Raw genomic sequence first — 132,511 nt, 5'->3', positions numbered from 1 at the left:
GAGAGTCACAGCCATGGAAGCACAAACTGCATGGAGAAATTAAGCAGCTGCATTCATTTGCCAGAAAATGCTCCAGCAAAGGCATCCGGGCAAGGAGTGGCCCTGGGACAGTGTTGCCGCAGCTGTCAGTGCTCAGCCTATGGGGCTGAGGCCTCTTCTCAGAGCTGCGTTAGCAGCCCTGGGAGGAGGTATTGCTGGGGGCTTTTAGGGGGTGGGACAAGGGAACCAGGGAGGAGCAAGCGCTCCTGGGCCTGGGACTGTGGATTCATGGTGGCCGATGCCATTCTCAGGACAGGAGAATGTTCTACTTACAAGAGCGGGGCCAGGGCATGAGGATCCCCGGCAGGTCAGGTAGGGAGGGCTCTTTGCTTGAAGCAGTCTGAGGCCACATGGCCAGGGTGGAGAATCGAAAATCATCCCCCAAACAAGCAGCAGCATCAGAATGGAATAAAGCATGAGGAACGGGTCAAGGAGACTGGTTCAAAACAAAGGATGTGAACAGCAAGTTTATGTGGAAGTCTCCCTTCCCTGTGGGGCTTGTGTGATTCTGGGGTGGGTGTGAGGCCTTAAAGTAGCTGTACAGGGTACACAGATGGAAGGCTGAGCCTGGAAGCTGCCCCCTTTCTGCTTTTGATGTGTGAGCAGGGATGGCAGAGAAGGATCAGAGGAAACAACAAAATGACTGTCACCCAAAGAAGCCACAAGAGTAAACGAGGCTGGCCCTTTGCCACGTGTAGCCCATCGAACGTCCAGGTGGGCAAGAGCCACTGTGTGGCAGCGCTCCTGAGACAGGCTGTGTCCCATGGAGCTCGTCAACCAAAGGGGACCAGATCTCGGGCCCTGGCCGGACCGAGATTTTAAACTAAACTCTTTCTGTCTTTAACCCTAGGTAGCTAGCACTCTAAACCAGTAGGTCTAAACCACCTGCTGATTTGTAATTTCGGTACTTTATTCTAAGCTTGGAAAAGTTGAATGCACTTACCATAGACCAGACACCTGGTCTGGGAGAGAAAAACGGTTTCCACTGTTTAATCAAGCTGAAGAAGGAGGTTCAAGCGCCTGATTTCCATTGTGCCATTCATCGGAAAAACAAAAGCAAAGAGAAGATGGCTCTTTGAAACCACAGCTGTCTTCAGGGACGGTGAATTTTGTTAAAGAAAAAAACCTGTAAAATCAAGGCCTCTGTTGAAACACTAATATGGCCTATTTGTTCAGCTGAGCCCCTTGAAGGGCTTGCTTTAAGAAGTTGAGCCTGGGGTGGCTTGGGAAGGGGTTACTGAATGGCTCCTCTCAAATTGAGAGGAGAATTTGGACCAGGGGGTGGTGGTGACTGGCAAGAGGGGAGAGGAGAAGGAGGGAGAGGCACAAGCAAGGCCAGGAGGTGTGTGCTAGGAGTGGGTCGGGAGATCTGCCCAGTGCCGGGTGTCTGAGGGACCTTTGAGAAGAGGCCGTCTACATGAGCATCAGCTGGTGTAAGGCAGCCCTGTAACGTCTCCCCACGGCAGTCTCATTTTCACAGTTGCTTCTCGGAGTCACAAGTGAAGGGGCTGGTCCTTGGTGAATTGCACTAGGGCCAGGATAAAGGAGCAACCCCAGGGGGCAGAATGGAGAGCCCGAATTCCAGGGAGGCTGGGAATCAGAGTTGCCCTGCCCCATTTGTAGAACTCTCAGGAGAGTCCTGGACTTTCCACAGGACCTGGAATTGGGATTTGAACCTGTCTTATCTAGATCTTAAAGGGGGCAGGACTACCCCAGCTGACATTAGGGCCACATTTCAAGTGAGGTTTATTGAATGGTGTGATGGAGAAGATGATTAAAATTATGCATTTTCCTCAGGCCTGTGCTTGAACTATAAGCAGTTTATGGGCATTCGGAAGTGGTTGAACCCAAAGGGTAGAGCGAGTGGCTTATTTTTACATAATGAGTGGCTAGGATGAGGGGATTCATTGACTTGCTGCTTGAGAAAAATGACTTGCTGGGAATTCAAGCTCTGAGAGACTCAAAGGCTACCAGAGTGCACTCCCTCAGTGATGTGACTTTGGCGAGTTGTGGGGAACACTGACCTTGATATTTGTCCAGGGAGGTGCTGGGCCTTAGTCCCAAACCGCACACCTGGGAGGCTCTGCTCATTTTCCATTTCTGAATTGCTCACAGCTCAGTGAAGTCACAGGTGTTGAAGAGTTAGTTATTTAGCAGAAAGGAGTTGTAGTCTTGGAAAAAGTTTAATGAGTTTGAATTGTGCTTGAAGTTTCTGTGGCTGCTGCTGGGATTTTAGGAAAGGCTTTCCATTTAGTTCAGTAATTTCCCAGAAAAACTGGTTTCCTTAGTTATGAACGTTAATTTAAACACACGTAATGTAAATACACTAATGCGTTTTGTACCCAGTGCACGGAACAGGGAGTTGGTGACAGGGCTTCAGCGTGGGACTGTGCTAAGGGGGCACGCTGGGACCGAAATCCTGGCTGACCTCCCCTCCCCCAGCTGTGCGCCCCTGAGTGGGGCTACATTTGCTAGGGAGGAAGGGAGGCCTTCTTCTCAAGTGCCTGCCCAGAGCGGGGGCCTTACCCGAATTCACACCAGGGCAGCCTGTAAGCAGGCAATGGAAAGACCTTAGCAAATGATGCTGCGTGACGTGGGCCTCATTGTCTCCCTTTGGCTATTCTGAGATGGCAATCAGGGCGGATATCCCCACGCAGGTGCCCACCCTGAGGGAGGCCACAGGAAACTTGGATGTGCCTCAGTATGAATCCCTTCGGATTGATCAGTTCCCTGTTGGCTTGGGAAAATTAAAATATTTAGCAGACTTGTTATTTAACTCTGGACGGCAAACCGCTAGATATTCCTGAATTAGCACGGGCTTGCCTTATCAACACATTACATGTTCAAGAGCTTAAGGATAAAAATGTATTATGCCCACGTGGCAGTCTCAGGGTCTTTGGAGTCCTGGAGGTGGGTAGGTGCCAGTGGATACCAGGCCTAAGCTCCATGAGGGCCTGGGCCTGGTTCTTTTATGTTCAGTGCTGCACATCCTGCCTTTAGCACAACGCTTGCCATAGAGTATGCAGTCAGTAAAAGCGTGTGAACTGAAGGATGCATGAACGGTGCCCCATGGAGGTGGATCAGAGCAGAGGAGAAAAGGTAAACTTCACGTAGTGGCTGATCAAGTGAAACCACATTTATTTGGAGCACATCTAAAACAATTCTTTCTTTAAAAGGACTTTACAGGGAACTGGGGTTTGCCTTAGTAGTAGAGCTGAGTTAATACGATTTTATAAAATTACATGTTTTTATGTACTTAACTCTAAGCATCAGAGTGTCTTTATTGATGTTACAGATGTTACATGAGAAACATGTGTTGAGGGCATTCACTATTTTATTTATCAGATTTTATTGAGTATCTACACTGCCTGACACTAGGGAGATGCAAATGTCCGAGGCACAGTGTCTGCCCTCACACTGCACACTGGTGTAGTGGAGGAATGGGCACTAGAACACATGTTTCCAATAATGGGTGTCAAGTGCCATCGCACTTGGGTTCTATGTGAGCAAATGGGAGGCACACGTAACCGGGTTTGAATGGAATGAGGGAAGGCTTCCTGGAGGAAGTGGCTTCTTTGAATACCTCTCAACATATACTATTCCTTTGGATTGGGTGGGCTATGGCTTTCCTATTCTCTCAGTCTTCAAAGGTGTAGTCCCACTGGATGTTCTGCCTGGGGCTTGGCCACCGCTCCTTCTGGGGAAAGTAGCTCCCACCTGGGAGAAGCCTATACCTGAAAAAACTTCACCGCTTCCTCCACTGCAGCTGCTACTTGACCCATTGTGGAGGAGACCAGAATTACACTTAGGTATCCTTCCCCCAAAGCAGGCCAAAATTTTGTAAAACAGAGGGATTGCTGAATTAAAAGTAATATTCACTTATTTAAATGTTCTAGCCATTACGTTTTCTGAATCTAAGCTGGCCATATTCTCAGATTAAGAAATCTGATTTGATGTTGTGAAGCTTAGAGTTTTCCTTTCAAGAATAAAAATTCAAATAACTTGTGTTCCATTTCTTAGTGTTTACTTTTGTGAAGAATAATAAGACAGGACAACATTGCAAAAAAATGGGACCCTCTATCCTAGTTGGTGGTAGCAAAATAAAGAGCAAAAAATCGGTATGGATTTAGAAAGTATCCAACAGTTGAATAACAATGGTCTCATTTTATATAGAGTTCACAATACATATATAATTATGTGTGAGGTACACCCACATCCTGTTCTCACTAAGGATGAATTTTGGAGGGGAACAAATTTAAATGTATCGGTTATTAAAATGAGAGGCTAATAATACTCTAGACAGCAGGTGGTACTCAAGGCACTTATTGGTTGGTTCATAGAGAGCTCAGCTGCTTGGAGAAGTGGGACTGTGGTCACCAGTAGAAGTGGGATAGTAAGACGTGATGATTTACAAAGAATCCAGCTACCTAGGGATCATCTCCATCTGGATGACCCTTTCACATTTCAAACTCAACCCCTAAACCTCAACCTAAACCCTTCTTCTTCTGCCTTAAACCTGCTCTGCCTCCTGTGCCCCTATCCTGGTAAAGGATATCACCATCTATCCAGTTGCCCAAAGTAGAAACTTGGGTGTTTTCCTTTATTTCTCTCTTTTCTTCTCCCTCTTGCCCCTCACTCCTTACTTCTAATCACCTCCCAAATGCTGTGGGCTCTACCTTTTAAATGTTACTTGAATCCATGTGCTTTTCTCCATCCCAGACACTTCTCTATCTCAGACCTCTGTCAACTCTCAACTGGCTTTTGCTGGCAGGTAGCAGCTTTTCTGATTTCCCCACCTCCCCTCTTACCTCACTCCAAATCATCCCCCATGCTGCGTCTAGAGCTGATCTTCTTCAAGTGCGTGTCTAATTGTCCCTCACTTGCTGAAAACCCTTCTGTGGTCCTACACCATCATCCAGATAACGTCCAGGGTCCTGCGGCTCACATAGTCCTTCGGGAACAGGCTCTGGGGATCTTGCCAGCTCTGTCTGTTGCCCACCTCAACTTGCACGCCACAGTCAGCCTCCTTCAGTTCTCTGAATACTCCTTGCTCCCTCTTGCCTCTAGACTTTTTCTCAAGTTCTCGCCTATGTTTGAAATGCTTACCAATCTCCTACTTGTCTTTCAGATTTCAACTTAAACATGACTTCCTCCCTGAAAGCTTTCTCTTCCTCAAGTCCACATCAGGCTTCCCTGATACAGGCTCCCACACTAGATGTCCTCCATCACAGCCCTTTTCTGTGTTGTCATTGCTTGTCACTTGAAGGTGGGACTCTCTCTGTCTCAGTGTTTACCATGTGGCTGGTGCTCCATCAATGTTTGTCACTAGATCCTGGGAGTCCAAAAGGGATGACTGCCTGCAGAAAGATTGGATAGCAAAATATATTATGATTTTTAAAAAATTTAAAGGAATTGTGTTCCCCACCCCATCTCTGTTCTTTGCAGTTCTATCCTCCAAATGCCACAAAGTTTTGACGACTGTGTGTAATGGGACAGCCTGGGATGGTAGAAAAAGCCCCAGACTCGGCCAACACTTGTTGTACTCTTGTGACTAGCCAGGCTGTGTCTTAAGTACAATACACATGTTAACTCATTTAGTCCTCAGAACAGTTCTTCTGGGTAAGTACTGTCATCTTCGTTTGGCAGGTGAGGTGCAGAGAATCAGGCCCCAGCTCAAATCCATGCTCTATCACTTATTTGCTGTGTGACACTGGGCAAATGACCTCCCCTTCTGAACTCTCATCTCCTGAGCTACAAAATGGAGACAACACTTGCTGATGACTTGACTTCCAATGTTTCTGTTTTCTTACACACCATACATATTACACATTGGCCTTCGGCAGTTCAGTTCTGAAGGCCACCCGTACACTGCTGTGTATCAGTGGACAGAAGAATGTGAGCTGAGGCACGGTGATGTTCCAGCCCACCGGCCGTCAGTACAGCTTTAACAGCATAGCCAGTATGTCTGTTCCATTAAATATTTTATTGCAATTTTTCCTTTTATATTATAAAATGTGTGGAAAATGAAAATAAAAGTTCTGATGCTAGTGATTAATAAGTACAAACTATTCAGCGCTGTGTCGGTTATTAAACTATCATCTCTCAGCTTCAAACCCACTCGTCTGTATTCTGCTTTGTGATGCAGGGGCTGGGATTCTGCGAACGACATTTTTCCTTGGCCAGCTGCTTTCTTTTAGGCTCTGTCAATGAGGGACGTCGGAGGGAGATTGCAGGGCTAGATGAGGAAGAAGAGACTTTTTCCTCTTTGCTTTTGGTTTATTTCTCGTTGGCCCCCTGTTCCTGTCATCAGCATCCAGCAACGCTGCTCCTTCACTCTGGCAGAGGTAGTTCATTCCAGAAGCAGTTTGTTATGGGTTGAATTGTGTTCCCCTAAAACTCATATGCTGTAGTCCTAACTCTCAGTACCTCAGAATATGACCCTATTTGGAGATGGGGTCTTTATAGAGGTAATCAAGTTAACATGAGGGTGGGCCCTAATCCAATATGACTGATGTCCTTACAGAAAGAGGAAATTTGGACACTGAGATATGCATAAAGGGAAAACAATGTGAAGAAACACAGGGAGAAGACCATCTACCAGCCTACCAAGCCAAGGACAGAGGCCTTGAACAGATCCGTCCTTCACAGCTTTCAGAAGGAACCCATCCTGCTGACACCTTGATTTTGGACTTCTAGCCTCCAGAATGTGAGGCAATAAATTTCTGTTAAGTCATCCAGTTTGTGGTGCTTTGTTCTGGCAGCCCTAGCAAGTAACATACAGTTCAATCCAGTGTGAGGTTTTACCAACTTGCAAAGCCAACCTCATGGCATCCCTGCAGAGGTACCATCACTGCTGGCTGGCCCCCTTTCTTCAGAAGTCTGGGTCCCAATCCATTGGGACTCTCCTCCAGATCCCTAAGTTTTAATAATTCCAACCTTTTCCCTTGGTTTCCCAGGGCTATGAACTCCTTCCTGCTTCTGCTACCTCTATGACAGCTTAGTGGTTTTTTTTTTTTTTTGCCTTTTCGGTTGCTTAGTTAACAATTCTTTACTACCTAGTTAAACATTCTCTATATTAAATTCTGTCTATTAAAAGTACTGGAGCCTTGTGGGCATGACCCTGGCCCGCTGAGCTGTGGAGGTGGGGCTGCTGCCCCAGGGGGTCTGGAAGGCTGGGCATCAAGCCAAAGAGTGTTATTCTCAAAACTTAAGATCTAATGGAATTTGCCTTCCTTCGGGACTTATCACCCCTTCCTTCTTTCCTACTTCTCCCTTTTGGAATGGAAATGCCTGTCCCACCATTGCATTTGAGAAGCACATAACTTATCTGATTTCACAGATTCACAGCTGGAGAGGAGTTTGCCTCAGGATAAGTCATACCTCTAGTCTCACCTACATCTGATTTAGATATTTGGAGTTTGGACTTTAGACTTTAGAGCTGATGCTAGAATGAGTTAACACTTTTGGAGCTGTTGGTATGGAGTGAATGTAATTTCCATGCAATAAGGACATGGATTTTGGGGGCCAGGGGCAGAATGCTGTGGACTGAATTGCGTCCCCACAAAATTCATACGTTGAAAGCCCTAATCCCCAATGTGACTCTCACAGAGAGTGTGACATAAAGATCCTTTCTGGCATAGACTTCTCCAGACTGTATTAGGTACCTCTCCTCTGATGCCAGGGACAAGGACCATAGAACTCACAAATTTAGCACATTCGAGACAAAGATGGCAACTTTTGAAGCAAACAGAGTGGTATACTTTGTTTCCTCATTTGAATGTGCATTGGACTTAAGCCCATTTGCTGAGTGTTTAATTGTTAAGGAAAAGAACTAAACTGAGGAACAGAATAAAATGTTGAAAATATATAAAGATTGGATTTAAAACTTCATGTAATTTAGGGTGTCTTATTTTCTCATAGTAGCCTGCGTGTTCCACATGCTATTCAGAGATTTTTCTGTTCTCATGTTGGCCTCATTAGCCTGGGAGGTCCTTGAGGCAGGGCTGGAGGATATTTAGTCCCCTCTGTACCCCCTAGTGTCCAGCACTGTGGCTGGCCCATGCTTGGCATTTAATAAATATTGATTAAACTTAAACTTAAATTCCGGAAAAGGGCCCATTTCAACTCCCCATCATCAGTGTCATCTTGGACCTGTCTATGATCCAGGACAGAGCCTGCAGCGAAAGGGGCAGCCTAGTGAGAGGAGTGTATTTTGTCGACTTCAGACAGAGAAATGACTTTCCGTTAAGGTGGATTATTTTGAGAGGGCTAGACATAATTTACATGTCAGTCAGTCAGGCAGTGGCCCAAATGGTTCTCATGTCTGGAGGGAATTCATGTCTCTGCTCTTCTTTGCTTAGAGTTTGAAACTTTTGTTATTTAATAATAGTTGTTATTTATTTAGCACTATGGTATGTCAGGTTTGGTGCTAAGGACTTTACATAATCATCTCTCATTTGATAACCACAACAATGCTATAAGATGGGTAACCCATTTTATAGATGAAGAAACTGAGGATCAAGTTAAGCTAACTGTCAAAGTTAAGCAAAGTTAAGCAAACTGTCAAGGCCACACTGTGGAAAAGTTAAGCAAACTGTCAAGGCCACACTGTGGGAAATGCAATAACTGGAATTAAAATTCAGGTCTTTCTGACTCCAGTTTGGTCCTTTCTAATAGTCTTCTGCTTTCCTGTTCAACCAGAGTCCCTAGACCCTTAGAATGGAGTGACAGATCTCCTGACTCTCTCCACACTAGAATCCTCTCTCCAGGTATAAGCACTCTAGTTCCAATTATCCCTCTGAGAAAGTGATGGCTAAGTTTTCCAGTCCCCAGTTTAAATTAGTTTACTGTAACTTCACCTCTCCGAACACCATACTGAAGGAGGCAATTTACGAAAAGCCAGTGTGAGATTCAGAAGTGAGCAGGAACTTCTACTTTTGAGTGCTGTCCCCCTCAATATTTCCTGCCATACTTGTACCTGGAAGGATTAACATGATGATTAAGTATGTTGATGGATAGACTATTGGTTATACATGGTAATAATATTTTATCTTCTCATTTATTACATCCATAATTCTGAGCAGCAGTGTTGTTAACCCAGAATGGGGATCATCTAAAAGTCCTTCCTGAATGCTTTTGGTATGTGTCAAAATGTTTCTACATATATTTTGAGAATCATAAAAGATCAGAGCTACTGAATCATATTTATTGTATCAGGTTTCCAGTATGCCAAGTTTAAAAGAATTTAGATTAATCTGAGAATCTCTGGATAATGTGGATGATATATCCAGAGACATACATGAAAGCTTCCCTTGAAATGGAGCTATAGAACGAGTAGACTTCATTAACCCAATGTTTTCCTTGTTTTTCATCTCTCGTCTAAAGAGGTATTGAAATTCTGTAGCTTGAAATGTCAAACAGACTTGCTCACATTTTTTCACCCTAGATGAAGTGTTTTAAGGGTGAGAAGGCCACCTGGCTCTTTCAAAATGAGATTGATTGGAAGTCCCCGTCCCCCAACTCCTACACCCCACACTATGCTGCGGTCTTCCCCTCAGCTGTTCAGGTTCACACCTTAATTCTAAGGGTACATCCAGAGGTGACCATCTCTGCTGGATTTATTTTCTCAGTTGGGAGCTTGTTGTAAGATTGAGTCCCTGGTGAGGCTCTGGCAGTGGCATCCCTGCCCTGTACTGTGTCAGTGGAGCAAGCTGCAGCATTTGTTTTGTTTGTAAGATTTATTATTTATTTATTTTATTTATTTATGGCTGCGTCAGGTCTTCGTTGAGGCACGCGGGATCTTTCGTTGTGGCTTCTCTCTAGTTATGGCGTGCGGGTTTTCTCTTCTCTAGTTGTGGTGGGCAGCCTCCAGGGCACGTGGATGCTGTAGTTTGTGGCACACGGGCTCTAGTTGAGGCGCCCGAGCTCAGTAGTTGTGGCACGTGAGCTTCTCTCTAGTTGTGGCATGCGGGTTTCTTCTCTCTCTAGTTGTGGTGTGGGCACCAGAGCACGTGGGCTCTCTAGTTGAGGAGCATGGGCTCAGTAGTTGTGGCACGCGGGCTTAGTTGCCCTGTGGCATGTGGGATCTTAGTTCCCCAACCAGGGATCGAACCAGAGTCCCCTGCATTGTAAGGCAGATTCTTTGCCACTGGACCACCAGGGAAGTCCCAACTGCAGCATCTTAACTCGGGCATAAGGAAAGTGGTGTCCTTACCAGGCTGATCCTTCAGAGTGATTCTGAGCCTGTTTTTAGCTGCACCTTTCAAACCTCGTTCTCCATCCATGCTTGAGATTGTGTGCTCTCTGGAGATTATGTGCTCCCTAAACACTCCTCCAAACATTTCAAATTTAAAATATAAAAGAATAGTGCAATGAGCTCCCACATACCCTTTGCTTTATCTTTATCCAAAACATTTTCTTTTGCTGAACCATTTGAAAATAAGTGGCAGGTATCATGATGCTTCACCTGCAAAAGAGCATGTATCTCCTGAGAACAAAGACATTATCCTACATAGCCACAACGCCATGATCACATGCAAGAAATTTAACCTTGGTATAATATCATTAAGTATAGTTCATATTCAAATTTTCCTTAAAATGTCCTTTATAGCTGCTTTTTTGGGCAATGTAATCAAACCTTTAATATCACTTTTGTGCTAGATGAATTCACACATAAACTGAAAATATCTTAGACTTTTTAAGTATCCCAGGACTCAACTTTGATTAATTTTGTATTTCGAACCCAAGTCCATATTCAATACCATTTCATCTAAGGATATTTTTAAACATGTGACATTTGACATTAATATTTTTGGAACTCTGGAATACCCTGCGCCCAATATCCCCAGTATGTTAAAACTAGAAAGAAAACTCCTTTCTTTAGCTGTTTTTGTTGTTGTTGCTGTTTTTTAACCATGTTGACCATTTTAAAATGCAGAGCTCAATAATTTAAGTCTATTCACATTGTTGTGCAACACATCTCCAGAACTCTTTTCATCTTGCAAAACTAAAAACAAAACTCATACTCTTCTCTCCCAAACCTGTGTTCCCCATATCAGAGTGTTGGCAACTCCATTCATCCAGCTATTCACACTAGAAACCTAGACCATTCTTGAAAATTCCCTTTCCTTTACACTCCATATGCAATCCATCACCAAACCCTATTGATTTTGACTTTCACGTATGCCTCCAGTTCATCAGCTTGGTTCTGTTCCCAGCCCTCTTTCCCAGTCCACGCTGCCATCTTATGCCATCTGGATTACTGTGATAGACTCCACACTGGCCCCCTTTTCTTCTTGCTTATCCGTGCTGGCTCCTAGTAATTTGTTTTCCATACAGAGACAACAATTGTCAAAGTGCAAATCTGATTATATCTTGCACACTCAATCCTCACTTGCTCCCCCAATCCCTCAGAGGTATAGACAAAACTTAACCTGGCCTGTAAGACCTTGCATGATCTGGCCCTGCCTACCTCTCCAGCTCCATCCCACACCATTCTCTCCCAACTTTTTTTACTTTTTTTTTACTCCGACCATATGGCCTTCCTCCAGTTCCTTATACTTGCTGTGGTCCCTCCTCACTGCGCTTCGCCTATGCTGTAGCCTCTGACGGGACAACGCTTCACGCAGGTACTGCACACTCATCCATCGCAGCTCAGTCATCAGAGAGGCCCTCGCTGACTTCTCTGACCAGGTCACATTGCCCCTGATAAAGTTTTCCGCCAATTACATTTCCCTCAAACATTTAGAATGATTGCAGTGTGTGTGTTGGTCTCCTTCACTAGACTGAAAGATCCTTGAGGGTAGGAACTGTGTCTCTTTTTCTCACCCTTGTATCCTGAGCACCTGGAACATACTCATGAAACATCTGATGAATGAATGAATGCCTTTCCTTCTGGTCTTTTAACTATTTTCATACACTATCATGTTTGCAAAAATAGAAACATCTTGTACCTACCATTTTGTAGCTTTCCTTGTGTACTTAGCAATAAGCAAACATTTGGGGGCTGCTTTTATTGACAAAACCCACTCTTTGGAATTTTTGCTGTTTCCAATTTACTCCTTGACTTTTCATTTGGAAAGTCCACTGTAGGGTTGGGTATAAATAGCAAAACTGAATTAGCACTGGCTGCAGCTATGGTTTCTGATCTTTTTTCGAGGCCCATCTTGGCACCTGGCAACATCCCTGGTCCACGCAGGAAGGGTAGTGCAGTGGTTAGCATGTGGGGGTCAGACAGATGAGCGTCTCAGCACTGCTCTGCTTTTGTCCCAGTGAGGCCCAGTTGAATATAATGAGCAAAGTCTCTATCAAGCTACTTCAAGACAAGTGGGATCTAGGCAGAAATCTCTCTGAAATCCAAGAGCAGAGCTGTAACTAGAGCTAGAAGGTGGATTCAGGTTCAGAGCAGCCTCAGGAGCAACAGGACCCATGGCTCTCCACCCAGGCTCAGGGTGGCCTGTCTCGGCCACTCTCTACATGTCAGCTTCAGTCTCCTCTTTAACCTTCCAAGCCCCTCTGCTTACTTACAGTTTTTGCTTTTCAGAAGTTTGGCTTGCAAATGGCTTTAACTTGGCATGGTTCTGACTCTATCTGTGGCATCTCTTGATACATCTTTTTGCCACCTCTTTCTGCTCTCAAATGGCAAACTCTGTGTTTCTTATTTCAAATTAGAGAGAGAGACTCTAGCTGTCCCATCTGATCTTGTTGAGCCAGTTGTATATGTCCTGGAACTAATCTCTATATACACTTGGCTGTCTTTGGATGGGGGCATCCACTCTAGTTAGTAACAAGGGGAAGCAGCAGAGTCATGTAGTACCAAAAATGGCTTCCTGGGCAACAGAGGATGTGGGCTGGGAATTTTCCATTAGAATAGGCCGTGGACAAATCAGACGCTATAACTGACTTACCTAGTACAGCCTGTGTGACCTGGGACAAAACATCCAACTTCAGCTTTGAGCCTTGGTTTCCTCAGCTGTAAAAAGAGGAAAGCAACCTATTTTATCAAAGTCCCAGGATATAAGGAAATAAGATGAGATAAAACACACAGAACACTTGACCCAGTAGCATCTCAACTAGTAAGAGGTACTATTACATCTCTTCATTGTAATAGTGTCATCTATAACATATTAATGTTTATAATGAATATACATAATATATTATATCTTTGAATATATTCTTTGAAAATAATATATTTTCATATTGTAAATAAATATAATACATATAATGTGAGCTATATAGAGAGAGATATATATATGGAATAATATAGTTTCAAATTACCTCTTTAATCCAGGTTACTTCTGGGAAGAATTTCCCAGATGGATAAATACTTCTATAAACTGTGACTCTAGGTAGAATAATATTTCTGACGCACAGGGTGGAGTGATGGAAATATTTTTCTCCCCGGGGAGATAGTGGTCTATTGGCCCCTCTGTACTGTGTGGAAATGATCCAAGATAACATGGGGACAATAAAGAGCCTGTGGATACTAACAAAGGCTTTTGTACTGAAGGAGTTTTTTGGTCTGGAGCCAGAAGCCAGATTTAGAATGAAATGCACACAATTTCTTTTCTACAGAAATGTTTGAATAGTAATAGTTAATGCTTACATAGTGCTTACTATATGCCAGGCATTGTGCTAAAGGCTTCACACGTATTAACTCATTTCCCCCTCTTCACAACACATCAAGGTGGATAGCTACGATTTACAGATAAAGAATCAGAGACATTGATCTGTTTTTTAAAATCCTTTCCATAAGCTATAACCAGCTGACCTTGCTTATGTCCATCTCTAGTCCTCAGTCCTCTGAGTGCCATGGTTGGTATTGCTGTTCTTCCAGGACTGGAGTCGTGCCTTGCTTCTCTGACTTCTTCCCACTGCCAGTGTTCTTCCATGAATTCCAAACCTGAGGGCTGCCACCAAAGCCCTTAATAACTTTTTTTTTCCACAGCCCAGAGGTCTTTTTTTTTTTTTTTTACACGTATTACTCTATGAATTCATAGGGAATGGGTTCCAGCAGCTCAGGCTCCTTTGCACTGGTTCTCACAAAATGTGCTTTTCTTGGGGGAGCAGGCTGGCACTTCAGTTGAAGCCAAGCACTTTTCTCTTGGCTTCCTTCTTTTTCTGATCGTTTTCCTTCACACATTTCAGGAAGCTATCTCAGCTCTTAGAGGACTGAATATGCTCAGCGTGTACATTACTTCTGTTGGCAAGAATCTTGCCCTTAACTTGTTTGTTTCCAGCAATGCCAACAGCATGCTGGGTAACACTAGACTCTCCCAGTTTCGCCCTGGGAACATTTGTGGGGAATTGCTTTTTGAACATGACGTCTACAATATCACCTTTGTTGTAAATTCACATGGATGTGGCTGAAGGAACTATTCCATGTTTTCTAAAAGTCTTAGAGAACTTATAGAGGGTGCCTCTCTTCTTTCCCTTTGTGTTGGTCATTTTGGCAAATTACTGGAAGTTGGAAGTTTCAGCCAAAAAAGAGAAAAATAGAACACCTTAATATCTTGAGCAAGCTTAGCTAAGTGGCAAACTGGGACATGAAGTCATAATAGGCTAAGGAGTGAGAGGTTACATGGGCTAAATGGCTCAAAAATCAGTGTCTATTGAGAAATTCCCTTTACAGGAAAACTGGATTTGCCTTCAGGGCAGGTGTAGAAGCTTGGAGGTGCCAAGCTGGGCTGTAGATGTGGCTGCCATGTCAAGTGCTTGGAGGTGGGGACGACAGCAGTGTCCGAGCAGGAGGGGCAGTGTGCTGACCAGGGTACGGGTCAGCTGGAAGAGCGTCCTGACACTGCTCTGTCTCTGTTCTAGTGAAGCCTGTTTAGATGTAAGGAACAGAGGCTCAATCCAGTTACTTTGAGAAAAGGGGGGTTTAGGCAGAACGCCCCTGCAATCCGATAATACAGCCTTAAGTGGGGTTGGAGGGTGTTACAGCCTCAAGGTGGCCTCGGGACCTAAATTGTGTAAAGGGGAAGACAGTATATCAGTTGTGTGCTGGTTAAAAAAAAAGCCCTGATTCATAGCATTTATCATTCTGTGGTGTAAATACTCCTATCATGGCCAGTTTCAACCAATATGATGTCTTTGAGCTTGAAGCTGGAAAGAAATGCGTGTAATTCAATCTCTCGAATCAATATGAGTCTATTCCAGGGCACCAAATTTTAACTTTTTTTTTTTTCTAAATTTTCCAAGTTTCCAACAAGGTGATTTATTTTTGCTTTATAGTCAGAAAAACACCTAACAAAAGTTATTTTTAAAAAAGAAATAGAAATAAAGAAATGGGACTTAATTAAACTTAAAAGCTTTTGCACAGCAAATGAAACTATTGCCCAAACTAAAAGACAACCTACTGAGTGGGAGAAAGTATTTGCAAATGATATGACATATAAGAGGTTAATATCCAAAATATATAGGCAGCTCATAAAACTCAATGTCAGAAAAACAAAAAACCCAGTTAAAAAATGTGCAGAAGACCTAAATAGACATTTTTCCAAAGAAGATATACAGATGGCCAACAGACGCATGAAAAGATGCTCAACATCGCTAATCATCAGAAAAATGCAAATCAAAACCAAAATGAGATATTACTTCATACCTGTCAGAATGGCTGTCATCAAAAAGACCTCACCACCACGTTGGTGAGGGCATGGAGAAAAGAGAAACTTAGTACACTGTCGTGAGAATACAAATTGGTGCAGCCACTATGGAAAACAGTATGGAGGCTCCTCAAGAAACTAAGACGGGACCACCTTCACTTCCATCAAAGGAAAACATTACTATTTTCTCTTTTCCAACATTAATTGGGAAAACGTTATTGAATGCCTATAATAGGCAAGGTGTTTGGCATGCTGGAGGGAGAATAGAAATAGGGTGACCAAATTGAGTTTTGTTTTGTTTTGTTTTTAATGTAGAGGCTTTATTTTACTTTTTTTCCCCCTTTTCCTTTTTTTTTTTGGCTGCGTTGGGTCTTCGTTGTTGCGCACAGGCTTTCTCTAGTTGCGGCGAGCAGGGGCTACTCTTCGTTGCGGTGCGTGGGCTTCTCGTTGTGGTGGCTTCTTTTGTTGTGGAGCACGGGCTCTAGGCACGTGGGCTTCAGTAGCTGTGGCACACGGGCTCAGTAGTTGTGGTGCACGGGCTTAGTTCCTCTGCAGCATGTGGGATCTTCCCGGACCAGAGCTCGAACCCGTGTCCCCTGCATTGGCAAGAGATTCTTAACCACTGTGCCACCAGGGAAGTCCCCAAATTGAGTTTTCTCAGGACTGTCCCAGTTTTAGCCCAGAAAGTCTGGTATCCTGAGAAATCCCTCAGTCCAGGCAAACCAGGATAGTTGGTCACCCTACAAACAGAAGACACCTCCCATCTCTCAAGGATTTTATAATCTAGAAAACGATCTCAGATCCACATCCTCAAGAAATATTTATTCATGTCTTAGGAGAAATAAAAATATAGGAAAATGAGAGAGAATATACAGCCGAACCTATCAGGGAAGGCTTCGTGGAGATAGTTTCATTGAAGATGGCTATTATTATTATTTTTTTTTAAACCCAACATGGTAGGTATTTCTGGGAAATGATATTCTGGACTCTTTGCTTTGTAGCTCCTAAATCTTTGGTGAACTTCTTTACTTCTGTAATGAGAAAAAAAGAAAATAACACTACCCCCCTCAACCAGAAACAATTTAAGTAGATTTCAAATATACATATAAAGCAAAAAGGATATAAGAAGCATTACCAATCTTTCCACCAAGATATAACCTGATTTAACATTTTTGTTAGGTATATATCTAGGACAGTGGGTCTCAGCCAGGGTGATTTTGCCACTTGGGGGACACTTGGCAGTGTAGACAGACATTTTTTGACTGTCACAACTGAGGAAGGATGCTACCTGCGTCCAGTGGACAGTGGCTAGGGATGCTGCTAAACATTCTGCAAAGTACGGGACAGCTCCCCCTCCCCCAGCAAAGAATTATCCAGTCCAAACTGTTAGTAGTGCCATGACTGGGGAACTCTGTTCTAGGATGTACATATGGTTTTGGTTTGAACTTACAAAAGTGGTGCTAAATCTATGTATAGTTTTCTAATCTGAATGTGTTGTATTTCTTCAGGCAGAGAAGGGGAAAGACAGTCTAGGCAAAGGGAATAAATACAACTCAAAGACAAGAAAACTCTAAGCATATTTAGAGACAAAATATGTAGTTATAAAATCATAGTGACAGAATACATCATAGCGGTTAAGAACCCAGGCTTCGAAGTGAGCAGATGCAATTGGAATCTTAACTTCATCTCTTTGGGTCAAGGGGCTGAGTGAGAGGGAAGGAAAGATGAGATAGGAGCTATATGCTCTTTTTTTTAAATAATTTTTTTAAAATTAATTAGTTTATTTTTATTTTTGGCTGCCTTGGGTCTTTGTTGCTGCGTGTGGGCTTTTCTCTAGTTGCGGCGAGCGGGGACCACTCTTCGTTGAGGTTCACAGGCTTCTTATTGGGTGGCTTCTCTTGTTGCAGAGCACAGGCTCTAGGCACGCAGGCTTCAGTAGTTGTGGCACTCAGGCTCAGTAGTTGTGGCTCATGGGCTCTAGAGCGCAGGCTCAGTAGTTGTGGCACATGGGCTTAGTTGCTCCGCGGCATGTGGGATCTTCCCGGACCAGGGTTTGAACCTGTGTATCCTGCACTGGCAGGCAGATTCTTAACCACTGCACCACCAGGGAAGTCCCTGTAGCTGTATGCTCTTGACAAGCCATTAATCTTCTATCAGCCTCAGTTTTCACATGCTTAAGTTGAGGAACAACAATACCTACTTCAGAGGACTACTGTAAGCATTAAAAGAGATAATGGTTTGCAAAGCCCTTGCTTCTGGTAGGTGTTCAATAAATGGTGACTATGTTACTATTATTATTGTTAACTTTTTTATTGTCAAACAAAGCATAGATATAGAAAGCGACACACAGGGCTTCCCTGGTGGCGCAGTGGTTAAGAATCCGCCTGCCAATGTGGGGGACACGGGTTTGAGCCCTGGGCTGGGAAGCTCTCACATGCCGCAGAGCAACTAAGCCCATGTGCCACAACTACTGTGCCTGTGTTCTAGAGCCGGCGAGCCACACCTACTGAGCTCATGTGCCACAACTACTGAAGCCCGCGCACCTAGAGCCCATGCTCCACTACAAGAGAAGCCACCTTAATGAGAGGCCTGCGCACCGCAACGAAGAGTAGCCTCCGCTTGCTGCAACTAAAAAGAAAGCCCGTGAAGCCATGAAGACCCAATGCAGCCGAAAATAAATAAATAAATTAATTAATTAATTAATTAATTAAATTTATTTTAAAAAAAGAAAGAAAGTGACACACAAACTGTATAGCCTAGTGAATTATTATAAGGCACATGCGCCCTTGTAAATACCATACGGTTCAACTCTACACTCATGCATGTAATGTATGTCCATGCTTTTATATATATAAGGATCTTTGGTGGGAGGGTGGTAGTGATTGTTTGGGATGGAGAGAGGGTGTATCACAATAGACTTCTTAGTGGTTTTTTTCCATTTGGTATATTCCCATTTATTCAAGTTTTCTTTTAAATCTTTTAGTAAAGTTCCTTAGTTTTCTCCTACATTTCTTGTTAAGATTATTCCTAGGCATTTACATATGTTTTGTTACCATCATGAATGACATTATTTTTCCATTACCTTTTCCAACTGGATATTGTTGGTATACTGGGAAACAATTTTTATATTTTTATCTTGTTTCTAGCCACTTTTATAATTATTATTTTATAAACCTTGCAGAATTGATGTCTCACTGCCCCCTCATTCACAGACTGTGAGTCAGGAAGGAGAGACTTCTATGTAGGGAAATAGATGGTTTGTCTAGCTTGTGTAGGGTAATAGATGGCTCCTGTCTAAAAATTGATGATAGCCCCATACAGGGTGTTATCCCCACATGTAGTGATAGCCTCATATGGGGGCATCAAAAGCAGCAACTAAAGATTCTGAGAAGCAGGAAAGAAAGGATGCTGAGATGAGCCCTTCTGACCTGTCTAATGTTAGAAAAGGAAAAGGGGGATTCTCTCCTTCTCTTGGACAGAGCAGTGGAAGTAGTAAGATGTTGGCAATGGTGGTGTTCAAGGCAGTGTGGCCCTGACAAATGTGGCAGTCAGAGGCCCAGAGCACTTCAGGGGCAGCTTGTGATGCTTTGATGCCATTGCAATTGTGACTGTGCCCTACAAAGGCAGGCATGGTCTAGTTGGCTTTGTGAAGTCCTTACTGTCAGTCATAAGTTAGGCCCTTGATCATCAGGATGTAGCAGCAGAAAACAGGAGCCAGAGCTTACTGGACATTGGTTAGGTTGGTAGAGGGAGACCTTCAGGTCAGGGAGTACTAAAAGACAGAATCCCCTAACCATGGTGGATCAAAGTCATAGATGCATTGAAGTGTTTCTGGGAAAACTTCTTGGGATTGAGAGTCCACAGGATCACTAGAGAACAGTGGAAAATAGGAAGCATGGGCTTTAGAATCAACCAGACCTGAGTCCAAATCTCAATTCTGACACTCAGTAGCTATGTGTCTTAATTTGGCTTCCTTCCCAAAGCAGACTATAAGACAAGGATTAGGTGCAAGTAGTTTATTTGAGAAGCATAGTGATGGGATGGGGAAGTGAGATGGGAAGGGCAGGAATCCCTTAGAAGATGAGTGGGTTACTACATTGGCAACTGAAGTTCAACACTTGGGAGTCCTCTGAAAGACGGTGTAGAACACACTTCAATGTTGTCCCACAACGAGACAAGGAAGCTAGCAGTTTTATCTACCAACTTCTTGCCCTCAGATTAAGGTCACTCTTGGGGGGCATTAACTCTCCAGTACCTCTGGTGAGTTGGCATGCTCTTGTAGCTGGAGAATGCTCTCAGACAGAGTGATGCTTTTGGTGTGTATGGGAAGTTTTGGTGGGTCACCTGTAGATGGATATGGGCATGACACCGATATTGTGTGCTGCAATTATGTGATCTTGTCTGGTTTCATGTTTCTAAAATGGAGATCAAAGTACTTAACTGCACTGGATTCGTGGGAAGATGAAGTGCATTAGAATTCACAAAGCACCTCTTACAGTTCCTGGAACATAGTTGATGCTCAATAAATGGTAGTTTTAGTAGCAATAAGTTAACATGAGGGAACAGTGGCTCTTCCTCTGTGGCTGACTTAAGACTTGTTAAGACTTAAGACTATCAGTATAATTTGTGTTAGGGAAGATGGTTGACTGGGGTCAGAAGGGGCAATCCATGGCCTTAGGAATAGAGATCTTCCTTGAGTACAGCTACCCATTTGTATGTGGACAGAATCTGTTCCTTACAAACATCATAAAGCCAACTACTTAGTAAGATATAATTAGATAGTTTTCTCGGTAGTAAAGCTTTTGCCAATGGTTTGTATATTTTGCTGCCTGGTAGGAAAATAAAGCTTCCACAGAACAGATTTATTTTGCTTGTATCTGTAGAGAATATTTACAAGTTCATGCTGAATCTCAGAACATATTCAGGTTGACATAGATGCACTGATTGTGTATTTTAACCTTTCCGCTAAAATCTAATCATAGATCTTATCACACTCATGGTACAACTCTGTGTGTGCTTGCTTACTAGGAAAATGGAGGGTTTGGGGGGGAAGACAGCAGTTATCGGCTTATATCAGGGGATGGGGTGGGTGGGCTTGTGAGGTAAATATATGGAACACTATGAGGGAACTTGGTGAATAGGATCTACCATGAACGAAGAATTGAGTTATGTTCTTAATTTTGGTGTTTTGGGGGTGGTTGGATGGAGTTGGATTATGGCCAATGTTGTTTATAATCTGAGAGGTTCTAGAGGACAAAATGCCATGAGAGGCATCGGGTCATGTGTTGTCCTCAGCTCTACTAGAGGGCATAGTTAGAGTCACGGAGGTGCGGTTCTGAGCTCTTCCCTGCGCAGGCCTGCAGGAGGAGTTCGGGTTGTGCGTGTCCTTGTGGCAAGCACAGGAGGATAACTGTACACCAGCCCACCCCCCTCTTCTGTGTTAACAGGTCCTGATTGTGTTCAGCTATCAGATGGCTATTCCTTGATCTTGGGGGAGGTGGACTAGTCCCAGTGCATGAATCGTGTTTGGTGCAAGGCAATTGTGGTACTCAATTTATATTTCCTGGTGTTAGGTCTGAGGTGGCCAAGTGACCTAGGAAAAGTGTGACAGGGATTTTAGGAAATAATTTTCTCTCTGATAAAAAAGAGAGAGATGGAGGAGAAGAGGCCTGCCCCTTTTCATCCCAATTTTGGACCAGGGTTCTGTGAAGACATGGCGTTTGGTACTGTGGCAGCTATTATGTGACCATGAGGGTACACCTTTATCACACCAAGGGTGACAGAGTGAAAGATGGGAAAATCTTCTGTCCTTGATGACATCACTGAGCTTCTGCATCAACCTGGGACTCCACACCGCTAGCTTCTTATAATGTGAGACTCTTATTGTTTAAACCACTTTTGATGGGATACTCTGTCATTGAAGCCAAAAGCATCTTTCTTTTTTTTTTGGATGCATGTGCAGCTTGTGAGATCTTAGTTCCCCAACCAAGGATTGAACTCATGCCCCCTGAAGTGGAAGTGCAGAGTCCTATGCACTGGACCACCAGGGAATTCCCAGAAGCCAAAAGCATCTTGATTGACAGAGCTCTGGATGAAGAACAAGTGTTGGGAGAATATCAAAGGCCCCAATTTTAGGAGTAAATTATCCATGCGTAGAAGAGAAGAAGAGCTGAGGCAGAACTGGGACTCCGGAGAGGCTTCAGTCACCACTGACAAGGACAGAGAATTGGGCTCCTGCTCATCAGGAGGACCGGTAGTGCTCCCCACTGCTAGAAGGGGAATGAGAGCAGGAACAGACAGCAGAAGCCGCTTTTGTGAGGCGCCAGCCCCTGGGGCAGCCATAGCGGGCAAACCCAGCAGTTCTCTCTGTGGGATACAAGGAACCAGGGCCAACACGATATTACAGCTCTGGTAGCCTGGTGGTGGTGGAAGAAACAGGGGCTTTAGAGGCAAGAACTGGGCCCTGACACTCAGTTTCCTTAGCCATAAAATGAGGAAAGTCATATTAGTGCCACTGGGTTGTTTTAAGCATTAAAATACCTTAATTCCTATAAATTTCCTAGGATATAGCAGGAGTTTAATAAAAGACAGTGATTTCTATTTAATGGAGACCTGCAGAGGCAATGAAAATACTTCATGATCCACTACTAGATGCATGACCAATAGATGCTGGGTGAGGTCAGGCCAATTTGAGACTTCCTAGGGCAATCTGGTGTCGACCTACCCTGATTGGTCTTCTAAGAGAGAAGACCCTGGGGATGGAGTTTCTGGAGACCATTTTTTCTCTGCCCCCAGAGGCATATCTAAAACAATAGACATTTTGGGGGGAAGGGGAACACTAATATTTACCATGACATTGTTTTCCCCTGAGCAGGGAGGAAGACAAAGACAGATGACATGCAGAGCTGATAGAAATGAGAATGCCAAAGCTAAGTGGGTTTTCCAAGGTCCCCGAGGGACTGGTCTGGGGCACATCATGGGGTCTCAGACTCCTGGGAGGAAGGAGGAGGAGGATTTGGAATGTCCCCTGCCCATCCCATCATTGACACCTTGGGATACAGAAGCACCAGAAGTATGAATGTAATAACCAGAACCAGAGGCTTCCTGCTCACGGATGTGAGGCGGGGAGGTGGACTGAAATAGCCACACAGCACTAATAGCAGACTCTGAGAAGCCACTCCTTTTCACTGGAGCTCCTTCCTACACAGCCTTCTAAGTAATTTCTAAGCTTGTGATGATTACAGAAAGAAGAAGAATAGAAGTTACTGGCGTTTGTAGTAACAGGATGAGAAAGTGCAAGACTTCCTGTTATGTGTGTGACAGCTGGTGATAAGTGGAGGGCCCTGCACAGGAAATCCGCTCAGCTTCTGCAATGTGACCTGCCTGAAACTTGGGCACTTCTTCAGTCTGGATGTTGATGGCAGGACAAAGGGGCACCTGGACCATGGACAACGTGGTAGAGAAGAGTTTGGAAGGGCCCCTGGCACCTTCTACAGATGAGCCTTCCCAGAAAAGGGGAGACCTGGTAGAAATCTTAAATGGGGATAAGGTAAAATTTGACGACACTGGACTCTCCTTAATTCTGCAGAATGGCCTGGAGACCCTCCGAGTGGAAAACGCTCTGACAGACGTCATCTTGTGTGTGGACATTCAGGAATTCTCCTGCCACCGCGTGGTGCTTGCCGCGGCCAGCAACTATTTCAGGTCAGCACGCTTAGACCAGAGTCAAATTGGGTGCAGGTCATCAGGGAAATTTGTATTGATGTGAGAGCCCAGTGTAACTAGTTGGCTCTTGCATTTATGGTTTGTATATTTATTTCTGTTTGTGTGTCTATTCAGGATTCAAAAAAGGAAGCTATTAAACGTTCAAGTTTAGAATTTAAGTCATATTAAGAGAGCTTGCATCATTTAAAGGCAATGTTTATACATTATGGTGAACCTTAATGTGTATATGTCTTTCTTCCAGAGGGTGGAAAATTACCGAAGTTATGGGGATTTTCCCTCCACCACCTGACTAGTGTGTTGGAAACATAATGCTGTCTTTGTTCACCAATAGATGTAGAGAAAACAATGTGGCCACTCATTTAAAGTTATCCAATGACTTGCTGAAAATTAGGGGTTTCTGTTTAAGTGCAGCGAGTGGGTAGGAAGGGAAAGCAGTTACAAAGGTGCTTTAGAAGTGAGAGGCCACTAGTTACAACAAATTCAAGGGATCTGGGTTCCATCCCACTCTGCCCCTTCCTGAGCCTGGGACTTGAGGCAAATCACTTAATGCTCTGAGTTTCTGTTTTGTCATCTGTAAGATGGGGACAATAATGCTTACCTCTCAGGATTATTGTGATAATTAAATATGAGGGGGAAAAGAGTCTCACATAGTGCCTAGCATCTCGTAGATGCTCAATATATCTCTGTTGAAATTCTTCGCCTCATTCTGCTTAGTTCAGCTAAGAGCTGTGTAGTGGGCAAATGCTTGGGGGTAGGAATGTGGGAGAATCAGGAACCCAGTGAATTCCGCTGGATCCAGAGTTCTCCAGATTGATGTAGACATGGTGGGAACCAGTCCCCAAGGGAAATGTGGAAGCAAAACGTATTTGGAGACCTTGAAAAAGAAATACTCTTGTAATTCTTCTTATTAAAATTCTTCTTAACTCTTTGTTCTGGCTGAGGAAATTAAAAACTGTTTACCTATGTAAATATCATGGAAGGTATTTTATTTTTTCATTTTTTGATATGCTTAGGGGAAAATCTTTGGAATTCAAAAAGCAAGGTCGACAGGTTGCTGTGGGACTGATTAGGTCCCGTATGTATACGAGGCAAGAGGGTATATGGGTTTGTAGGAAGCAGGGCCTGCTATATGCCAGACAGACAGTTATCTGATTTTATTTTTGCAACAGCATGATGAAGGTGGCTGATATGCCCTTTTACAGATGAGGAAATGGAAACCCAACATTACATATCTAGTCATTGCTGGAGCAAGGATTGAGCACATTCTAGAAATTTTTGTTTTTGTTGCAATACAAACTGCCTCTAGATTGGAGGCTTTATTCCACAAGAAGTATATAAAAGGTAAAGTGTAGGCACGGCCATAATGCTGGGTTGACATAGATAAACACATTATTCACTCTACCAATATTGATCATATGATTTCACATTGATCACAACCCCTTTCAGAAATGAATGAGAGTCAACTTAGCTGATGTGCTGAGCACTCACTTTCAGGTTTATTCTTTTTGTTTTGGGTCACTAGAAAACTGTTATTATAAAATATATGCCCGATTAGCAATTTCATTAGCTGCTTGACCTGGCTATGAAACAGGACCGCTGGTTGTGTGCTCTTGAGTACATCAATGCTTTCTCCAGTCCTGGGGTTTCTCAGTCTAAACAGAAGGTGTTTGGGCCCAGGTCTTTCCAACCCTGCTGATGTAGGATGCTTAGGGAAAGTGTGTGCCAGCCCCAGAGGCAGTAACGGGCAACGAGAAGTTGGAGGCAGCCATGCGGTGCACTGTCTGCCTGTGGATGAAGAGTCTCTTCCCAAGCTGCGTGGTTACGAAGGGAAATTCCTTCCATTCTCTTTTGATTCTTATTTTGGTATTTCCAAGGTGACTGTCCTCCTATAATGACCACAGTCCTGGAGACAAGATTCATTTTTCTGGTACTACTATTAAAAATAACTTCTGTTGTTGAATACTTATTGTGGGCCAGGCCCTGTGCCACCTGTGTCACATACACTGTCCCACTTAACCCTCGTGACAACCCCCCTGAGGTGGGGAGTTGTCTCCCCATTTCCAGATGAGGAACCAAAACTTGGAGTGTCTCAGTTAACACAGTGCCCAAGTGGGACTTGGACTGACATTAAGTCTGACATTGCCTCACCGCCTGTCTTGCTTTGTTTCTAAGATTTTGAAAAGGGTTGGTAGCCAAGTTCCTCTTATGCTCAGACTTTGAAAGGACAGAAAGTCTGCTCTGTCTGAGAAGCTTCTGAAACAGCCCTCTGTGCTCTGGAGGGCCTGAAGCTGGTTATAAAATTATGTAGGGTTTTTTTTCTTTATTCATTGAGAAAAATAATTTCCACTAAGTGATTGAACCATAGTTTATTTAACCAATCCTCTGTTAATAGACATTTGGATTGTTTCAAATTTTTTGCTATTATAAACAATGTTATAATAAATAATCTTATACGTCATTTCATATGCATTCAGGAGTGTCTGGGGTTGCATTTCTAAAAGAGGGTTTGCTGAGTCAAAGAGAAATGTATCTGCGGTTTTAGTGGATATTGCCAGATTCTTCTTAATAGGGGTTCAATAATTTTGCACTCCCCATGGCCTTGCCGAAAGAGGATGGCATCTAATTTTGGGGTTTTTCCCAATCTGATAGATGAGAAACAGTATCTCAGGTTAGTTTTAATTTGTATTTCTCTTATTTTTTATAAGGTCAAACATCTTTTCGTATGTTTAAGGGTCATCTGCAGTTCTATTTCTATGAACTCTCATTTCATAACCTTTCAAACTTTCATTTATATCTTTTTAAATCAAAATTAATTTTTATCAAAGTACTATGTGCAAATAGTTAACAAAGAGTCAAATAGTATTTAAATTAAAAAATTTTTTTTAAATTATTTATTTATTTATTTATTTATGGTTGTGCTGGGTCTTCGTTTTTGTGCGAGGGCTTTCTCTAGTTGCGGCGAGCGCGGGCCACTCTTCATCGCGGTGCGCGGGCCTCTCACTATCGCGGCCTCTCTTGTTGCGGAGCACAGGCTCCAGATGCGCAGGCTCGGTAATAGTGGCTCACGGGCCCAGCCGCTCCGCGGCATGTGGGATTTTCCCAGACCAGGGCTCGAACCCGTGTCGCCTGCATTGGCAGGCAGATTCTCAACGACTGCGCCACCAGGGAAGCCCTCAAATAGTATTTAAAGGCTTATAATGAAAACCAAAAATTCCTCTTCACTTCCTCCACCCTTCAGTCTTGGTCACTAGAGCCCACCATTTTCAAAATTTAGCTGTTTCTGTTTCTTCTGGTATTATATTTATATTTCTACAAAATACTCTTATACTGCTCTTCCTTCATTTCTCAGTGTTAGACATCATTTATTAATTTTCTAGTAGGTCTGATAAGGATTTAGCACTTATACCTAACTCCCTTCCCTTCCCTATAATCTCTCAGTATAATGTTATCACATTTTTGATACACTTGGATTAAGAGTTTACATTATATCTATGAAAACGTTGTTTCCTGTTGAGCCAAATTGTGTTTTATGATTACATTTTCTTTCTTGTAAACCTTCTTGTCTTTCCTGAAGTTAATAATTCACTCTTTTTTCCATTTGCTTAGTTTTCGGGGTATCTTTTGCTCACAGCCTCTCCACAGTGATCTTTCATGTGGTCCAAATGCATCAGAGGATCTACCACTTCTTTATCACTTCCATTACCCTATACAGCTTCTCTGAACCTGCTGCCCAGTTGTTGTCTAGCTGCATATGTAACCACGGTGGCTGTAAATAGGAGCTATATTAGTAACTCAGACAATGTAGGTCCCTTTGGGGGCCTATTTAAAAGTCTGCAATGGAATGAGGAATCTGAGAAAACACGTAGAGTTAAGGCTGAGAAAAGGGTGAGGGAGAACAAAGCTTAGAAAAATCGAGGGAAGCACAGATTTAACATTTATAATAATGTTTTTTTTTAAGTTTATAAGATTACTAGTGTCTTTTATAAGATTGCTCCAAGGCTGCCATTTGTGTTTTGCCTCTGGACAGGTCCCCAGATCAAAGTCATTAGAAGCGCTTGTGCATCCTGCATACAGGGCCCCACTTCCCAAGTGATCTCCATTTAAGCCAGTGGTTCTGTCCATTTGCAGGGGAGCAACTCACTGCAGAATATGGCAAATTCTGATGTTGACCCATGAGGGCAACCATGCTGTGATTCCCAGGGTTGGCAGAGGGAGGGGGATAGCGCTGATGTAGGGAGGGGTCATCAGGCTACTCAGTCCTACGTGATGGCTGGCTCTTCCTACATGAATATATAAGCTTCCAGGCTGAGGCTGTCAACAGCAAGTTCCTTTGTTGCTGCTCCTTGGCCCCTGCCTTGTACCTCAGTACCTCAGTCTCTGGGTTTGGTTCCCTGAAGCTATGATGAGGGGACTTTAACCACTAGCTACAAAAATCAAGTACAAGGCCAGGAATGGGAAGGGTATTGTGGGCACAACCTATGAATTGGATGGCAGAAAGGGGGGCAAGAGGCTACTCATAATTTCTGTTTATATGTAATCCTTTGCATTTTCTCCATAATGACATAAGATATCTAGAAAGGAGCCAGTAAGTGCAGGGGATAGAATAAACAAGGTTGAGTTACAGCCATCTGGGTCTGGATTGAAAATCTGGCTAATGGCAAAAACATTGAGGATTGCTACTGCCACAGTGGGTACTGCTGATGAACTCAAATGGACTGGTGATTGTACTTCTGGCATTGGGTTCTGTATTTTACACTTTAACATTGTCCTTTTGGCAGAACCAATATGGTGGTTAATATTTAAGTACAATAGGTCTATAATCTCTTATCTGCAATTTCAAAATCCCCAAAGTGCTGAAAACGGAAAAGTTTTTCATAATTTATTAGATGGCCAAATCCAGCTGGAACCCCACTCATCTCCTCTTCTGAACTGAGAGGAGGCTACTTAGAGTCTTTATTATTTCACTTAGGACAACTATTCATATATTCACTGCTGAGGTGCTAATGTGTTCCATTAAGGAGTGCTGGAGGTACTATGTAGTATTCATGATATGGTAATAGCCAAACAATTCTGAATGCCAAAGCACATCCAGCTGCAAGATTTTAGGGTAAGGGATTATGGAACTTTCTGATAAAGTTAATTTTCATTTTGGTATTGTTCTTCTACATTTTTCATCTGCATATTTTAATACACTTGTAAACATAGTTTATGTATAATTTGCATCTTGCTTTGCACCCTTTTTGCTTATAACCTTTCCCCCGTAGTGCTCCATAGTTTTCATAACTACTATTTATTTATTTATATAGCTACCATTTTTAACAGAAGCATAATATGAAAATCATTCATCGTGAATATAGGTTGCTTCCAAAATTTTGTTTTTATAAAGTATGTAGTAATAAACACCTTGTATTAAGTACTTTTCACAGCTTGGAAAGTGGAAAGGTTAACATTTTTTTAGCATTCATTGCATGCCAGAACTTTGCTGGATTCTTTTTCATTTTATTTAATCTTCACAATGTTGGCAATCTCCATTTCACCCTCCAGCGAATTCACTTTGCTAGGAAGAACGGTTTCCCTATTGGGATCCAAACTGAAAACAGACCTCTCCACTGGGCAGAAATATGGCTGTTAGGACATTTCCTGTGCAAGACCATCAATTCCCCTTCCCTGCCATGCACTAGTGTGGCCTACATAAGCTGAAAATGAGGAGAAGATGTAAAAATTATTGCCTCTGTGTGCTTGCACACACATGCACAGGCAGGATATAGTAGGAACACTCACCCAGTTTGTGTCTGGGGGCTGAGCTGACAGATGCTGGTAGCAAAGACCCAGCATGCCTTAGGGCACTGGCCTGGGTCAAAGCGCTAAGTGAGAAATAAGGAGGCAGGTCAGGGTGTGAGGTGAAGAGACAGTATGCTTTCAAAGTATAGGACCTCAAGAACGTACGGGACATCATTGGGGCTGGAACCAATAACTGTTGATATAGTGGAAAGAACACTATCTTAAAGTTCTGTCACTGGAATCTGAGTCCAGACCCTGCCACTTCTTGGCTGTGCAAATGTTGGAGGAATCGTCTGGATCCTCTGAGGCTCAGCACCATTATCAACAATACAGTGAGGCTGATGATTTGTGTCTACCTATCCCTGTGAGTTATTGTGAAATACACATAATAAAACAGATTCACTCATACATTTATTTGCCTAAACATTTTATGCATGGTAATAAGTCATATTTCTTAGTTCCAAGGAATAGAAATCAATTGGCTCTTTTTGTTTGTTTGTTTGTTTTGTTTGTTTGTTTGTTTTGGCTCTTTTGAGAAGGGGATGTAGGTAGGTAACTCACAGAATCCTCCAGAAGGCTGGAGTACCAAACTCAGAAAACAGACAGGAGCAAGGGAGGCCAGGCAGTGGCCAGGACCACAACCTAAAGCCACCTAGAACCCTTGTGGGGAGGACTCCCTTGCTGCTGCAGGACCTTGGAGGCCAATGCTAGCACGGCTGTGGCCCCTGGCACTGCTGCCACTGCAGTCTCGGGAAACTGGAGGCTGCTGCTGCTTCTGCTGCCTCTACCAGAACAGGTTTTCCTCTGTTCCTGCCTCTGCACCACCAGCTCCCAGTTCATGGCCTGGTGTTGGTTTAGCTGATTGGTCAAGTCTGAGTTACACATGTTTAGGGTATTAACTGTGACAAGCTGGAAAGTGAGCATCTGGCTTTGCAGCTTCTGGATAGGGAAGTGGCTTCTGCCACAAACTACATCTCATTCAGAGGGAGATTTGCCACACTTCAGGAGGGTTTCAGATGCTGGGCAACCAAAAATTGCCAAGGGTCCGTTATATGCAGCGACTATGTGACAGGCCTGCATCAGAGGCAGAATAGGGCTTAAAGTAGTATGAGATAAACAAGTATTAGGGAATTCCACTGCTCTTGTTACATATGCATCAGAGATAAGGATTCTGAGATCCTAGAAGACAAGAGGACAATTACTTGCACTTTCCTTCCTCCTGTCCCTCCAAGTTGTGGGTAGCTCTGGGCATACCTGTGAGAGTACATGGCATCACCCATCATATATGGACTAGAATCAAGCTGAAAGCGTGAGCGACCACTGCAGTAGCTGGCATTCAGCAGACGCCCTGCAAATGTTTGACATGAATAAAAACTTGATATTCCTCCTGCAGGTTCTGTCACTAAGCGGCATCCTGGTCAGAGCAGGAAGTCCTCAAAGAGTTGGGAGGCCATTGCACAACTTTAGAAAAGGGAAGGATGATAAAGTGTGGTCACCATAGGAAAAATTAGAAGGAGCAGTGAGAACATCCAAATGCTTCAGAATGTTGTGGATTCAATAGGTCACTCATGTGGCCATCTGGACACAGATGTGCTATGCCTACAAAGTGACTCCTGCAGACCTTTCTTAGGATTGGAAGATGCTGGGCAGAGGTTGCTGCCTTAGGGCAGAAGTGCAATCAGGTCATTTGAATTTTCAATAAAATGTAAGCTCTATCATCTCCACCCTGGTGTCTAGGGCATGTGGATCTTCTTTCAATCAAGAACAGAAAAAAATATTCTTCTCCAGTTTTGAATAATGTTCCGTGCAGCATTCAACTAAAACACAACAGAGAAATACTTTAATCATTTACATCTTAATTTCTGAGCTTTATCCCTGCATCAAGTACATGGATATGTAACAGTCTCTTTATGAAAATGCCTTTACAGAACTAAATTCTAGTATAGTAAATGCCAAACAGTCCCTGAGAAGAGATGGCCAGATGCAGAACATCTGTGTTTTTGGTAAAACCTCCTTGGAGCTCACCATCCATCTCATTGCTCAATGTTCCTGTATTAGTCAGCATTCCCCTGGTTGCAAGGGATAGGAACTCAAAGTCAAACCAGCTTAGGCAAAAGAGGAAGGTATTTGGTCACATAACCAAAGCATAGGAAGGGCCAGAATATAGCAGAGCCAAGGAGGAAGAGGAACAAAGGCCTTGAATGCAGTCAGGGAGATTTCTTCCCAACCATTTGGCTTCTCTCTCAGATAGGATTACTCAGGTGCACTTCTGCCTCATGATGGGGAATTTGCCTGTTGGCAGCTCTGAGACTCAATTCTCCCAGCTTTTGTTCTAGGGAGAAACTGAGAGGCTAGCTTCAGTTTGAAAGTCCCCAGGAAAGACTGACTGGCTCAGTTCCATTCAATTACCCAGTCCTAGACCATGATTGGCTCAGTTCCATTCAATTACCCAGTCCTAGACCAATCACCGTCAGGAACATGGGGCACAACGATCAGCCCAACTTAGCTCAGGAGTCTATTGTTGGATGAAGAGGTGAGTGTGTGTGTGTGTGTGTGTGTGTGTGACACAGAGAGAGAGAGAGAGAGAGAGATGTCTATAAAAAGGTGACAGCTCCTACTTGAACCACATAGTTTGAGTGAGACCTGGGTGGGGAGAAGAGCATTTTCCAGAAAGAGGAGGGGGGGTACTGGACAAAAGGAAAAATAAATATCCATTAGAGACGGATAACAGATCCTGGCTTACTTTTTAATTAGCCAACTTGTTATACCTCTGTATTTGCTTTGGCTGTCAGGAAGTTCAGTGCATTAGCTTTCCTTAGCCTAGGTTTCCATTATATATTCTCCTCCTACTTTAATTCCTTAGTTCTTATCTTCTTATTTTTTGTTGTTACTGTTTTATTTTATAATACCTCTGCTGCTTTAGTATAAGCCGTCTCAAGTTCTTTTGGAGAAGTCATTTCTGTATAAAGATAAATCCCCGTTGCTATGAAAGAATATCATTTAGCCAACCTATATGTCCTCTGCCAGCTGTAAGGATTCTTTTATTCTTTTAGTACATGTAACTTTTATGGAAAGCTTCAAGGCCACAATAATTGCAGGAGTGCTGACACTGTTATGACTTTAAAACACAATCAGGGACTTCCCTGGTGGTCCAGTGGTTAAGACTCCTTGCTTCCACTGCAGGGGGTATGGGTTCCATCCTTGTTGGGGAACTAAGATCCCGCATGCCATGCGGCCAAAAAAAAAACCACACTATCAAACCCAAAGTTGCATCATAGCTTTTTCTGAGGAGACACGCAGGGATCTATAAAAATTAACAATCAGCAGCTTTGCATATAATGATCCAGGTCTAGGGTCAAGTAAGAGCTGACTGGCATTCAAGAGACCATGTCATGTAGAGCAAGCTCAGGCTTGCAGGGGGCTGGTGTTGGGGGAATTAGGGGAGGAGCAGATGCCTGGTGAATAGTTCCAGGAAGGTGAGGTTGGGGGACACAGCGCACGAAAGAAACAGGACAAAGAGAATGGAGATCAGGAAATTTAGGAAAGTTCTCAAATGACTGGCAGTATCCTTAAAGCTCAGGATAGCAGGTTGGCTTGGCAGACGATGTCTATTTTACAGATGACGCCGAAGAAGGAGCGGGGGAGAATTCTTAGTAATTGCTGTGAAAAACTACACTCCTCCCACACTTCTTCGTGTACCACTAGTGATCTGTAGGCCTTTAATTGAGGAACACCAGATCATATAACCTCTCTTAAGGTGCAAATATCTGGGGGTTGGGGGCACAAAATATTAAGCTTTCAATACTATGGTATTGAGCGGGTTTAGTGAAATTCCACCCACTTACCCATTCATGTATTCATTCAACTGGCACAAATTTATCAAGGCCAGGCACTGAGTGTACAAAGATGAATGAGTTATGGTTCTTGCTTGACTTCGAAATCACAATAAGTTGGAAGAGAGAGACAGGTAAATCAATGTTTCAGTACTGGGTAATAAGGGATATGATAGAGCTCTGCTTATGGAAGGGGCATGGAATTGTTACCGACCCTTTAGAGTCGTGCCCCAACAAGGGTCCTCCTGCCTGGTGTCGCTCGTGCCCATAGAACGAGACTGAGTTTGGTTCTGAAGCAAAGGAAAGGTTTATTCTTTGATCAGAGAATGGAGAAGTGCCAGCCGTCACTCTAGAGCACGTACTCTCCCGAGAGGCCATGGGTGGGGCTGCTTTTATAAGACTCTCTTCGGAGGGGAGGGTACCGAGTTCTCGCTGGGCTGGCGCAGGGGCACTGCTCACATTCCGAATTGCAGCGCGGGGCACAGCATCTCTGCACACAATTCAAGGGCCCCCCGTCCTCTTGAACTGCGGTGTTGAGCGCAGCGCTTCTGCTCACAGTCTGGGAGCTGAGGCGTCCAGCCCGGTGTTTCTGCCCAGGGAACTCTAATCCGACGAGTTAGGTGCAAGGCCTGTGCACACGACCTCCTACAGGCAAACTAAACACAAAAGAAGATGTTAGACCTTATCTTATCAGCTAGATTCCATCTTATTTTTCCCTGGGGACCCCAGTGGGCTTTGCCAGTGAAAAAGTCAGACTGGAGAAAAAGCAGTCAGCGAAGGCTTCCTGGAGGAGGGGATATCTGAGCAGAGTTTTAAATGATGAGTAGGCATTGGGCCAACGGGACCAAGAAAAGGGGAGAAAGGGAGCAGTGTTCCAGGCCAAAAAAAGCCACATCTGGGAAAGTATCATGCAGCGTAAGGACAGGGACCACAGGTAGAAGATTAAAGTTGGGGTAAAGAATATGTGTGGGCCAAGAAGGCCAAGAGAGATGGGCAGGGTAGGGTAGCATGAAAAGTTTGTTGGGTTAGGATGGAGAGTTTGAAATGTACCTTATAGGAAGTGGGAAGCCGGGGAAGAGTGTTTAATGAGGAGAGTGAGCCAACCACTCTGTTAACCCTTTGGGCGGTGATGTGGAGGCCCTGATAATCTAGGGAGACCCTCAGGTGGTTGCAGAAATTACAGGTAGAGGAAATGAGGTCGGAATTAAGGCTGAGGCAGTGGGGATGGGGAGACAGTCTCAAGTGACATTCTGAGTCCTCTCTAAGGGCCCGCAAGGCAGCCAGACAACAGAGAGCCGGACAGAAAGGAGGGGGGAAGCACTGACTGGTGAGAAGGGGAGGAAGAAAGCAGGGCTGGGGGACTGGAAGACAAACCATTCTTCTCTGAGCTTCAAGACTGGAAGGAGAAAGAGAAGGTAGTGTAATTTTATCAGTCCTCCACCCACCCGTGCCACCCCATTGTAGAGCAAAACCTGGAAACAGAACAAGTAATTTCTTTCTTTCTTTCTTTTTTAAAGATTTGTTTATTATTTATTTATTTATTTAATTTATTTTTTTGGCTGCATTTGATCTTAGTTGCGGCACGCGGGATCTTCGTTGAGGCATGCTGATATTTCGTTGCGGTGCGTGGGCTCTTTGTTGTGGTGTGTGGGCTTCTCTCTAGTTGCAGTGTGCGGGTTTTCTCTCTCTAGTTGTGGTGCGTGGGCTCCAGAGCATGTGGGCTTTGTAGTTTGCGGCGCTTGGGCTCTAGTTGAGGCACGCGAGCTCAGTAGTTGTGGTGTGCGGGCTTCTCTCTAGTTGTGGCGTGCGGGTTTTTTCTCTCTCTAGTTGTGATGCGGGCTCCGGAGCACGTGGGCTCTCTAGTTGAGGAGCACAGGCTCAGTAGTTGTGGAACGCAGGCTTAGTTGCCCCGAGGCATGTGGGATCTTAGTTCCCTGACCAGGGATCAAACCCACGTCCCCTGCATTGTAAGGCGGATTCTTTACCACTGGACCACCAGGGAAGTCCCATAACAAGTAATTTCAAAGTAACTCAAGCTCTGAACTGGTGTGTGTGCGTTTTTAACACTTTGAGGGAGACACACACCACAGCTATTAAAATCTGTTCCCCTCTCTTATCCACATCTCTGATCGCTGCTGGCTTTTAGGATATCTTTGTATGAATTTTAAAAGTTCTGTCTGGGTGGACCAGTTAGAAATATGTGCTTCTTTCCCTGGGGACTGTTGCTGTCCACATCAGGGCTCAAGGCTTGGTGAGTGCAGATGGATGTCAGCCCCAACTCTGGCCCCGTCTGGGCAGCCCTGAGGATACCCCAGCCTGAGGTAACTCCTCCTTTGCCACTTGCTTCAAAACTCCTCTCCATCCCCAGCTAGAAGATCTCCTTTCGTCCTCCCACTTTCTTCTGGATTCTGTATCATAAAAGCCCAAAGAACAGGCCTGGCAGTCCAGATTCCTCTGTGGCAGCTGGTGGTGGGAGAAGTCTGGAACACATATATGATCATCTTTGCCCTGTCACAGTAGGGATAACTTTTAAGACTGGGGAAGCCTCAACATTTGAATACCTTGTGGTGAAGATTGGGACCAGTTCGCATGTTTTTAAGTGGTCAGAGCCAGGGAACGCTCAGAAAAATCTCTAAGCAGAGGCTGATCCTTGATTTCTGGATAATGACATGGAGGCCATAAGGAAACCAACGTGGGGTACTGGGGGGTGGGGTTGAGATGGAAAATGTTTGGAAAAAGAGAGTGACAAGGAGCCTCCAGGGCAACAGCCTAGTCAGGATGTGGCAGTGTGTAGCAAGCACAAATGTTGACTCTGCTCCCAGACCAAGGGAAGTGAGAATCAGAGCAGACCTCATTGAAGAGGGTTGTGAGGGAAGCGGTATTTCGTTAGCAGAAGCCAGGTTTCACCTTTGGGCGAGGAAGTGGAAGATGTGCAAAAGCAAATTAAGGTGAAGAACAACCACGATGTTTTGTAATGTAAAATCTCAGATAGGAAGGCTTAGGATAAACACCATGGGCTTGGGGTTCTGATTTGGAGAATCACTGGAAAATATAGTTCTTCACACACATAGTTTGCTCCAATCAATTGGTCTTGGAGGTCCTTGTTATTTATTCTCATGGCAGTTAGAGGAGAAATGTGGGTTTGGAGACAAGGGGAGTCCACTTGGCCTACAGGAACAAGTATAGGACTGAGCTGCATGTGTAGCTTCCTTTTCATCCATCCATCCAACAAATATTGAGTGCCTACTATGGGCCAGTAAATAAGAAGTGAGAGAGAAATAAAATCCAACCCTTGCCATTAAGATCCTCATGAATCTAATAGAGGGAAAAGACACATTAAAAATAGGCCCTATAGAGTGTACATAGAGAGTCCTGTCTGCAGCCCAAAGGTGTTGACGTAAACAGAGGCACATGTTGGAAACTGCTAGCTATTGATACATCATGGGATGGGGAAGTGGTGCACAGATCAGACTGTGAAGAGCCTTGTATAGCAATGTTGAGAGTACTTTAACATTTCTTTTTCTGGGCACTTTTTATTTAGTCTTCTTTAACATTTGGTCCCATTTTTTATTCAGGATTTCTCTTGTCCATTTGTGTCAGTCAGGACTGTGCATTGCAAACGGCAGATATTCAGTTCAAATTGGTTCAAGCATATAAAAAAAGAATTTATTTGCTCACATGATTTAAAAGTCCAGTGGTATTGGTTTCAGGGTTAGTTGGATCATTGTGCTCATATAATGTGATCAGGGCTCAGTTTCACAGTCTGTCTCTTGTCTCTCCTTTGTGTTGGTCTCTCTCTCAGGGGGGTCTTCACACATGGAAGCAAGAAGGTCTCCAGCAGCTCTGAACTTTTATTTCTCTCAGCTCAGCAACTGCAGTGGGAAGAGAGCTTCTCTTTCCCAATAATTCCAGAGAAAGTTCTGGAATTGGTTTCAATTGGACTGGCTTCTTCCTGTGCCCACCTGTGACCCAATCACTGTGGCTTGGGAGACATCCTACCAGACTGGTATTGGAGGAGGGGTCGTTCCCCAAAGGAAAATCTGGTTCCTCCTCCTAAAGTGATTAGGAATGATGTTGGGCAGCCAAAACAAGAACTTTCCATTATATCTTTGTGGCTGAATCATTGCTGAATTCTGGCCACAAGCATTTGCTGTGACTGATGTTGATCCTGCCTGACCTTGCAGGTCAGTACAAGCCCTTCTTTCTGTCACAAATTTGGATGGGCTGAGGCCATCCATGGCATGCAGAGGCCTCAGCAATGGTCCAGTAGGGCTGAGAGGGACTCTGATTCTATAGAAACATGGCTGGCGTTCTGGTCCCCTAGGGGTACATGTTCAGCATCCTTGAGGAATGGTGAACTTGGGCAAGGAGCTTAGGAGAGGCAGTTCTTTTGAGGTCTGATGATGCTTAGAGTCAGGTGGGGGCAGCTCTGGGCTCCCAGCTCGTCTGTCAGTTTGGGGCAAATACTGAGCCAGCAGCTGTGAATTCAGGGAGCTGACTCCAGGCCCCAGAGAGAGCCAACAAAGTGCTGTTAGTCATGTCTCTGGAGTGGAAAGAGAGATGCCCATGAACCTCCCAATCCTTCTCTGAAGACATCCCTCCAGTTGTGTGAGATTTACATGTGCACAGCAGATAAGAACTGGGAATTGTGCACTGTTTGTGACTAATAGGGTTTTGCCACCACATCCTGTTTCAGAACTACTACATCTAATGAAATGTGTTACTTGAGTATAAGCTGCGGGGGCTCTGTATAAACAGCTAAGTTAGAGAAAGACTTAAGAGGCCAGGACAAGACCTGCTTCCATCTAAAACCCCACCAGGTTGGGAAGTGGAAGAGGAGTACTACCCCCATCCCCACTTCCAATTTGGGGGCCAGCCCTAGGCCTCATGGAATTCTAGGAGGACTGGATCTCAGAAGATGAGAATCTACAGGGAGGGAAGACTTTCAAGGACATGTCTGTCCCAGAACCACAGCCAGTTATTTCCTCGACCTGGACCTTTGTCCAATCTCCTCATTCTCAGGGTGAGCCAAGGGGAGCTGGGCTGGAAAGTGAGGTGACCTCTCTCTAGGGCATTGGTTCTTAAACTTTGGTTTCCAAAACAATTATAGGTGGGGGCCGGGTGAGCTGAATAACGTTCATATTCCCACTGCCAGAGATTTTGATTCAGTAGGTCTAGGGTGGGTGAGGTTCAGAATTCTGCATTCTTAGCAAACACCCCAGGAATTCTGATGCAAGCTATCCATGGAATATACTTTGAGACCCACTGTCCTTGAGGCTGGAGTGTCTGCAGGCCAAGGATGTGGGCAGGACTCATGTGTTGGGACAGGGTCTACGTGGTAGGGCTTAGGGAACAGCTTGAGGTCAGAAACTTGGCTGAGCCAAATGTCTACATACTTCCTTTGTTTAGGAAATGGCAGGTGGAAGGTTTGGTGTCTTCAGCTTAGAGGTGCTGGGGAACTATAGTGATGTCATCCCTTGCTAGGTCACCCTTGCATCTGCTGACTCCCTGCTTCCTTTGGAGTGGAAACCCCTTTGATTGGTCATATTGGGTTTATATCCAATAATCCTTTCTTAACAATATAACGTTCATTGAGCAGCACATGATTACTAATTTAAAAATATTTTTAGCTAATTTATACATAGAGACATATAACCTTAAGTAGAATTTAATTCAGTTTGCAACCAGTGTTAGAGCTATTTCCAACCCTGAATACCTCACTGATGCAGAAGAGTTAGCTCCTGGTATGAATGGGTTGGTGAAGGGATTAGAAGATGAACAGAGCAGGGGTCAGCATGGGTGGAGCTGGTCTAAGGATGAGAGAGTGGGGGTGGTGGAGGTGAATATTTGTTTATAGGACTGTGATTGGGGTTAGAGGTTCAGGAAGCAGGAAGTTCAGTGGCAGGTGTGGAGGCCTGGGGAGGGGGTGGGCCATAGCGAAGCTGGGCTGTTGAAAAATCCTGAGTGGATGACGTTTAGGAACTGTCGGAGCATCAAGAACTCATTGAATTTGTGAGTGGAAAGTTCTGGTGTGGGTGTGTCCTCTTTAAGCTCCAGGCCCTAGACTCAGGGGTGTGCTGGGAGTTCTCTATGGGCAGCCTCTTCAGCCTCATCCTTCAGAGAGTGTTTGATAATTCTTGGAGGTGCAGATTCCTGTCAAAAGCAAACATACGAGGGCTAGAAGCACAAGCTCATTCATTCATTCATTCATTTATTCTCTCTCCAGATATTTACTGAGTCTCTACTAGGTTCCAGGCACTATTCTAGCCTCAGGGATATAGCGTTGAACATGGCACAACCCCTGCCCTCACTCAGCTCACATTCTAGCAGGGAGACAATTATTAAACTTGCTAACAATAGATGTGTAATATAATTTCAGGTTGTTACAGGGTTATGAAGAAAAACAAAGGAGATGATGTTAGGGAGTGACTATTTTAGACTGAGCGTCAGGGATGGTCACCCTGAGGAGGGGACGTCTGAGTAGAGACCTGAATGAAGTCAGGAGTGAGGTTGGCAGAGCTTGGTGGGGAGCGAAGCCCAGGCAGAGTGATAGGGCCATGGCCTGACTTCATTCCAGGAGACTTTTGGGCCCATGGCTGTCTTCATGGCTGTTGTGGGAGATGAGCTCTATTTCGGGATTGGCACTGACTCACTGCTGAAGTATTGGGCAACTGACTCCCTACTCTGAGATTATTTCTAACTGTAAAAAGAGGATCTTCATAGCCACCTCTGTTTTACAAGAATCTCATGAGACTTGGTCAGTGTCTGTCTAGAAAGTATTGTTATTACACAAAAATTTTATTTACCTCCTGTAAAAGCTAAGGGAGAAATGGTTAGTAACTAACCCAGCTGTGCTCTTGGGGAGCAAAATGTGGTCTGGTTCACTCAGTGAAACTTAGTTTGACCCCCTAAAGATGGCTTTGAATTCCTGCTGATTTTCTTCATTTTAGTGCACTGGTGAGCTCCAGACTAAGAGCCCAAAGTCCTAGGTTCTGGTCCCCATTCTATTGCCGACAACCTGTAAGGTCCTAGGCAATTCACTTAACTTTTACCTCAGTCTATCACCTATAAAATGGGTATAATAATCAAAAGAGATGATGCTGTTTGCCCTACAAAGGCTATACACATAAATGTGAGAGATTACTGTTATTAAAGTGGAAATCTAGGGATGGCCCATTTTGCCCAGGGGTTCCCAACTTTGCTAAAGTGTATGCATGGATCTCCTGGAGAGCAGCAGGAGGCCTAGGAGTTTGGTCTATGAGAAATATGTAGTTTTCTCCTTAGTTTCATGTTATCTGTGTTCAGCACGGTGTCTGGGGCCCAGGAGAGTTTATTTAGGTGGCAGAAAATCAGTGAAAAAGTCTCAGAGGAAAGCAGAGAAATGCTGGGACTTTGGGACCCAAACCAGGTCAAAAAAGCCCCAGAGGAAGGACAGTCTTTGGAGCACTTCCTTTCCTCTCTCTCCCATGAACATTTATTGAGCTCCTACTGTGTGCCCACACCATGCTAATGTCTCTAAGGTAGTTTGTGAGCAGCCCTAGCCCTAATTCTATGCTGAATGGGTGGTGCACAGCCGTGCAGGGACCTGACTGGACCAAGCCCAACGCTGGCAGGTCCCGGCTTGTGAGTCAGAGTGCGGTCGGCTGCCTGCTCCGAGTATCTCCCACAGCCTGTCGAGATTCCTCTGACCTGGTCTGAGATGCCTTCCCTTAGAGAGTGCTGGGTATTGTTCCAGCCACTTGGTGAGTTGTAATTATCTTATTCTTCCCAGCAGCTCACTGGGGTCAGGGCTATTGTTATATCATTCCACAGGAGAAGAAACTGAGGTTTGCTCCCTTGTACAAAGTCACGTGGTGAGTTAGCGTCACAGCCTAGACAGCCCAGCCCCTCCACCTTCCAAAAGCCAGCACTGCAGCTCTTCTTCCCACCCTCCCCTAGGCTCCTGGAATCACGCTGCTTGTGCACATGCACACCCACACACATCAAAACCCAGAAGGGCCTGAGAATTTACCTGCTCCTGGGGTGGCCTGTAACTAAGGCTGTCACAAGGTGCGGGAGTATCACAGCCCAGGTTCTTTGCCTCTTTTTGGGACAACTCTGGAATGTATTCTCCAGAGGGCCCTTGCAGGACTAGGTCAAAGTGACTTTCTGTATGCCTTCTGTTTTTCTTGGCCTCCTCCCCTCCCTCATCTTGCTCCCCCAGACCCCTAACACATCACTAGCTATTGAGGGTTGGCTTCAGGGGATTCCAGACACCCAGTTAAGTATTGGCTGAGCTGGGCCAGGATGTTATTCAGTGACTGATTCCAAGAGAATTCAGAAGCTGTGTCTAGCAGTGACAGCCTGATCAAGAGTCCAAATGATCCCAGAGATCCCAATAATCATGTCACATGGGACCCCCAAAATACATAGGCTTCAGAAGAGCCCCTTGAAGTGCAAGGCATTGAATTAGACAATTTATATACCTGTCTCATTTAATATTAAAACATCTCTACAGTAGACTTTTTCAGTTTTCATTAGAATGTTTGAGATCATGCAGATTCAACAAAATTCACCTTTTATGAATTTTAAAATCACATTTTAGGTGAAGGGGGTATTTCTAAATTCCACTTTGGTAGGATTCCATTGATATGTTGCCTCAGTTACATGAAGCTTCGTTTGACCCCATCATCACTGCCCACCCTCTCCTGCTAAATGTCCTGTTACCCATATATTCATGTACACGACATTCATGTGGGTAACATTCACTTTACCCCCTGAGATGATTGCAGATCTGGGTGGCCCAACAGCAGAGTTCAGGACTGATACTCTGGAGCTGCGCTGCCCACTACAGTGGCCACTAGCCACATGTGGCTATTGAGCGTTTGAATTATGGCTGGTCTGGATCGGGATGTGCTTTAAGTGTAAGGTATACCTGAGGGATTTTGAAGACTTAGTATGAAAAAAAGAATGCAAATTATCTCATTAATAACTAAAAATATTTACTACCTGTTGACATGATAATATTTCTGTATGTATTAGGTTAAATAAAAGATTAAAATTAATTTTATCTCTTATTTTTTATGTAAAAATTACGGTTACTAGAAAATTTTAAATTACACATACAGCTTGCATCATATTTCTATTGGGCAGCTCTGCTCTAGAGACTCAGAGGGAGGTTTTAGGGAGTGAGGTTGTCTGAGTCCTCCCAGGAAGAGAGGCTGAGCTGGGAAGAAATTGTGTGGTTGCCGTGATGGCAGGGTTCGCTGTGGAATCAGGAGGCAGCCAGCTGGGTGCTTCATGACCTCACCTTACAACATGTGTGGTTCCACAGATGGATCTGTGCCCCTCTGGCCAAGAGACTTTATGGCTGAAAAAACTGGCTTGTAAATCAGTCATCTGCCCAAATGACACCACTGTTCCTCTGGTTCCAGGCTGGCATTTGCTAACTTCACAGAATTCACAATTGCTGTCTGTGTCATGCTGTCATATTCTTGTTGGGGAGGGGGAAGAGGCCAGTTGAGAGAGGAGAAAAGAGGAGGGAGAAGGGTAGGAAGATTATTATTGATTAAAACAAAGACAGGAAGAAGGACGGAGAGAGACCTGGGGAGAAGATCTCATGGGCTAAAACAACAGGTTCAAACATCAGCTTGTCAGGGCTTCCCTGGTGGCGCAGTGGTTAAGATTCCGCCTGCCAATGCAGGGGACACAGGTTCGAGCCCTGGTCCGGGAAGATCCCACATGCCGCAGAGCAACTAAGCCCGTGCGCCACAACTACTGAGCCTGCGCTCTAGAGCCCGTGAGCCACAGCTACTGAAGCCCGCACGCCTAGAGCCCGTGCTCCGCAACAAGAGAAGCCACCGCAATGAGAAGCCTGCGCACCACAATGAAAAGTAGCCCACGCTCGCCGCAACTAGAGAAAGCCTGCGCACAGCAACAAAGACCCAACACAGCCAAAAATTATAAATTAAACAAACAAAAAAATCAGCTTGTCAAGTGATTTCTTCTTCTCTTTCTCTCTCTCTTTTCTCAATGTCTTTCTTCCTGACTTTTTGATGTTTGTTCCTGGAAAACCACAGCAGTTACCTTTGTTTTGTAGATGAGGAAATAGGGGAAAGAAGCTGAGGAGTGATTTCCACAGATAAATGGGCGGTGAGGCAAAGGGAGTAGGAACAGGATTTAGGGGTATAATCCCTTCTGTGTTGGGGTGGAAGTCCCAGCTCTAGAAAGTACACTCTGTCACCAGCACTCCACCTTGGTGGATACTGCCTCAGTTAGCACAGTTTCTGGGAAAAGGCTTTGGCATTGTCACAAGCCTCCGGAAGAATTCCACACTTTAGGCCAATTTAAAGGAGCTCTAGATCCTACCAGGTGTTCCAGTAGGGCTCCTGGTGTCCCTTCAGATCTGGGACTGCCTTGGGGACGACACCTGGGCCCAGCAGAGCAGGGCACGTTAGTTCAGTAAGCACTCATGGAACGTCTGGTGGGTCCTGGGTGCTGAGGGACGGAGAGCAATCGCTCCAGGCCCCGACCTTGGGAACCTCACTGTCCCATGGGGGCAGACAGGTCTGAAGGGGGTCTGTTTAGATTTGGAACCAAGGGTCACGGTTGGACTCACATTCACACATCTCTCTCCCAGGGCCATGTTCTGCAATGATCTAAAGGAAAAGTATGAGGAGAGGATCATCATCAAAGGGGTCGACCCGGAGACTATGCACACTCTTCTGGACTACACGTACACCAGCAAGGCGCTGATCACCAAGCAGAACGTCCAGCGGGTCCTGGAAGCTGCTAACCTTTTCCAGGTGTGTGAACAAACAGGCCCAGTGCTCTCCTCTGGAGAGAAGAAAGCAGCAATTCTCTGGAGACCTGCCTGGCCTGGCTCCCAGGCCTGTACCTGGGACACACATACACACTCAGCTGGGCTTGTGCTTACTTGAAATTTCCCGGGGAGTGGAGAGCTGAGTCATTGACCCCTTAATGCGATGAAGCCAGGGGAGCTTGGTGCCTAGAACCTACACTTGGTTCCTGACTCCAGGAACAAGGACTACAATGTATAGAAGCCTAATCGGAGTGGGGACTGCAGTCACCAATTCGTATATGTACCTTCTACTCCTTAGCACAACCCAGGGGGATAGTTACTTTCCCCCACTTTGCAGGTGGGGAAAGCAAGGCACATAGAGAATAAGACACAAGGCTGTGATTTGAACCCTGGGCTTTCTGAGCCCAGGGGCCACATGTATGCCACTATACCATGCAGCCTCTCAGGGAGCAGTGTCTAGATTCCAGGGGAAGCAGGAACTTCGCTGCTCAGCAATTTGTGGTGGGTGTGAAAGAAGAGCACTTCTCATGAGGGGTGTCATGGAAGATGAATAGAGAACCCTCAGAATTAAGTTTTACTGTTTGCATTTAACTGTGTTTGTTTCAGACTGATTATAATAATTATAGTTAGCTTCATAAAATAATTAGACCCACAGATTATGTCAGTTGCATCCACAATTATCACAATTGCATCCACAATTACCATCTTTGCCTAGGTCTAAGATTACACCTTGAGCTCGGTTCCATTGGGTTATGACAGAGATTATCCCACTGAGGATGTCGAGATTTATGATAAACAGAGTCCAGGGACAGGCCAGGTCATTCTCAGGGACTGAAGACAAGCATCAGATCTTGTCCATGGTTTCGGAGTTTGGGAGTTGGCATCCTCTTGGATCATCAGTAGGTCAGCAGTTGAAGAGAACAGAAAACAAAGTCTGGGAAGGTGGGGAAAGAGGGGTCTAGGGTCAAGATCATGGGCAATCGGATTATCTTTGTGAGGCTGGAGTCTAGGCAGGATTTAGGAAGCCCAGCAAGGAAGAGAAAGTGTAAAGAGGGAGAAAAATCAACAGCACTGATGATTCTGAGTAATGGGTTTCTGCAGTGTTAGCCAATTTTGTCTCAGTTTCCTCAGGGCATTTTAAAGATACAGAACAAGTAACTTCCCAAAGGACTGGTCACGCCTTACCTGGCAACGTGGCCAAGTCAATTACCAGCTGTTCGCCCAGCCCCTTGTCCTTTCTCTCTCCTTATCTGCTTAAACCCTCAGCCTTACTCACTGGCAGGGAAACATCCTCTGTTATGTAGAGGGAGGGGCTCCGCAACCTCATGCTCAACATCCCCAACTCATCCCCTCTACCCACTATGCCACCAGTCTAACTTCAGGGAAATCCTTCTTGTGTTTTGGAAGGGACTCTATCTAGTTCAGCTTTTATGCTTTTTTGGAAATTTCCCTTACAAGGCAAGTATCCCTTCTTCATCGCTTCCCCCCAAAGGACCAATAAGCTTGAGCAGAATCACCCCATTCACCATAATTCAATCAAAACACAGTTGTCATTGTTACCTTCATGCTAATATCCTTTCCTGGGGTCCAGAAAGTGTTGTTGACTTGTCTAAAGATGGACAGGTAACACTGACAATAATAATAGTAATAGCATTTATTGCTTCAAGTACAGTGTCTGACACCAGAGTAGATGCTTAATGAATACAAATTGTATTAAGCACTTACTGTGTGCCTTGAGTGACAGTGTTGGATCTAGTAACAAGGTTTCCTGTTTTTCCCACTAACTGAAAGTAGGTCTTATATGATAGGCTGAGCAGATAATGTTGTTTTTAAAATGCAGTTTTTAATATTTATAAATTGTAATAACATTACAAACTCATTTCAGAAAATTAGAAATCCATACAAGCAAAAAGAACACAAAAATTACCTACAACCTCTTTCTATTCAGAGGCAATATGGCAGCTTCCTTAGTATATACACTTCCAGGTCCTTTTCTGTGCATTGATTATACAGAGGCAGCTAGCAGGGTGGTAATAGCACAACTTGGAGCCAGACTGCTGGATTTAAATGCCAGCTCCACCACTTATTGGCTGTGTGACTTTGGGTGTATTTCATAATTTTGCTGTGCTCCAGTTTCCTTGTCAGTAAAACAACCAAACCAGGGAATACCAAGGAGAGGGAAGATAGGAGAGAGACATGGAAAGGAATCTCCTTCAGAGCCTGCAGAGAGAGCCAACTCTACTGACAACTTGATTTCAGACCTCTGACTACCAAAACTGTGAGAGAATAAATTTCTGGTTGGTTAAATTGCCAAGTTTGTGGTAATTTGTTGTGACAGCCGTACGAAACTAATACAAGCTTAAAAAGTAAACTATAGCTAAAAGTCTTAAAATGAAGAAGTAATCTCCTATTCCCACCCCCTCCTTCAGCCTACTCTTCTGGAACAATTACTTTCACATGTTTTTAAATGTTTCTTTTTTTATCTACTTCCAGATTTCTAAATGATTTGTGTACACTGTTATCTCTCGATGCATCAATTTTAGATAACTTCTTTTCCCTCTCTCCTCCTGCTCTAATTTTAACTGGTCACTCTCTAGGCCTGTTGCACAGCTGTTATCCTGGGAGTTCCATTTGCTGTCGTCCTGGGAGTTCCCTTTACCTCCTTTCTAAGTTGGATTTTCTCTTCCTGGATCCCATATCTTCTTTCTTGTCTACTCCCACATTTTAATGGATCACAATCTTTAATATCTTACAATGAAAGAGTATTTAAGAGATAAATTTTTTGAGACTTAAATGTCTAAAAATATTTTTGTTTTCCCTTCATATTTGATTGATATTTTGCCTGGGTATAAAATTCAAGGTTGAAAATAATTTTCTTTGACATTTTGTAGGCAGTGCTCTATATTGTTATCTATTATGTACATATTTTGTAAGAATAGGTTACCACTGGACACATGTTTTTTCATCTATTTCATCCATATTGTATTATCATCATTTTTTTTTTAATGTCAATAGATTCATTTCTGCAACAGCACTTACAATTGCTCTGGGTCTTTTTTCATTCATTATGTTCAGTTCTTCTATTGGGAGATTCATGTCTTTCAATTCTGGGAACTTTTCTTGTATTTTCTCTTTGATACTCTCCTTCCAACTCTTTTATCTATTCTCTGCTCTAGAGCTATTATTAGTTAAGTGTCGCACCTTCTGAATTTAATTTAATTTTTTTCTTACCTTTTCTTTCCTAATGACCTTTTTGTTCTACTTTCTAGGAGATTTTCTCAACTGTATATTTCAACTCTTCTGTGAGTGTTTAATTTCTGCCACCATATCCTTGCTATTTATTTTAATAGATTCCTACTCTTATTTCTTGGAGACTATTATAATATGTTTGAAGTTTTCTTCTGCCTTCTCTTTCTTTTGAATTCCTTTACTCTGTGTGTTTGCTTAGGTCTCCAACTTTCATCTTAGAGGGCGTATCCGTTTCCTAGGACTGCTACCATAACAAATTACCACAAACTGGGTGGCTTAAAGCAACAGAAATGTATTCTGTCACAGTTCTGGAGGACAGAAGTCCAAAATCAAAGTGTCAACAGGGCCATACTCCCTGTGGAGACTCTAACGGAGAATCTGTTCTTTGCCCTCTTCCAGTTTCTGGTGGCTTTTTGGCATCTCTTCACTCCACTCCAATCTCTGCAGTCATGTCACATTGTCTCCTCCTCTTCTGTGTGTCCTGTGTGTCTGTGTTTTATAAAGATATATGTGATTGCATGTAGGGCCCACCAGGTAAGCTTCTCCTCTCATGCTACTTAACCTAATCATGCCTTGTGCCATATAAAGTAACATTTACTATTTTGCCATATAAGGTAACGGTCACAGATTCTTGGGATTAAGACGTTGACATATATTTTGGGGAGCCACCATTCAACTACTACAGAGGGTTTCCTCCAATACCCTTGCTATCCAGTCATATTTTATATTGAGACCTTAATATACTAGGTTCCACTCAGTGCACATGGAGTAGAATGGGAAGCGAGCAGACTAGAGAGTTTTACTAGGGTTATCAGGTGGCCTGCCAGTTTTTTATTTGGGTTCCTCAAATGTCAGTAGTTGCTGAACTTTTCCTAGGGTTGTTCAGTTTCTCCAGGTAAAGATCGTCAGTCTTTTGCCAGGGGCTATAAGACAACTGCATGTATTCTGGACTGGGTACGTAGGTGTGGGTGTGTGTGAAAATCTTTGCTTACCCCCTTTATTTTAAGTAAGATGTCCTCATGTGTCTTCTTCAGTTTCTGGTGTCCCTGAGTCCAGAACCTTTCTGGTCTGGTTTCTCCACAGGATAAATCGTCTTTTCCAGCGGGAGTGGGAGTTGTTAGACTGCAAGAAGTAAGGAGGAGAACCAGGAGGCTTAACTTCTTAAACCAACTCCCTGCTGTCAGCTCCCACCTACACTGGTCTTCCTGGTTTGGGGGGACTTTAATATTCCTACTTTTTTCGATTCTGAGGGACAAATTTATTGTGACCTCTGTCCCCTCAGCAAAGTCACTTACGAGTCTTTATATTGTGTGGTTTGGGGTTACTGATGTCTCTTGGTTTCATTGTGGATGGAGTTTGTGTTTCTGTTTCTTGTTCTCCTTTCAGTTTTGGGTGATTTTTCAAGAGACCTATAAAAACCCTTTAGATAGTAAAGACTCTAATCTTTTGTAATACTGTTGCAAATATTTTCCATTGGTAAGATGACTCATAATTTTTAGTTATAGTTTTTTAATGTACAAAGTTTAAAACTAGTATTTAGTCAGGTTTATTGATCATTTCCTTGATGGTTTTTGCCTTTGGTGTGCCTTTTTAGAAAGACCTTCCCCATTGCTTGATTATGTACTCACTCACTTATAAGTTCATTTAGTCTTTTTACATCTACAGATTTGATACCTAAATCTTTAATATACCTGGAGATTATTTTGGCATAAAGTTTTGTCTTCTCCGTCTTCTTCTTCTTTTCATTTTCTCCAAGTGGTGAGCTTCAGTGGCGAGTTTAATGAGCTTTAATGAGAGGGATTGAAGAGGAAGATGGAGACAGGATAGAACTACGGCAAGCTTTGTTTGTTGTTGATTCTCCTATTCTGGTAATCCCTCACCTCAAAATTTTCCAAATCTTACTTACTTTCTTGGCAAAAAATAGTAAGTTTCTCTGTGAGGCTATTTTATTCATTTTCCTGTGAGTGTTAATTCTTATGAAAATAAGAGAAGAGGACCGTGAGCTTTTGGACATCTGTTTAACTTGCTTTCTGATTGGTATTGTTTCTGGACTACTTGCTTTGAAGTCTCAGACATAGAAAACGGGGAATATTTTCATGCCTGAAGGCACCATAAGGGACAGACGTTTATAGGTTGTTGAAATCACTCTGTGGTTTTAAAATACTATTTACTCTTTTGGATGGATGAGACATATGCCCATTCTAAATTCAGAAATATAAGGAGATACAGTGAAACATTTGCCATCTTCACTCTTAGCCTCTTTCTTCCTGTCTTGCTGTCCTTCCTGTTCTATGCACGTACAGTGTATATGTGCATCTATCACTCTCACTCATTGCCTCCATTTTTTAAACACAAATGTTGGCACAGTAAACACTCTATTTTGACGTCTTGCTTTATTTGGCTTCATGATAATTTTTGGAGGTTGTTACAGGTCAGCATGTGTAGAGCTGTCTTCTTCTTTTCAATGCTGGATAATATCGTTGGGGTCTCTCTAGATATCAGACATATACAGTTATCTGTAATGGTCTCTTATAAGGCAGGGTGATGGAACAGAAAGAACATGGGCTTTGGAGTCAGGCGGAACCTGGGTTTATATCCCAGTTCAGTCACTTATTTGCTGTGTGGCTGTGGACAAGTTACTTAAATTTTCTGAGACTCAGCTTTCTCATTTGTAAAATTAGGATGACAATGATACCTGCCTTTCAGGGAAAGTGTGCCAGACTTGGCATTTTATTTTATCATTTTAGAACTTCCACAGAAGCCAGTACCACCTCTGTGGGACTGAAATCAGCGGGAATCATATTATCTTGGTTTCCCCACGACATCCAGTAGTAAAGGTTTCTTAATTTTCACACCTTTGATGTGACTCAGCTGCTCTCTCATTTTCTGCTTCTCTTCTCAGGCCTCCTCTTAATCTCTTCCTATTAAACACTGATTGCTTCTCTCTCAGGATTTCCCAGTCCAGAAAGGCAGAAGGGAGAATTCAGTTGACCAAGCCAATCACCACTATGGCTCTTTGAAAAGAGTTTTCACGTGAGGCCACTTCATGAGTGGCTAGCCTGTTAACACTGATTGCCCTTGGGTCAAGGGCCCATTGGTCCAGTGAGGTATGGCATAGGGCCAGACAGTTTCTTTGGAGGAAACTTTGGGTGTGTCAGGTACTGCATGATCTGCCCACTTGAGGAGATTTGCAGTAACCTGGCTACAATTTAGTAGCCAATTTTGGTGAGGAACATATTTTCTCTAAGTAGCTTTTGGGAAGGTAAAAGTAAGAGAAGCACCTAAGAGAAAAGGCCCAAGGAACCTGTTCACATGTGAGGCAGGGATTTTAAGATGATTGTAATCCAGTGGAGGCTCCAGAGAAGAAAAGGTCCCTCCCTTGCCTTAACTGGACTTTTAGGCTTCTGAGTTCTAGATAAGCCAGGTAGTCAGAAACTACAGATCAGGGGCAATGACTATAAAAACTTGGGCAATTTTTTAATCTTGGAGGACTTTGCCATGTTTGTTTGGGGAAGTTTGCCTTATCTGTTAGTTTAATTTTTATTATTAAAACCTCATGAAATAATAAGGGCTTGTGAGCTTATCTTCAGGGCAGCAAGAAGATGTGAGGTCAGGGAGACCATACTCATCCTGCATTTAGTCTCAGATGGAAGGATCCCCGAGATACAGAGCAGCTGGTTAGAAGGGGCTTGGATGAAAAAGGAGGTCAGGCTGAGTCCCTACGGCTGAAGTGAGGAAAGAAAGAGGGATGTCGGAGTGTCAGCCTGATCATCTGGACCGAGACTGAGAAGGCCCATGTGGTGTCTACACAGCACCACATGGGGAGGTGATGTAACTTTCATCATGGTGGCAGTCTGAGGGGACTTTGGTGAAAGTCCTGGCATTGCTTATTTTCCTATTATATCTTTCGCTAATGACAGGATGGATGCTGGTGAGACCTATATGATGAGGTAGCCATGTGGTCAGTGGCCGACTTGATAGCCTGGGTTGGCGTCTTGGCTTCCCAGTACTTGGAACATGGTACATAAATGTACCATGTTGAGCCAGTGAATATGTGGTGCTCTTGTTGTTCATCACTAGCTGAATATGAGGACCTGCTCAAGATGCCATCAAAATGTGTCTGACCTCCTATAACAGGACACTGAGAAGCCCAATTCTGGCTCTTGGAAATGCCATGGGCTAGTAGAGGAGGAAGTATTCCACAGGCTAATACTGATACTTGTTCATTTTTAAACACCTACTAAGAGCCAGGCACCTAGGTAAAAGTAGGTCCCATTACTGTAAGGTACAGATGAATTTCTGTTCTTATTGACAGGGACCCACAGATTATGTCTACTCAACATCAGAATAGCCAGTTGATCTAGGCAAGAAAACCAACCCAACGCTTTCTTTACCACCATCCAGATAAAATCAACCTGTTGACTGTCTGATGCACCCTCTCCCACACATTCCCCTTGTCAATCAGTGATACTGTGTGGCTACTGTGAGTGTTAAGAAATCAGGGTTAATTTCCTGCGTCTACAGGACAGTAATGGTTGCCGTTTTCGAGTATTTCAGAACAACTATTTTGCCTGTATTATCTCATTTAAAATGAGGTAGGTATTTTTACCCCCAGTTTATAGACGAGGGAAATAAGATTCAACAATGCTGAGGAAATGCTCAGGGTTTCACGGCTAATGAAAAGGAGGAGGCTGAGTTAACTCCTGTGCATAGCCTGTGTGTTCTTCACTGCACATACTGTGTCCACCCCTCAGAGCGAGGCCTGAAACAAGCCATGATCCTGAAGGCAGCTGGGGCCTGTAGTATGGTGCTCTGTGACCAGCACAGCTGCAAACCCTTTTAGCCAACTCCCTCTGGGGAACCTTGGACACTTGGGGTTCCCAGGTGTCTCCCCAGTGAGCCTGCTGCTGCCCACAGAGCATCTCTCTTAACTTTGCATTTCTGTGTTTGATCTCAATGTTTGCTCTTTTAAATTTTTAGGTATAACTTACGTTCAGTAAAATGTGCATATCTTAAGTGTACAGCTTGATGATTTTTCTTATATAGGTATAGAACCTTGTAACCACCACCCAGATCAAGCTCTAGAGCATTCCTGGCATCTCAAAATGCTCCCTCATGCCCTCCCCAGGAAGGACCTCCCCAGGGGTAACTACTACTCTAGCCATGCCACCATGGATTAGTTTTGCCTGTGTTTGAATTTTGTATTTTTCTTGAATTCCAATTAGTATAGGGGTCTAAATCTTAGGCTACAAACTCAGGTGTGCAAAAAAAAAAAGTGTGATTTAACCTATTACTTTTATTTTTTTGTGTTTTTTAATTTATTATTGAAATACAGTTAATTTACAGTGTGTTAGTTTCAAGTGTACAGCAAAGTGATTCAGTTATACATATATATGTGTATATATATGTATATTCTTTTTCAGATTCTTTTCCATTATAGGTTATTACAAGATATTGAGTATAGTTCCCTGTGCTATACAGTAGGTCCTTGTTGTTTACCTATTTTATATATAGAAGTGTGTATATGTTAATCCCAAACTCCTAATTTATCTCTCCCCGCACCCCCCATCCCCTTTGGTAATCATAAGTTTGTTTCCTATGTCTATGAGTCTATTTCTGTTTTGTAAATAAGTTCATTTGTATCATTTTTTTTAGATTCCACATGTAAGTGATATCATATGATGTTTGTCTTTCTAAACCTATTATTTTTCTAACATCGAACTTAAGTCTCTATTCTGAGCTTCCCATTCTACCAGTGGCAGAAGCTGTAGTCAACTTTATGACAACCCACTTCAGGAAAGCCTTATCAATTCAGGATTTGGGTTGCTTATATATTTGCAGAGTGCATTTACACAGTGCCAGAACATTGTAGAAAGGGGTATCTGGCTCAGGCTTACCATGGTCATTTGCATCATTGGTCCATGCTGACACCTCCTGGAGTGTCTACATTCCCATCGGTCTCTCTCTCGATCATCAACCCCTTCCCCATTGGTATCAACTGAAAGTCCCCAGTCCCACCTGGTTCTGGCCATCAGTCCTTGCTGGTCATTTTGCATTTTCTTTGTCCTGTTTTCAAGGCCTCTTCAGGTCTGCCAATCCTCTCAGTATTTCCATGTCCCTCTCAGGGGCAACACAAGAAGCATCCGTTTCCTCTCCTGTGCCAATCTGGAACTGTGGAGAACTCGGAGCAGCTGCCCTAGGCCCGCTTTGTCTAGAAACAACACACTCCAGTTTCTCTTCTGCTGCTGCTCTACTGGCCTGCTGCTTTTCTGATTTCATCTCGGCAGTCGGGGTACATGTTCTTTTGTTCTCATATCCACAGCCTCTAAGGGCTTCCAGCATCCCCCTTACTCTGGAGTTCTGGCCTGCACTGAGACAGAGGAACCATCCCAGGGACCCACACCTGCTTCTCACTCCATTACTAGACTTCCCCTTTCTCCTCTCTCTTTCAGGCCTGAGAATCGTTATTTCCTCCAGTGTGGGAAAAGCTGACTCTTATATTATCATCCATTCTCCTATTTCTACTGTTTTGGCATAAACCTTTGCGCACACTCTTTAGGATTCTGGATTTTGAAGGTCAAAGGGCCCAGTTATTACCACTAATCGGTGTTTCAAAACTATTTTTCTAGTGTAAGTTCTAAAAGTGTATTTAGAAACACAAGAGCCAAAACTGTCTTCTTTCATCTACCCTTTCACCCTTCCCTGAGTAAGTAAGCCTGGAATGCCCTAGTTGCTGTTTATAGATTGTGGAATAAGGAAGTGGGATGTGGGGTTTTAGCTGTAATACAATCCACGTTGCTACCAGATTCTGACTTTTTCTGCTACCTAACTACCACAAATTACTGAGTATCTGCTATGTTCAAGGCACTTTGTGAGACACTATCAAAGGGAAATAAAGATAAAAATTGTAAATATAAATCACATTTAAGTAGCAATTTATCATGTTCTTTCCCCTACATGATCCCATTTGATATTGACAGTATTTCTGAGAGTGAGCAAGCCAGGTAACACCCTCCTAATGAGCCTGTAAGGTGGGTTTATTATTCCCAACGTTTTCCAGATGAGGAGACTGTGGCTCAGAGAGAGTCCAGCTCATCAAGTGGTGGAGCTTTGATCTGGGTTCTAAACCCAGAACTTCTGGCTCCTGTACCTGCCTCCATTTACTACCCTTGAAGCCTCAAAAACGAGGATTCCCAATGAGCTTCCAGACCCCAAGGCAGAATGTAGAAATTGAGAAATTTCTGGCTCTGAAGGAGGTGGACTTCATAGAATGGGTAGGATTTCAACAAGTGGCAGTTGGGTTTGGGGGAACGTATTCTAGGCAGAAGGAACTTGTAAGCAAAGACTTAAGGTTTCACCTTCTCTACCTGCTACCCCACCTATTGCAGCTGTCTGCATTCATAGACCTGCTTCTCAGGACTTGGCTCCTGCTTAGGTACATTCTTCTGTGCCCTACTCACGTGTCCACACACACACACACACACGCACACACATGCACACATACTCAACTCCCCAACATCCTGAGCCTCAACCACGTCCCAGACACAATCATTCTATTTAATCCTTACAGTGATGTCCCTCCCTGGCCTTCACCCTCTCCCTGGGCTGAGTCACTAAGCCGCAGCTGTGACTTGCCCCTTGAATCTTAGTGTAGCCCACATATATCCCCTGTTGCACCCTGCTAGCCTGTTGGAGCCCCCACTATGTCCTCTGGGCACTCAGGGGCTGTCTGTTGCCTGAGTCTCTACCAAACTTGCCACTCCCTTGGGCACTGCCCCTCCCCTTTCCCTCTGATTCCACTTCTGAGGTGGGTGCACCTCTAAGTGCCCCAGTCCCCCAGAACCTGCCCCCCTTAGTGAGTGGGCCTTTCGCAGGTCTTAGCTCCTTCCTTTCCTGCCCACCCTGTATAGCTTCCAGGAACCGGCAGACCTTTCAGTCAAGTCTAGAGGAAGGACTGAAAGTCTGGAGGGAGCAGAGGCCATCCAAGGGGTGGGAGAGTGTATTCCTGCAGAGTCAGAGGCGGGTGTCTGGCTTGAGAGGGAGGGAGAGGCAAAGGTGGAAGATTAGGATCAGTGGTAATTTACAATTTGTATGAAGACCCCTCTTTAATACCAATACAGACCTCACAAGAGAATGGCTTTACGTTTAGTATCTATTCTCTGGTAAGACAAAAATAGTGACAAAAGTTCACAATGAATTCAGAAACACTTTCAAATAAATTTGAATTTTATTCATCTCATCAACAGCTAACACACTCTTCACATATACTGATTTGTTGGGACTTGAAGGTAAGAATATCAATGTCTTTATAGACCCTTTGCAAGAACTCCAAGGCCACGTAGGGACTATGGTCAATGGAATCCCTGATTTGGACCAAAATAGTACTTCAGTTATTCTGGAGTGGTAGGAACCTCTAGTGAGCTGTGGAATTACAGTGGTGAAGTTCTTCAGGATGCCTGGTTTTGGAGAGCATAAAGGGAAGCAGAAGAGGGGCAGTAGAGATGGGGAGGGAGGGGTGCATTCTCTTTGAGGCAGACATTTCTCATGGGAACTGCAACCATGTTTCAAGTGGTTTCTTTGATTGTATTTTTAGTCTCCCTGTTAGAGAGTCAGGTGCCTGGGTGTAAATTTTTACTCACATGTTCTCCCAAATAGGAAGTTGACTATCTGTTGCCATTATCTGTCATCACTCAGCTTTAATAAACAAGTTCATGTGTCACTGGGACAGGCTGAGACAGAAAACTTACCCTAAAGTCCTAAATAATCTTAAATATGAAGAAACAAAACCAGATATTTTTAAAGAGAACAAGTTCTTGTCCCCATGACTGCCCTGCACATCAGCAGTTTCCCAGCCATTGGTTGGGATCCCATGATGCTGCCCTACACAACCGTCAAACTCAAAAGTGTTTATTGAAGCATATTTTGGAGGGAATGTAGGCAACTTGGAGAACCCCCACTCACCCTTCGCCTCATAAGGCCTCTTCAGACTCTCCTGGAATTTTGTTAGCTCAACAACGCAACAGTCACAAAGGCAGGGTGATGCTCAGTGAGAATAATTAGCCAGGTGATCTCCAGTATCACTTCTACCACCTACCAGCTGTGTGACCTTGGGCAACACACTCAACTCTTTGAATGCTCTATTTCCTCCTCTGTACAAATGGCAATATTAATACATACTTAAAATATATTCATTAAAAAATAAAATTTATTCGTTAAACAAAATAATGGATGGGAAATTGTCTAGTACAGATCTTGGTACCTACTAGGTATCTGAAAAATATTTTCTTTCTCTCTCTCTCCTTCCCTTCTTTCTCTCCTTTTGCCAGAGTTTGTGCTAGGTGCTGCTGGAAATAAAAACACACAGATGACCTAGAACCTGCCCTTGAGATGCTTGACCATAGTACAAGGCAGTACAGTGTTCTGCTAGAGGGGCAAGTGAGTTGCCTAGTAGAGCCCAGAGGAGGGAGGAATTGATTCCATGTTGGGCAGTTGAAGAAACCATGAAGGAGGAAGTGGCTTTTCAGAAAGAACTTCATGAATAGGTAGGATTTCTCCACTTCTTTTCCCTTCCCTTCTCTTCCATTCCCCTTCTTCCTTCTTAACCAGGTATCGACCCAGAATTTAAAATGTCCAGAGGCAGGGAAGGCTCAAAGCACAGTCTGATTAAGACTCTGGCTCTGTGTCTTTCTGGTCCTTCAGGTTGGCTCTCCCTCTTGTATTGGCTTTGTCCTCTGGTGGATGGATGCCAGAGAGCCACCCAGTGTCTCCTGAAGACACAATTCCCAGAAAAATGTCACATGTGCAAACAAATGTTTGCATACAACGTAGGGGTTCATAAACTCTCTGGAGCATCCGTTGGTCCCAGATCTAACAACTCTGAATGAAGGAAACAGCCCTGTGTAGATAAAGTGGTGGCCATGGTACTCATTCTTCCTTCCTTTTGAGGTAAACTTAAAAGGGGAGTTCTCAGTTGCAATTAGGATAAGCTATCCTGAGTCCTTTCTTTAAAAGTGGGGCCCCAGAGTCAGACTTGCTTGGGTGACGAGAGCAGGATTTTAGCAGGTAGTGATGAGGGACAAAGGTAGTCCTGGCTGAGGAAATGGTGTGAGCATAGAAAGGCACTGTGACAGGTGAGCTTAGGACTATTTGGAGAAGGTGAGTAGACAGGTGTGACTCCATCAGGGAGAGTCCCAGTGCTGACTTAGAGCCACACTGGGCACAGCTTGAGGGGTAGGAGTGGACTTTCTCAGTCCAGGCAGTGGAATCACTGAACTGTTACACAGTGTTTATCCTAGCTGTAACTCTACACATTCCATGTGATCATTTGATTCCTGCTTGCCACCCGCACTGGTCTACCTTCTCCGATGAGCACAGGCACTGTGTCTCTTTCTGCTCCCCTCTGTACCCCCAGCCCTGGTTGAGGGCCTATGATCTAATAATGCTCAATACATATTAGGGAAAAGAACAGGTGGGTGAATGGTTTCTGAGTGGGGAGAGACACGTCTGGGTCACTGTTGTTCACACGTGTGAGCTTTGGTACTTGATTTTATTCTCCTTCCTTGTTCCCTTCTTTGCTCATTGGTGGTCATCACACAGGGGTAGCAACTGGCATCTTATCAGCCAGGCCTTCCTCGGTCTGGACAGATCAGACCATCTGAGTTTTCCAGTGAAGTGTGCAAATGACCCTCGGCATCTGCCAAGCCCTTGTCCCAATGCACACACTATTTGACCGGAGGCAACTTGAAATAATGTAAAAACATGCATTTTTGGACTGAGAAAGACTATTTCAAATTTTAGCTCTACCTCTCATTGTAAGTCTCTGAGGAAATTACCTCACTTCTCTGAATCTGTTCCTCATCTATAAAACAGCAATGATAATAAATATCTACTTTATAGTATTGTTGTATTAAATGAGCTGGTAAACATAAAGGGGCTGGCACATAGTATGAGCTCTTTTTTTTTTTTTAATTTTATTTATTTATTTATTTATTTATTTTTGGCTGTATTGGGTCTTCGTTTCTGTGCAAGGGCTTTCTCTAGTTGCGGCAAGTGGAGGCCTCTCTTCATCGCGGTGCGCGGGCCTCTCACTATCGCGGCCTCTCTTGTTTCGGAGCACAGGCTCCAGACGCGTAGGCTCAGTAATTGTGGCTCACGGGCCTAGTTGCTCCGCGGCATGTGGAATCTTCCCAGACCAGGGCCCGAACCCGCGTCCCCTGCATTGGCAGGCAGACTCTCAACCACTGCGCCACCAGGGAAGCCCTTTTTTTTTTTTTACATTTTATTTTATTTTCTCATTGTGTACTTGAAAATCACAAGAAAGTATTTATTTTATTTTTTCCTGATTTTAAAAGCAACTTCATGCTCAGTGTAGAAAACTTGGCCTGTGCAGCAAGGTCTAAAAAACAAATTACTGTAATAACTTTATCTACAAAACTCTATTGAGATAACCACTATTAGCATTTTGAGGTATTCCCTTCTAGTATTTTCTCTACTTGTGAGAAATGTCATTTATTTTAAGTAGATAATTCCTCCACATGGCACCCAATTGGAGGGGGTACAAAAAGGTAAACAGTGAAAAGTAATTCTCCCTCTCTACCCTCACTCCGCCCACCAGTTCCACTTCCCAGAGGCAACCTTGTTACCAGGTTCTTAGGTGGCCGCCCAGAGACAGTCTACATATTTAGAAAATCTCTTTGATTTTCATATCATCTTTCTCTCAGGCAAATGCTGGCAAGGTGTACCTGCCGTTTTGCTCTGGAGGCTGCCATCTAAGTGAGTTCCCTTTCAGCCCTCATGATGTCTCTGTGGGCAGAGCCGCAGAGGGCTCTGGTTACAGCTTCTGAGGGCTCAGCGAGCCTTGGTCTCGGTTTTATATTTTTACTCTTTGAACTGAAAATCTGCAAACAACTAAACAGGTGTTAGATTTCTCAGTCTCAACTGTTTGCTCAGTTGCTCATGCGAGGAGCAGATCTGCAGGCCGTTGGGGCCAGCACACAGGGTGGTCTGAGGAAGAATTTAGGCTTTCTCCAACATTGACCATCAGGTCAGCGTTTTCTGAATTGACAATTGAAAAGTGTGGTCTGACAGGGTATGATAATATTTTGCAATTGGGATTGATCCCCCCATATTAGGGACGTGTGCCCCCTAGAATGCTCTGGAGTGAAGAACAAAGCCTAAGTTGATATGGTCCACCCTAAGACCGGTCCTGTCCCCTCCCTTCAGGCCCCATAACCCTACCACCCCCAGCTCCTGTCATTAGAGTTTCTCCTCTGCACGCTGCACCCTCCCACTTGGTCAGGTCTGCCCGTCTGTACTCTCAATAGGCCCCGTCTTCAGACCAGCCCTCCCCAACAGGCCCTGTCCCCTCAGCCTCCCTCTTTCCATTCTTCTTCTAACTGATCAAACCAAGAACATTGAGAACTTGACCCTCTAAAGGGCCCAGTGGACAAGGAGGGAAGGTTGGAAGTTAAACTCTTTCAAAGCTAAGGTCCAGAGAGCAGCAAATAGAATGGACAGGTGCATTTGAGACATCTCATCTATAAAATGAGTATTAAATAATATGATAAATACAAAAGGGCTTTGTAAGCTGTAAAGTGCTGTATACGCATATGGGACTCATATTCTTATGAAGATGATGATAATTTAAAAATAAGACATGGAAGCCAATCAATTTTACAAATTAATTTTTTATTGCAAAAGTGTTACTTATTCATTTTAGAAGATTTTAAAAGTATATAAATAAACAAAATAAGAAAAAAAAGTCTCGGAACTTCCCAGGCAGTCCAGTGGTTAAGACTCCATGCTTCCAATGAAGGGGGCACAGGTTCGATCCCTGGTCGGGGAACTGAGATCCCACATGCTGCACTGCTCGGCCAAATAAATAAATAAATAAATAAATAAATAAAAGAAAAAAGGGAAAAAAAGAAAAAAAAATCTCATAGTGTTATTACAGAGTGTGGTGCCTTTTATTATTTATACAGTATATTCCATCTATTCCTATGGGACCTGTTTCTGTGGGAGGATTATTGTTGCCTTGACAACAAATTTTGCCCCGTGACTTACTCTGGCCAGTTAAGTGTGAGTGGAAATGGCATGTGCCACCTCTGAGCAAAAGTTTTAAGAGCGTTTGTGTGGTTTGCCATCTTTTTTCTCCTTCTGTCACAAAACTGGCATGTCAAGAGCTTTTCCATCATCCTTGGTCTTGGACTGAAGAGCCCTGTGAGCCCTGTAATGTGAGTGAGAAATAACATTTATTGTTGTGAGCCCGTGAGATTTGAGGGTTGTTTGCTACTGCAGCATAATTTGTCCCAAGATACCTGATACACAGAGATAACAACTGTTAATATTTTGGTTTATATCCTTCAGTCTTTTTTTATGCCTATATTCAATATATATTTTTCTTTATAAAAAGAGGATCATAATGTATGTATGATTTTGTGAAGTGCCTTCTCATTTCACCTGAAAATATTTCAGTATATAGCTCCAAAAGATGAGTTTTCTTTAAGCATAACCACAACACGATTACCACACTTAAAATTAATAATAATTGCTTCATATCACCAAATGTTGGTCACTGTAAACATTTCTCTTCTAAAATTTTGTTTAAATCAGGGATCCAAATAAGCTGCATACTTTGTAGTAGGTTGATATATCTTTTAAATCTCTTTTCGAGGGAGAGCTTCGGCTCTCCCTCCCTGCCCCACCCCCCTTTTTCTCTTTCCCCTTTTGATGTATTTGTTGAAGAAACTGAACTGGTTGCTCTGTAGAGTTTCCCACAGTCTGGGTTTTGCTGATTGTATTCTCATGGTGTCATTTAAGATGTTCCTCTTTCCCCTATGTTTCCTGTAAATTGCTGATTAAATCTAGACACTTGATCAAGATTCAGTGAATGGATTTCTCAACTTAATACATTATGAACATTTTCCATGTCATTTAATATTCTTCTACAACATGCTTTCTTAATGACCATAGAGCTGTCAAAAATATGAATGTATTTTCATTTATTTAGCTAGTCCTCTATTGTGGGTCACTTAGGTTGTTTCTAAATTTTTGCCACTACACACAACTCACTGATAAACCTCCTTGCGGACTAGTCATTTTCTGGCCTGATTTGCTGCCCTTCTGTTCTCTTAGTTCCTGCGGATGGTGGATGCCTGTGCGAGCTTCCTCACAGAAGCCTTGAACCCAGAAAACTGTGTTGGAATACTGAGGCTGGCAGACACACATTCCTTGGACAGTCTAAAGAAGCAGGTTCAAAGTTACATCATCCAGAACTTTGTGCAGATTCTGAACTCCGAAGAGTTCCTTGAACTTCCTGTGGATACTCTGTACCACATCTTGAAGAGCGATGACCTTTATGTAACAGAAGAGTCTCAGGTGTTTGAGACTGTGATGAGCTGGGTCAGGCACAAACAGTCAGAACGACTCTGCTTGCTCCCCTATGTCCTGGAGAACGTGCGCTTGCCGCTTCTGGACCCATGGTACTTTGTGGAGATGGTGGAAGCGGATCCTCTCATCAGGCAATGCCCAGAGGTCTTCCCGCTGCTACAGGAAGCCAGGATGTACCACCTTTCTGGCAATGAGGTGAGTTGATGATGAGAGACGCCGTATATAACCAGTGAAGTGAAGGAATTAGCAGACCTCCTAGAGATACAGGTGAGACTGGCTCACAAATCCTTAGGGCATCAAGAAGTAGATGCTATAGATGTTTATAGTTTGAGTCAGGCAGTTCCAGAAGCCCTGGATTTCTGATCTGTAAAATGCCGATAATACTACATGGTAGACAGCTACTGAGAGAATTAGGTGAGATCTGGAAATCACCCAGCACCATGCCTGGCACATCCTTCCTCTTTCCGGTTGTGTAAGGGCGGGAGTTTGGTCGGGGAGACACACACATGAAGGGAGTGTGCCCTGTCCAGTCGCCATTCCACAGGGCTGCTGCTTTCCCAGTTTGTCCACTCTGGGGAAACCTTGAGACTCTTATAACTCCCCTGACATTACCTAGGTTCAGACTCTCATTACTTCCTTCCTGAACCTCTGAGAATTCCTCAAAACTCAGCTTTCTGCCCCCAGTCTGGCCGCCCTGCAATTCATTCATCAGCTGGATGATCTAAAACCCAAGCCTAATCATTTCACTCCGGGGCTTAGCCTCTTCACTGGCTCCCCACCACATTCAGGATAAAGCCCACGCTTCTGCCTAAACTCTCTGAGCCTGGCCTCCTGCTCGCTGGCTGCTCTAGTGTCATCTGCAACCTCTCTCTCCTGCTACAGTCTGAGTGCACTGCTTGTAATTCCCCAAAGTGGACGTGCTTTTTCAGCCTTCAGGCTAATGCAGGTGCTGCTCAAATGACTTTTTCCTCTTCTTCATCTAGTTAACTTCTGCTCCAGCTTCAAAATTCAGTTTAAGCATCACCTTCTCCAGAGGCCTCTGTCAGTCTCATAGCACTGGAGCATTGCTCTATCATAGCACCAGCCACTGCATATTAACCATTGAATTCCTCATCTGTAAATATCTCTAGACAGGGAGGTTGTTATGGTAGGAAATATGTCTTATTGGACTTTTCATCCGGACCTTAGGAGAGTCCTTGGTATATAGCAAGGGATTGGTTAATGTTTGTTGAATGAATAAATGGGTACCAAGATGGGGAATAAACATATCATTTGTATCTACCCGGTTCTCCTTAACAATTCCAGAAGAAATGTTATATTCAGAACTTTATAAAGACAAGAACAGGCTTAGTGGAGAGGAACAAAATAATCAGTAAGTAATGATAGAGGGGCAGTTTGTTACGTTTGTACACATGAACAGCCAAACATGTATACCACTATACAATGGTTCTGAGGTTGGCTACCAAGCCTTCTTCATTAGGCCATTGGTAGAAATATTAGCCAAAATAGTTTTAGGAATTGTCTTTCAGAGGCCCCTTGGGAGCCCCTTCTTTTCTGTCTGTCCTCTTCTAGTTCTGTGTTGTCCTCAGATCCATTGTCACTTATTCACTCTGCAAACACATCCTTAAATATTTGGTAGAATTTATCAGTAATGCTATCAGAACCAGGAGGAATTTTTTGTGTATGTGAGAAGGTTTTAAACTTCAAACTACAAATTGTATTTCTTTAATAGCTATATAGATACAGGAGGCTATTCACATTATCTATTTCTTCTAGAATGAGCTTTGGTAGTTTGTATATTTCAAAGCATTTTCCATTTCATAGAAGTTGCTGAATTTATTGGCATAAAGTTGTTCACAGTAGTCCCTTATTATCCTTTTTAATATCTGTAGAATCTGTAGTGATGTCATAGCTCTCATTCCAGATATTGGTAATTTGTGTCTCCTTTTTTCTCCTGATCAGTCTGGTTAGAGGTTTATCAATTTTATTGATTTTCTCAAAGAACCAGCTTCTGGTTTCACTTGACTTTCTCTACTGTCTTTACATATTCTATTCCATTTATTTCTACCTTAATCTTGACTACTTCCTTCTGCTTACTTCGGGTTGAATTTGCTCTTCCTTGTCTAGTTTTTTAGGGTGGAAATGAAGGTCACTAATTTGAGATTTTTTTTTCTATTATTGTCATTAGTGCTATAATTTCATATGCTATACTTTCATTCTTCACAAATAAATCCTGAACACCAACTATATGCCAGACATGGCACCAAGCACCATAAAACAGTCTCTACCTTACTAAACTTACGGTCTTTCAGAGAAGACAGGACACTAAGCAAATGAAGGGTGATGAGCAGACTGACAGAGGAAGACCAGATAACCACAAGGGTCCCATGCTGGATATGTGGGTCACTGGCAGGTGGCTCAGCACTGGGAAAGCCCTCATATTCCTGAAGACAAGATCAATCTCTGCAACTGCTCTCAGTTCAGCATTTAAAGTGCAGTCTTGGGGCCTCCCTGGTGGTGCAGTGGTTAAGAATCCACCTGCCAATGCAGGGGACACGGGTTCGAGCCCTGGTCCGGGAAGATCCCACATGCCGTGGAGCAACTAAGCCCATGCGCCACAACGACTGAGCCCACAAGCCACAACAACTGAAGCCCGTGTGCCTAGAGCCTGTGTTCCGCAACAAGAGAAGCCACCGCAATGAGAAGCCTGCGCACCGCAACAAACAGTAGCCCCCACTTGCAGCAACTAGAGAAAGCCCGCGCACAGCAACAAAGACCCAACACAGCCAAAAATAAATAAAATAAAATAAATAAATTTTTTAAAAAACTTAAAAAAAAACACCAAATTACAGGATCTTGATCAACTGTACTTCCAACATTCTTGCTATTTTTGTTTCTGCTTCCCATTTCCTAACTCCCTGAAATGCAGGTGATAAAGGTTTTCCTCTTATATAAAATGTCCCTACTATGTCTTCTGCAAAACTGCTGCTATGAAATATCTGCTCTGCCTTTTGTATTTACAGTGGGGTGGGGGTGGGGGAGTGGGATTATAAGCTTTGGATTTAGGAGGAGAGAGAATTCTGATAACTAGAAAATGTCAAGAACTTGAGCTCCCAGTCAGGTGGATCTGGGCTTTAATCTTGACTGCACAATTTACCTACAGTGTGACCTTGGGCAAGCTACTTAGCTGCTGTATGGCTCAGTCCTTGTAACATGAGGAAGACAATATCTACCAACTGATAGAATTGTTTTGAGAATTAAATAAGATAATGAATGAGATGTGCTAGCACAATGTCTGGCACATGATAAGTACCCCAGAAATAAAGACTCTTCCTATTCTCACTCAGTTCCTTTATGGTACTCTATCTCCCACAATCAAGCATTTTCTTTCTCTGAGGCTAAAATCTCTCTTTTCATTGTGTCCTAGTTTTTTTCTGCCTTATTGCCCCAAATCCTGCTCAAGGCATTTTCTCATCCTCATTTAATAGTCTAGGTAACTGAACCAACCAACATTGTGATCTCTGAGTTGTGTCTCATTGCTAGTTGATTCCTTGAAACTCCCAGCCTTCTCGCTGCTTGTGTGACGTTCGCTTTATTCCTAATGACACTAGTGTAAGCCTGGAGGATACTCTGTGAACACATTTCTCCTCCTAACCTTCCTTTCCCAAACTTTAGCCCTGCTTGTCCTATCATTATCTCCCCATTTTAACCTTGTCCCTCCTCTGAACTCATGGAGGTGGTAACAGAAGGAAGTTTTAGAACCCTAAAAGCAAATGTCAATTTACATTTGATTTAGGAGTAGTAGCTGGTACCTTCATTGGGAGAGGTCTTTTGGGGCAGAGAAAGTTACCCCTTCATTTCATTGCCTCCTAAGTTTCCAGGGACCAACTTGATCTATACCACAGGCTGCTCTGATATGTGTGCTGTCAGGAGGACCTACTCCTGAGGGCAGCGGGGCAGAAGCTCACCCTGAGGAGCTTTATCCAAGCAGTTTGGTCACTTCTGTTTGGTCCTCTCAGGTGGGTTCTTTGGACAATGAGTAGTCAGTGAGGGGAAACTTTTTTGCTCTGCTTCTAACAATCTGAAAATAAACTGTGTAGGCCTGATTGTTGCGTGTGATTCTTTGGCAGACACTTACTTCCCTGTGTCTGCAACAAACTTGCCCATCTCTGACTTCAGATTGGCGTTTGTCATGCCTTTGGGGTTAATATTTTGCAAAACGTAGCTGAACTTACAATTTGGTAATGGTGCCACCATCTGGCAGTCCTGTGGTTCCGAGTTACAAGGCAGGTCTCAATACCCAGCCAGTCCCATCAACTAGATGATTGTATTAGTTATTTATTGCTGTGCAACAAATTATCCCAAAACAGCTGTTTAAAACAACAAACATTTATTATTTCACAGTTCGCAGGAATCTGGGAGTGATTCAGCTGGGTGATTCTGGCGCAGGGTCTCTTCTGAAGTTGCAGTCAAGCTATTGGCTGGGGCTGCAGTTAGTCATCTCAAAGCTCAAAGGGGGCTGGAGGATGCACTTGCAAGTTCCCTCGCAGGATTGTTGACAGGCGTCACTTCCTTGCTGGCTGTTGGCTGGAAGCCTCAGCTTCTTGCTACTTGGGCCTCTCCATAGCAGCTGTCCTCCTTTAGAGCAAATGACCCAAGAAAGACTGAGAGAGCTATCAAGATGGAAGCTGTAGTGCCTTCATAACCTAATTTCAGAAGTGGTATACCAACACTATTGTATTCTATTGGCACATTGATCAACCCAGGAACAATGTGGAGGGAACAACATAGGATGTAAATACCAGGAGGTGGGGATTGCTGGGGGCCATTGTGGAAGCTTGTTACCACAATGATCTAGACTGGGAAAAAAATCTTTATCAGGTCCTGGGTTAACTAACTTGCCCATTCATTCATTCATTCATTCAGCCAACATTTATGGAAACCCACAAGCTCCAGGCACTGTTCTTGGTGCTGAGGATCCATTGGAGAAAAGGGCTGTCCCTGCCATCAGGGACATTACAATAAATTACGTGAGGGTGAAAAGTGCCGTGATAGGGAAATTCAGGATTGTGGGAACAGGTGTGGAAAGGCAAGAATGGCTTCCTGGAGGAAAGAACAAAATGACGTTGAAAATAATGTCAAGTGGCTTACAGGGTAAGTGGTTGGGAAAATAGTGTGGGAAATCGAGGACAGATATTATGGGGAGATCCCGACAGCAGGCCGGAATGCAGGGTTCAGTCAGTGGGAGCAGAGTCTTCCACAAGCCAGGACTCAGGATCAGGGGTAAGATCACGGCTAGTTTGATCCCCTGCTAGTCAGCAGGCTGTTGATGCAGGAGAGCAGACACTGTGAATAAGATGGGGGGCTTCAGAGAGGAGGCTGAGGCTTGGCTCTCAGAACCAGAGTAAGGGTCACAGGGAACCAATTCTGAGAGGCTAGTGCTGTCCTCTAAGCATTGCCTTATAATCCCTAAATCCTCCCTGCAAGAGGACCAGATTGGTGCTAGAGGTTGTACCTCAGCTGTGGGAAGGAAGGTTTAGAGGCTGGAGGGAGAAATCTCAGATTGGCCAAGTTTGTCTTTGGTGCCAACTCATTGCTCATTCCTCTCCTACCAGCTTGGTATTCTCATAGTGCCTCCAAGTTCTCGGGACCACCCCTTCCACGCTTATCCCAGCTGGCCTTTCCACTGTCAGTGCCCTCAGTCTCAGCCCATTGCCCAGGATTTATCCTGCCACACCTCCCCCGCCCCGCCACTCCTTTCTGCTGACCCATAAAGGACAGCCCTGCCACAGACTTTATGGCCATGGTCTGGCAGCAATAACTGAGGATGCAGAATTTACTGTATCTGACTATTGGCACAGAAAAACAAAGTCTCTTCTGGGAAAGTAGATGTTAGGTGTTGGCTGATCTGATTACATGTGACTATTGATTGGATTCACCACTTGTGGACTCAGGTAAACTGGTTGTCACCATCTGTGGGCAAGATTGAAGTTCCATAATCCATATTAGGTCAGCTTAACCTTGTAGGAAAGAGTAGCTGTTTTGGCCATGTGGGAAATGGGTGCTGCTGCCTCTCTGTCTCCCATCAGTAATCCTGTAGAACCTTCCCCATCAAGCCCAGGGATGGCTGGAACCAGGAGGAGGGCAGCTCTCCCTTTTCATTAATAACATCAATATGACATCTCCCGCCGCTCCTACGGCCGTGGCTAGCTGTGGAGGGCCGTGCGTGTGCCAGGTGCTCTGCTCAGCTCTCTACATCACAACCTCGTGAATGCTCACAATGGCATGGTAGCATAGGAATGATCACAGGCATTTACAGAGATTGTGTTGCTTCTCCAAGGTCACATGGCCATCAGTGGTGGAACCAGGATGGAACTCTGGTGTATTTGACTCCAAACCTCTGCTCTTTCAGCTGGGTTCAAATATCTGTGGTATGGATTTCTTTGCTTGTTCAAGGCTCTGAAGGGTCATATGCTTGATGTTGGGACCCAGTCCCCCAACCTCCTTGGACACACCCTGCTCCCTTTTGGTTCTTTTCTCCTAAGTCTCTGCATGCTCTTATGTGCCCACTGTCAGGACTTCTCTTCCAGAAAAGGCCTGGTAGCGAGCAAAGTCTGGGATATCATCAAGAAACTGAAACCAGGGAGGAGTGGAAGGTGGCCAGAAATGAAATTCCAGGATTCAGTGCTTCTGACCAAACAAGAGGGAAGAGGCAGGAAAGTGCATTTGATGGTAGACCGACCTGAACTTCTTAAAAAGTAGCAAAATCTACAACCGATAACCTTTGCTGAGTACCTACTATACATCAGGCCCCTGGGCCAAGCACACTAAATATATTATCTCATTTAATCCTCATGACAAACCCATGAGGTTGTTACCACTAAAATTTCCATTATACAGAAGACAAACCTGAGGCCCAAGGAGGTGAAGTCACATGGTCCTACAGTGGCAGAGCTGGGAATTGGGCTCTGCTCCTCTGGCTCCACAGCCTGAGCGCTGAACCACTGTGCCATTCCGCCTTTTTGTACTCCCATTGGCTTTCCAGATCATTTCGGAGCGCACCAAGCCCAGGATGCACGAGTTCCAGTCTGAGGTGTTCATGATCATCGGTGGCTGCACGAAGGATGAACGGTTTGTGGCGGAGGTAACCTGCCTGGACCCCCTGAGGCGCAGCCGCCTGGAGGTGGCCAAGCTCCCCATGACAGAGCACGAGCTGGACAGTGAGAATAAGAAGTGGGTGGAGTTTGCATGCGTGACATTAAAAAATGAGGTCTACATCTCAGGTAAGCAGAAGCCACGTGATGCCAAAGCCAGCCCCCAAGGCACTACGTGTTTTCCTGAGTGAGAGCCAGGCAACCATCCCAGAAGAATTACTGTGGATGGCACTGATCTAGCACTAACTGGGTTGGGATATGGAAACAAGGTACTCAGAGGGTCTTATCGTGGAGAGGGAATAATTACTGAGTGAACCCTAATCCTTGAGCAGTATTGTAGTAGGAACTGGGGGAGCAGGCAAATAGGACTTCCTTCATGGAAAAGGAAGAAGGAAAGTGGTACTAGAGTTTATTCGGTGTCTGCTATAGGCATAGGACACTGAGCTAGCCACTGGGAATACAGTAATGAATAAAAATGTCTGCTCTTCCCCCCAAATCTGACCTCTCCCCTCAAGTTTATTAGGTCTTACTTTTAGATGCTCCAATAGCATCCAGTACTTTTTCATTTCTTACTTCTAAGTTGTTTGCTTAATTATTTATAACTGCTCTATGCCTGTTTCCCACTAGTCCTTAAATTCCATGAATCAACACTGTATTCCCAGTACCTAGTGCTGTGTCTGGCCATAGTAAATGCTCAATAAATATTTATTAAATGATGTAATCTCTACCATCTTTACAGCATAGTAGATGAATTTACTCTTTGGTAGCAATTAATTATTGCCTCTCACATCAACTCTATAAGGTAGGTGATTTTAATCTCCGGATTACAAATGGAGAAAACTGAGGCTCAGAAAGGTATGGAACTTACCTAAAGTCACACACTGGTAAGTGTCAGGCAGGATTCCAATCCATGTTCTCTGAGTCTCATGCTCTCCCATGACATTAAAAGCCACCTAGCTCTTCTTGCAGCACCAAGGGAAAAGACAAACATCCCTTCCCTTCTCTTGGAGGTTTTCTTTAATTTGAACTTGTTTTGGAAAGAGCTTATTCCCAGAGCTGGTGTCCTCCAAGATAAAGGGCAGGTCAGTTCTTCTTTGAGTCTATTAATACCACAGACAGGGGTTTAGTTTTCTTTTATCTTATAGAAACATTTTTTAATTGTTGTAGAAGATTTAAGCAATACAGGGAGTGTAAAGTAAAATATGGCAGTTTCTCTGTGCCATTACAATCCTACATGTTTTAATTTTTTTTTTTACAAAAATGGTTTTGCATTGTCTTAGAGTAAGTAATGCCAGCTGCTGTAACAAACTCTAAATCTCAATGAATCACCACAGTAGTATGTGTGGGTTGAGGGAGAGCACCTGCTCCACTCAGTCATTCAGGGACCCAGGCTCCTTCTGTCTCATGATGAAGCTGTTTCCAGACGTGACCTTCAAGCCTGATGCATTTCGGGAAGAGAGAGAAACCCAACAAGTTGAGAAGGCACACCTGCTCACAACAGCCTCGGCCTGGACATGAGGCATCAGTTCTGCTCACATTCTATTGGCAGAACCAGCCGCATGCCCTCCCTGCAACCCCGCCCCCCCATGCAGCGGGGCTGGGAAATGTAGTTTAGCCGCGTACCCAGGAGGAAAAGACAGGTTTGGTAATCACGGTCAGTCTTTGCCACATACACTACACATAGTGTTTTATTCTACAACTTGTCTTTTGTCCGTCTTCAATTTGTTGTTGTCTTTTTAAAAATGATATAGGCTGCTAACACATATACATGGAATCTAAAAAAAAAAAAAAAAGGTCACGAAGAACCTAGGGGCAAGATGGGAATAAAGATGCAGACCTACTAGAGAATGGACTTGAGGACATGGGGAGGGGGAAGGGTAAGCTGGGACAAAGTGAGAGAGTGGCATGGACATATATACACTACCAAACGTAAAATAGATAGCTAGTGGGAAGCAGCCGCATAGCACAGGGAGATCAGCTCGGTGCTTTGTGACCACCTAGAGGGGTGAGATAGGGAGGGTGGGAGGGAGGGAGACGCAAGAGGGAAGAGATACGGGGATATATGTATATGTATAAATGATTCACTTTGTTATAAAGCAGAAACTAACACACCATTGTAAAGCAATTATACTCCAATAAAAATGTTAAAAAAATAAAAATGATACAGGCGATACATGAAAGCATGCTTGTTGTACTGAATCAGCAGAAATGTGTACTCAACTAACAATCTGTTCTGAACATCATTACATGTTGGTATAATTGATCTACTGTATGTGTTAAGCAATATAATACATGTAAAGTGCAGCACAATCCCAGGCACGTGGTGAGAGCTCAGCAGTGTTAGTCGTCATTATCATTACTGTGAGGATTGTTATTACTGCTCACTTCACCAGCTTCAGGGCTGTCTATTGAATGAATGAACCATAGTTTTTTTCAGCTTTTATTTTCCCACTGAAAAAAATACCACAATAGGCATTTTCATACACATATATTTATGAACTTGTGCTGATATATGGAGAGATTCCTGGAAGTGGTCATAAGATGTGTAAATTTAGAATTTTTGTAGATATTGCTAAATTGTCCTCCAGAAAGTTTGTACCAATTTACAGTTCAACCAATGATGAATGTCAGCTCCCATTTTCTACATCCTTGTTAACATTTTTTATTATCAATTACATTTTTAACAGACTTGAGTGTGTAAATTTACACTCATAGATCGTTAATGAGGTTGAATATATTTTCATATATTTATTAGCTAAACGTATCTGTTTTTGAAAAATGATCTGTTCCTACCCTTTGTTTTTCTATTGGTTGTCTTTTCCTTATTAATTTTTTGGAGTTCTTATTATATATCCTTTGCTATTTGTATTACAAATACTTTCTCCCAGACAGTGGATGTCTTTTAACTTTGATTTATATTTTATATAGTAACTTTCTTTTCTATATGTTCGAGGTTTCTTGTCATGCTTAGAAAGCCCCTCCCCACCCCAAGATCATTAACATCTTCTCCTATATATTCTCCAGTTACTTCTATAGCATTTACATTTAAATTTTATTTTAAGTATAATGTGAAATAGGGATCTAAATTTTTCTCTAAACAGATAGCCAATTGTTCTAATGCCATTTATTTAATAATCTCTATATCTTTTAGTCTGTTTCTGTACCTTGTTTTTAATTGATCAGTTTGTCTTATACTAGTAGCACATTCTTTTTATTATCATAGCTTTTTAGTATATTTTGATATTTGCTAGGGAGAGCTCTCTTACTCCTTCTTCTTTTTCAAAAGTTTCTTAGAAATGTTCCCAAATCTACTCTTCCAAATGAAGCTTAGAATGGTCACTTCATGTCCTGAAATCCATGAAAAGCCCTGAAGGCACCTAATATATAGGTTAACTTGGGGAGGGTTGACATCTTTGCAGTAACCTGTCTTATCATCTGTGCACATGATATGCCTGCCCAGTTAATCAGGTCTTCTTTTACATCCTGAAGTAAAAAAAATTGTCATTTTTTTTCCCCTTTTTAATAAAGTTTGCATACATTTCTTTGAAAGTGTATGGTTATTTTATAATTTTGGACACTACCTGAATGGGATCAATATCACAGTGTTTTGAATAGAGACCTCTGAAAGGTATACAACCCCCCTCCCCCAGAATGGTTAAACTATATGAACAAAAAGATAACAGGAGAGGACGAAGCTCAGTCTCCCTAGCGGCCAGGGGAAACCAAACTATGACATCATTTTTCTCTCTCAGGCTGTAAAACAAAACAAACCAACCGAAAAAACCTTCCTAATATCCACTGTGGGTGGGGTATGGGGAAAAGTCAACCAGGACAACTTTGGAAGGTTCTTTGGTAGCACCTGTAAAAATTCAAGGTGGGCACGCCGTTGACCTAGGAATCCCACTTCTGGGCTCCACCCTTGAGAAACACTTACCCGTGACACAGAGCGTCATTAATGATATTCATTTCCACGCTAGTGCACATTTTAGTCTGAAAGGTACATCCTTTGTTTTAGGTAGTTGGTAGTACTCTGTGCTGATGGGGAAATGGAAACACAGAGTCATTAAAATATTTTATTAAAGTCACCAAAAAAGTCAGTTCTCCTTTGTCTTGGTCTCTCTCCCTAACTGAACTACATATTTTCTATTTATTGAGTTGTCTTGAAAAAATTTTTTACCAGCTCACTCTCAAATGATCTGTTGTGAGCATCTCATTCTGTTCCAATAGAAATTGTTTCAAAGTAGGACAAACCTCACTTATGTTTTTATATAGATCAGAGATATGAACCAAGAGAATTTTGTAAGATTTCGTGGTGATTTTCCCAGGTTTGTATTGGTTTGAATAAATAAGCAAACATAGAACCTAAGCTGCTTTCTCATTTGCCCGCTGGTCAAGGCCCTACTATCCCCACCTGCAATCGTCCAACTTTACCTGTCCTGCCTGACTTCCTGACCCTGAGCCTCACAAACACTGGAGTCCAGGCTCCCGTTGGTCCCCACTCACCTAGGCAGAGTTGGGTACTACTTCCCTGAAGCCTTCTCTGGACCTAGCTCACGGAGCCTCCTCTTCTCTGAATTCTCACAGCACAGAGGTGACACATGGCACAGCCCAGTGCATGATCCACCCCAGCCTTACACTGTGTCTCCCTGTCTCCCTGTGCAGGCTCTGTCCCGGCAACCACACTGCATGCACCTTCATGATTTCTTTTGTCTGAGGGGATGGGGTGGGAGTTGGTGCTCGTCTGGGGATTTAACACTTCTGGGCCAGTGGGAAATTATGGGAGAAGCTGCATTTCTGACATATCAGTGGTTTCTTAAATGCTCTATATGTCTCCTAGGGGGCAAAGAAACACAGCACGATGTTTGGAAATATAATTCTTCAATCAACAAGTGGATTCAAATTGAGTATTTGAACATAGGCCGCTGGAGGCATAAGATGGTGGTGCTCGGGGGCAAGGTCTACGTGATCGGAGGTTTCGATGGCTTGCAGAGGATCAACAACGTGGAGACCTATGACCCCTTCCACAACTGCTGGTCGGAGGTATAGATTATTTCTATGAGTAACTCTGTATTATTGCTTCAAAGCTTAAAAAAAAAAAGGTATCTGCCCATGTAGGTATACGGCTTTCTGATCGCTCTGCTCCCACTGAGAACATTTTTGGTGGCTCTGAGCTTCCCTCCTCATAGGAGCCATCGAGTCAGCATTGCTGATCAGGTCACGGAAATGATTTCCTTCCAGGTGGGGGAGCTCTGGGTGGGTACCTGTCCTATCCTGGCCAGAACCCCAGATGTAGACGGGAGGCTTGATCCTCTCTTGGTCTGCATGTCTTGGCCTAGAGTCTCTGTCTCCTCCGATGCCATCTGCCCTTGTCTTCTCCACACTGGGCACACCAGGATCTCTTGACCACACTGTTTGTTGAATCCAGAGTCATTTGGTAGTATTTAGAAGTCAGCCCTTATTTATTTACCTATTAGTGATGAACCATTTGCGTGCCTTCAAACAAGACTTTAGCAATGCAATCTCAGGTATATATCATACTCAAGAAAAGGCAAAACATTGCTCATCGATGGGCATAAAGTTTCCGTTATGCAAGATGAACCAGCTCTGGGGATCTGCCATACAACATTGTGCCTATAGATAACAATACTGTATTTTACACTTTAAAATGTGTTAAGAGGGTAGATCTCACGTTAATTATCCTTACCCCCGCCCAACACACACACAAAGGTAAGGTGACCTCACTTCCTCTATTTCCAGATTATTCCCAATTTCAAATTTTCTTTCTCCTTATCAGATTATATGTCAGAGCATGTTCCAGCTTTGGGGTGTGTGAAACGTGGTCATCACAGGCACAAGCAAAGGTAGACAGGTCATGATGGCATCCAGCCAAGATCTGTTAACCTGAAAAGAACTTTACAGGGAGCCCTTAACATTTATAAGGCTGTGCCCAAGATCTTCTCAGTTTAAGTCACATCACAAAGTTGCTCCATGACCCAAGAGGGTTATGTCAATGGGTAAGAGGCTCTTAAAAGTCCCCTTTAGTGCCCTGGGGTTCACAGGATGGAAACACAAGTCTGGCTTAACCCTCAGATCTGTATGTTGTTCCCAGAGTGGGAGAATATGCTTACCTGTGGCCACCTGAAACCCTTATACCAGCTTTTCTTCCTAGCTATAAGCACCAAGGACAATGCCTGGCACATAGTAGGCACTCAGTAAATACTTTTTGAATGAAGGAGCACATGAATAAATATGAATATGCATGTCTGAGAAAGCATTCTCCTCCAACATTGGCTGGTTTCATCTGTATAAACACTTATTCCTGTACACTCCTCCTGCCCTGAGAACTGGACTCTGGGAAAAACAGGCTAGAAACATCTGGAGCCTGGCGGGAGGGTGGGAAATGTATGCTTTGATCCTCTCTGTGTCTCAGAGGAGTCAGGCCCACAGGCCTTGTGACTTCAGGCAAAGGATTCCCTGGCTTGTGTCCCCTGGCTCCTGGCCTGTGTCCTGTTAGCCACTGCAGCAATCTGGGCAGTGTCACTGACAGCTTCTCCCGGTGCCCTGTGTCTCTGCAGGCTGCGCCCCTCCTTATCCATGTCAGTTCCTTCGCAGCCACCAGCCATAAGAAGAAGCTCTATGTGATTGGGGGAGGGCCCAATGGGAAACTGGCCACGGACAAGACTCAGTGTTACGACCCTTCAACCAATAAGTGGAATTTAAAGTCGACCATGCCAGTAGAGGCTAAATGCATCAATGCAGTGAGTTTCCGGGACCGTATCTATGTGGTTGGTAAGTGAGCAAATGGCTTCTTATTTAACTAGGGTCCCCTATACCTGCAGCCCTGCAGATAGATCACATGAGGCCCTCCTGGGAATTCCTGAGTTCCTGGGTGATGTGGGTGGGGTTGAAAAGAAGAGAAGATGGGATTGGTCCAGGCCTTGGTGGAATTTACCTTGCAGTTCTGGAGACAGAAACAGCCCACATTTAGGAGACATACAAGACAGATGGACAATGGGGCCCAGGGGAGGAGCGAGAAATTGCTTTGGGAACAAAGTGTGTTGTAAGCATTAGCAATGCACAGAAATTAAAATACGTACCGTATAAGTGCCCAATAAATGGTAGCTATCTTTATTTCTTATTTTGTGTTCATGGGAATTTTATTCTTCCCACTTGCTTTGGGGGCTCTGAAAGGTTGCATTTAGCTGGAAGGAAAGCCTGACTAGCCAGACCACAGTTGGCATGTAATTGTTAAGGGTGATGGATCTCAACCCTGACTACTCATTAGAGTCATCTATGGAGCTTTTTCCAAAAATGGGTAGCTGGGGCTTGTGCAGACCAATAATATCAGAATGAGAAGGAGGACGCTGGCCACAGTGTCAGGTGTTTTCAATGTGCAGGTGATTTTTAACGTACAGCCAGGATTGAGAACTACTGATCAAGGAAATACCAAAAATAAATAACTTCAGCAAATAAGAGCTAATCAGAGAAGGCTTCCTGAATGCAAAATATGGGAACAGATTAAGGCAAAACCCCTTCTCTCTCTTGCTTCAGGTTTCCTGTGTCTTTATGGTCAGACTAGTGACTCTGTCCCAAAGGTCTAATCTCAAGATGGGTAACTTGGGCTGGTGTCCCAGGTCATGCTCAGCCTAGAGATGCCACCACTTCTAGTCACTGCCATGTATATCAATACAATGCAAGACTTCTATGCACCAGGCCTTCTGCCAGGTGCTTTATGTGCATGGTCCTTCTGATTTCTTATCACCACCGTGGTCTTGGTGCTCATGGTTACAGATCCAAAAGTGGCAGAGCTGGGATTATGAGCCGGGCCTATCTGATGCACCAGGTGGTATTTCTTCCAGGAAGCAGTCTTATGGTACATTTTGGCAGGTGTGTGAAGCCAGGTGTCCTTCAGAACCTGATTAGCACCTGGCTGCAGACTTTAAAGGGCTGTGAAGTGTTTCCAGCATGAGACTTGCTGCCCCTAGTTATCCATTCTGGCTTTCTGGAGAGCCATGAATTTGCTCTTTCTGTTGGCAAGATGGTAGACTTGACCTAACCAGGAGTAGGAGTTTAGTGGTTAATGGGGAAGAAAACCAGAAAAACAGTGAGATGCCCACGGTGTTTCCTTTCCTCTTCAGGAGGGGCCATGAGAGCGCTGTACGCCTACAGCCCTCTGGAGGACAGCTGGTGCCTGGTGACCCAGCTCAGCCACGAGAGGGCCAGCTGCGGCATCGCGCCCTGCAACAACCGGCTCTACATCACTGGGGGGCGGGACGAGAAGAACGAGGTCATCGCCACGGTGCTGTGCTGGGACCCCGAGGCCCAGAAACTGACGGAGGAGTGCGTCCTGCCCCGGGGGGTGTCGCACCACGGCAGTGTCACCATCAGGAAGTCGTACACCCACATTCGGAGGATCGTGCCTGGAGCTGTGTCGGTCTGACTGCGGGAGCGCGGAGGGCGCAGCCACGCGGAGAGCCCTTCTCCCTCTCCCCCGCATCGGTCCCTCTAAAGCAGCTATCGGGGCTTGAGTTACAGGCCGTGCGTACATCAGGGGCTCACCGCGGCTCCCCATGGCGGCTCCTTGGAAGTCACAGCTTTGGGACTTGAGACCAGCCAGGACCGTCTGTGAGACCTACCTCAGGAGGAAAGAAGAGTAATACTTGACATTCAAGACACACCCGTCCCATGCATGCCAGGTTCTATACCGGGCACTTTTGCATACCAATGCCTTTAACCGTCAAACGACCTGGTGACTGGATTTTATTACTCCCATTTTACAGGTGAGGAAACCGAGTTTAAGAGAGGCTAAGTGATTTGCCCCAGGTCAGTCAGATTACAAGTTAGCTAAACCAGGAGTCTAAACCCAGGTCTTCCAATTTCAAAGTTAGTGTAGGTTCTGTCATGTTGTCTATCTCAGAACATGAAAAAGAAAAAACAAAACAAAACAACTCATTTTTGTTCTGACAAGTTTGCTAAAGGATTCACTCAGCAAGGCAGGGAAATAAAGGTGCTTCTTTTTTTCTTTTCTTTTTTCCCTTATATTTAAACCCTTTGGGATCTTTGGTGTGGAAGCCTTGGGCCCCTTGTCAAGAGCATCTCATAGGTTGTTCCACCTGACAGTTCTGGGGAGATGAGTCTGGGAAGACCTGTTTGCTATGAAAAACGTAAAAGACTTCTGTCCTCCCCATCAAAAGCCTCTATTTTTTATGATCACAGGAGGCCCATTGTGGCCTGGAACTGTCATTGCTGGACAGAACTGTACCTTCAGCACAGCCCAGTGCCCTAGACTCTTAATGGCCAACAGTTGTATTGCTATGTAGAAAAGGTTTTTGCAGAGACTCAGAATACCGTTTTTGTTTTTCCGGGGCGTGGGGGGGCGGGGAGGGTTGTTTTTGGTTTTGTTTCTTCAGTGTAAACATCCTTACATTGCTGGCCGCTGTTGAATGACTGGCTCTTCTTGACAGCATACTTTCTACTTTTTAGACAGTGATTTGGGTCCATGTCCCTGTGACCCGACCCTCCTGGAACCTTCGTTTTCAGGATCCTTTTAATCCCTTCTATTTGGTTTTTGGATCAGCTTGGCATAGTTTTGACTCAAAGAACAGCGTCTGTTCTTCACTCTAAGAGATGGAGCTTTCATATGAGCTCACTGGAAAGTCATTCTAATCCCCAAATTGGGGACACAGATTAAGAGATCCTGTTTCATATGCTGTACTTAAAAAGCAATAACAGGGGCTTCCCTGGTGGCGCAGTGGTTAAGAATCCGCCTGCCAGTGCAGGGGACGTGGGTTCGAGCCCTGGTCCGGACACACCCCACATGCTGCTGAGCAACTAAGCCCGTGCGCCACAACTACTGAAGCCCGTGCGCCTAGAGCCCGTGCTCCTCAACAAGAGAAGCCACCTCAATGAGAAGCCCGCGCACTGCAATGAAGAGTAACCCCCGCTCGCCCCAACTAGAGAAAAAGCCTGCGCGCAGCAACGAAGACCCAACACAGCCAAAAAAAAAAAAACAACAGCAACAACAGTGGTAACAGCATAGTGACTGCATTACTTAATGTCCTTTATTTTAATCATATGATTTCAAATCTCTTTATAGAGTTTTATTTCATGTCAGATGTGCCATTGTGTGCTTGTACTTCTCAGCAGTTTGGGAAGGTAGAGGTATTACAGGTGATAGTGAATTTAACTTTCATAGAAAAGTTATGGTTAGAAGGAGCTACAGTTCAAAGCATATAAAAAGACTTGGAAAATTACAACAGAGATTTCTATTTATGCTTAGATCATTGAGGATAAATATAAACGCATGTTGGTGTTTGAAAAGCTCTGTGCCTTAGAGTTCAGCTCCGTGCTGTGAAAAGTGAGATGGGAAAATACAAACATATTTGTGGCAATTCAGAACACATACCTCACTCACAAACACTGATAACCTTAATGAAGCTCTCAGCTGAAACAATTTAATCTACTTCAATTCAGCAAACATTCCAGGAGATTTTTGTTTGGCAAGCCTTGGGGACTCAAAGAGCAAGACCAATCCCCACCCTAGAAACACTCGGTAAACAGGTAAACAGGCCACTTGGTCAACATTGTAATTTTCCTTTTCATCAAGTTAGAGAAAATGAGACGTATATGAAGTTATGAGGTTGCATCCAGGTCTTTATTGCCCTTCCAAGTGATCTCCTTGGGAAGCTGTGCTCTTCGGTCAATAATGTGGCCATTGTTTACATATCTGTTTTTCTTTGAGATCACCTTCAGAATCCACTTCTGGGCTATAGGAGCTATCAGTCGTATTTCAAAGACAAGTTCAGGAGAGAACTTTCAAAGAGGAAGTTCAATGACAGCATCACTGGCAACGCAGAGAGCCTCCCCTCGGGAAGAGTGGGCTCCTTGTCCTGGTGGTCCTTTGATAAGAGCAATTGGCAAATTTTGAGCCCAAATTTTCAGCAGGTTAACCCTGTGCTGGGAAACTGAGGATTTAGGATCTCTGTGTTATAAATCTGGCTCTCAATGAAAGGGTTCTCAATAACGGCATGGGTTGGCAGACAGATACACCTACTAAGAAGATCCAGAGTTCTGCACTTGAAGCTGCCAGTCTGTAACTTTTAGGGACAGAAAGAATTTCAAGTCATTTTTGGGAAACTTTATATCATTAGGATTTAAGTCTCTAGGCAGTAGCCAGGGATGGAAGTTCTTAAAATCTAATTTCCATTCTGAGATGAACAAACAAACGAAAATCAAGTTTGCAGGAAGTTAACTGTCATAAGCCATACTACCAGCAGGGGGACGAGGCAGATTGGTGCCAGATGAGCCAGAGACAAAGGGCCCTAGGACTCAGGCAGGGTGTGTAGGATGTCCTGGCACAGCAGACTGGATCTTGAGGCAGGTCCCATGAGTGGATAGAGTACCCCTGACTGGGAGGAAGAAGATGAGGTAGGAAGAGGAGAAAGTCAGGTTTAAGGACACAGGTCTAGAAAATGATGTCAGGGACCCTGGAGTTTGTGAGCATGACTCCATTTTCATGAAGTGTGAGGGGAGAATAAGGAACAGGGGTTCCAGGCAAGTGGGTTCCAGGAGGAAGCCCACTTCTTAGAAGTGAGGCAAAGTTAGAGCAGGACTAGCCGTCAGACCCATTTGCTGTGGGGCCTCTGAGCTGCTTGGCTGAGTCTCTTATCATTCTGGACCAAGAGAGAGTGAGGCCCAGAGGCTCTGATGAGATGGAATCTGTTGGGGAGGTTAAGGGGCCCCAGTTGCCAAGGCTGATCTGAAATGGATGGGGAGCTAAGCTCACCCAAACATCAACAGATAAATGTTCTCTTCTTAGCTTTCATCACATTCTGCATACACTGGCTTCAGGAAACACGCAGACACACAGGCACACAGAGCTCTTGAACTGAAAGAAACTGTGCTCTCAGGGAAATGCAAATATTTGCTTATAGCTATGAAAGTATAACTTTGCTATTTATAAAAGCCCTTGAGGTACTGCTGTTATTTACTTATCCTACTTGATTTTGAAAAAGAAAGTACTCAGTAAAATTTTAAAAGTGGGTAAACACCACTGGAATTTCTTATATAAAGTCCTAAATTGGGGTTGCAAAATCCTTTTTTCCCTTAGTATCTGATCTGGGTGTTGTATGAGATCTTCTAATTTGAAGAGTCAACCTTCGTGGAAATCCACAAATATCTCAAACATGGCTACTGCAAAACCAATTCTGACAGGTCAGATTTTCATATTTATAGATAAAAATATCAACACTTAGTTAACCAAATCCTTTAAGCATTTTGGTTACGTGAGGCTGTATTTTCTTTTTAAGTGATCAAACTAAAGATATTGTTTATAGGTAAAAATACAATAAAGTTTTTATTTATTCAGTAAAATATGTATGGAGTGGATAAGTATATGTTGTGTACAATCACTGGCTGAATTTTTTTTTTTTCTTTTTTTTTTTCTTGTTTTGGTTGATATGAGTAGGTGGTATCTGAATAGAAATTAATTTAGGAGGGGAAATTTGAAACATTTCGGTTGATTCAAGGGGGTTTAGATAAACTCATAGGCTAAAATTAATCAGATTTGGTTTACAGAACGGCAAAAAAGTAGACAGCTTTTCCCTCCCTAATGCCTCATCGCCACTCGGAGCCAGCATTTACCAATCCATTTGCAAACTGTGACCCTCATCCTGCCTGGCCTGACACCTTCCTGCAGGAGGCCCCCCTCTAGGTTTCTGGTTTCTGGTCTGACTTGTCAGCCCTGCCTCCACCAATGTCACTGTGTTGTCCCTGAAGCCCTAACTGACCCGTGCTTCTCAAATCGGAGCACGTGGAACTGGGCATATGAGCCAGAGAGCTGTGACTCTCAAGCACTGGTAAACGTGTCATCATTTAGTTTGTTTTGGATTTCAGTGCAAAGGTCCTATGCAATTGAAAGGGAAAACCTGAGGCTTTAAGGAAATGTGGGGTCACATGAATAGCTTTAGACCATTCCCCCTGTGCCTCCCTAGAGACAGAAGTTCTTGCTTCTCAATCTTAGGGATTCTGGGCGGACAATCTTGGGAAACACAGCCCCATCTCACTGGTTGGAAGTGCTCTGGAGTTAATCCTGGGTCATAGATCCGAGAGCCAGTGCACCAGCTGAGAGTCAAAATGGGGTTTTGACCTTAACTTCACTGCTGAGCCCTCCAATTTCCCTGCTGGATCTAAGTGGTAATCTGATGCCTGGACAGCTTGGCCAGGGCCTGGCATCTGCCCAGCTTTCCTTGGCTCCTCTTCCTGCTCTGGTTTGTGGCTTCCCCTGGACCAGCCTCCTTTTCCCTGGAGATTTTGCCTTTATATAGGCTCTCAGTCCCCATCCCCTCCTCATTTTTTATGCCTCATTTTCTCTTCCTGTCTGCTGCCACATTGAAAATCCTTGGTGATGGGGACTAATTTGGGTCAGGTCCCACCCACCCCCAAGCTGCCAGTATCAGCCTGCCTGATGACCAGTCATTCTGGTTTTTACTTGCACGTTCGTTTCTAACACCTGGGGATTTTCCTTTTCTTCTTGCATGCTCAGATGTCTCCTTTGTTATTGATTCCTGCATGCCACCCATGACCTTGACACCCACGCATGCCCCATCCCTGATCATCTGCCTGGGTTCCTTACCTGCTGTCTCTCCTGTGGTCTCCAAACATAGAAACCCCACTACCCTCCTTGTCTTGACCTCTAGCTACCCCAACACCATAGCGCCCCTAGGGTCTCTTGATTTCTCAAGTTTGGAGAAAGAGCAAAAGAGGATATATAGGACTTCTTGGCTACAAATTCGTTAGGAAGGTTTCTCTGTAAGGAAACTTTCCTGCTCCCTTACTAAAACTAACCCAGTTCCTCCAAGTTTGGTGGTAGAGGGAGAAACTCCCAGTGGGGACAGATAGTTGTATCTTATAATCCCTACTCTTGCTCCTATAAAGAAAGAGTCCTGTACATGACTCTTTACCTAATTTCCCAAAGGACAGCACAGACCAGGCTGGAACAGTTAAGTGAGACTTTACTGATGACTTAGAGGTGAGATAGGGAAATAAGCACAGAAATAATGCGGTGGGTAATGAAGATGACAAGATTCAGCTATTTCTGAGAAGCAGTGTTTGTCCGTAGGAGGGGTGTGTGTGTGTGCATGTGTGTGTGTACATACATGCTGTCAAAGATAAACAAAGCTGGACATTGGTTAAAGTGGTGAAAACATTTTATTCAGTAACCACTGACAGTAGGGGAAAGGGCTGAACCCTACTATGATTTGTGCAGAGGTGACTGGGTGATTTAAAGGGAGGGTGAGGGATGGGGACTGGGAACCAGTGGGGGCTCAAGTAGAGTCAGGGAAGGGAAAAAGCGCAAAGTGTTGGTCCTTGTAAATGTGATTAAGGCAGCTGCCTCTGCTGGCTGGCAACCATGGAGTTAGGATACTCTCTTCCCACAAAACTGGGAGACAGAGGCCCTGTCCTTCCTGATAATTACACTTCAAAAGAATGGCTTCAGGGCCTTGAGAAAGACACTCCTGGGTTGTAGGAGATACATAGATATTTATCTAAAAGGGACAGAGGAAGGATTTACAATTGTAAGCCCTCTTTAGTAAATGCTCTGGGACTTCCCTGGCGGTCCAGTGGGTAAGACTCCACCCTTCCAACGCAGGGGGCCCGGGTTCGATCCCTGGTCGGGAAACTAGATCCGGTGCAGCCAATATAAATAAATAAATATTTTTTTAAAAAGGTTAATGCTCTAAGAAAGGGAGGTCAGGGGCCTATTATCAGGTGTTGGCTAGAACGAATGGTAAATTCTTGTGAGAGCCTTGAGCTTTTCCTGACAGAAACTCAAAAGGAGAGCTGGGTCACCCCAGGATATGGCCTTAGGCTGCCAGCAGCCATGCAAGGGTTGGTCAAGTTTCTTAATGCAGAGGTTTGGATGGAGTGTTCTTGCAAATAAGGCATGTGTCTCAGTGCTCCAGGTACAGTTGCTTTATGAAGCAGATACGTTAAAAAATGGATGTACACACCACTTGTCCTGCTGCTGAGGATGTTTTAAAAGAAAACTGACCATTTTCTACAACCCGACATGTACCCTTCTTCTAGAATATTCTGAAGACAACTAAAGAGAAAAATAGACTAAAACTTCTTTCAACCTATGTAGGCCCAAGCAGTGCTCTCAAACTATTTGGACTATGTCCCACAGTTTCAAAATAAAAACATTTTCAATATTTTCTATCTTGTTATATTTTTTCTTAAAATGCTGTTCACAGCCCACTAAATTAATTTCGTCACCCCCCCATGGGTCACAAGCCACAACCTATACTTGAAAAATACAAGGATGGAGGGTGCAGACCTGGGCAAAGACAGGGCAGGGGCATGGGGAGAGGAGGGGCAAACTTTAGTTTAACACTTACAGTAGAAACCAGAGGGAAAAATCTGACTGCACAAAGAAACCTATGAGTCTGACCTTAGACAAACAGAATTTTTGTGGGTAAAATTCTATTCTTTCATAATAAAAATATAGTAATAGGAGCATCTAATGAGTAATTTCCCAGAAATATGGACAGAGCCATAAATAGTTATAGAACAGTGACAAAATTAGTCTAGGTAGAAATGCTAGAATTTTTAATTATCAAAGTGCATCCTAGTAGAATGTTGCATTCCCAGAAAAGGTCACTATAGAAACCCGGGGGAAAAACAATACATTAGACTTTGTTCTGGCTGAGTCATAAATAGACATTAGTGAAGGAAGTAATGGGGTGAGTCTTTGTGAAACAGTGCAACAAATATTGATTGAGTACTTAATATGTGCCAGGCAGGATTCTAGGTACCAGGGCTCCACATCCACGAACAAAACAAAAGTCCCTGCTCTCATGAGCTAACATTCTAGTAGAGACAGGCAACAACCGAACAAGTATATAATATAATGTCAAGCAGTAAAGATGCTTGAAAAGGAGTAAAGCAGGGTTAAGTATATGCATGCTACTTTAAAGAGGGTAAGCAGATGCCCTTTCTGATAAAGAGACAGTTAAGTAGAAACTTGAGTGAAGAGAGTATCTGGGGGAAGCATATTCCAGGTAGAGGGAATAGCCAAAGCAAAGGCCCTAAGGCAGGAGGTTCAGTTTATTCAGGAACACTAAAAAGGTCTTGGTGGCTGGAGTGAATTCCAAGTGATGGTAAGGAGTCTCAAGGCCATTGTAAGAACTTTGCCTGTGGACTTCCCTGGTGGTGCAGTGGTTAAGAATCTGCCTGCCAATGCAGGGGTCACGGGTTCGATCCCTGGTCCGGGAAGATCCCACTCTAGAGCCTGTGTGCCACAACTACTGAAGCCCACGTGCCTAGAGCCTGTGCTCCTCAACAAGAGAAGCCACTGCAATGAGAGAAGCCTGTTCACCGCAACGAAGAGTAACCCCTGCTGTCTGCAACCAGAGAAAGCCCATGTGCAACAAGGAAGACCTGACGCAGCCAAAACTTTAAAATAAATAAATAAAATAAATTTTAAAAAAAAACAGAACTTTGCCTGTGATCAGAGGAAGATGGCAGGGCATTAGACAAGTTCAGAAATGATACAGATTCACAAATGTTACATAGTTTACAAATTCCAGTTGGCTACATTCACAGCGGCAATTAGTAGCTAGGGACTACTGAAAGCAAGTTTTTTGTGAACCCACCAAACATTGAGCTTTTTCCAAAACCTTGGTCTTTCTGACCCTGCCCTGTGCAGTCTCATCACGGTGGGCTGGGGTTGACTCTCCCAACTACCTGGTCACACGAGCCCGGGGCATTTGGGGAAAGCCTTTCAAATAATTATCTATCATTCCCTGTGTAAATGGAAATGGCAGCACTCAGGTTCATGGGCATCTGGTGAAAATGAGACCATCACTGGTGATATTGGTGGGTGATACAGGGGGGATGAAAGCCAGAACTTTTTTTTTTACCTTTTTTTTTTAACATCTTTATTGGAGTATAATTGCTTTCCAATGGTGTGTTAGTTTCTGCTTTATAACAAAGTGAATCAGCTATACATATACATATATCCCCATATCTCTTCCCTCTTGCATCTCCCTCCTTCCCACCCTCCCTATCCCACCCCTCTAGGTGGTCACAAAGCACCGAGCTGATCTCCCTGTGCTATGCAAAAGCCAGAACTTTTAAAGACAGTGATCTGTAGGAAGCCTAGATGATTTTGTAAAACCTCTTATGAGTATCCCAAAATAATGTGGACTGAGATTCAGCACGATACAAAAAAAACAAAAAAAAACCCCAAAACTAATAAACATCCTTAGTGGTTAAGTGCAAACCAACAAACCATTTTAAAAACGTAGGTAAAATGTGTAGCAGTTCAGATGGGAACTAGAAATTAGGTGCCAGAAGTGTTATTTCTAGATGATTTTAGAGAATGTATCTTCCTAGAAGATGGCTGGAATTTTCAGTAGGAACCAAGGCTGGAGACATGGTGGGTTAGACTAGACTGTAACATTGTCACCAACCTCCCTGCCTCCGAGGGAGGGTTGTAATAGGGGCTGTTTTTCTGCTGGTCTTTGTATCTAGGGCACCTTCCATAGAGCTGGGCACACAAATGAACATTCAAAGAATGTTGCTACTTCATCGCCTGCCAGGAATACTGTACAGGGCGGGGCTGGGGCTGGGGAGTTCCTGAGAAGCTGCCACCCAACAATTACCACCACCATATTGCTCACTTCCTTGACACTTCACACATATCAGAATTTGAACGATAAAAACTATCTTTTCTTTGGACTGTGCAATGTTTTTTTTAAAATTGGCAACACTGGGGCCATATTCCTACATAACAACTAGTCAGAACAGAGTAGGGGAAGTTCTCTTTAGAAAGGGGCTGTGCTTTCCAGTTGGCCAGACTCCACTGACCTGATTGGCCCCCCAAAGGCATTTGAGTTTGCAGCCTCTGACATACACTATCTTGTTTAATCTTTGCGCCAACTCTATGAAGTAAATTGGTGCTTTCTGGATGAGAAAACTGAGGCTCACAGATGTTGAGTACTTTCCCAGCATCAGGGCTAGACACCTGTCTGTGGGTCTCCCCAGCTGGTGCTGCTTCTGCTGTGTCCACTACAGCTGCAGTGATGACATGGGACCCACGTAACTCCATGCTTCTAGGATTCGAGGATTTTAGATCATGCAAATCACAATTCTAGAGTCACCCTGAAAAATCTAGAAATATGTATTACTAACTCACTGTGTGATCTGTGCGAGGACGGAGACCTTTGCCCCAAAACGCAGCAACGAGGGGTTGGAGATGACCTCTAAGTTGACTTCCAGCCCTAACAGACTCTCATGCAGAAGACAAGACTGCACTTTTAAAGATTCCACAAGGGGGCAAAAGATGACAAGAAGTTCCTTACTTACATCTCGGTGATGGGGCAGAGCCAAGGACTCCCAAGGGTTTATTTTCCTAAAAAAGAAAGGTCTGGTCTGAACTGCCAGCCTTATACCTCTGATCTGCCCCCCCACCCCCAGTTCCCTACCAGGCCTCCTCTCTCAGCCTGAGCTCTTAGGGGGCCTGTTCTATCCCAAGGTCATTGAGGCTAAGACACTACTGACAATAAGACAAATCTTTATCTTAGGTGACTCCCAGCAAAGGAGAGATGGCACAATGCCTTAATGATAAGATTTCGTATTGCACGAATCAGTCACAACCAGCTTTCGTTGCTTTGAAATTTCTTTTCTCCATTTTCAGAGATTGGGCCATGTGCCCACCCTTCACTTGCATTCCTTAGCATTGCATTGGTGGCCCTTTAGTGCATAGTCTCAGTGACAAAGTATATTATAGCATAATTCACTTAGGTGTCCTACAGCACTTGTTCTTGCTTCACAAGAAAATATGGGATTGTGGTCATTCTTCCTCTAATGAATATCTATTTCACTAACGTAAAATTTATGTCCCACTGCTCTGTTTCCTTGCTTTTCTATACATGATAATTTTTTGTTTCAATGCCAAATCATAGCATTATCATGAAATCATTTATTAGAAAAGCCTTATGGAGGTAAAATTGGCATACAATAAACTGCGTATATTTAAAGGGTACCATTTGATAAGTTTTGACATATGCATACGAAACCATCATCACAAACAAGATAATAAAACTACCCACCCTCAAAGTTTCTCCTGCCCCTTGGTAATCTCTGCCTCTCACCCATCCTATTCCTCCACCACCTTGTACAGACAACCAATGACCTGCTTTCTGTCAGTATAGAGCAGTTTGCATTTTCTAGAACTTTATGTAAACAGAACCATACAGCATGTACTCTTTTTTGTCTGGCTTCTTTCACTCAACAGTTAGTTTGGATTCATCATCGTTGTTGTATCGATACATTCATTCCTATAAAAATAGCTTTATTGTGATGTTATTTACATGCCATAAAATTCACCTAAGTGTAGAATTCAATGATTTTAAGTATACTTACAGAGTTGTGCAAACTTCACCAAAATCTAATTGTAGAACACTTTCATCACCCCCAAAAGAAACCTTATGCCCATGTTCAGTCACTGCCATTTCCACCCCAGCTCTAGGCAACCGCTACTCTATTTTCTGCCTCTATAGGTTTGCCTATTCTTGACATTTCTTATAAATGGAATAATACAATATGTGGTCTTTTGTCTGGCTTCTTTGACTTAGCATGTTTTCAAGGTCCCTATACGTTGTAACGTGTATCTATGTTTCATTCCTTTTTATGGCTGAAAAAATATTCTAATTTATGGAAACAGCATTTAGATTATTTCCACCTTTGGCTATTATGAATAATGCTGCTACAAACATTTTTATACAAGCTTCTGGGTGAACATATATTTTCATTTCTCTTGGGTATAAACCTAGGAATGATATTGCTGGGTCACATAATAACACCATGCTTAACATTCTGAGAAACCTGCCAAACTATTTTCCAAAGTGACTGCACCGTTTTACATTCCCTATAGCAATGAACAAAGATTCCAGTTTCTCCACATCCTTGTCAACACTTGTTATTGTCTGTCTTTTTGATTATAGCCATTCTAGTGGGTGTGAAGTGGTATCTCATGGTTTTGATTTGCATCTCCCTAATGACTAGTGATGAACATTTTTCATATGTTTATTGGCCATTCATATATCTCCTTTGAGGAAATGGCTCTTCAAATCCTTTGTCCATTTTTAAATTGAGTTAAGTCATAAATGGCATTGGGTTCTCTTCCTTTCTCTTAGATCACTCCCTCTGGGGAAGCCAACTGCCATGTTTTGAGGACCCTCAAGCGTCCTTGTTGGGGGCCTCCTGCCAACAGCCATGCTGAACTGATCTGTCTTAGAAGTGGGCCTCCAGTCCTCAAGGCTTCAGATGATCACAGCCCCACCCAACAGCTTTACTGGACTCTCAGGAGAGACCCTGAGCCAGAACGGCCTAGCTGAGCTGCCCCTCAGAAACCGAGATAATATGGGAGTTCCCTGGTGGTCCAGTGGTTAGGACTAGGCACTTTCACTGCTGTGGCCTGGGTTCAATCCCTGGTGGCGGAACTAAGATCACACAAGCCAGGCCTGTGGCGTGGTCGAAAGAAAGAAAGAAAGAAAGAAAGAAAGAAAGAAAGAAAGAAAGAAAGAAAGAAAGAAAGAAAGAAAGGAAGAAAGAAACTGAGATAATAAATGTTTGTTGTTTTAAGCTACTGAGGTTTGGGGAATTCGCTACACAGCGGAAGATTACTAATATATGGGGAATGGGTAAGGGGTGGAGGGTGGAGGAGAAAGTGGCCCTGGGAGGCGCCCCCCACTGCCCTCCTCCAGATGTGACCGCGGGGCATCCGCAGTAACCCCCAGAGACGCCTCTTTAGGGCGGTCATCCAGCGTGGGTCCCCTTAGACCAGGAGCAGACAGTGAGGACGGAGGGATGGCGGTCTTGCTGGAAGGCTCTTAGGGAGGAACAGAGCAGGAGCAGTTGCGCCCTTGACCACCCCCTGCGGGGATAGAAGAGCTGCGTCTCCAGGCCGTGGCCTCAGTGCCCCAGGCAATGCCGGGTGCCAGGGACCCCAGAGCCGCCCGCTGGGAGGAGCCCGGGGTGGTAGTGGGGCTGGGGGGCAACATGGGAACTGAAAGACGTGAGGACGAGTTCCAGCCATTCCTCGAGGTAAGTGAAATGATGACCTGGTGCCGGGGCTGCTTTCCCCTCTCTCCTGTGGACCCTGCAGGATGGGGAGGGTGAGGGGGCTTCAGCCAGGCACAGGGCTGGCACAGAGGGGCCCTCACACACTTGGCCACGCGTTGGCTGCATTATTTCAGGGTCAGCCAGGCCATCATCCCCTGCCTCCAGGTAAGGATCTGCCTGAGCTGGAAAGAGGACCAATCCTCCGAGCACAGTCAAGACCCAGATGCCACCTCCCTGCTGGGGACCGGCAGTGCACATGGGCTCCTCGGCTCCTGCTACCACAGGTGAGGGTGGGGGCCGCCTGGGGCCCCACAGGCCTCCAGTTTAGTCTAGGGCAGGGTTTTCCATACTCCTTAGAGTGTGACCCAGGGAGGGGCAAATTTTACATCCCAACGCAGTGTACACACAGAAATACATTCACAAAATTAAAACCAGGGTTTGTGGAACCATATTGCTCTTACAATGTGTGATGTCCTCATCTATTCTGTTCTGTCCTTTCTAGTCTATTCGTTTGTTCTGTTCTGTTCTTTTATTCTGTTCTATTCTATTCTGGAGACAGAGGAGGAGAGGGGCTGTGGGAGGCGGTGGGGTCACCCACAGTCTCCTCACAGGACCCTTCGAGGGAGAGTTTCTTCCGAGGCGAACTGCATCTGCCCTGGGTGGGCCCTCATGTGTCTCCCCCATGGGCCCCGGGCTCTTGGCAGCAGAGACAACACCCTATTCACCCAGTATCCCTCATGGCTCCTGGAAGAAACCCAGACTTCTTAGAACCCGCAAGCCTTGGAGAATGTCCCTCAGTCAAAGCCCCCCAGTTGTGCAGGGGAGGAAAGTGCAGCTCACGGCAGTCTTTTGCTGTATCTTTGTCATTTCCGTATTTAATCCCTGCCTCCTGGATGCACTGGCCATGGGCTCTGTGGTACTAAAAGTCTTAGGTACTAAGTCTTCGGTTTTATGGAGGTGGCAGCACTGAGGGGACCCCAGATTCAGGGTCTGGCAGGTCACAAGCACCTGAGTGAATGAATGAGAGGCCCATTGCCTGGGGTAGGAGCAGGGGCTTTGGAGTCAGTCAGACCTGAGTGCAGTTTTGACTTTGCCTCTCACTCACTGGCTGTGTGGTCTTGGGTAAGCCACCTAACCTCTCTGAGCATGTGTCCTTACCTCTAAGACAGGAATAATACTGCCTGTTTTATAGGATTGTTATGAGGATTAGCAAAAATGTATATAATTTACAATGCCTGGGAACTCAAAAATAGCACTTGCTATATTTGTTGTTAATAGTCATTGTAAGGACTTCCCTGGTGGCACAGTGGTTGGGAGTCTGCCTGCTAATGCAGGGGACACGGCTTTGAGCCCTGGTCTGGGAGGATCCCGCGTGCCGCGGAGCGGCTGGGCCCGTGAGCCACAACTGCTGAGCCTGCGCGTCTGGAGCCTGTGCTCCGCAGCGGGAGAAGCCACGATAGTGAGAGGCCCGCGCACCGCGATGAAGAGTGGCCCCCGCTTGCCGCAGCTGGGGGAAGCCCTCGTGTGGAAACGAAGACCCAACACAGCCAAAAATAATAAATAAATAAATAAATAGTCGTAACACTAACTAGAGGGTCTCAGAACAACTTCATATATGCTGCTATTACTTAGTTTTGGAGGTAATCTGACTGCCATTGTTTTCATCCTAGGCAAAAAGGAAATTTTCATAAACATCTAGGGGAGGAAGCAGGTTGCATTTGTCAGGAACACCCTTAGTAATAAAAGGAGAGGAAACACACACACACACACAAAACCAAGAACACAGGTCCTTGCCAAGAATCCACCTGGTTACAAAAGACAGTTGCGTTTTTGGAAAATGAATGGAATGACTCTGGTCCCAGCCAGTGTTCAGCAGTGTGTTGGGAAGACATAGCCCTGGTCTCTGGGGCACTCCCAGTCCGTGTGCCAGAATAAACACGGTCTGTTCGTAGAGAAGTACAAGATGAGTGGGAATGATGGGCCATGAAAATTCAAACTGATAACACCTGGGGAGCATTCTCTCTTCCCTCGGCAGAACTTCTTCATTAATACATAACGTAGGAAATACGGTTTTGCGGCTTAGAGTTTAAATACTAGAGTTGTCGTTTTGCTTTACAAATTGAATGAACTCTCTTAACTAGTGAATCTAATAGGGACTTTAAATTATTCTGATTAGAAAACACATTTTCGGTGAATTAGGGACTTTGAAAACAAAATCATAGCTAGATCAATTATTTGGCTCTACGTTTGGCTTTTCCCCACAAGTCCACTAGATGGCGCGATGGGACCACTCTAGGTCCCACTAGTTCCGAAGCGGCTCTTCCCACACAAGGTTAAAGTGAGGAAACTGCATTTTTGTTTTGGTTTCTTGTAAAAAATTTCTTTTCCTTTAGGAATAGAAAGGTAAACACTTTATACACAACTTTTTAAGGGCCCTTTCTAGCACTAAATGAGTGCTAAATAGAGGTATGCCATTTCCCTGTCGGAAGGCCTGAACCCCAGGTGTTTTATCTTTGAGGAAAAAAACCAGTTGATGGTACCAATGAGTGAAAGCTTACCCTAAATCAGGTGCTGTGCTAAGAGCTTCATCTTATTCATTCCGCACAGGGAGACTAGAAGGTGTCACTTTCATTTTGTTTAAATGCTACCATTTTCACGTGTGGACATTTTGTAGGTAAGAGCTCTGAGGTAAGAATTTCAAATATGACTACATCAACCAAATGAAGAATCTAAGAGAGTGAATGTAGGGAACTAAGTGAAGCTAAGGAAGCTAGCCTCCAAAGAGAGACCTCTTTTGGGTGCCCAGGTTTTCACTCCTGGCAATGACAGCTAAAGGGACAGAGCTATGTATTTCTTGCACAAAGAGGCAGGAAACATCTGGATAAGTGGATTAGCACAAAGCCTGGTCCAGAAATGAAAAGTAGAAGCTGTGGGACTGAGGGGCCTGTGATTACAACTGCCAGAAGCAAAGGAGTTCCTTCCTTTCCAGCCTAAGTACACAAATAAGTCAGCACTGGAGGCCTTTATTCAGCATCTACCAGGTGCCAGGTATAGTGCTAGGTGCCCTATGATTTAATCCTCATTTATGCCTCACAATCACCCTTCAACATGGGTGCTGTGAAGGTGGGATGATGTACAAGGCAATTCCACTGAGTCATCAAGATTATTTACTCAGCCTTATCTCTGCAGCCAACATTCTGCTCAGGGAAGTGGTGACTAAAGCAGATTATAGGCCACGGTCCTTCCCTTGCAGTGAAAACACTTCCATTGCTAAGTTACACAAACTAGTCTCGGAAAAGAAAAACAGTTCTTTCAGTCTGAGTATTCAAACATTGGAGCTTTTTGGTGACCAGTCAGCATCTAAATGGAATTCGAATGCATTTCTATGGCATTGGATTCAACAGAGAAAAGCCTTTGAAACATGGAGAGAAATCAACTTCATTCTGGTTGAGATCCACGTGGACAGTCTTTTTAAAAGTGTTTCCCCCTGTGATTTAGCAAAGCTAAGAACTAACTGAGTTCGCACAGCTGGGAGAAAAATTAAGTATCAGAAAGGAATTTTCCCTAGGTGTTTTATTTATGAATTCATCCATTCAAGTTCAACTACTTCCTATTAGAAAACCAGGTTAAATTTGGACTTTAAGTTTAAAGCCTAAGTCAGATCATGACGTTTCTCTGCTCAAACCTTCTAATGCCTCATCATGTCCCTAAAAACCAGTTATCCCAAAGGCCTACAGAACCCTATGTAGTCTGGTTCCCCATTACCGTATTTCTCTCTCTAACCTCATTTGATTTCTTCCTTTGTTTTTTAATACATCAGTTCTACGATTAAGAAGAGATTGCTCTTTGCGGCTCCCTGAATTCCCCCACCTCTTTCTGTTTTCTCCATCAGGAGTCAGCAGATACAGCCTGTGGGTGGACCAAATGCCCATTTTTGTACAGCCCACGAGATAAGAATGGTGTTTACATTTTTAAGTGGCTGGAAAAAAAAAAACTTGGAAAACTACTATTTCATGACATGAAAATTATATGAAACTCAAATTCCGGTGTTGGTGAATAAAATTTTATCTCTGGTAAGCCACATATTTCCTTGTAACCTGGGGGGTCGGTCTCGTGTTAAAGTGGCCACCGTTTTCTCCAAGGGAAATTTGATGTGGTCTCTCTATGTATGTATTACATATGTATATAAATATGTATATAGATTATAGTTAGTATAAAGAGGAAATATTAATCCTTCATAATTTTACTATTAATAATCCTAGTGGGGTAACCACAGTAGAGCTTTTTGGCATATTTACTTCTAGTCTTTTATATACACATTTACACATACACAATTATTTCTAAGCCTAGTTTTGAATTTTCATTAAATACTTTTATCTAGAAGAAAACACTATTTCTCACTCTCCTAGATATCCTCACTTCAAAATTACCTTTAAAATTTTAATTTTTTAGCATACTTTATAGGATATATATTTATTTTTGAAAATTTAGACAGTAAAGATAAAGAAAATGAAACTGCCATCAGTCTCCTCACCCATAGACAAGCACCGGTAATAGTTGGTCATACATAAAGAATCATATTTAATATCAAGTACCTTAGCCAAAGCTCCTTCGAGGTTGCCTGGGCCTACCTCCAAAGCTTCAGTAGATGCAAAACTCAGCAGACTCTGTATTAGGAGCTGCATTGTAAATCAAAAAGTAGAATACCAAGTAAATCTACTTTGCAGGAAACCTCCAGCCAACGCTAAAACAACTGAAAACGTGCTCAAATTTGTCTGTCTCTCTTGAGTAAGAGGGAGACAATTCATGACACATATAGCCCAGAGGTTTCCCAGCAAATATATAGAGTCGTACTGCACCTACTATTTTGCAGCCTGCTTTCCCCACCCAGCAATATATCATGAGCAGTTTCCCATATCATGTTACCATAATTCTTCTAAAATGTGTTTTTTAATAGTTGTAGAATATTTCATTCTAAAGAGTAAAAACGTAATTGATTTAGTCTCCTCTACTGATGAACACGCAGGTTATTTGTAACTTTTAACCTATTCTAATAATCATAAGCATCTTGGGATATTTTTTCCAATAATACAGACGTGGACTTGCTTGGTCACGCTATATGCAGACGGTAAGGGGTTGATGCATGTTTCCAAGATTCCTCAGAGCAAGGTCGAATTCTCTCTTTAGTCTACCTAGGTTATTATCATTTAACAAAAAAACCTTTGTCAATTGAATAAACAAAGCAATTCTATCTTATTGTTGTTTTAACTTGAAGTCTGTTGATAACTAAAGAGATTGAATATATTTTCATATGCTTATTAGCCATTTCTACTTCTTTTGTGAACTGCCTATGTCCTTTGTTTATCTTTTATTTATTAATCTGCAAGGGCTCATTATGCATCAAGGATACTAACCTTTTGTAGTATATGATGTGAATATTTCCCCCAGGTTTTCATTTGTCTTGTAATTTTTTAATGGTGTATTCTATCACTATCTCTCCTTGTTTTATTCTTAGAAACTTCCCCCATCTCCCAACACACACCCACCAAGATCCCATGAGGCAAATAGCCCAACAGTCTGTGTTTCTCATCACTACGCCCTACAGCCCTCCACGTAAGGTACAGACGCAGCTATCGCGTCAACATCGCTTCTATGGGAAAGCCCGAGCCCTTCAGCACCGGGTGCTGCCAAGCCCAGGGAGTGAAGACCCCCACGTAGGTCCTGCTCCCTCCTCACTGCGCTCAGTGGTAGGACTTCTAAAGTTCAGACGACAGTAAAGATGGGGCCGTCAGAGGAACATGAGGCCCTAAGCGAACGCTGTACCAAAACACGCTCACAGATGCCACCCTCGGAGGGAAGCAGAGCGTCATCGTCCTCACTCCCAGGCTGGCGTGACGGCTCCATGTATAGAACAACAGCTGCACGTTATGTTGCGGAAGCTTCCTGGGGGTCAGCCCTGAGTGAGCTCTCTACTGCGTCACTCGCAGCAACCTGTGCAGGAGGTTCTCGTGTCCTCACTTCACAGGCGAGAAAACCAAGGCCTGAGAGGTCCAGGCATCCCACCCTGGCAGCGGCAGAGCCGGCGCAGCCAAGGCTGGGCCTGCTGATGCAAAGCTGAGAGGGTAACTCGTTCTGAGGGCAAAACGTTGGCAATAAGTTTAACCTCCCTGAGCCTCAGTTTCTTCAGAGCCTTTTGGCACATCTGATGGTGGGGATTAAGTAAGACTAGATCATCTTTACTATCCCTCCTCACTCTAAGATTATTCTATAAACATATTTCTATTTCTAAAAGAATTTATGAAAAGCAAAATCACACCTTGCTTTTCTTTTCTCACAAGAAAAGAAGCAAAGGTCGTAAGATTTTCTGTCCATTTACAGCCTCAATTAACTAAACAGTTAATGTGTGACTGCATGTACAATAGGACGGCAAGGAGAAGGAATCAGCGTGGGCTGGAGAGGTCTTGGAGGAGGTGAGATCTGGACTGTCCTGTGTAAGAGGTGACGACTCGCAGCAAGACAGGAGGGTGTTCCAGGAGGAAGGAAACGGGAGCAGGGGCTAGGAGTCGTGGCTACACCCGGGGCCTTGTGGGAACCAGGTGCTGGGGCAGGGTCTGGGTGGGAAGCATGGGAGGCAGGGGGAGCCGGATGGAGGAGACGGTTGTCATGCCAGGCTACGGTGAGACTCCATGCAGGAGCCGAGGGGAAGGTTCAGGAGACCGAGTTGGCCAACAGGGAAGAGAACTGTCCAGGAGCCCATTTCATTCAGCACTGAATAGGTCCTGAGGGTTCAGACTTAGGAAAACATGTTCTTAGTTTCACATCCTTCCTCTGTTTTGGTTAGGTGTTCCATAATTGCTTAATAAATTCCCAGAACTATAAATGGTAACAGCATGAAACACTATGGACCCATACAATGACCTTGTTGAAACCAATGGTTTTTTTTTGTTTGTTTGTTTGTTTTAATTTATTTATTTTTAGCTGCATTGGGTCTTCGTTGCTGTGTGTGGGCTTTCTCTAGTTGCAGCGAGAGGGGGCTACTCTTCATCGCGGTGCATGGGCTTCTCATTGCAGTGGCTTCTCTTGTTGCAGAGCACGGGCTCTAGGCGCACGGGCTTCAGTAGTTGTGGCACACGGACTCAGTAGTTGTGGCTCGTGGGCTCTAGAGCGCAGGCTCAGTAGTTGTGGTGCACGAGCTTAGTTCCTCTGCAGCATGTGGGATCTTCCCGGACCAGGGCTCGAACCCGTGTCCCCTGCATTGGCAGGCAGATTCTTAACCACTGTGCCACCAGGGAAGCCCGAAACCATTGTTTTTTTAAGCATTAATTTAACAATATGATGAATATAAACACTCCCCTGGTTCTTAAGAGGCTAATGTACTTGAGAATTTTGCTCAGTGGCTGAACTTCCATCTGTTCGTTCCTCTCTTCTTCTGTGTCTCAGTTTCTATCTCTGTGATCATTGGATGTGTTTTCTATTTCTAATATTTTTTGTTTACATAAAAACTATTTCAAGTGCTTTTTGGAAGTAGGTAGAGTACAAATAAATTATTATTAAAATTTCTCTAGGTATATGGTCTTCAATATCTCATTATACTAAATAATAACAAAACAGGTCTTCGTACATAAGCCCGTTTGGACAGAGGATCTGAAGTCCTTTGTAAATCCAACTTATTAAACCTAATTCACGTTAACAATCCCTGCATTTGTATGTATAGCATTTTAAGGATGAAAAGTGTGGGAATGTTTTTGGTTAATGTGCATTATTTTATTTGAGCCACAAAACTCCTGACAGTGAGCTCTTTCTTTCATCCCGAGTACCTAGCACAGCACCTATGGCATAGGTAGATTCCCTACCAATGCTTATTGAAAGAATGAATGATTGAATTAAGTCAGAAATAACAATTCTGTGAGCAGGAATATGTACTAATCATTATTCCCATTTCACTGAGGAAGAAGCAGTGTTGTGCTGGAGTCATGAGACAGACTGGACCTGGGACCTGGGACCCTTTACTGGAGGACTTGCACCTGAACAAACATCTCCCCGCGCAACAGAATACAAAGAAATCTTAAGGGACTAAAGATAAGTTCATGCACGTGCAGTTGGGGCAAATTATGAACAATAAGATGCAAAAAGGCCAAAAACCAACTGTCACTTCTGAGGTGCCAGGAGCAAGGGTACTATGCATGATCCCTGCACGCAGCACCACCAAGGGGGTGGGCAGGCCACCTAAGCCACGCCCCTGGCCCCACCGAGAGATCCGCCCCTACACTCACCTCATTTAAGGAACCAGCAAGGGCACCTGTTACTTGTTTTTGCTCCCTCCTGCTACAGCAAGAGTCCCAATAAAGCCTTGCCTGAATTCCTTCTCTGGCCTCTTATCAATTTATATTGATTAAAGAGTCCAAGGACGCTGGTTGGTAACAATTAGGACCTGCTCAGGAGAGCCGATGGCATATATTTCTTCCCAGCTCCACTTCCATTAAGTGACTTCACCTTGGCAGCTTGAGATTGGCCACGGTGGGAGTATTTACACCAAGGAAATCAGCAAATGCTGTAAGTTAGCAACTCTTCCCCTTGAACCCTTGAGAGCCAGTTTTAAAATATTTACCAGCATACCGCTGAAATTAGGATTCAAACTAGTTAAGTGATTTGACTGAGGTTAAATTGCTGGCTTAGAATTCAAGTCCAGGCTCCTGGCTCTAAGGCCAGAGGCCATTAGGGAAACTGATGAGTCACGGATAAAAGTGCAGCCGGTTTCTGACTCTGCCCAGCTCCGTAAGTGATGGAAACTGTGTCTCTAGGGACGTGAAACACAGCAGGCCCTTTTATAGCAATGATGATGGGTTAGAGTAGGAAGACCTAACTCCCTTAAAATATAATAATGCTCCTCTATCCCCGTGCCACTAGTTCCCTTAGTAAAGACTCAGGGCTTGTCTTTGCCTATTTGTTCATTTGGCATTTTGCTGCCTTTATTTTTCCACATCAGTGAATAGCAACCTACCCCATGTGTATCTTATGAAGAAAGTTATTAGGTGTGTAGGTGTGGATTTTGTTGCTGGCCACACTCGGTGGGTCTCAAGTAGCCAACAGTGAGAAATGGTAATGTAACCCAAGTTTCGCCTCGGTCTCATATCCATGCTAAGTTGGAATTTTAAGTCTTTGGACTAACACTAATCAAGAACTCATTCTCTAAATGTATTCTTTGTGGGGGGATAACCCCAAGTAGCCCCTAATCTTTGCCCACGATGTGAGCTAAAGTTCCAAAGCCTACGTCACAGCCACGAAACATGGGAAGACAGCTGGTGAGTAGAATTTTGTTTTTTGTGGAAGGGACAAGCAAATTGGAAACGCTCAAATTTGAATTGATAAATGATGTAACAACTGAGAAAACACATAATTTTCCACACGTAAAATGTGGGTTATAAATTCAAACTTCAGGTTGTTCCTTTCCTGAAGATAGGATAAGCAATTACCATCAAATAGGAAATATTTACACTTCTCAGCACCAGTTGCTGCAATGGGTTTCCTGAGAAAAATCTACAAAGTTGAAATTACAAGCTTTCCAATAAATTCTGGGTGATTTGTAACTTCTTTTAACATGCCCATTTGGCTCCTGGACTGGTTTTAGCAGGGACAAATTTGTTTAACGAGGAATAGATCATTAGAAGAAGCTAGGGGGAAAAAAAAGACTTCAAATGTAGAAATCTATGTAGCATTAAGAATTTACAGGTAATTTTATCTTTCTTCTGCCATTCCTGGACAAGAGCCAAGAATTGTCCTACCATGGGACTTGAAAGACTAAAAGGTACAAAGTAGTAAAACTGGTTTTTACTGTGGCTTCCCAGAGGATCCTTTAAGTTTAAGTTCATAGCTTTTAAACCTGACACTTTCATCTTTAATACTGATGATTCATGAGACATTTTGACTATCAGATTGATTTTTTAATGAAAACACCAGTCCTTTTCCCTAACTCATATGAAACTATTCAGACTAGAATAAGAGACCTAAAATTTGAGTGTGTTTCCATAGATATGATAAAGGGACACTCAGAGGGGTAGGTTTCATTATAATCCTTTATTTCCCCAACAAGAGGAACCTGGAGTCAGAGTGGATTGATTAAATGACTTCTTTTTCTGTCTGACAGTCATATAGTATCTCCTAGTTCTACTCCCCTAGTCTTCCCTTTGGATTACATTATCGCCTTTATGGAACTTTGGGGTTTGTTTTTGTTTTGTCCATGACCAAAAGGTGAGATGATCCCTTTACAGTAGGAGAGAACTTTGGATCCCTCTACTGGTGGTTTCTTCAAATTGCAGTTCTCCACTAAAAGGTTTATGGAGTTTAGTGGGTAACCGTCAAAAAAAAATTTTTTTAAGTGAAAATATGTATTGAATATAGTAAGTGTAAATGTTTCTTGGTGAAACTTTGTTTCCATGATGTGTATACGAATGCAGAGTCAAGATTGCTTTCCAGTGAACAATATTCAGCACCAGTGGGCTACATGCAGCAGGATAGGATTAGGGTGAGAGGCGTGAGGCAGGGCTAAGGAAGTGCAGAGTTGGAGCCTGTCTCTATTTAAAATTTTGATGTTTTGTTCGTCATGGATTTTTTTTTTGCATAATTTTTGATTTTTAAAAAGTATTGTTTAAAATATTTATTTTGATTACTGTGCTTTTTTGGTGCCCCCTTAAATTTTGTGCCCCAAATGAGTGCCACACTTGCCTCTCCCTTACCCTCCCCTGACAGTGGTCAGGGTGCTTTATAGAGAGAACGGAGAGGGCTGGCCAGCCTGGGGAATTCCCGAAGAGGAAGCACATGTGGGAAGAGATGGTGAGAATGTGTGTGATGTCTTTTCCTTTCTCTATGAGGCAGGAGGGGAAGTCATCAGCTAAGAGGAGGAGGACAGGCCTTGGGAGAGGGGGGAAGATGTAGCATGGCTGGTGAAGAGCCTGGGAGAGGGAGAGGGTCCAGGACAAGTGGAGGACGGCCACACAGCCCTGAGTACTCTGCCCACAGCTGGATATCGCCATTTGTGGTGATGCTGTCTGCCAGGTGCGTTATGTTTCTCCAGCAGCCCGCAGGTGTTGTAGAGAAGACAGGAATGACCCAAGGTCTGGGGTTGCTGGGGTGGAAGGCCAGGAACCGGGGAGAGGAGGGCAAAGGTGCCAGGTGATCCTGCATCTGAGACAGGGAGGCAGGTAGAAGAAAGGTCAGGAGATGGCTGGCTGGACCCGGGGTGTTAGGGGGCAGGCGGGGGGCGCAGAGGATTCCAGATGAATATTTAGAGGTTGTGGCTGAAGAGAGAGTGGACTGGAATTTGAAATTTCAGAAGAAATGCAGTTCTAAGTGAAGCCACATAAATGACTTTCTTGCTGGTAAGTTGTCTTGAGTGTGTGGGAAGACACGTGAACAAAATGGCACCTACACCATAAAACAAGGGTTCCTTAGGCTTCTGAGGGTTGTATGTCTACTGAGTAAGATGTAGAAATATAGTTTCCCCAAGATTGGATGTTGTTAATATATTACAATGATGGCCAGAAACAGTGGTCAAGAAACAAAGGAGTGGACACAACAATATATGCATTTTTGAATTCAAACCCACTGGTTTCTCTAGTTAACATTACTCAGCCTTCAGGTCTAGATTCAGTGCTGCTTCTCCTCCTGGAAGATGCCTTCCCTAACTCCACCCAACCCCACCTTGAGAGCCCCCTGTGCTCCCAGCACAGCTCTCACTGTTTGCTCCACGTCTGTCTTCCCACTCGATCGCCAGGACTAGCCTTTACGTCCTGCCTTCCGATTGTCTCCATCTTAATTTTCTTTGTTACCCCATCTTAATTTTCTGATGAACCAGCCCTTTAAGATAGTTCCTGTTTCTTTCACTCCTCCCTCTTCTTCCCCAGAGTTTACTGTTCCAGGCCTCTACTCAGCTCCCCCACTGGAGAGCTCACCCATGTCCATAGCCTCCATCGTCTCTACACGCAGGGTGCCCACCGGACCTTCAGTCCTGTCTGCCTCCAGGCTCAGATTACCTACTGGACTTCTCTACCTGCTGTCTCTCCAACATCTCAGTCAACACAGCCTAAAACCAAACGTGTCCCCTCCTCACTCCTAACTCAGGAGACCAGTTTTCCCTCTTTTGTCAGGAATGCTTTGTCGACAGGAAAAATCAATAAACAATCTATAACAGGAATAGAAAAGAGTTTTGTTTGAGCCAAACAGAGGACTGTGTCTTTCTCAAGGACATGAAAGCCATTCCTTTGATATGTAATCATCAGGAAAGACAGAATCCTGATTTTAAGATTGCCAGCTGGCAGACACAACCGGCCTAATCACATTGACACTGACCCAGTCTTACTGAGCGTTTTATAATTTTTCACTTCCCTGACTCTACTTGGGCCTCCACCCACTGCCCCTCCCTGTTCCCTTATTCTCCCTTTAAAAGCACCCAGTCAGCTCTGCACAAATCGAGGTGGAGCTCAGCTCTTTCCCCTTGTATCAGTGGTTACTGAATAAAATCTGTGTCCACCGCTTTAACTAAAATCTGACTTTATCTTTGACACCTGAAACAAAGATTGTTCCTCCTTCTGAGACCACCTAAGCCCTGTTGATCCTCAGGCTTTTCTGGAATTCTGTGATTCATCCAACCCTCACTGATCTCTGCTCCTCAGGACACCCCTACGGGGCTTGCCGTTGGTATTGCCCAAGTTAGCACTGACCTGCCTGTCCCTTAAGGTGATGTGCTGGGTTTTTTCCTGCGATTTTGTCTTGACTCCAACTAATTGTCTCCAATACTTTGAGGTTGAAGACACTATTAGTTCATTATTTTTCTTTGTGTCTAGTATAAATATTTACATAGAAAGTACTCAGATACTTACAGGATGAATTGAAATACTGGAAACTGTGATAGATTAACTGTAAATTAAAATGCAGTCCTGTCATCGAAATTACAATTTCAACCAATATAGTTGGTTTTGCACATGTTTTAGGATCACAAAAGTAGACTCAACAAAGAAATGCGTAATCAGCAGGGGTGAGATAGAATAAACAAGAGGTGACTGTAGGTAAACTAGCTTTGTCCAGAAAAGGTGAAAGGACTCTCTCCTATTCTTTTGAATAGTTGTGAGGCACAGCTCCAAGACTGGGGGTGGGGTCTACCACCCCCTTCCCCAAATTCCTTTACTATCCTCTTCTTTATCCTTCTGACAACCACCCCCTATTAAAAAAGAGGATATAAATCTGTCTCCAGTCCAAACACAGATTAACCCAAGTTATGTTCCAAATATTTGCATATTTTCCTCTAAGCAGTTCTTTGTCCTGTTCTCTACTATAGTCTTCCCTGTTTCCTATTTTCAGCAGGCTCTGAAGTCATCTGTAATTTTTATATCCCCTCAGTAACAATACTTTGATCTTTGCCCCCAGATTGCAGATTAAGTCACCAAAGCAGAGAGCAGTAAGGGGTGCCTGAGGTTACATGATAGATCTGGCCCCAAACGGGGTAGCCCTGGAGTTTCCAACCTGTTGATTGGTCATCCAGCCATGCTGCAGGCACAAAGGAAGCTGTACCCACGGCATTCTTTCCTGGACAGTTGCTGAGTTCACAATCATTATTGGGATCGCTTTGTTTCCTGTAAGCTCAGCATTTTCTTTCTCCAGGTCAGGCAGGCCTGTGGGCCTCTCCCCAGTTCCCTCCCCTGCACTTGGAGTAGGAAGCTAGAGGATGTGCTTTAGTTATTTATTTTTTAATAGATCTTTATTGGAGTATAATTGCTTCACAATACTGTGTTAGTTTCTGTTGCACAACAAAGGGAATCAGCCATATGCATACACATGTGCCCATATCCCCTCCCTCTTGAGCCGCCCTCCCATCCTCCCTATCCCACCCCTCTAGGTCATCGCAAAGCACCGAGCAGATCTCCCTGTGCTATGCTGCTGCTTCCCACCAGCCAACTATTTTACATTCGGTAGTGTATATATGTCGATGCTACTCTCACTTCGCCCCAGCTTCGCCCTCCCACCCCATGTCCTCAAGTCCATTTTCTATGTCTACCTCTTTATTCCTGCCCTGCAACTAGGTTCATCAGTACCATTTTTTTTTTTTTTTTTAGATTCCATATATATGCTTTAGCATACAGTAGTTGTTTTTCTCTTTCTGACTTACTTCACTCTGTATGACAGGCTCTAGGTCCATCCACCTCACTACAAACAACTCAATTTCATTTCTTTTTATGGCTAATATTCCATTGTATATATGTGCCACATCTTCTTTATCCATTCATCTGTCGATGGACATTTAGGTTGGTTCCATGTCCTGGCTATTGTAAATAGTGCTGCAATGAATATTGTGGTACATGTCTCATTGTGAATTATGGTTTTCTCAGGGTATATGCCCAGTAATGGGAATGCTGGATCATATGGTAGTTCTATTTTTAGCTTTTTAAGGAACCTCCATACTGTTCTCCATAGTGGCGGTATCAATTTACATTCCCACCAACAGTGCAAGAGGGTTCCCTTTTCTCCACACCCTCTCCAGCATTTATTGTTTGGAGATTTTTTGATGATGGCCATTCTGAGCAGTGTTAGGTGATACCTCGTTGTAGTTTTGGTTGCATTTCTCTAATGATTAGTGATGTTGAGCATCTTTTCATGTGTTTGTTGGCAATCTGTATATCTTCTTTGGAGAAATGTCTATTTATATCTTCTCCCCATTTTTGGATTGGGATGTGTGTTTTCTTGATATTGAGCTGCATGAGCTGTTTGTATATTTTGGAGATTAATCCTTTGTCTGTTGTTTCATTTGCAAATATTTTCTCCCATTCTGAGGGTTGGCCTTTTGTCTTGTTTATGGTTTCCCTTGCTGTGCAAAAGCTTTTAAGTTTAATTAAGTCCCATTTGTTTATTTTTGTTTTTATTTCCATTACTCTAGGAGGTGGGTCAAAAAAGATCTTGCTGTGGTTTATGTCAAAGAGTGATTTTCCTATGTTTTTCTCTAAGAGTTTTTTAGTGTCTGCTTTTACATTTAAGTCTTGAATCCATTTGGAGTTTATTTTTGTGTATGGTGTTAGGTAGTGTTCTTTTTTTTTTTAATTTTTGAATTTTATTTAATTTATTTTTTTATACAGCAGGTTCTTATTAGTCATCAATTTTATACACATCAGTGTATACGTGTCAATCCCAATAGCCCAGTTCATCACACCACCACCCCCACCCTACGTTGTTTTCCCCGCTTGGTGTCCATACATTTGTTCTCTACATCTGTGTCTCAGCTTCTGCTCTGCAACCCGGTTCATCTGTACCATTTTTCTATGTTCCACATACGTGCGTTAATATACGATATTTGTTTTTCTCTTTCTGACTTACTTCACTCTGTATGACAGTCTCTAGATCCATCCACGTCTCAACAAAGGACCCAATTTCGTTCCTTTTTATGGCTGAGTAATATTCCATTGTATATATGTACCACAACTTCTTTATCCATTCCTCTGTCGATGAGCATTTAGGTTGCTTCCCTGACCTGGCTATTGTAAATAGTGCTGCAATGAACATTGGGGTGCATGTGTCTTTTTGAATTATGGTTTTCTCTGGGTATATGTCCAGTAGTGGGATTGCTGGGTCATATGGTAGTTCTATTTTTAGTTTTTTAAGGAACCTCCATACTGTTCTCCTTAGTGGCTGTATCAATTTACATTCCCACCAACAGTGCAAGAGAGTTCCCTTTTCTCCACACCCTCTCCAGCATTTGTTGTTTGTAAATTTTCTGATGATGCCCATTCTAACTGGTGTGAGGTGATACCTCATTGTCGTTTTGATTTGCATTTCTCTAATAATTAGTGATGTTGAGCAGCTTTTCATGTGCTTCTTGGCCATCTGTATGTCTTCTTTGGAGAAATGTCTATTTAGGTCTTCTGCCCATTTTTGGATTGGGGTGTTTGCTTTTTTACTATTGAGCTGCAAGAGCTGTTGATATATTTTGGAGATTAATCCTCTGTCCATTGATTCATTTGCAAATATTTTCTCCCATCCTGAGGGTTGTCTTTTCGTCTTGTTTATGGTTTCCTTTGCTGTGCAAAAGCTTTGAAGTTTCATTAGGTCCCATTTGTTTATTTTTGTTTTTATTTCCATTACTCTAGGAGGTGGATCAAAAAAGATCTTGCTGTGATTCATGTCAAAGAGTGTTCTTCCTATGTTTTCCTCTAAGAGTTTTATAGTGTCTGGTCTTACATTTAGGTCTCTAATCCATTTTGAGTTTATTTTTGTGTATGGTATTAGGGAATGTTCTAATTTCATTCTTTTACATGTAGCTGTCCAGTTTTCCCAGCACCACTTATTGAAGAGACTGTCTTTTCTCCACTGTATATCCTTGCCTCCTTTGTCATAGATTAGTTGACCATAGGTCAAGATAGGGTTTATCTCTGGGCTTTCTTTCCCGTTCCATTGATCTATATTTCTGTTTTTGTGCCAGTACCATATTGTCTTGATTACTGTAGCTTTGTAGTATTGTCTGAAGTCAGGGAGTCTGATTCCTCCAGCTCCACTTTTTTCCCCTCAAGACTGCTTTGGCTATTTGGGGTCTTTTGTGTCTCCATACAAATTTTAAGATTTTTTTGTTCTAGTTCCGTAAAAAAATGCCATTGGTAATTTGATAGGCATTGCATTGAATCTGTAGATTGCTTTGGGTAGTATAGTCATTTTCATAATATTGATTCTTCCAGTCCAAGAACATGGTATATCTCTCCATCTGTTGGTATCATCTTTAATTTCTTTCATCAGTGTCTTATAGTTTTCTGCATACAGGTCTTTTGTCTCCCTAGGTAGGTTTATTCCTAGGTATTTTATTCTTTTTGTTGCAGTGGTAAATGGGAGTGTTTCCTTAATTTCTCTTTCTGAGTTTTCATCATTAGTGTATAGGAATGCAAGAGATTTCTGTGTATTAATTTTGTATCCTGCAACCTTACCAAATTCATTGATTAGTTCGAATAGTTTTCTGGTGGCATCTTTAGGATTTTCTATATATAGCATTAGGTCATCAGCAAACAGTGACAGTTTTACTTCTTCTTTTCCAATTTGTATTCCTTTTATTTCTTTTTCTTCTCTGATTGCTGTGGCTAGGACTTCCAAAACTATGTTGAATAAGAGTGGCCGAGTGGACATCCTTGCCTTGTTCCTGATCTTAGTGGAAATGCTTTCAGTTTTTCACCATTGAGTATGATGCTTGCTGTGGGTTTGTCATATATGGCCTTTCTTATGTTGAGGTAGGTTCCCTCTATGCCCATTTTCTGGAGAGTGTTTATAATAAATGGGTGTTGAATGTTGTCAAACCTTTTTCTGCATCTATTGAGATGATCATATGGTTTTTATTCCTTAATTTGTTAATGTGGTGTATCACATTGATTGATTTGCATATATTGAAGAATCCTTGCATCCCTGGGATAAATCCCACTTGATCATGGTGTATGATCCTTTTAATGTGCTGTTGGATTCTGTTTGCTAGTATTTTGTTTAGGATTTTTGCATCTATGTTCATCAATGATATTGGTCTATAATTTTCTTTTTTGTGACGTCTTTTTCTGGTTTTGGTATCAGGGTGATGGTGGCTTTGTAGACTGAATTTGGGAGTGTTTCTCCCTCTGCAATTTTTTGGAAGAGTTTGAGAAGGATGGGTGTTAGCTCTTCTCTAAATGTTTGATAGAATTCACCTGTGAAGCTATCTGGTCCTGGACTTTTGTTTGTGGGAAGATTTTTAATTATAGTTTCAATTTCATTACTTGTGATAGGTCTATTTATATTTTCTAATTCTTCCTGGTTCAGTCTTGAAAAATTGTAACTTTCCAAGAATTTGTCCACTTCTTCATGGTTGTCCGTTTTATTGGCATATAGTTGTTTGCAATAGTCTCTTATAATCCTTTGTATTTCTGCAGTGTCAGTTATGATTTCTCCTTTTTCATTTCTAATTTTATTGATTTGCATTCTCTCCCTTTTTTTCTTGATGAGTCTGGCTAAGGGTTTATCAATTTTGTTTATCTTCTCAAAGAACCAGCTTTTAGTTTTATTGATCTTTGCTATTGTTTTCTTCATTTCTATTTCATTTATTTCTGCCCTGATCTTTATGATTTCTATCTTTTTACTGACTTTGGGTTTTCTATATTATTCTTTCTCTAGCTGTTTTAAGTGTTGGGTTAGGTTGTTTATTTGAGATTTTTCTTGTTTCTTGAGGTGAGATTGTATTGCTATAAACTTCCCTCTTAGAACTGCTTTTGCTGCGTCCCATAGGTTTTGGGTCATCGTGTTTTTGTTGTCATTTGTTTCTATGTATTTTTAAATTTCTTCTTTGATTTCTTCAGTGAGCTCTTGGTTATTTAGTACTGCACTGTTTAGCCTCCATGAATTTTTGTTTTTTATAGTTTTTTTCCTGTTATTTCTTTCCAATCTCATAGCGTTGTGGTCAGAAAAGATACTTGATATGATTTCAGTTTTCTTAAATTTTCCGAGGCTTGATTTGTGACCCAAGATGTGATCTATCCTGGAGAATGTTCCATGTGCACTTGAGAAGAAAGTGTATTCTGCCACTTTTGGGTGGAATGTTCTATAAATATCAATTAGATCTATCTGGTCTATTGTGTCATTTAAAGCTTGTGTTTCCTTATTTATTTTCTGTGGATGATCTATCCATTGGTATAAGTGGGGTGTTAAAGTTCCCTACTATTATTGTGTTACTGTTGATTTCTCCTTTCTTGGTTGTTAGCATTTGCCTTATGTATTGAGGTGCTCCTATATTGAGTGCATAGATATTTATAATTGTTATATCTTCTTCTTGGATTGATCTTTTGATCTTTATGTAGTGTCCCTCCTTACCTCTTGTAACAGTCTTTATTTTATTATTTATTTATTTATTTATAAAATTATTTATTTATTTATTTTTGACTGTGTTGGGTCTTCATTGCTGCACTCGGGCTTTCTCTAGTTGAGGCGAGTGGGGGCTACTCTTTGTTGTGGTGCTCGGGCTTCTCATTGCAGTGGATTCTCTTGTTGTGGAGCACAGGCTCTAGGCACGTGGGCTTCAGTAGTTGTGGCATGCAGGCTCAGTAGTTGTGGCACATGGGCTTAGTTGCTCCATGGCATGTGGGATCTTCCTGGACCAGGGCTCAAACCCGTGTTCCCTGCATTGGCAGGTGGATTCTTAACCACTGCGCCACCAGGGACATCCCACAGTCTTTATTTTAAAGTCTATTTTATCTGATATGAGTATTGCTACTGCAGCTTTCTTTTGATTTCCGTTCGCATGGAACATCTGTTTCCATCCCTTCACTTTCAGTCTGTATGTGTCCCTAGGTCTGAAGTGGTTCTCTTGTAGACAGCATATATATGGGTCTTGTTTTTGTATCCATTTAGCCAGTCTGTGTCTTTTGGTTTGGGGCATTTAATCCATTTACATTCAAGGCTATTATCGATATGTATGTTCCTATTACTATTTTCTTAATTGTTTTGGGTTTGTTTTTGTGGGTCTTTTTCTTCTCTTGTGTTTCCCACTTAGAGAAGTTCCTTTAGCATTTGTTGTAAAGCTGGTTTGGTGGTGCTGAATTCTCTTAGCTTTTGCTTGTCTGAAAAGCTTTTGACTTTTCCATCAAATCCGAATGAGATCCTTACTGGGTAGAGTAATCTTGGTTGTAGGTTTTTCTCTTTCATCATTTTAAGTATAGCCTGCCACTCCCTTCTGGCCTGCTGAGTTTCTGCTGAAAAATCAGCTGATAACCTTATGGGGATTCCTTTGTATGTTATTTTTTGTTTTTCCCTTGCTGCTTTTAATATTTTTTCTTTCAATTTAATTTTTGTTAGTTTGATTAATTAATATGTGTCTTGTTGTGTTTTTCCTAGGGTTTATCCTGTATGGGACTCTTTGTGCTTCCTGGACTTGGGTGACTATTTCTTTTCCCAACTTAGGGAAGTTTTGGACTATAATATCTTCAAATATTTTCTCAGACCCTTTCTTTTTCTCTTCTTCTTCTGGGACCCCTATAATTCAAATGTTGGTGCTTTTAGTGTTGTCCCAGAGGTCTCTGAGATTGTCTTCAATTCTTTTCATTCTTTTTTCTTTATTCTGCTCCTTGGCAGTTATTTCCACCATTTTGTCTTCCAGCTCACTTATTCATTCTTCTGCCTCAGTTATTCTGTTATTGATTCCTTCTAGTGTATTTTTCATTTCAATTATTGTATTGTTCATCTCTGTTTGTTCTTTAGTTCTTCTAGATCTTTGTTAAACATTTCTTGTATTTTCTCAATCTGTGCCTCCATTTTATTTCCGAGATTCTGGATCATCTTTACTATCATTACTCTGAATTCTTTTTCAGGTAGATTGCCTATTTCCTCTTCATTTATTTGGTCTTGTAGGTTTTTACCTTGCTCCTTCATCTGTGACATATTTTTTTGCCATCTCATTTTTTTTTTTTTTTTAATGAGTGTGATTGTGTTCCTGTCTCACTGGTTGTTTGGCCTGAGGCTTCCAACACTGGGTTTTGTAGGCATTTGGGTAGAGCTGGATCTTGGTGCTGAGATGAGGAACTCTGTGAGACCTCACTCTGATGAATATTCCCTGGGGTCTGAGGTTCTCTGTTAGTCCAGTGTTTCGGACTTGGAGCTCTCACTGCAGGAGCTTCGGCCTGACCCCAGGCTTGTGAACCAAGATCCCCCAAGCCGCCTGGGGCAGCAAAAAAAAAAAAAGAGAAAAATAACAAAGTAAAAAATAAAATTAGATTAGGAAACTAACAGATATGTTAGGAAGAATATAAAAATAAAAATATAGATGAATCAACAACTGGAAGGTACATCAGTACCACAATAATAAAAAAGAGGAGGATAAAGAAAAAAAAAAAAAAAAAAGGAAGGGGGGAAGGCCTTGGCTGTGGAGAGCGGGGCCTAAGCAAGGGCGAGGTTTGGGTGGTGAGTGGGGCCTATGCTTAGGACCCACAGGGCTGGAAAAGGCCCAGGGGGCTGTGGAGGGTGGGGCTTAGGCTCAAGGAACAGAAGGGGCTCAGGCGTGCCCCTCACCCCTGGTCTCAGAGGACAGGGGACCTCACCTGGGAGTCCAGCAGGCTTTCTGGGCTCGAGTGGGTGGGGCAAACGCCTTCCTCTCCTCTCCTGCTCCTCGGGTCTGGGAGGGCCCCTCGCGCCTGCCTCTCCTGACCTCCGAGGACTCCCTCCTATGCCCTCAAGGACCCACGTGCCTGGAGGGGGCTTTGGAGGGCAGGGGACTGGCCTGGGAGCTCAGCAGGCTCCCCTGGCCTGAGTGAGTGGGGCAATCACCCTCCGCTCTTTTTCTGCTCCTCCCGGAGGGCCCCTCCCACTTGCTCTCCTGATCTCCCTGGCCTCAGGGGCGTGGATCCTGTCTGGTCTCCACTTCTCTTCCCCCCTCAGTCCCCCTACATCCTACCAGTTCACTCTGGGGTTCCTCCCGTCTCCTTGGGCGTCAGAGTCCCCCACCAGCGGCTGGCAGGTGCCCTAGTTGTGGGGAGACTCTAACTCCACGTCTTCTCACACCGCCGTCTTGACTCTGCCTCCGAGGATGTGCTTTAGGGAAGCTTTATGACTCTGTGTGAACTGGAAGGGTGGGCCTCCATCACCTCTGTGTGGCCTCCAACAGCAAAGCCAGGGCTGGGGCAATGTTGTTCAGTTGTAATGAATGAATTTAGATCATGGTGTTTTGTTTTGGGAACAGCAAATTAAGCTCAGAGACTGATAGTGTCTTTACCAATAGTTTAATTAACACAAGTTCACTACGGGACTTATAATTTCACAAGCCAATGGCATACAGGATAATGTCTCTTAATAAGGCAATAAAGAAATAACACTACAAAGACATGATAGATTAATTACACTATTGTTGCAGGCGAGGGGAGATGACAAAGTCCAATTTCGGTTGAGGTGTACCTTTTCTCTGAGGTTGGTTCTCGGGAGAGTGGGCTTAACCAATCAGGAGCTGAGGTCCAGCTGCTAGCAAACCGAAAGTGAAAAGTTCCCTGTTGCTATAGCAGGTTGCTAGGGAACGAGGGCGAGGGTATAAGCTGCTGGAAGATCCTGGTGGGGCGCTGCAGGCTTTTTGCCACCACCAGTAAGTGTCACCTTTACCACTGCAGGAGCCAATGTCCCAAGGTCTTGGTGAAATAAAATTATTTTAAGGCAGGACAAGAAAAAAAATTTCAAACATAAAATTCTCTCCCTGCCCCTTTCTGCCGCTAGCCCCTCCCTTTAGTGTGCATTGTGCATCTGCACCATACATTAACCAGATCTCCTTAGAAGACAAAAGAATGCCTGCTGGACCAAAAAGAGCAATTTTCTCCCAGTGCCAGCAAGGTAACTCCTTAGGAGAAAATATTCCTTTCCTTTTCCTGTAAGGGGTCACGATCACCCACTAATCACCTTGTATGTGCAGATCTAGACTATGTAAACTATCAATATATTACTCTGATATATAACCCTTTGTTTCTAAAAGTATTTAACTGTGTTTGACTTCTAACGGGGAACAATCAGTCCTTAGAGCTTTCTGAAAGAATATCTCCCAGGTTATAATCCTCAAGTTGGCTCAAATAAAACTCCATTTTTTTTGGTTGACTCAACTAGTTTTTTGTTGACAGTCTTCAGACAGCTAGATCAGCAAAGGTTAGCTTTGCCCAAACCGAAACTCTCGGATTGTCCCTACACATTCTGGGTATTTATAGTCTAAATGTCCCCTCATCCTAGTTGCTTCTTCATGTGTTTTTACTGATAATCCCCCAGCTCATCCTCTCAGCAGCTGAGCTCTGAGTGCTTATTAACCCCACAGATGAGATAATGACATCCTGACACAGCTTATTTCATTCTTATGTGGAAGCAACTTTACATCTGAAAACAGCTTCCTTTTTGTTTGTTTGTCTTTGTCATAAACAAGTGTATTAAAACAACTTAAGTCATAAACAAGTGGGTTTGAAATCATATCAAACCAATATATAACACATGGAGATGCTTTTGCTTTTGATTGGGAAAGGCCATGAGCGACTATATTCAATTTGGAGGAGTTGGGGTGTTCTTTTATTATGAAAGAGAAACTGGGCACTCTAAAAGAGGAGTTTACCTTTCCTAGGTCTTCCCCTCATCACAACAACCCTATCAGTGGGGTTTAGTTATGGTTTATGTAAACAGTGGCTAAACAATTGAAGTTGCTGTGGATGGGAGGGTTTGGTTTTAAAACTTCCTAACTATACTGAACTGAGGACAGTGACCAACTGTTCTGATTTGCCCAGGACTGTTGAGTTAGCACTGAAAGTCCTGCATTCCTGGAAGCCGGTACACAAAAAATCCCAGTTTTAGACAATGAATGCTGAAGGTTGGGGAAAAAGTATAAGTCCATGTGGCAGATGCCCAAATAGCTGAAAGTGACATTATTTTTAGTATTGAATGGATATGGCATAGATTATGTCTTCCAGGGTTGCTGTTGTTTTTTTGTTGTTGTTGTTCCTTGCTGCTGATGTTGGTAATCATGATTTGCAGTCACAATAATTGATTATCTATTTGTGCATTACTCTAAGTGATGCACCTGAAGTGTACAACCTAAACGTATTTGGAGTGTCAGTGTTAGCAGTTGTCTTTGACTTGGCCTGTAGATTGACAATTGTGCTTTGTGTTGAGATAGTGTTAGTTTAATTTCGACACTATGAATGTTGTGACAGTATTTGCTAAGAGTTCAGATAATGATCATGAGAACGATGACCATACCAAAGCCGGCATGATGTAGACATCACCTTAAAGGAAGGCTAAATGATTGTGTTATTTTAATGACAGATGGAAGGACTATTACAATTGGATTAGGAAATTTAATAACCAAAACAGTACATTCTGCACAATAGATAGAAAAGAATTGGGGATTGGGCATTGCTATGGTTTGAATGTTTGTGTCTCCCTAAAATTCCTATGTTGTAATCCTAAAGCCCCATGTGATGGTATGAGTAGCTGGGGCCTTTTGGTTAGGTCCCGAGGATGGAGCCCTCATGAATGGGATTAGTGCCCTTATAGGAGAGGCCCAAGAGAGCTCTCTTTTCCCGTCTGCTATGTGAGGATACAATTAGAAGTCTTCGACCAGGAATAGGGTCCTCACTTGACCATGCTGGCACCCTGATTTCAGACTTCCAGCCTCCAGAACTGTGAGCCATAAATTTCTGTTGTTTATAAGCCACCCAGTCTGTGGTATTTTGTTACATCACTGCAAACAGACTATGGCAGGCATGCTGAAGAATCGGATGTGAAATCATGTATGGAGGCTGAAAAAACCCAACATCTGATGACTTGGAAGTGCCTAGAAGTGAAGTATTCTGTGAGTAGAGTTTTGAGAGTAGAGGAGAAAAATAGTTTCCCTTACAAAAGCCCAGGAATAGAGCTACACATAGTCAACTATATTGATCTGATCTTTGACAAAGGAGCAAAGGCAATGCAATGGAGAAAAGATAGTCTTTTCAACAAATGGTGCTGGAACAATTGGACATCACATGGAAAGAAATGAATCTAGACCTTATACCTATCAGAAAAATTAACTCAAAATGGATTACAGACTGAAATATAAAACACAAAACTATAAAACTCCTGGAAAATAACATAGGAGAAAATCTTGATGACTTTGGGTTTGGTGATAACTTTTTAGATGCAACATCAAAGGCAGGAAAGCTATTGACTTTGGACTTTATCCCAGGCAAAAATGAAAGCTATTGAATAATTTATATTTTTATGAGGTCACTCTGGGGGCTGAGTGGTAAATGGATTGGATAAAGCAAGACCAAGGGCAGGGAGGCGAATTTGGAGACCACTGCCAAAGTCTAGATAAGAGAAGGAGGTACAAAGTAATGAGCTAAGCATTACTGGAGAAATATGATAAGTTTGGTTTTGAACATATTGTAGTGCCAGAGTCATCAGACTGAAAACATCCAGGGAGTGGTTGGTCTAATGCTTGAAGGAGCACACAGGAAGCCTAAGAAGAGTGACAAGAGCATAGCAGAGGGCCACATACATAGGAGGGAGAAAAGTGAGTGGGGCCCTGGTGGCAGAAGTGTTGTGGAGGAAGCTATTGAGTTCAAGAAAGTAATCAAAGGTGTCTGTAGATGGAGATAATGGTTGACTCTGATTCTGAATAAAATCCACATTATTAAGCAGGGCTGTGCAGGCCTTTTGGTAAATTCTGTAGTTATTTATGCCTTTCCCTAATACAACATGTTATGTTTGTTGGGTTTTGTCTAATCTTTATGTCGTTCTCTCCACCTGCCTTCCAGTCGTTGTAGGGAACAGATGTTAAGGTAGATGCCATCCTCTACATCTCATTCTTTAGGATCTCCTTTCAAAAATTTACTTACTGAAGACAGTGGTGACTTTTAATTCATTTGATATTTCCAAGGATTCTGGCATTTGTCTTATTTGCCACATCAGCAGTTTTATGATAAGTTGTGTAAACAAAGGATGTTACACCCTGAAAGGAATTCAGGATGAAGCATTTTGTTTTTTGGATATATGGGCCCCTAGGTAGTTAAGATGCATATGTAAGGAAGAATTTCGATGACCCCAGATTCTTGCATCTTCCCATATATAGATAAGCACAAAAATAATTATCTTGAGATATCTGGGGTTTTTCTGTGTATGTGATTAGCAGTAATCTTTTACCAATATATATGCTTGACTACGTGTATTTCCCAGCCAAAAAAATCATATATATACTGGCTCCCCCAATCCCTACCTCTTCAGAGCAGTTCCTCAGAGCTATCTGAAAAGCTCTGGGCTATAGCCCAGGCTATAGTCCTCAGTAAGGTCCCTGAATAAAACTGAAACTCACTGCTCTTACACTGTGCATTATTTTCCAGTAGACAGTGGCAAGCATCAGTTCTAGGACTGAGAAAGGACAAGGGTGCTGCTTTTCCCTAGAAATTCATTACCATATTTTTTTTCCTATCTGATACCAATCAAAGCAACTGGTGGAATAGTCACCGTCTGTCAGCATTGTTCTTTTGACAAATTATAAACTGTGGTCAAGAAAAAGATTGCTTAATAAGTAATTTGTGAGAAGGAGAAAACAAGGATCATACTCATTCCTTCTGTAATGGAATCTACTATAGCAACTCCATGTTATTGTTATGGAAAAAGAAATTTACTGCTTATTAACAAAAAATTTGCTGTTGAGTAGCTACATGGCATATACAGGGAAATGTTTGCCATACCAGAAGAGGGAGGAATCTTACATTCTAATGCTTCTTTTTTCTCAAAGAAGCAGATAATGCTTAGTAGATAGTACTGATGAAATCTGCAGTTGATCAGTCTTTGTGCTACTGCCATGTAGCAGCTAACTTGGAACTATTAAAACTTTTAATGAAAAGCCACGTTGTGTCCTTTGTAATTTTACAATTAGAGTAAAATATTTACTACAGTGCTGTTTTAACCTTTTCCTTTGCAAATATGGAGTTATGGCAAGAAGTACAGATCTTTAAGGAATAAGGACCAAACAACTTTAAAGAAAAAAGACTTCATTTTAATTTATTGAAAATTCAATATACAATACAGCAATTTTTCTGAGATTTAACTGTAGGACATGATTGTTGCTGGTGTTTAGCAAAAGACTCTAGTTTACACTTACCACTAATAAAATGCCTTACTGAATAAAAACGATACCAAAAAAAATAAATTCAAATATTTTCTGAAAAAATCATTTTAAAGTTAGTTCCATTCAGTCTAGTGACTAACACAATAACAGCAGATATACTAGTTTAATATAATAGGCTGCTTTTATATAGCATGTATCTTTCAGTCAACAAGTATATTATTAAATGATAGTGAACACTCAATATAACCATGTGTAGAGAACTAGGAGATAAAATTCTAAGAAAGATTTACAACCCCATCTTTTTTTTAAATTGAAGTATAGTTGATTTACAATGTTGAGTTAATTTCTGCTCTACAGCAAAGTGATTCAGTTATACATATATATGTATTCTTTTTCATAGTCTTTTCCATTATGTTTTATCACAAGATGTTGAATATAGTTCCCTGTGCTATACAGTAGGACCTCGTTGTTTATCCATCCTGTATATAATAGTTTGCATCTGCTAACCCCAAACTCCCACTCCATCGCTCCTCTCCCCACCCCCACTGCCTTGGCAAACACAGATCTGTTCTCTATGTCTGTGAGTCTGTTTCTGTTTCGTAGGTAGGTTCATTTGTGTCATATTTTAGATTCCACATATAAGTGATATCGTATGGTATTTTTCCTTCTCTTTCTGACTTCTTCGCTTAGTATGATAATCTCCAGTTCCATCCATGTTGCTGCAAATGGCATTATTTCATTCTTTTTTATGGCTGAGTAGTATTCCATTGTATTATATGTACCACATCTTCTTTATCCATTCATCTCTAGGTGGACATTTAGGTGGTTTCCATGTCTTGGCTATTGTGAATAGTGTTGCTATGACCATAGGGGTGCATGTATCTTTTTGAATTATAGTTTTATCTGGATATATGCCCAGGAGTGGGATTGCTGGATCATATGGTAATTCTATTTTTAGTTTCTTGAGGAACCTCCATACTGTTCTCCATAGTGGCTGCACCAATTTACATTTCCACCAACAGTGTAAGAGGGTTCCCTCTTCTCCACACCCTCTCCAGCATATGCTATTTGTAGACTTTTTAATGTTGGCTATTCTGACTGGTGTGAGGCAGTATCTCATTGTAGTTTTGATTTGCATTTCTCTGATAATTAGCAATGTTGAAACTTTTTTCATTTGCCTGTTGGCCATCTGTATGTCTTCTTTGGAGAAATGTATATTTAGGTCTTCTGCCCATTTTTCAATTGGGTACAAGCCCATCTTTTATAGCCACCCCAACAGTTTAATTCTAAAGAGGATAAAGCCAATGACTTTCCTCACATGAGCTCATGGCTGAAGTTGCTTTGCTATCAAAATCTATATTTTTGATCTGCTATGAGCATTGAGACAAAGCTTCAAATATTTCCCCCAAAAGAAGCACAGTGCACCTTGTGATTGCCTATTCACCAACAGCAAGCACTACATTCAAAACCATTTCATCCCAGGAATTAAATTAGGTCAGCCACATTCATTGGCATTTCCTCCAGTGTAGTATGGCAGAAAGGCTCAGTGTCACAAGGAATCTTCTTGTCTTCTTCAATGTTTATGGCCACAGCCTTCCTCCCAAATTGACTCCTGCTGCCAATTCTGAACAAAAGAAAAACTATTAATCAGAATATCACTTATCAAGTACTACATAAAGTACTAATGATATGAGCTACTTGTTAACCGTCAGTGGCTGTTTATTTGCCAAGATTATACTTAGAGGACTTCTAATTGGAGCACTAGATCCTAGTCACAATATCTAGAGAAAAAGAAAAGATATCTTTTGTAGTTAGTTCAAAAAGATTCTTCCAGTTGCAAGATCAGATTCTATCAGGTGGCTTGAGTGTTATTACTTACAGAGCAGATGACAGTATTGTGTTTGGGGTAGTGAAATTAAAGCCCCTACCGAGGTGGGCCAAGAGCAGGTGTCAGCCTGGGACAAACATAAATACCAGGGATGAAACAAAAGCAACAGCTGTGTAATCCATTTTGACACACTTTTGGAACTCTAAACTGAAAATGTAAACTCTGGAATGTTAACTATTGTTTAGGACTATGCTGTCCAATGCAATAGCCACTAGCTACATGTGGCTATTTAAACTAGAATTAAATAAAATAGAAAATTTAGCTCCTCAGTTGCATTAATCATATTTCAGTAGCCGCATGTGGCCTGCCACTACTGTGTTGGGCAGGGCAGATATAAAACATTTCCCTCACTACAGAAAGTTCTATTGGACAGATCTGATCCAGGACTTAAAACTTTTTCCAGTGTGGGGGAAACCTCTAAAAATTTATTATGGTAACCCATATTTATCACTGCTTTCTGCTCAGGTCACCTCATACACTGTAGCACAGATGCCTGAGATATGTTTACCACCACAGCTTTCTACTAAAACAGATGATAGAACCAATCAAAAATGTCTTGGCTGGAGCAACTTAAAATACCAAATAACCAGTACAAGAGGAAAACAAATATGAAAATACCGACTTGCTCTTTAACCAAACAACATGCTGCTTCACTTATGAATCTATGTCCTAAATCAGGCCAGTGCCATTTCTGAGCATCACCTCATTATCTATTCTTACCAACTACTATATTTTTTGACAAAGTTATTTTTATATTAGTAGCAAGACATAATTCAATTTATTTAGTGATAAAGCTACTGTAACTAAGCCAGGGTCAATATAAATTGCTACCAGAAAATGCTGAGAAAAATCTTAATTATAGAGGAATCACCAAGAAAGCACAAGACATGAACAACACGACTTTAAAAAAAAAAAAAAAAGACTCATGTGTAAGTTAAGACAACCAGATCTAACAGCATTATTGATTTTCCCTTTGAATATCTACTCTATAGTGTCCAAAATCTGGGCTACATTTCACATTGTTTTCCCACTGTGTTCTGTTTAACCACGAATATTTCCAAGTACAATTTAAATACGACTTACATGTTACTACATTTCCTGATTCAAGGTTGTCTGGCTGACAAAATCATACTTGAAAAGCAACACATGAATTTATTTTTCCAGAATAAAAGCAAGTAATTCAATGAAGATGATAAATACTCAACTGAAAATATAGTTTTCATAAGTAGTGGGCAAATCATAGTTTATAACCATAGACATTAGTTGTACCTAAAAATCATGAGCCTGAGATATGATAATATCTATTCAAATTCTGATTCAAAAAGCAACTGCTATACAATCTTTCAGGGCACAAAACAGTAATGAACTGCATATATATCACACAGCTCACTGGAGTATGGTCTTTATTCCCCCACGTAGCTTGAGCTGACAAAGACAATGAAAAATCTTCCCCTCGAAACCATCTTTTAGTAGGTAAATATTGTAATTAAATTAAATACCAGTAAGTCAGTAGTAATCAGTCCCTTATTTGAATTCCCTCTTGGTAATGCCTCTTTCTTTCTGTCACCGCCTGCAAAGTATTAATAAGCCTTAACTCTCAGGAGTCATTTGTTGAGTCAGGGTTTGAATTGGTACATGTGTATGAGACCATGCATCCCTGGCTGCTACAGCACCATGGCTGACAGGGCTGGAAAGGAAACAGTCTTATTTTGAGCAGGAGGCAAAGACAACGGGGCACTTCACAGCTACATTGTAACTAGATCCTGCTTCAGTTTGTTAAGGAAATAATTAGATATTAACAGTGTCTTAAGTAGCAATACTAGGCAAGAACAGCTCTTGCCACATCAGAACTGAAATTCCTGGCACGCGTTTTCTCAGAGCCAGTTTACCCTTTGTCTGTGTTCTGAAAAAGAACAGCCTGTTTACTGGCCGGTCTCTCATATGTCACAAAGAGCATACAGTTCCTTCCCTACAGTATTTCAGAGAGGAGAATGTTAATCCAGATCAGAGTCAGAATAAAAAGCCATTTGACTTCTCTATCCCTACCACTGGAAGGAACCAGTTAGAGAAATTCATTCTATTAATTCTGCCTAAATTCTGTACCAAATCTTAGAACAAAATACCCTGGAGTTACCTGCAGTTTTTCTACTATCTGGTATGGTTGTTTTTTCCTTGTGTTTACTCTGTCAGCTTTATTACAAGCACTAAGACACTACAGATACTAGTTACTGCAATTTTAGCACAGAGCTTAAATAAGAAGGTTAGGGCTTCCCTGGTGGCGCAGTGGTTGAGAATCTGCCTGCTAATGCAGGGGACACGGGTTCGAGCCCTGGTCTGGGAAGATCCCACATGCCGCGGAGCAACTGAGCCCGTGAGCCACAACTACTGAGCCTGCGCATCTGGAGCCTGTGCTCCACAACAACAGAGGCCGCGATAGTGAGAGGCCCGCGCACCGCGATGAAGAGTGGCCCCCGCTCGCCGCAACTAGAGAAAGCCCTCGCACAGAAACGAAGACCCAACACAGCAAAAATAGATAAATAAATAAATAAATAAATAAGGAGGTTAAAAAAAAATCCTGGCTATAATTTTTATGTATATCAATTAGAAAAACATTACCCTCTTTCAAAGTTATTATAAGATATTGATCTTTTCAAAGGTCAGTTCCTCTTTCTTCACTAGAATTTGAAATGGATTTCTCAGGAACTTTTTGAGGTCTTCAGCATATCAATTGGCATTAAGGCAGAAAGCAACACAACCTTAAAAAAGAGACAATGACTAATTATGTTGACATATCAATTATAACAGTTTTCATAATAATACTTAGAGAAATAATGTTTGAGACCAAGCGTCCCTGTCTTACTACAGAACTGAGCTAGACAGAGATTGTAGGACACAATTGCTTTTGGCAGAGGAAAGGACAATACAGCACTTTACAGCTATATTGTAACAATGAACCCAACCTGCCAGCTGCAGAAAAATCACATGCACACCTGAGTCCTTGTATTTGATTTCTGGTAAGTCTCGTGGATTTGACCTTTAATCCTTTGGCTCAACATTTTTACTGGCTTCATCCAAAATAAGCATCTTGATCCATTTTGGAAAGCGAAAAAAAAAAAGTCTTACTTAAGAGTGGGTTGTGCATAGAGACTTCCTTCCAGAGACTACAGTACAGAAGGAGAGGGGGGAAGAAAAAGTTTATGTGAAAAAACCTGACAAACTCTACCTCAGCCAGGTGATCAAGGTCAACATCAACAGTAATAACCTTCGATAGAATGAGATGAAAATGTTACTTTACCTCTGTGGTCTTCCTCCTCAACACCCATAACTACAGTCTAATCTTGAGAAAAACATCAGACAAATTCCAACACAAGTGCATCCTACTAAATATCTGACCAGTGCTTCTCAAAATGGTGAAGGTCGGGCTTCCCTGGTGGCACAGTGGTTAAGAATTCGCCTGCTAATGCAGGGACATGGGTTCGAGCCCTGGTCCGGGAAGATCCCACATGCCGCAGAGCAACTAAGCCCGTGCGTCACAACTACTGAGTCTGCGCTCTAAAGCCCGCGAGCCACAACTACTGAGCCCGTGTGCCACAACTACTGAAGCCCACATGCCTAGAGCCTGTGTTCCACAACAAGAGAAGCCGCCGCAATGAGAAGTCCGCGCACCGCAACGAAGAGTAGTTCCTGCCTGCCACAACTAGAGAAAGCCCGCACGTAGCAATGAAGACCCAATGCAGCCAAAAATAAATAAATAAAATAAATAAATTTTTAAAAAATGGTGAAGGTCATCAAAAAAAGGGAATATTTGAATAACTGTTACAGCCAAGAAGAGCTTAAGGAGACATGACAATTAAATGTCATGTGGTATCCTGATTGGGATCCTGGAATAGAAAAAGAACATTAGGCGAAAACTAAGGAAACCTGAATAAATTCTGGACTTTAGTTCATAATAATGTGTCAGTGTTGTTTCATTAATTTTAACAAATGTGCCATACTAATGTAAGTTGTTAATGCTATAGGAAGCTGGGAACTCTCTTCTCAATTTTCCTATAAACCTAAAACTGTTCTAAAAAATAAAGCCTATTACAGAAAAGTATTAGTATCACCTCTAGATATTCATGCATGGCAACTGGCTTAAACAATTAGGATAATTATTTTCCCTCCCATAACCCAAATATCACTGGTTAAAAAATGCCCTAGGAAAAATATGGCAATACTTACAATGATATATTCTATTTAACATATCAAATGGTCTCCCTGGAGTACCAGGACGTTGTGTGCTCCCTCCTCCACCAGCCTGAAGTTTTTGCATTTTATTTTGAACACTGGTTCCACACAATGCAGGCATGACAAGTTGCTCCAAGGTAGTAGTATCCAAGTGCCAGAACTACCTTTTGGATCTAAAAGTCAAAAGCTTAAATTATTATGTTACACAAATAAAGGCTCCATCAAATGACTTTCAAAGCACATGGCTAAATGCTAAACTGTTCATATTTAGTTTAAAATTCTGGTCTGCGAACAGTTTTTATGCAGCACAATACAGAATCACTTCCAAGCTTACAACGCAGACAAATCAAACGGCTTCAAGATAAAATCCCTTTAAGCATCTCATTTAAAAAAATTTTTTTATTGGGGTATAGTTGATTTATAATGTTGTGTTAGTTTTAGGTGTACAGCAAAGTGGATCTGTTATACATATACATATATCCACTCTTTTTTAGATTATTTTCCCATATAGGCCATTACAGGGTACTGAGTAGAGTTCCCTGTGCTATACATAAGCAACTCATTTTTAATTAGATTTTTGTGCCTTTTCAAACTTGGGATCCTTAGTTTCCTAGAGATACCAGCTAGATAATTAAAGAACCAAACAATTAAAGAACAAACAGTTCCTACATTTTTCTTTTACATGTAAGACATGTAAGTAATGAAATAAGCTCTACATTTACAGCTCCAAGGCAAATTGTCCTGATATGTATTCCTTGATTACCATTCACTTTAAAAATAAATATCTTTCCAATAGGAAACTTATACAGCCCTGATCTTAATGAAGCCTAAAGCTTTGCTAAGAAAAGCTTTATTTCATAGCTAACATAGCAGTAAGCTTTGAAAAGAGACAGCAGGCAACAGATGTATCACAAATGACAAAGATTCCCAACTAATTACAGATACTGAGTTTTCATGTTGCAAAATTGCATTTAAACTTAACAACAATAACACAAAGTGCATGGATCCTGAAAGAAAGAAAGCTTTAGTTTCTTAGTCTACTGAGTACAGCCCTGCAAACCATAAATGCAAGCCTAGTTCTAGTTTAATTTGAAACAAAACCAAAAACTCTATGCATGCATGGACAATAGTTTTTAGAAAGGTTCTTTACACTAAGTCATAAGCTGTTCTTCACTTTTGTAAAACCTGAAGCATCTGGGAATTTATGTCCCCCTGGGGGAAGCCCTACATCAGTGACTGAAGGTGGCTATACCAGCTTGCTGGCTCCCTAGTGAGGACAAGGGGGATATTCACCAAAGAAACTGGCCTACATGCTCAGTGATTGACACCATCCTCTACTGTTGTGTTTGAGTATCAAGTAGAGCTCTCTATTGTGGATGCATCATGAATACCAAAAATCACTTCATCATCTCATCTTATTAAAGTCATGAAAGACAAAAAATGAGGACTTGTTCCAGAATGAGGCAGATCAAAGAGACATGACAACTAAATTCAACATGTGATCCTGGATTAGACTCTAGACCACTAAAAAACCAGCTTTTCTTTTGGTAAAATGTACATCAGTTGGACAACTGGCTAAATCTTAATAAGTCTGCAGATTAGATAATAATATTGCATCAAAATTAATTTCTTGATTTTGATAAGTGTACTATGATGTAAGAGAATGCTATTTTATACATATTTTTTAATTCATGTCAATCTGTCTCCTCATTTGGCATAGCACTTTTCCTTTTTCGCTACAATTTCTTCCTTCATTAAGAGAGTATCAGTTTCCAAACACTGGGATGAATGTTTATAATGGAGCCTCTACACCGTTTGTTTTTGGCGTGTTATCACAAGTCTGTTAATCAATGTTCCAAAGTTCTATGGGAAATGTGGGTTCAACACTGTACCTTCAAATCACTGAAGGATTTGCAAATGATATTTTATCATTTTCTAGTATAGTATATAATCTGGCTTTAAACTCTCTTATTTCACACTTCCAGTTAAGTTTTAACACCATATTTTCTATCAAGTTGATATGCAGTTGTTATCATCTACTATTTTAAGACCACCATGTCTACTCGTCACTGTGTAGATCATTATGAGGGCTAAGATTTATGTAATATAAAAATAGGAGTACTGTGTCAATGGAGAAATGAAACTAAACTGTCACCCATTTGAAACCAGACTATCAAACCAAACTGTCAACTAGTTATTTTATCTTTTACGGCAAAATTGCCTTATGACCATTTGGTTATGTAGCAAAAATGTCTACAGCAAAGATGCTTATGGCAAAAATACCAGACACATACCACAGATGTTTGAACCTTGCGAATATACTGAAAACTACTAAATTGTAAAATTTGGGGTAACTTCTATGGTATATGAGTTATATCTCAATTAAAACCATTTTTTTGTTTTGTTTTGTTTTTGTTTTTGTTTTGTTTTTTGTTGTTTTTTTAGAGAAATAGGAATGCCACTTAGGAGGTTAAAGCATTTGACCAGATGATGGTGTTTCTGACCTAAGTGTGTGGTGGTATTGGGCAGAATGAATTAATTAGATTAAAAAACATGTAGGCAATAGAATTAATAGCACTTGGTGATTACTTAGATGTGGGTGGAACAAAATGAGGGGAGGGAGAGGGAGAGATGTTCAAGGACTCCCAAATTTCTGACGTTAACTTTGTGGGCAATGATGTTATAATCTACTGAGTTATGACAGTCTGCAGGGAAAAGCAGGATTTGCACAGGATTGTGAATTAAATTTCAAATATATTGAGTTTGGGGTATCTGTAGCACACCAAGTGGAGACGTTGAGTAGGCAGTTGAACAACATGTATGATGTTCAGCAGAAATTTGAGTTAGAGACAGAAATTTGGGGGTTTTCAACAAAGCTATAGGAGTAGATGAGATCCAGAAGATCCCACTTCCAACATAAAGTGTTGAGGAGTTCCAACATCTAAGGGTCTGGTAATCTAGCAAGAGACTGAGAAAGAGAGGAGAGAATAGAAGGAAAACTAGACTTACTTAAAAGAGAAGAGTCAAGAGAAGAATTTATTCTAAAAGGAGGGTGTGACCTAAGAATGGGTTGGCAACCTTTTTGTGTAAAGGGCCAGATAGATTAAAAATATATTTTGGCTCACAGGCCATATAAAAACATGCTGAAGCTGGATTTGGTTCACATGCTGTAGTTTGCCCAAACACTGGATTAGGGTGTTAAATGTTGCTAAGAGGTCAACAATCCACTGGATTTAGGGACAAGAAAATTATTGGTAACCTTAGCAGGAATAGTTTCAGGAGAGGGGTGAGGACAGAAGAACAACAGGTTGAGAAGAGAATGGGAAGTAAAGAAATAGAAACCTCAGGGTAGACAGTTCTTAAAAAACTGATTAAAAATGGGAAAAGAAAGAGAGTGTTAGGTGGGAGGAAAAACAGGGACTTACTCCCTGAAGAAGAGACTTCGGAATATTTAAATACTGGTGGGAAGGATTTAGTAAAGAGGGAGTGGTTAACCATCCAGGTGACAGAAGGGCTAATTGATGGTAGAGATCCCTGAGATGGTGAGAGGGGAAGGATTCAGAGCACAGGCAAAGGGACTAGACTTCGATGGAAGTTGGATGGCTGCAGATGAGGGTGGGTGGGCAGCTTTGAGGGCAGGAAGCTCAGAAGCTCGGGTATTCTATTTTCTCAGTTAACACTGAGACCATTTGCTGAAAATGGCTTATTAGGGATGTCACAGGCTTGAAAAAAGTGAAGAGGATTTGAAACAGCAGTTGCATAAAAAGGAAGAATGAGGGGGCTAGAGAAACACAATGGGCCTGCTGTGCAGTGTGAAAGCCCAGGTGAAGTTGACTACCATGAATTTATTTTAGTACCAAGTCTTTCAACTGTGCAAGTTTCTCCAGCTCTTCTGGGAGGCTTGCTGCAGGCACAAGAATACAAATAGTTGGATTCATCTATGGTTGAAGTTTTCTCTGGTGGATAACAGTTAGTAATAATTGGTAGCATTTATAAACCTTGGGGATGACAGAGTAGGTTTTCGTTAGTTATGATTTTAGAGATAAAGTCTCAGATATGTTAAGTGACTTGTTTACGATCACGTGGGTAATAGTGAGTAGTTGCTAAGATTAGACCTTCAGTTTTCATAATTCCACATTCTCTTCAAGGTGGTGGAAAAGTTTTGTAGTTTTTTTGGAGAAAAACTGGGAAAAGTTCCCAAGGGGAATTTTAGAGAATAGTTTGTAAGTGAACTATGTTAATACTGTAAATGCTAAGGAAATAAAACAATATACAAAGAAATATAAAACTCCTACGAAGCTTGACATTTGGTTTTTAAAATATACTAAGTCTACTTCACCATGAACAGCTGACCATAAACCTACTTTCTGGCTTTATCCCTCACCCTGTAGTCATTTTCTTTCCCTCGGGGCTTGTTAATGTTTCTTCCTGTTTATAACACAATGACAATGAAAACCATATAAAATTATACATGGGGAGCAATTACTGAGACTAACATATAAATATTTCATTATATTAGCCTGGCTTACAGATATTTGATTTGGTAAAATTGGTATATTATGGTCTAAGATATCTGTTTTAACTATTATTGAACAGTACATTTCTTTTCACTGAAATTCACAATATTCATAATATTCTTAATTACCTGGCTTTTTTCAACTTAAAACTAAAATTAAAATATTTAGGGAGGTGGAGTCAAGATGGCGGTGTGGGAAGCTGTGAAGTTAGCATCTCCCCACAACTAGGGCGCCTGCCGGCCACTGGTGGGAGACTCTGATGCCCAAGGAGACGGGAGGAACCCCAAAGTGAACCGGTAGGAGGTAGGGGGACTGAGGGGGGAGGATAAGTGGAGGCCAGACAGGAATGGCGCCCCTGAGGCCGGGGAGATCAGGAGAGGCAGGTGGGAGGGGCCCTCCGGGAGAAGCCGGAGAGGAGCGGAGGGTGATTGCCCCGCCCACTCAGGCACGGGGAACCTGCTGAGCTCCCAGGCTGGTCCCCTGCCCTCCAAGGGCACCACCCCCCCACCCCACCCCTGCCTGCCGCATTGGTCCTCTGGGCATAGGAGGGAGACCAGGGAGATCAGGAGGGCAGGCGGGAGGGGCCCTCCCAGACCAGAAGAGCAGGAGAGGAGAGGAGGGTGTTTGCCCCACCCACTGGAGCCCAGGAAGCCTGCTGAGCTCCCAGGTGAGGTCCCCCACCCTCTGAGACCAGGGGTGGGGGGCACACCTGGGCCCCTTCTGTTCCTTGAGCCTAAGCCCCACGTCCCACAGCCCCCAGGGCCTTTTCCAGCCCTGTGGGTCCTGAGCATTGCCCCCCCCCCACTGCCCAAATCTCACCCTTGCTAAGGCCCCACCCTCCACAGCCAAGGACTTCCCCCCCCACCCCACCCCCACCCCCGCCTCCCACTTTTTTTTTCCCCCTCCTCCTCAACACATTAAAAGGATCATACACCATGATCAAGTGGGATTTATCCCAGGGATGCAAGGATTCTTCAATATATGCAAATCAATGTGATACACCACATTAACAAATTAAGGACTAAAAACCATATGATCATCTCACTAGATGCAAAAAAAAGCTTTTGAAAAAATCCAACACCTATTTATTATAAAAACTCTTCAGAAAATGGGCATAGAGGGAATCTACCTCAACATAATAAAGGCCATATATGACAAACCCACAGCAAACTTCATTCTCAATGGTGAAAAACTGAAAGCATTTCCACTAAGATCAGGAACAAGACAAGGATGTCCACTCTCGCCACTCTTATTCAACATAGCTTTGGAAGTCCTAGCCACAAAAATCAGAGAAGAAAAAGTAATAAAAGGAATACAAATTGGAAAAGAAGTAAAACTGTCACTGTTTGCCTATGACATGATACTATACATAGACAATCCTAAAGAGGCCACCATAAAACTACTCAAAGTAATCAATGAATTTGGTAAGGTTGCAGGATACAAAATTAATGCACAGAAATCTCTGGCATTCCTATACACCAACAATGAAAAATCAGAAAGAGAAATTAAGGAAACACTCCCATTTACCACTGCAACAAAAAGAATAAAATACCTAGGAATAAACCTGCCTAAGGAGGCAAAAGACTTGTACTCAGAAAACTATAAAACACTGATGAAAGAAATCAAAGATGACATAAACAGATGGAGAAATATACCATGTTCTTGGATTGGAAGTATCAATATTGTGAAAATGACTAAACTACCCAAAGCAATCTACAGATTCAATACAATCCCTATCAAACTACCAATGGCATGCTGCACAGAATTAGAACAAAAAATTTTACAATTCGTATGGAAACACAAAAGACCCCGAATAGACAAAGCAATCTTGAGAAAGAAAAACGGAGTTGGAGGAATTAGGCTCCCCGACTTGAAACTATACCACAAAGCTACAGTAATCAAGACAATATGGTACTGGGACAAAAACAGAAATATAGATCAATGGTACAGGATAGAATGCCCAGAGATAAACCCATGCACATATGGACACCTAATTTACGACAAAGGAGGCAAGAATATACAATGGAGAAAAGACAGCCTCTTCAATAAGTGGTGCTGGGAAAACTGGACAGCTACATGTAAAAGAATGAAATTAGAACACTCCCTAACACCATACACAAAAATAAACTCCAAATGGATTAAAGACCTAAATGTAAGACCAGACACTATAATACTCTTAGAGGAAAACATAGGAAAAACACTCTTTGACATAAACCACAGCAAGATCTTTTTTGACCCACCTCCTAGAGTAACGGAAATAAAAACAAACAAATGGGACTTAATTAAACTTAAAAGCTTTTGCACAGCAAAGGAAACCGTAAACAAGACAAAAAGACAACCCTCAGAATGGGAGAAAATATTTGCAAATGAAACAACAGACAAAGGATTAATCTCCAAAATATACAAACAGCTCATGGAGCTCAATATTAAAAAAAACCAAACAATCCAGTTAAAAAATGGGTGGAAGAACTAAATAGACATTTCACCAAGGAAGACATACAGATGGCCAAGAGGCACATGAAAAGATGCTCAACATCACTAATTATTAGAGAAATGCATATCAAAACTAAAATGAGATATCACCTCACGCCGGTCAGAATGGCCATTAACAAAAAATCTAGAAACAATAAATGCTGGAAAGGGCGTGGTGAAAAGGGAACCCTCTTGCACTGCTGGTGGGAATGTAAACTGATACAACCACTATGGAAAACAGTATGGAGGTTCCTTAAAAAACTAAAAATAGAACTACCGTATGACCCAGCAATCCCACTACTGTGCATAAACCCTGAGAAAACCATAATTCAGAAAGAGTCATGTACCACAATGTTCACTGCAGCTCTATTTACAATAGCCAGGACATGGAATAAACCTAAGTTTCCATCAACAGATGAATGGATAAAGAAGATGTGGCACATATATACCATGGAAAAGAAATGAAATTGAGTTATTTGTAGTGAGGTGGATGGACCTAGAGTCTGTCATAGAGAGTGAAGTAAGTCAGAAAGAGAAAAACAAATACTGTATGCTAAAGCATATATATGGAATCTAAAAAAAAAAAAAAAATGGTACTGATGAACCTAGTTGCAGGGCAGGAATAAAGAGGCAGACATAGAAAATGGACTTGAGGACATGGGGTGGGAGGGCGAAGCTGGGGTGAAGTGAGAGTAGCATCGACATATATACACTACCGAATGTAAAATAGTTGGCTGGTGGGAAGCAGCAGCATAGTACAGGGAGATCGGCTTGATGTTTTGTGATGACCTAGAAGGGTAGGATAGGGAGGATGGGAGGGAGGCTCAAGAGGGAGGGGATATGGGGACATGTGTATGCATATGGCTGATTCCCTTTGTTGTGCAACAGAAACTAACACAGTATTGTGAAACAATTATACTCCAATAAAGATCTATTAAAAATATATTTAATTATTTAATGATTTATGCCAAAAATTCACATTTACTAAAAGTCAAAGTATAATGGCTAATCATAGTTAAAATTAACTAATTTCAATGTCCCAGGCACTTGACAAGAATTTAATACAACAATCCTATGACGTGGATACAATTATCATTTCTATTTTAAAGAAGAGGAAATGGAGGCCCAGAAAGATTACATAACTTGCCTACTGCCGTCAGTGGCGAAGCTAGGCTTTGAACCCAGGTGTGTCTCATTCCAGAATACACTTCACTGCCTTAGTCACTACCTTGACAGTTTAATACAGTTTCTTCTCCCAAATACAAAGTAAACGCCACAGCAGAGAACCTGAATATAAAACAACTCTCCAGCCCCTCTGAAAGATAAATTTGTTTTTGTTAAGTAGATTCATTCCAAAAATTATAAGAGCTCCCCAGGAATCTTTCTTTGAATTGCACACCTGAGAGGGACAGCAGAACTGAAATGGGTTTTTAAAGTGTCCTGGCCCCATTACTTACTGGTTGCATAACCAGTGGATTAGACCTTTTGGGTTTCATCGGAACACGGATTATAACACTCCCCATACAGGGAGTGCTATGAAAGGACACTGTAAATGGTTAGGAGGTGTATAAATGTTATTCTTGCCTAGGATTGCCAGATAAAAAACAGGACGCCCAGTTAAATTTCAGACAAATAAAAAATGTTTTATATTTTAATTTTATTTGATATCAGAGACATATTTTTACTAAAAAAAATTGTGTTGTTTTTCTGAAATTTAAATTTTAGCTAGCATCCTGTATTTTTATTGCTAAATCTGGCAACCCTATTCTTGCCCGCATTAGGTAGGGGAGCACGGAGGATGGCAGGCCCAGCTCCATTCCCCCCACCCCCACCCACAAGTGGAGAAAACTAAGGCAAAGGGCGGGCTGAAGAGTGAACCTAGGGAGGGGGAAGAAAGGGAAGCGCTGGGTGTAGGAGGACTCCTTCTCAGGGGTGGGACTGAAAGCAGAATCCCCTGACAAGTAGATCCTACCGAGCCTCCTGTACCTCCGCAACTCTTTCACAGCTCAGGCCGGCCAACACCCCACGCCCCCATCCCTGGGCAGAAACACAGCCGTCCTACCACCTACCGTTGCCTCGGCAGCGGCAGCGGCAGCAGCAGCGGGCTCTGGACTGGCTGCCACTGGTTCCTCTCAGTCGCCACCAGCAGCACCGACACCACAGAGGCCGCCGCCATGTCCCTGGAGCCCGGACGCTTGTTGATGTGCGGCTGCGTCTCAGATGTCACCCAAATCGTCCCTCCATAGCGTATAGAAGTCTCTTGTCCTCCTCTGGCCTCCGTCCAGTCCGAACCAAGAAATAGCCAATCCGAGCGAGGCATTCGGGAGGGGGCGTCACCACTAAAACCAATCAAAGAACAGAGCAGAGCTGCAGTAGCGGCGATTGGCCAATCAGGCTGCGTGCCCGCGGGGGTGTGGTCCCTGTTTCGTCCGCCCCTTGGGCTGGGATCCAACTGGGGTAGGGGCATGCTGTCCTTAGCCTCCTTAGGTTGCTTGCGTGTGCCATGGATGTTTCCTTCTGTGGGGTTCTTTTCCTCTCATGGGTTCCAGGGCGAAGAGCCCTTCATGACCTTTAATCTTTAGAGTTTTCTGAGGGGAAGAAGAAAGGGGAGCTGTCCTAAGATATAAAAGGGTGTGGGGTAAGAAGAATACAAAATTTTATAATGTTTTCAAAAATGTGAAAACATGTATTTTTTAAAAATCCTCCTCTTAATCGTCTCAAAATTGAAATTACAGAATTTTAAGATAGACTTAATTTTTTTCTATAATGCTATTTTTAAAAATTGAGATATAATTGACATAGCGTTGTGTAAGTTTAAGCTGTACAACCTGTTGATTTGATACCTTTATATATTGCAATATGATTACCGCCATAGGATTAGCTAACAACCCTTTCACATCACATAATTATAATTTGTTTGTTTGTTTATTTATTTTTGGCTGCATTGGGTCTTTGTTGCTGTGCGGGGGCTTTCTCTAGTTGCGGCGAGTGGGGGCTACTCTTCGTAGCGGTGCGTGGGCTTCTCATTGCGGTGGCTTCTCTTGTTGCAGAGCATGGGCTCTAGGCACGTGGGCTTCAGTAGTTGTGGCGCATGGGCTTAGTTGTTCCGC

General features: G+C 42.9%; 1 protein-coding gene, 1 long non-coding RNA gene and 2 other non-coding genes across 5 annotated transcripts; 1 reads left to right on the top strand and 3 right to left on the bottom strand.

Moving 5' to 3' along the window:
- Positions 1–23,043: 23,043 nt before the first annotated feature.
- KLHL6 (kelch like family member 6) lies at positions 23,044–77,120 on the top strand. The gene is made up of 7 exons (XM_059922050.1): positions 23,044–23,345; positions 43,599–43,764; positions 61,164–61,613; positions 68,464–68,701; positions 73,410–73,612; positions 75,148–75,361; positions 76,711–77,120. Exons 1-7 carry the CDS (start codon positions 23,053–23,055, stop codon positions 77,010–77,012), a joined length of 1,866 nt encoding a protein of 621 aa, XP_059778033.1. The 5' UTR covers positions 23,044–23,052; the 3' UTR covers positions 77,013–77,120.
- A 39,083-nt stretch (positions 77,121–116,203) lies between these two features.
- Positions 116,204–131,671, bottom strand: LOC132364667 (uncharacterized). 2 transcript variants are annotated; one of them, XR_009502864.1, is made up of 4 exons: positions 131,471–131,671; positions 122,407–122,585; positions 120,802–120,941; positions 116,204–117,921 (listed from the first exon to the last, which is right to left on the bottom strand). It is a non-coding gene; the product is annotated as an uncharacterized LOC132364667 (long non-coding RNA). The 2 variants fall into 2 exon arrangements; XR_009502865.1 differs by lacking the exon at positions 120,802–120,941.
- Positions 119,823–119,954, bottom strand: LOC132365604 (small nucleolar RNA SNORA63). Its single transcript, XR_009503134.1, has one exon. It is a non-coding gene; the product is annotated as a small nucleolar RNA SNORA63 (small nucleolar RNA).
- Positions 120,278–120,447, bottom strand: LOC132365638 (small nucleolar RNA SNORA81). Its single transcript, XR_009503163.1, has one exon. It is a non-coding gene; the product is annotated as a small nucleolar RNA SNORA81 (small nucleolar RNA).
- Positions 131,672–132,511: the final 840 nt, after the last annotated feature.

This window comes from Balaenoptera ricei, chromosome 4, assembly GCF_028023285.1.
Source record: "Balaenoptera ricei isolate mBalRic1 chromosome 4, mBalRic1.hap2, whole genome shotgun sequence".
In the NCBI taxonomy this organism is placed as follows: domain Eukaryota; kingdom Metazoa; phylum Chordata; class Mammalia; order Artiodactyla; family Balaenopteridae; genus Balaenoptera; species Balaenoptera ricei.
This window is presented reverse-complemented; position numbering and strand designations above follow the sequence as displayed.

Coding starts and splice junctions, on each gene's coding strand:
- KLHL6 (XM_059922050.1), top strand. CDS start 23,053: ATGTTGATGGCAGGACAAAGGGGCACCTGGACCATGGACAACGTGGTA. Junction 68,702..73,409: donor AAATGAGGTCTACATCTCAG/GTAAGCAGAAGC, acceptor TATGTCTCCTAG/GGGGCAAAGAAACACAGCAC. Junction 75,362..76,710: donor GGACCGTATCTATGTGGTTG/GTAAGTGAGCAA, acceptor TTTCCTCTTCAG/GAGGGGCCATGAGAGCGCTG.